Source organism: Schistocerca serialis, chromosome 12, assembly GCF_023864345.2.
Source record: "Schistocerca serialis cubense isolate TAMUIC-IGC-003099 chromosome 12, iqSchSeri2.2, whole genome shotgun sequence".
Classification (NCBI taxonomy): domain Eukaryota; kingdom Metazoa; phylum Arthropoda; class Insecta; order Orthoptera; family Acrididae; genus Schistocerca; species Schistocerca serialis.
In genome coordinates, this window is record NC_064649.1 from 24,100,224 (window position 1) to 24,244,402 (window position 144,179).

The following is a 144,179-nucleotide window of genomic DNA, read 5'->3' on the forward strand; positions in this document are numbered from 1 at the left end:
GTTGCACTTGTGCGTTGTTTCTCATCATAATGCTACCACAGTCTAACTCTAACGTAACAGTCGCGACACTTGGCCTCGATTTTGTTGCCAGCAGCGCCCCAAGAGACCAGTAAGTTAAACTGTGAGTTCGGCGCGATCGTGAAAGCGAATAGTGGTTGTTTATTTTGATTTCTACGATGGTTTTTACAAGCGGGAGCGTTTGTAGCGCAATAAATTGCAGCAACAACAGGAAGAAGACACCACAACTGCCTTTTTTTTAGGTTTCCCAAGGATTCTGAGAGGTATATACCATCATGTTACTAAATTGTATTGTCAGGATTCACTTGCAAACTACGTAGGTATTAATGATTAATGTTTCGTTTTAAGAGCAGAAAATGGCTGGTTAAATAGCAGACGAGAAGACCTTATGAAAAAAGACACAGTTTACGTGAATAATAATATTAGGTTTTGTTCGCTACATTTCGAACAAAAGCAGTTCATGAACGCAGACAATAATAAACTCGTGTGGAATGTAGTACGCACACAGTTTGACATCTCAAATAAGTCACCTCAAGTGATGATGAAGAGGAAATTGCCACAAAGATTCGACAATCCATCTGAAGCTGTAAAACAGTATAGACACAGAAGCAGCCAGTTCAATTCTCCATGTATCAGTGCCAGATTCGTGTGAATCGTCAACACAGACCTGCTTTGACGATGAAGTGGTTACATTAAGTGCAGTTCTTTGTGTCTTACAAAAGTGTGTGAAGTGTAAGAAGTGTAGATCGCTAGACTTCGAGCAAAACTATTACAGGACAAGGAAAGTGCCTACAGACAGTGACAGAAACTGTATCAGAAGGATCAAGTGAACAAGGACAAACGAATGTTGAAGACTGTAGGTATGTACTTTATTAGAATTTGCGCAGCTGAATAAGTATTAAGGAGAAAAAAGGACATTTTACTAATAACTATATTTGCACATTCAAGAACAAAAAAAATTTACAGCGAACACAACAGAATAATTAGCGCACACAAAGAGTGTTAGACAATGCCAAAGAGGTCTATTTTACACAGTGCACTTTGCGCCGTCACACACGAAATATATTGTTCACACAATTCCAACACCCCTCCTTGAACTTAATAGTTTGTGTGTTGCTTCCACAAGATAAACCAAATAGTCCCACAATCTTCTCAAACTTCTCCCTTTCCAAGGGTTTGGTCAGAAGGTCAGCTAACATGTCTTCTGTGCGCAGATAGTCCACGGCAATGTTCTGTCGCTCTATGTGGTCCCAAATGAAATGGTGCCGTATATCAATATGCTTTGTCCTAGCACTAGTAACATCATTTTTAGCTAGGTTTATGCGTCCCTTATTGTCACAGAAGATGGTTGTAGGTTCCTCAATTAAATTGGGTTCTATTTCACTTATTAATGTTCGTAGCCATAATGCTTCCTGTGTGGTGTAAGATAGTGCCATATACTCGGCCTCTACGGTGCTCAATGCAACAGTTTTTTGCTCTTGACAGGACCATGATGTGAGGCCCCCCATTAATTTAAAACAGCAGCCAGTGGTGGAGTATCTGTCTCCCAATTCACTCCCCCAGTCCGCATTGCTATATCCCTCTAGTTTTGCGTTCCATCTCTATGGTATTTTAACTCATAGTTTGAGGTTCCTCTTAGGTATCGGAATTTCCTCTTTATAGCTTTCCAGTGCTTTTCCTTTGGGTCTCTGCAATATCTGCTCACTGCATTGGTGGCAAAAGCAATGTCGGGTCGTGACGTTTGAGACAAGTATAACAGACTCCCTACTGCTTCTAAATAAGGAACATTCTTATCGCATTCCACATCAGTCTCATTTACACTTAACTTCACTCCTACTTCCATTGGAGTACTTATGGGTTTGCAATCACTCATGCCAAATTTCTTTAATATTTTTTTCCGTGTATGATGATTGACTTATGCTCAATTCTTGTTTTTCTTCATCCTTAGTAATCTGTATACCTAAATAACATTTGACTTCTCCCAGATCATGCACCTTAAACTTGGTTTGCAGCTGTTTCTTGAAAATTCTCATTTGGCCTTTCAGTCAGGATAAAGAAATCGTCCACCCATTTCGCCATTATTATTATTTCTTATTTTCTCTCTTTATAGTAAATGCTGGGATCTGCCTTGGATTGCTTCATACTCATATTTATTAGAGTTTCATGTAGACATCGATTCCAGCAACGTCCACTTTTTTTAAGCCCATAAATACTTTTTCCCAAACGCCAAATCTTTTTACTTTCTGATCTGGTTTTTATGGCTTCCCTTGGTGGAATGACATTTAAATATGCCGTTTTAACATCTATATGATGAATTATTAAATTTCGTTTTACTGCCAAGGCTAAAAGATATCTCATTGATGCATACTTGACTACAGGTGAAAAAGTTTCTTCGTAATCTACCCCTTGTTTTTGTGAATATCCTTTTACCACAAGTCTTACTTTGTATTTTGGTGATGAGCTTTCAGGGTTGTTCAAATTGAATACCCATCTTGCCTGCAGTGGTTTCTTATCTCCTGGCATATCTACACATTCAAAGGTTTCGTTCTGATATAAAGATTCTAATTCTCTCTTCATCGCTTCTTTCCATTCTGGAGAGTTTGGGCCACTCATTGCTTCTTCTGCTGTTCTTGGCTCATCATTAAAAGACTGTGCTGTATACATCTCAAAATCCGGATATTCCTTCGGTTTTGGTACACGAGAAGAACGCCTCACATTGTTTTCTTCATTTTTTCATCCTCTAACTCATTGTCATCACAAATTGTATCCATTTGTCCTTGGCTGTCGTCTTCCTCTTCTTCACTTTCTATTTCCTCACACAACGTTTCACCTTCTGAACTAGGTGCAGTTGACTTAGTGGTTTCGCTCTCTTTTGAGTCCTTTCTATTTTCAAAGAATATTAAATCTCTACTTGTGACAATCTTTTTAGTCAATGGATCCATTAATCGGTAGCCCTTTGAATTTTCACTATAGCCTACAAAAATATACTTTTTAGCTTTCGGATCCCATTTTCCTCTTAGCTGTTTTGGAATATGTGCCATTGCATCACACCCAAAAACCCTTATATTGCTTAGATCAGGTTTCTTCCCTATCCATATCTCATAAGGAGTTCTATTCTTTAATGCTTTTGTAGGTGATCTATTGTTCAAATATACAGCTGTTGACACTGCCTCTGCCCAAAAATCTTTGGATAATTCAGCGTCAGTCATCTTGCTCCTTGCTTTCTCAACAATGGTCCTATTAGCCCTCTCAGCAACCCCATTTTGAGATGGGCTGTACCTTATGGTAGTTTGATGCCTGATTCCCTTTTCTGCCAGAAGTTTCTTCAATTTATGGTTAATATATTCTCTCCCGTTATCAGACCTGATGATCTTGATCTTCTTTCCCGTCCACCTTTCAACCATATTGCAATATTCCTCAAAGATATCTCTCACTTGGTCTTTAGAACTAAGAAAATAAACATGAGTATATCGTGAGTAATCATCAATAAACGTAAGAAAATAATTACTCCCACCTATGGATTCACACTCCATCGGGCCACATACATTTGTGTGGATTAACTGTAAGACTTCTGTGGATTTACTCTTACTAGTCTTGAAGGGTAACCTTGCTTGTTTTCCCTTTATACATGTCTCACAAGGATCCTTGGACACACTAAAATTCTGTATTCCCTTTACCATATCCTTTATTATAGACATACTCTTTCTATTTAGATGTCCAAGCCTCCGGTGCCATAAAAAACCTTCTGCTGAATATACTAAATCACTAACATTTTTATGTTTACTGTCAATGGTATCCAACTTAAAAATACCCCTTTCATTACTTGCTGTAGCTATAACTTCACCACTTTCACTGATTACTCTTGCACCCTGCATGTCAAAAGTGACTGTATTTCCTTTCTTGACAATTTCCCCTACAGACAGCAGGTTAGTTGCCACATTTTTCACATAATGAACATTGTGTGCTGTAACCATATCTGATTCACCATTTACACTTACATGTAGATCTAGTTTCCCAGCCAGGTGACACTGGAGCTTGCCATCAACAGTAGATATGAGTCTTATCTTTGATGTCATAAAGAATTGATTTATCTTTAACAATATGCACAGATGCACCTGAGTCTAAAATCCATTCCATATCACGATTACTCATCCCACCAAAAGAATAAAAACATGAGAGTGCCTTACCTTTGTTATTGGTCCTTCTCTCTGGGCTATCAGTAACATACCTCTTTTGCTGAGTGTCTGATCTTGGGCTTACTTTTTCTTTGCACTGAGACGCAATATGTCCCATCTTCTGACATTTATAGCACCTCACCGATTTCTTCTTTTTGTTTTTTGAGTAGAGAGCAGACGCACCTTCCTTCTCCAATGTACAACAGCTTGGAGCACTCTTTACGTCCTGCAGGATTTTCACCTTAACACTGTCGCCTGTGATTGGTATACCCGAGTTTCAAGTCCCATAATCATAGGTGCATACCTTTCGGGCAGTCCTGCCAACAGCAATGTTCCTATCCATTCGTCAGCGATCTCGAATCTGATGTTTCTCAGTCGGTTCGACGTGGTTATTATTTTGTTAACGTATTCGTCTACACTCTTACATTTGTCCAGACGATTGGTAATTAACTCGCGTAATAATCCCACTTTTCTCGTAAGACCACCATCCTCGAATGCACTTCGTAAATTGTCCCAGACTTCTTTCGCTGTAGCAGCTTTTTCAACGTGAACATAATTCACCGAATCAATCAGTAATATCAATTTTCATTTTGCTTTCCTATCCTTATTTGAATAATTCTGATCTGTGGATTTCATTGTCCCATCTACCACGTCCCATAGGTCGTCTAAACGTAAACACGCTTCTACTGCGAACTTCCAGGTTGCATAGTTTTCGCGATTTATAAGTTTTCCAATCTGTGGAATTTCTGCCGCATTCATTCTTAACGGTAACTTGCTTTTTATTGCCGTAAAGAACACCGAAAAATAATGCGGAAAAAATTGCGATCGTCTTGTAAGGGTAACTCGCACTTCACGTAAATTGGAACTTTTCCAGTACTTTCTCCCTACTATTTTATTGATATACTTATTCCAAATGCAGCCTGGGCCCATAACCTATTGGAATTTGCGCAGCAGAATAAGTATTAAGGAGAAAAAAAGGACATTTTACTAATAACTATATTTGCACATTCAAGAACAAAAAAAAAAAAAATTTACAGCGAACACAACAGAATAATTAGCGCACACAAAGAGTGTTAGACAATGCCAAAGAGGTCTATTTTACACAGTGCACTTTGCGCCGTCACACACGAAATATATTGTTCACACAATTCCAACATATTTCATTCACTTCTGTTGTTAGCCACATAATTTCCCTTGCTTCCTTCGTGTGATGATTTTATTTTGTTTGCACCTTGTTCACTGACAGACTGTTTGCAAATTGTTCAGATATTTGGTTTTGCGTGAAATGTAATGGAATCAGCTCATTATAGCGTTTTCAACATATTTATCCCACTATTTGGCAGTTGCTTGTCCCATTTAGAATAATATAAAGATGAAGATCGTACTTGTGGCAACAGGCGACAATGACACACACAGTAGGCCTACAGAACGATAAATGAGCTGTCGATCGCTTTTGCATGTAGAGGTACATGTCTGTGCTTCTTACGTGTGAATTTGTGTGTTTATATTCTTTTGATATCAACGTGGTAAGCTGCAATTCTATCCAACGTCACAAGTGTTTTTCACGAATGTGATGTAGCTTGCCACTCGATTCACGGCTTTTGTCCATGTTTGCGCTCATTTTGGAATCATTTTTAGAAACATATATGCCTTCTGATACTATACAAACCCTTAGAGGCAAGAAAATATCTCAAATATTTTGAAAATTACTTAGGAAATGGATGCAAAACGAACAATATGCTTACGACGCGTCTGACGTTCACCTTACTCGCTGCTTGGAGCGCTAGTGTCGCTCCATCTGTCTAACGGTAACAACTTTACAGAAGTGAGTGTCGCGACTGCTATGTTAGACAGTGATGCTAAATCGTTTATTTCTCCCTGTTACATTTATCAGTGTGTGGTTGGGAGGTATATGTGTTTTGGTATTGAATTCACATCATGGCGATTAAATTCAGCTAATTACTTATTTCACAACATCCTATTGTCAGTGAATAAAGTCTCAAATAACTAATGACTTACCTTAACTCAATTTACACACATATAAATAACAATAGAGTAACTTCTCCTAAAACTAAGTGAACATCTTTCATAATTTATAGTGAAATATTTTCACTATAGTTAAACACAATAACTTCATGAGTTGGCTTAACCACCCATTCAGCGTCAAATTCCTTTAGGTCCTTTTAGGGATAAAGGCCCATGTCCTTTCCACTTGTAGGGTAGGCTAGTCCATATGATTCTGGATGAGGGACATGTGTAATCGCAAATGGGCCAATGTATAAGAGTTGCCATTTGCGGTTAAGTTTTTCATGTTTGGTAGACTTTCTGTGCCTTTGCAGCAATACTTCTTGTTCTATATGGAATTGTGCAGTTTGGTCCTAATCTTTTGTCGTAAGACTTTTTTCTCTGCTCGGCCTTTTCTCCTATATTAATAAAGGCTTGGCTTATTTTTTCTTCTCTTTGGTTCTTCAGGCAGTGGTTGTTCCCATTCATCCATTTCTCGTTTCTTAAACGTTAATCCAGTTCGTGTACAACCTGTCAAAGTATGTGGCAAGTTATTTAAGAGTTGTTGAAATGGCGAGACGAACACGATCCATCTTGTATGTTTCTGTGCTGTGTAGCAGCGTATAAATCTACTAAATTGCTTAAACAGCTTTGCAATGAGGCTTGCTTCGGGGTGGAATAGTGATACCAGTACGTGTTCTATTGTATTTGCGGTCGTGAATCGCTCCCATCTGTTACCTCTGAATTACGATGCGTTATCAGTTAACAGTATCTGCGGCTTCCGTTCTCTCTGGAGATAGTCGTCTGTAATCTAATAATAATGCGAGATCAGTGTGCTGATCACTGCACCACGTCCGTCGGCCATCATACACTGAAGAGCCAAAAAAAAAACTGGTACACCCGCCTAATATCGTGTAGACCCCCCGCGAGTACGCAGAAGTGCCGCGACACGACGTGGCGTGGACTCGACCAATGTCTGAAGTAGTGCTGGAGGGAAATGATACAATGAATGCTGCAGGGTTGCCCATAAATCCGTAAGAGTACGAGGGGGTGGAGATCTCTTCTGAACAGCACGTCACAAGGCAATCCAGATATGCCCAATAATGCTCATAGTTTGGTAGCCAGTGCAGGTGTTTAACCCTTAGTTGGTAACGTGTGAAAAATTGGCGTTTACGGTAACATCCGTCTGGGAGACTAAGATGACGAAATTTTTCAAAGAATTTCCGTTGTAGTAAATATCGAAAATAAGTAACAATTGTCTTTCAATCACATTTTGCAATACAATACGAAAAAAATATAAAATTTAGATCTAGTTTTTACATGAAATAGTTTATAATTCCTTTAGTTTTATTCCTTTAGTTTTATTCCTTTGCAAAATTCACAAAATTTAATGTTACTGTTTCAAATGAAATAGTTTCTAAACCTGACATGCGTTTTCTCAAATATCTTGATATGCATGCAAAAATGGTTCAAATTGCTCTGAGCACTATGGGACTTAACATCTATGGTCATCAGTCCCCTAGAACTAAGAACTACTTAAATCTAACTAACCTAAGGACATCACACACATCCATACCCGAGGCAGGATTGGAACCTGCGACCGTAGCAGTCACGCGGCTCCGGACTGAGCGCCTAGAACCGCTAGACCACCGCGGCCGGCTGATATGCATGCAAAGAAATGGAAAAAAGTATAATCTTTCTACACACATTTTACATCTTTTCATGAAGCACTGAAAGCAATTGGGCTTATCACATTTCACACACTTGTATACCGTCATGCTGTTCAATGTGTAGGGACAAGAATTTCTCTTCTCTAGCTTGTCTCTTCTTTTTCTTTTTGTTGGATTCCTCTCTCATTGCTTTTCACCCAAAATACCTGAAATAATTTTCCTGATGTCATCCGGTAAGTTGGGAATCTGGAGCCTTCTCTGCATATGACGTCTGTTTAAGTTCATTCCTACGCTCTTCATGAACTCAAATCTTGACATCGTACCTTTATGAAGATACATAACATGGGAATTTGCGCAGCTCACAGATACAGTATCAGAAAGTAAAATACTGCCAGTAGCCGTCAAGGTTAACTGAGTAGTTGCTGCACTTCATGTCTAGAGCGTCTATGTCAGATTTTGTGGCATTATAAAAACATAGTTTCCGGTTTGTTGCTACTTTCATCATTATACGCAGTGTGGTGCATTGATAAAAGCGCTAAAACTACCTTAGATTTTTTTGGAACAAAATAGTGTAAGATTTTAGTAGAACCATAAATACTGGAGCCCACTTCTGTCTTTGGGTTGGGAAGAAACCCTTTTTGGTACTTCTCTTTTATTGGATTTTAGAGTTCCAACATATGTCAACCTGTTGTTCAGCAGCTCCTTACACAATTCAATGGAGGAAAACCAGTCGTCTGCTGTGATATTCCTGTTTGTCCCATTTATACTTTTGGAAAGACGAATCACAGACTGTGTTGGCTTTTGGAACTTTTTCTCTTCCTCAGATAGTGATGGAGCAACACTATCTTTTCCCATACAAATGTAAACATTATACAGATATGAAGAATGTGCATTTATGAGGCACATGCCCTAAATGCCATATTTAGCAGGTTTCTTGGGCATAAATATTTTGAATCGGCATCTGCCTCTGAAAGGGATTAGACTATCATCAATACATGCATGAGTCACTGTCGAATATACCTTCTGACAATTAGAAATAAAGATGAGACCTTAACATTTTCCGGCTAATTGAATGTTCAAATAATTTACGGGTTTGCTGCCGTGTGACGCCGTCGACCACCGCCGATATTTCGGCACGAGCACACCCTGTCATTCTCAAGGCACAACTGCAAATGCCACGTAGTCGCTGCTGCAGTATCGTGGGCAACAATAATCACCAGGACTATAGCGTCATGTGTGTCACAGGTTTTTTTCATTAGCATGTTAGCTTACCTTGAAATGCTTCAGAACTTTTTTATCTGACATACCGGTAGTGTACATTATTTGATATTTATGCTCCGTCCTCCATATACAGCCCACCTTTGCTAGCCACAAATTATCTTGTTTCCTTTGTAGAACGTCACGATTCTGCCTCTACTGTTCCCCGATCTGGGTTGAAAAACTTTTCGAACTGAAAATCAGGCTTTCCTTCTCCATTGTCTGAACTTTAGAAAGACGTATCTCTTACTGGCCTAACGACACTATATATAATTCTTTATTTAACAACATTAAAAGTATACAACGCTATCGAGCTTACTAAAATATTTCTCGGGGATATGTTCGTTAGATGTAACAATATCAACACACTCGTTTTCCACAGTTCTGCCGCTCCTAGCGATGCGCAGTAGTTCCTCAAGAAGCGCTTCTCACTTGAAAAGTTTACAATTACAACTGACATTTCCATAGACGACGACGACGACGAAATCAACACACTATCGTAACTCTCGCGCGCAAAAATACTCAGCTATTTGGATTTGCGTTGCCAGCTTAACTGAATCGGAATGCTTTTCAGCCCCTACAGATATTTGGTTTTTACTTCGCAAACTGCTTGTACTGTATAATATGGGGCTGTCTTTGTATTTCTTTGCATACGCTTGTATAGCACGGAAAAGAGGAACGAGCGAAATGAATAATTACTGTACAGCGAGCGTCTACGCTCCCCGATTAGCTAAGATGATGTCATCATTGGTTGAGCACGTGGTTGAGCTAGATGTCATCATTCAGAATCGTTGTATCTGCGGGGTTCAGAAAGTGTTGGGTTACGGTTTGTCACATTCTTGTTCTTCTGTGGTTCGGTTAATCAGGCAACTGAGCAAGTAAAGTGTGGTAGAGACAGAAGACATCAGTGGGAGTGATATGACTCATATTATTATGCGCAAAGTTGTGCAACCGGGAATGGTGGGGACGCGAGAAGAATATAAGAGAGTGTGCCTGTCGGATATGTTGATTCCTGCGACGTGTAGCTGCGGTGAGGTGGGCGCGGCAGGATATAAGGTGAGAATGCCGTAATTGCACAATATTCTCTTTACGCGTGTAACACATTTTCATTCAGCAGTATTGCATATTTCTTTTATTTCTGACGCTGTGTTTTGTGTTGTACGAAACGCAGTTAAGTACTGTACTGGAGCGGGTGCAGTTGTGGAAGCGATAAGGTAGTTCTATGACAAATAATTACCTTCCCTTAGGAAACAGTATTTTTGTTTGAAGTGGAAATGACAATCTGAACGTCACTTTCATTCATGCAGAATGTGGCCGGAAGTGATTTGTTTACGGTTTCGTCCTTGTGTTTTGGATCACACGTACTTTTTTGTAGTGGCAGTAACCTGTGCCGGTATTTCATAACCACCGCTGCCAAAGACTGGCGTTTAGTAACACTGTGGTTCCTGTTACGTTAGAGTCACATATGTGCTTAATAAATAGCTTTTAAAAGGTACATTGAGCATATAATGAGGCCTGTTTGTCAGATCCCAGATAAAGTCCCTGTTTCGAAACGTGTGTCAAAGCTTCACAGTGAAATGCACAATAGATGACCATCCCAACTGCTATGAAAACAATGACTTCATAAACGTTGTATGATAAAGCTCAAATGAAGTTCATATTATTAGACGGTTTTTGAGGAGTGGATTATTGCACAATGGAGTTAGTTAACTATGGTGCAATATATATATACATATATATATAATTTTGGAAAATAATTTGAATCTATAACCTTTTTGGTATAATAAAAAGGCACAAACGATAGTGGTGTAGTGCAAAATAGGTGCTTTTTCATTAAAAACTGTTTTTACGTAAAGGAGTGGGGTTGAGGGGGATAGGAGCTGATTTGATTTGATTTAGTTTATTGAACCAGTTTCATCTACAGCTGCACAGTGTGCAAGAGATATTTAGATTTTTATGTTAAAATATTAACAATTTTACATATAATATACCTTTGTACATAATAACACACATTAATATATCAATTAATGATGAATACTTAAATAAATGTTGTTACCCTATATACAGAGAGATAAAATACAAATGTTCTTCTGAATGAGACTACGTTGGGTTAACAAGAAAAATTTATTATTGTAGGTATTCATTTACTGTGTAAAAGCAGTGATCAACCAAGTACGACTTCAATTTAGATTTGAAGTGACCAATGTTTTGTATGTGTTTAATGGTATCTGGTAAGGCATTGTATAGTTTGATACTAGGATGGATAAGACCATTTTCAAATAACTTCGTGTTGGTGCTTTGAACATGTACATCCAATTTTTGTCTTGTATCATAGCTGTGTATTGTGATTTAGAGTGATCAGTTGTCCTTTTGTATGTAAGTTTTGCTTTAAATACATTATATTTTCAAGTGTATATATATATATATATATATATATATATATATATATATATATATATATATATATATATATATATATATGCAAGGAAGTGGCAGGATCATCCTTTTTTTTTTTTTTTTTTTTTAAACAATGGTCTACGTGATTTGCAATTTTCTACCCCTTCCATTATTATTATTATTTTTTTTTTTTTTTTTTTTTTTTTTTTTTTTTTTTGGCATCTCCAGAATTTCCCCAGAACATAATCCCATACCAGAGGTGAGAGTGTACAACTGCATAATATGCACACTGAAGGGGGTTGCAGCTGGTACAATTTTTTAATGTATGTAACACAAAACAAGAAGTAATTAATTTTTTGTTCATTTGCTCAATATGTGTTTTCCATTTCAAGTTGTGTTGTAGATGAAGTCCAAGAAAGTTGCTACAGGCTGTTTTGGTAATTGTCTGTCCGTATAGCTCTACATTGGGTGACATCAGATTTTTTGTTTGTGCTGTGTGTATATCTAGAGCTACAGTTTTTCCAGTGTTTATTATTAAGTCATTGTCATCAGAGTAACATGTAAGCCTGTCAGTGGCTTCTTTTATATTTTTTACAGGAGTTTCTTCTGAGTTTTCTGTAATTAGAACACTTGTATCATCAGCAAATTGAAATATTTTACTGCTGTCATTGCTTATGTTTAGGTAATTTACATAGAGTAAGAACAGAACAGGACCCATTACTGATCCATGTGACACTCCATATTTAACAAGCAGTAGCTTGGAATTACATTTCCTAATGAAATTGTCCCTTTCTTGATCTATTTCCACATATTGTTCCCTGTTCTTAAGATAAGAGCTGAGCCACTTGTTAGCTATTCCCCTAATGCCAAGATTTTCTAGTTTGTGTAGCAATTTGTCATGATTTATAGTGTCAAATGCCTTTGACAAATCTAAAAATATACCCATGGTAAGTTTTTTGTTGTCTAATTTTGGGTGAATGTGTGTTTATAGTTGTTACACAATTCCATTTGCACTTCCCCCAACCATTTTATTACATTATGTCACCTGGGAATACATTTAACTTGAAAGATACAGTGGGTGACCACAAACATCAGTTTGATGTTACGCACAATGATGACAAAACTGTGTTGTGAAAAATGGTAAACAGACTGAAATGTTTTGTTTGTTTTCTAGGAAATTTTCAGTGGAGTGATAAACATGATGCATAATTTTATCACTGAAGTGCACTCTCGTAATGGATCGTATCAGTGCCTTACGTGTAACATTTTGGGGGTCGACCGAAGTGTCCGATCCCACCCGTTCTCTTTGACCGTGACGTAAGGCTGTTGTGGTGTGTGGCATCATGACGGCGTAGGATTTAGTTTGTGAGAGTGGCGTGTTTGCAGGTGTCGTTTTGATGCGATCGGTGGTGCTCTCTGGTGGTGTTAGGTGATGTTTTTAGTTTAGCTTGCAAGTGTGGCGTCGTGTGTGAATTTTGGTAAATTGCTTTTTTTATGTCTTTGGTAGGTATGGATATGACTGACAGGGTGAACAGTTTTCGGTTGTCGGCTATGATGGGGGACAGTGCGTTGTCTCTAATAAAATTGCTTCAACTATTCGAATTTTTGGATGAAGTCATGAAGTGTTCAGTATGTCGTGCTTACTGAAAGTTCTGGTGTCTGGGACTAGGGGCAGCTGTATGTTGAGATGTCGTAAGGATAACAGGTCAAGGGAAGTGTTCGATCCCAATGTGTGGCTATGAATGTTGGTATTTGTATCGGGAGATGTTTTTGAGCTGTATAGGTCAAGGGAAGTGTTAGGTCCTAATTTATGGGATCGGGAGCTGCTGTTGACCTGTATAGGTCGAGGGAAGTGTTCGATCCCAATCTGTTGGATCGGGAGATGCTGTTGAGCTATATAGGTCAAGGGAAGTGTCGGATTCCAGATGATATTGTGTTTAGTGGTATTTGGGGAGTTTTGTGATGTCGTTTTTTTTCGTTGTTTTGCGTGGTTTTGTATGGGGGTGGGTGTCTACATTTGTTTATATTTATATCTAAAAACAAAGATGATGTAACTTACCAAGCGAAAGCGTTGGCATGTTGATAGACACACAAACACACACAAAATTCAAGCTTTCGCAACAAACGGTTGCTTCATCAGGAAAGAGGGAAGGAGAGGGAAAGACGAAAGGTTGTTAGTTTTAAGGGAGAGGGTAAGGAGTCATTCGAGTCCCGGGCCATACCAATGCTTTCGTTTGGTAAGTTACAGCATGCTTGTTTTTAGGTATAATTTTCCCACGTGGAATGTTTCCCTTTATTATAGTCATATCATTTGTTTATATTTAGTTTGTCCCCACCCAAAAGCCTCCTATTTCCCGCACTTGTTCCATTAGTGTCATTAGGCTTTTTGTGGAAAGTTTGTGTGTTTGTTGTTTTTTTGTCCTCGTAATGTGTACGTAACGACTTCATATGCGCCATATTGGAATCGTGGTTTATGGTTGTTTCCGCCATATTTGTGACGTCAAGGGACAAAGCAGATGGGCGGGATCGGACGCTTCCGTATTTCGCATTTTGGTGGAAGTTCAAGAGAAATATTGATGTATCTTTTTTGTGATAATCATTTCCTCAGGCAGAATATCCAAAACAACCAGCAAAATATTTCTGAAAAACAGTGACATTCAGTAACCTCAACATTTTTCAGAACAGAGTAGTTAAGCTTTAGATGAACGGAAGGCAATAACAGGTGGAAACTGTGAATGCCCAAAATTGCTACAGCTTTTGATTCTTTCAAAGGTATGTAGTTAATGGCACATGTACACTGAGTTTTCACAAACATGCTTTTGATGTTTCTTTGTGCTTGGTCCTCTGCATTGGCAGAGAGAGGGGGGGGGTGGGGATTTTGTGGGGTCTTGGTGTGTTAGTTAAGTGTCTTCATTTTCCCTTTGTTGGAGAATTATTGAGCTCTGAAAGCTGTCAGGAAATTTTAAAGAAGTTCTATTGTCAGCTTGCCTCATGCACAAGGATTTTATGAAGCAAGTTGTAGTACTGGGAAGTCTGGATGTGCTTTTCCCTCCCCTGCTGTACATTGAAGGTGATGGCCTTGACACTGTGAACAAGAAGTAGGCTGACACCTGAAGATGTGGCTTTAACGCCACGAAACCAGTAGTGATAGTAATAAAGGGCCAAAATACAGCTGAAGTGGTTATTATACGCAAGATGTTAAGAATGGATTTAACCTTAGAAATTATGGTGGAATGGAGCTGATCCTAGATGAACATTTGTATTTAACATTTTTCATGCTGTGTGAATATTGTTGTGGAGGCAAGAATTGTAAAACTGTGAGGACTGCTGTGTATGTGTAGAAGTGTATGACAGGCAGCTTTCTCCAGAGTGTGTGTGTGTGTGTGTGTGTGTGTGTGTGTGTGTGTGTGTGTGTGTGTTGCGTGCATCCACATTAATTTTTGTTTCTTTGCATCTTGCAGTGCCTGCAAGTACCTCTGACCGGATTCCATATGACAACTCCTTCCCCAGAACCTTCCAGCTCTGGGAGGTCTGAAGGCGGACGAGACAGTGAAATGGAAATGGCGTCGCATCCAGAGCACTGTGGTGAATGCTGCGTGGTTGGTGAAGACAACGAAGTGTGTCGGAGCAGTGCGGCACCTGAGGTTCCTCCACCCACTGTGACTACTGCTTCACAAAATGACGGTAACACGCATTCTCACTCAGATATGCCTGCCTCGAATTTGGACTCGAAGCAATCGTAAATGGCAGTTTCGGATTTGATCTGATATTTATTTGGTCCTGTCGATTACATGTCGTACAAGTGTGTATTAGTAATAATCGAGAGAAGTAATACACTACTGTGTGACCATTTTATATGTCCCACATATACTAAATTACTTATTCTCAAAGAACAATTGAGTGGTTATTATATTAAAATATGCAGCTTAGTGGCATAAGTATAAGGAGTCGACTGAAGCGTCTGATCCCACCCATCGACTTTGACCCGTCACATAAGGCTGTTGTGGTGTGTGACGTCATGGCGGTGCGGAATTTAGTTTGTCAGAGTGGCGTGTTTGTTGGTGTTTTTTTGATGTGATTGGTGGTTCTCTCTGGTGGTGTGTTTATGGGTAGAGTGTTACGTGAAGTATGGCGTTCATTTGTGTGGTAGCATTGCACGTGTTTGGTGTCGGAAGTGACTGTGCTTTCAGTGGAATATTTTTCAGTGGGTTAATGATTTTGGTTTTGTTATGTCGACGTTATTGTAGTTTTTTTCTGTTCGTTGTGTGTGAATTTTCGTAAATTGCCTTTTTTAAGTCTTTGGGAGGTATGGATATGACTGACAAGGTCAACAGTTTTCGGTTGTCGGCGATGATGGGGCACTGTGCGTTGTCTCTAATAAAATTTCTTTAACCATTTGGATTTTTGGATGAAGTCGTGAATTGTTCAGTGTGTTGTAAAGAAATGAAGCTTACTAAAGTTCTGGTATCTCGGACCAGGGACGGCTATATGTGGAGATGTAAGGATAACAGGTCAAGGGAAGTGTTAGATTCCAATGTGTATCGGGAACCCCCCCCCCCCCCCCCAATCAGTCTACTGACTGGTTTGATGCAGCCCGTCCCGAATTCTTTTCCTGTTCTAACCTCTTGCAACCTACATCCTCAATTATTTGCTTGACGTATTCCAATCTCTGGCTTCCTCTACAGTTTTTGCCCTCTACAGCTCCCTCTAGTACCATGGAAGTCATTCCTTCATGTCTTAGCAGATGTCCTATCATCCTGTCCCTTCTCCTTATCAGTGTTTTCCACATATTCCTTTCCTCTCCGATTCTGCGTAGAACCTCCTCATTCCTTACCTTATCAGTTCACCTAATATTCAACATTCGTCTATAGCACCACATCTCAAATCCTTCGATTCTCTTCTGTTCCGGTTTTCCCACAGTCCATGTTTCACTACCATACAATGCTGTACTCCAGACGTACATCCTCAGAAATTTCTTCCTCAAATTAAGGCCGGTATTTGATATTAGTAGACTTCTCTTGGCCAGAAATATAGTTTCTACATTATTGATTGACTTGCTTATTTGCGTAGCATAATACATTTGTTTGGCCTTCCTGATTGCACTTGTTAGTATTTTACAATATTTCTTGTAATGTAATTTCATTGCTGGGTTTCTATGAGGGTCATTCAATAAGCAATCCAACATCTTTTTTTCTCAGCATATTTCAGTTTAAAAAAAATGTGGAATTTGTTGTCGAACATGGTGGAATATTCCTGATTCAGTGCCTATAGTTTCATGAAGTTCCGATAGGTGGCGGCGCTATATGTAGCCTTCAAAATGGCGACTGTAATAGAGGTGCACCAAGTAGAGTGCTACCACTGAATTACTTTTGGTGGAAAACCAGAGCATCACAGATATTCGTAGGCAATCGTAGAACGTCTGTGGAGACCTGGCAGCGAACAAAAGCACGGTGAGTCATTAGGCGAGGCAGGTCACGCAGACCTATTCGATCTACGATGTGCCGGCCGGCCTCACGCAGATGTGACTACTCGGAACGTGCAGACACTCTCGTTTGAGGTGATTGGCAGATATCAAACAAGCACCTCGCCGCTCGACTGGACATCTCTGTCGGTAGTACTGCACAGTCGTCCACCAGTTGGGGTTCTCAGAGGCGTGTGCACACGGGGTTCTTCACTGTTAAACAGAAGACAATAAAGAGCAACTACAGACCGTCTGTGCGGGGTCGCTCGTGCATTACGAGGCCGATCTCGACAATTTCGTGTCGAACACTGTCACAGGGGATGAAATGTGGATTCCGCATTTTGAACTGGCAACAAAAGGGCACCACCTGTCTTCTGACGGAAAAATTTCAAAGCTGCACCCTCAGGCGGTAAAGTCACGGTGACAGTCTACTGGGACTCGGAAGAGGTTATTGTGTTTAACATCCTCTCTTATAGGGCAACAGTCAACTTTGAAACAATTTGTGCTACCCTCAGGAAATTGAGAAAATGACTTCAGCACGTTCGTCGCCACAAAAATGCAGGCAAACACCTCCTCCTGCGTGACAGTGCACGGCTTCACACGAGGCTGTCCACCCGAGGGGTGCCGACAAAATTTCATCGAACTGTTCTCCTCGTCCACCCCTTCCGACTCTGTTTGGCCCGACGAAGGATCCACTCAGTGGGAAGCAGTATGTGGATGCCGGGGAGGTTATCGATGCATCGAGGCATCGGCTCTGTCGTCGACCGGTAGAGTGGTACCGTGTGGGCGTACAGATGCTACAAGTAAGGTGGTGTAAGGAAGATTATGTAGGAAATGAGGGATTTGTAGGGAACACGGTGGGGAATGGTACGGTATATTGGAGTTCTTAATAAAAGAAACCTTCTTTCGGAAGAAAATTGTTGCATTACTTATCAAATGCTTATTGTTGTGATCCTGTGTTTTGTACACAGATCCCTCTTTTGGACTCGAGATGTACAATACCTGTTGTTAACCAAACTTCTCTTCCGTTACAGATTGGTTTGGTGCCAATTTGTGTTTCTGGGATGAAGATGAATACACGAGGCACGACACGGACTCCTGGCGTGGGAGCATCGACAACTTGTCCGACGGGATTTTGACAGATATCTTCCCGGACATGGCATTCGGTGAGGGGCAACCGGAAATTGCTGACAGCACACTGCACGACACTTACTCCGGGCGTGTGAAAATCGACGACTTGCCCGACGAGGTTTTAATAAAGATCTTCTCGTACGTGTCGTTCAGTGTGCTGGTAGATGTGGTACCGAAAGTGTGCCTGCGTTGGAGAAGGCTGTCACAAGATTTGGAGTTGTGGGCTGACAAGGAATACCAAATCAGGTGAGAGACCTACTGAGGTATAAAATGAGCATTTTGTTGTTCTGCATCAGAGCAATATTGTAGCTCGATTTCTGATACTGAAACATTCGTGTGGGGAAACTTTGGATTTGCTAGTACTGTCAGCTGAACTTGGGTTATTAACAAGTTGTTCGTCCGCACGAATAGTCACCGACAAATGATAACTGTGAAACAGCTGGACCGCCCATTTGTGGAGTGCAGTTCCGAACGTGACATTTTTTCATTTCGGTGTCTGCTCCGCAGCCCGTACCGTCTAGATCCTTCTTACCGACCTGAGCTTTCCTGAACTGTTCAGGTAGAAACTCTCCCTGCAATATAGCATGTATTCTCGAACCCTCCTGGCCTCAAACTTTGTTAATCATTGTCCTTGACTGACCTGTTGCCTTCCCTGTTCCTACTCCAGTCTTCTATTCCACTAGTGCGCGCACACACACACAGTCTTTTTACATTTTTCCGCGTCTGTCCCTCCCTCCCTGCGTCCAGCTGCTACTTGTCTAACTTTCCAATCGTACCTAGCTGCCCTACCTTCTCTCCACCGCTTCCCTGTACGCTTCCACAAGCAGTATGTACTGTCCCACATTCCTACCCCTACCGTGCAGCAGCATCCCCTCCCTGCCCCAGCCTCCTGCTGACCACCACCACCCAACCACCCATCAGGTGTTGTTGCTGGTAATCTGGCCTCGGCAGCTGGAGACAGTAGTTTTTTTTGTGTGTGTGTGTGTGTGTGTGTGTGTGTGTGTGTGTGTGTGTGTGTGTGTGTCTATACAGGCTGAAGCAATGAATGAAAATTTGTACCAAGGCCGGGATTCAAACCAAGCAGGCTGACATGTGATTGGGGACGGAGGTGTCCTGGGGTAGTCTGAGCTGTTGGAGGGGCCTCAGTGGTCGACACATCTGTCCAGTGAGCACGAGACCCGGGTTCGAATCCCCGCCGTGGTACAAATTCTTATTTGTTGTTTCAGCCTGCATATAAAGTGTAATTAAAAAAAAAATTACAAACTGACATTGCACATTGGGCATACAATAAGGATTAGTAGTCGCACAGGAACTGGGGGTCGGAAACACCGCGATAGAGTGCTGCGGTCACGAGCAGGCTTTACATTTAATTGTGCTCTACGTTCTCCTGGACTAACTTGACGGTCGCACGTATCTCGTATTCCTGTGAGAGGTTCAGCCGGACGTGTCGATCGACGTTCCCGTGCCTACTCGTTGCTGCATTAGATTTACATATGACGGAGCTCCAGTGCATTTCGGCAGACGAGTGAGGGCACATTTGCAGGCACCGTTTCCCGGCTGCCAGATTTGTCACCGTGGGCGGTTCGCGTGGCAGACACGATCACCCAGTCTTTCCCCGACTGATCCTTTCCCTGTGGGAGTATCTAAAGGGCCTCGTATGTGAAACACCTGTTACGTCACCAGAGGACCCATTGGCAGGGTTGTTGAGGCGGCAAGGCGTCTTTTAGGTACATCAGTTATCTTTGTGAGGATGTGCCGTTCAATGCAGCGTCAATGTCGGATGTGTCTCGACACGTCCGTACAAAATGTGGAGCATCTGCTGTAGTGGGATCCATTTGTAGCACGTGACGAAATAACTGCGACACTGCTAAGTAGCTCCGGATGGTCTTTGTGAACCTCAGTTCCTATGTGATTTCTGATCTTTGTCATACGCCCATTGTGCTGTGTCAGTTTGTAAAAGTTTTTTTGAGTCACCCCTTATACATCGTAGGTGTCAGAGACTCGGACTCTCGTCTCCGGAGCCTACATGATTCGAGTTCGTATTCCATCTCTAATGACACCTGTGCTGACTAGACTTTAAACTCGATCTTCCTTCCTTTGAGGTTTAATGCAGAAAGAGACAAAGATAATACTCTGCTGTGTTGTCAATTTACACGTATTGAACAGTGTGTTTTTCCTGATCGTTGTTTCGAGATTTCATATAATGTAACTGAAATGGGAAATAAATGTGCCTCTTTTTTTACCAAGTTACACACTCATTTTCCCATAATGGTCTACAGAGCTCCTAAAATCACGGTTCGGCAGTATACGATGTTCCCATCAGAGGTGTAAACCACTTTCCTTGGTACGCAATCTCGAAATTACCTCCTCCCAGGTAAGAGTAGAAGAAGTTGATACTGTACCGGCTCCAGTTCACTCACCTGTAGAGGACTGCTGACAAGGTTCGCAATTACGAGACAACCTGTTATTGAAACTGTAAGTAAAAGCAACGACTGATCAATATCTGCTTTCGTGATAATTGCGTGCTCAGTATTTATCGCTTGCGAGTGATTTTGAAAATTACCAGCTACTGCCCAGTATCATTACCATCTATCTGTTGCACAATCTGAGAACTTATTCTGAGCTCAAACATAATTAGGTATCTCGAATAGAACGACCACTTTCTACATCTGCGTCTACATCTATACTCTGCAAACCACTGTGAAGTGTGTGACAGAGGGTACATGCCATTGTACCAGTTACTCGGGTTTCTTCCTGTTCATTGGTATGGAGGAAGTGAAGAGTAATTGATCAAATGCCTGTGTGTGTATGCTGTAATTATTTGAATTTCATCCTCACACTCCCTACACGAGTAATACTTACGGGGTTGTCGGATATTACTAGAATTATCATTTAAAGCCAGTTCTCGAAACATCGTTAATAGACTTTCCCGGGAAAGTTTGTCCATTTTCGAGAGTCTTCCAGTTCAGTTCCTTCAGTATATCTGTGACACTCCCACACAAATTAGACAAACTTGAGACCATTCGTGCTACCCTTCTCCGTATACCTTCAATATCCCCCGTCAGGCCTACGTGGCACGTGTCCCACGCACTTGAGCAGTATTGTAGAACTGGATGCACAAATGTTCAGTAAACAATCTCCTCTGTAGACTGACTGCACTTCCCCAGTATGCTACCAATAAACCAAATTGTAATCCCTGCTTTACCCATGACTCAGCCTGTGTCATTCTTTCCATTTCGTATCCCTACAAACTGCTATATGCAGGTATTTGTATGAGTTTGTCAGTTCCAACAGTGACTCACTGATATTATAGTCATAGAATACTACATTTTTTTCATTTTATGAACTGCACTGTTTTACATTTCTGAACATTTAAAGCAAGCTATCAAACTTTGCACCTCTTTGAAATGTTATTGAGAAGTGATTTAATATTTATGCAGATTCTTTCGGATAGCACTTCGTCGTAGGTAACTGCGTCGTCTGTAAAAAGTCCGTTGTTAATATTAATATTAATATTGCCTGCAAGGTCATTAATGTACGGCATGAACAGTAAGGATGCCGATGCACTTCCCTGGGGCTCATCTGAAGGTAATTCTGCATCGGATGTGTGTGTTGTTCTTAACACAAGTTAGTTTAACTAGTGTGTAAGTCTAGGGACCGATGATCTCAGCAGTATAGTTCCTTACAAATTCACACACATTTGTACATTTTTGAATTCTCCATCTGACGATGACCCCGAGATAACATACTGCGTCCTGCCTACCAAAAACTACTCAATCCAGTCAAAAATTTTACTCAGTACTCTGTACGGTCGTACTTTTGACAGTAAGCGTAGGGGTGGTACTGAGTGAAGTACGTTACAGAAATTGAGAAATACTGAGTCTACCTGGCTGCCTTCTACTGGGGCCTTCAGTATTTCATGTGAGGAAAGTGCAATTTGTATTTCACACGATCGATGCTTTTGGAATATGTACCGGTTTTCGTCGAGAAGGTGCCCTTCTTGTGGACGGGTGAGACTCGTTCTGGGCTTAGTTTTCTGTTTGAGGAATCTGTAGTGGATTATAGTTAGCCCCTCTTCTAACTTGGCTGCAAATTGAGTATAGAATCAAATGGGGATTCCATTTGGCCCTGGAGCTTTGTTGAGTTTTAACAACTTCAGCTGTTTCTCGACACCACTGGCACAGATACTTACTTCGTTCATATTTTTAGTGGCACGAGGATTAAATTACGGCAGTTGTCTTGGACTTTCGTTTGAAAGTAACATTTAAAAATGGAGTTAAGCAGTTCAGGTTTTGCTTTGATATCCTCGATTTCAGTTCGTCTCTCATTCACTTGTGACTGGGTGCAAACTTTGGTGCCACCACCAGCCTTCACATATGACCAAAATTTCTTCAGGTTCTGTGAAATATCATTTGACAGTATTCTACTACAGTTGTCACTGAAGGCCTCACACATTCTCATCTTCTGTGTATTCCAGAAGGCACGGGTTCTAATATCGTCGGTCGTGTGAAACCTGCCTCAAATGTTTTTCAAGTGATGTCTTGAAACCCAAAGATTTTATTACTGAGAGGAGACAGTGTCTTATCTCAGATATAGAGTCATCAACAGAAGTAGAAGTAACTTCAGTTGTGCCCAAGGAAAGTACATTGGTACCCCTGCTGTTCATGTTGTTATGTTAATCAGTTAGCAGACAAAATTAATAGTAACTTCAGGATTTTCTCAAATGATACGGTTATCTATAGCAAAGTACCGTCTGGAAAAAGATCACAGTATTCAGCCAGAGCTCATTAAGTGCTTTAAATGTACATAATTGTAAAATTACTCATATAACAGGACACACAAATGTGGTATCTTATTAAATTATATTATGTTAGATGAATTGTTTACCCTATAAATCCGTATTGGAGAGGTATTCCTGGATCTAAAACATGTCAGATGTATTTTTGTACATGATGTGATATTAATTTAAAAAAATGCAGTAACAGTAATTAAAGTAGAAACACATACAGTGTAAGACAAAAAAAAGATGCACTGCGGAGGAATTATCCGAATAGAATGTAAATCAGTAGATGTGAAATACGTGTACAAGTAAGCAAATGATTATAAATTCAAAATAATTGAGTGATTTCTTCAAGAGAAAGAGCTTCACAGATTGAGCAAATCAATAACACATTGGTCCACCTTTGGTCCGTACTCTAGCATTTATTCAGCTTGACATCGATTGAGAGTTGCCAGTTGTCTCCCTGAGGGCTATTGTGCTAAATTCTGTGCAAATCCTGAGCTGGTCGAAGGGCCCTGCTCCAAACTTTCTCGGTCGGGAAGACGTATTGCAATCTTGCCGGTCGAGGTAGGGTCGGGCTAGTACGAAGACGAGCAGTATAGAAACTCTCGCCAATTGCGGGTGGTCGTTATCGTGCTGTAATGTAAGGCGAGGGTGGCTTGCCGTGAAGGGCACAAAACGGGGTGTGGAAGATCAGTGACATACCACTGTGCCTGAGGGTGCTGCAGGTGACAACCAAATGGGCGCTGCTACGGAATGAAACGGCACGCCAGACGATCACACCCGGTTGTCGGGCGACAGTCGGGTCAGTATCGCACCACTGTCCGGACATCTCCTGACACGTCTTCGCCGGTCGCAGGCCTCAGTTTGAAATGGGATTCGTACTGGAGACAATTCTACTCCGGTCGATGAGATCCCGGCCCAGATGTGGCCGTCGCCGTTTCGAAAGGGCTTGTCGGTGTACAGAGGTGTGTGGTTGTCGGCACAAGTGGTGCCTCGAGCTCGACCGCCTTTGCGTGAGCCACCTGTTGAGGGTCCTTGTGATCACCGAAGCGTCAGTAGCGCGTCGGATCGACGATAATGGTGAATCTGCGGTTTGAGTGCCTCCCTGACAATTGCTCAGTCCTCGCATTCTGCCGTATCTCTAGATCGACTGCTTCCTTCTCGGCGCTGCGTTCGGCCTCGGTTCACCTATTCCTGCCGACGTCGTCGAATAGTGGCATTGCTCCCGTTCAAATGTCCGGCGATTGGTCGATTGATACGACCGGGTTCTTCGAGCCCGACTACTCGTTCTCTCTCGAGTGCTGACATCTGTGTATACTGCTTTCGTGCTCTTTTCTGTGAGGTGTAGTTACTGTCCGACTGAGTTCACGGAATGAAATTTGCAAAGATTTTATGCCTCAGTATCGACATGTCCCCTGTTTACTATCCCTGCCAGTTGCACAGTGAAATTACGTCGTAGTGTCACACGTACGTCTGTCAGCCGCCAAAGTTTACAGTTTTGTATTTTCCATTGATGCCTGTGTGATTGTGAGCAGTTTGCACGACTCTTCTGTGGTGCACCCACCACACAGGTTTCGCTAATTTACAGTGAGCTCTTGTAATAAAATTTCCAGAGCATGAACAGATGTTTCTGTCAGTGTATCGTTTGATGGTTGCTTTTCCTCTTCAGTTTTGAAAGCTAATATTTTTAAAGTAATTATACCACCTACAGACCCTTGCTTAATTTTGTTATTTCTGTCAGTGGAGCTTCTGCAATTGGATGCCAGTGATACTTTTGAGTATGTGGAACCCTCTTATCCTCTGATTTATATCAGTTCAGCATCTACATCTACATCTTCTCAATTTCTTTCTCTAGTGCTTAATATTCAGACTCCTGCACATTGTCAGTTACCATTCTTCGTATTCGTCCCTCTGCATTTGCAGTGTGTATTTTCCTTAGGCCAGTATTACACTATCAAATTTCTTTGTCAAAGATTTGATCAAATATTCCGTCAAATATATTTGACAAAGATCTTTGACGTAGCGCTACAAGGGGTATTACACTGTCATCAAATTTTTCGTCAAAGTTCAAGATGGCTGACAACAACTTATTAACCGCAGCAGTTGCACGTACCGCAATTGCATTGTGTGCATGTGCGGAAAAGAAGTGGGAGAAAAAAAGGAACCATACATACAAGGTTGTCAGTCTTCAATTCCTGGGATTACAACTTGATAATAAATTCAGTTGGGAGGAGCACACCACAGAACTGCAGAAACGCCTTAACAAATCTGTATTTGCAATTCGAGTGTTAGCAGACATAGGCAACATAAAAATGAAAAAGCTTGCATACTTTGCCTACTTTCATTCCATAATGTCATATGGTATAATATTTTGGGGTAAATCGTAAAGTCAAACAAAAATTTCAGAGTCCAAAAGCGTGTAATATGTATTATTTGTGGAGTAAATTTACGGACGTCTTGCAGAAACCTCTTCAAAGAACTGGGTATACTATCTACTGCCTCTCAGTATATTTACTCCTTAATTAAATTTGTCTTAAATAATATATCTCTTTTTCCAACAAACAACTCAGTTCATACATACAATACCAGGAACAAAAATGATTTGCACAAGGACTTAAAAGCACTTACTTTAGTTCAAAAAGGGGTCAACTACTCGGGAACACTCATCTTCAATAATTTGCCAAAAACATAAAAAATTTAGTTACAAATTAAGATCAGTTTAAAATAAGCCTGAAAGACTTACTAGTGGCCAACTCCTACTTCATTCACGAAATATTTAATAGAAACAAATGATGTATTTATTCATACTGTTAGTGTTGTTATTTCAGCTTAAAAAAAATTGACATGTTCCACATCCATGAGGATCTCCTCAGCACGGATCTATGGAACAAAAACTAATCTAATCTGGGTGAAGCCGTGGGTTTTATGACGACACGATAAAAGCATTCAACAAAACTTGTTACGTGAGCTTACAGTGGAAGACGTCAAGTCGTACATCAGTTACATAAGAATGGATGAGAATACATTTGTGTATGTGCTCAGTGAAGTGTATACTCATATCACAAAGCACAATATTCACTTAAGAACTGCTACATCTTCAGAAGACAGGCTCACTGTAACACTCCGATTCCGTGCTACAGGAGAGGGTTATGTTATGTTAGGTCAGGTCAGGTCAGGTCAGGTCAGGTCTCAAATCTTCTTAATCTATTTTTGTATTCAGGGTGCCTCACGTTGTAAAGCGCCTTATCAGCTCAATACATTTCTATTCATTTTGTAGTTGTCGGCACACACTAGTTGTATTTACCGGCAATGTTTATAAAAACATTACAGACGACAGAACGCTGCAGCGATGCTAGTGCTCCATGTGGTAACATGTCACATTGGAGTGAACAGAAGACAAGCGATTTCTTTGATCAAATCTACAGCGAGGCCCTAGATTTGATCAAATATTGGACGACATTTGACAAAGTCCCTATTACACCATCAAATATATTTGACAAAGATATTGGACAAAGAAATTTGATAGTGTAATACCGGCCTTAGTTCCGGCTAAAATGGCCTGGCTGGTGAGCTGGAGATAAGTACGGTGTAAATAAGTAAAATCACGATAAATGATGTTATACCTCTGACTCGGACTCAACGAATGATGTGGATATTCAAAGTAGCAGCAAAGTGATGAAAAGTAAAAGTGTTGAAACGTGAAAACAATGACATGACGGGGAGGGGGTGTAGACAGGAGGAGGAGATATTTGAAGACAGGACAGGTTAGCATAATTTGAGCTAATTGTTTTGCTCCACACCTGTTTTCTGTGATTCTTGCCTGCCTCCCTCAAGATATCAATTGTTGTCTGTCATGTAAATCAATCCGCTACCATTTCATTTGTTGTTTTAAGTTTGACGAGTCCTGTTACTTCTTTGCTTCTAGTATTGGATGTGTGCCTTATTCATTTCCTAATAGTCCTTCCTTTCTATTGCCACGTGCAGGAACCAGTAATTCTGAAATTTAATGTCTGTGTTGATCCATTTTTGTGCCTATCTTATTGAATAGATATTTATCTGTTTGCTTCTGGCTTGATGCGAGACATATGAGGCTGAGCTGAAGAGTAATGCCCCCGAATTTTTTATTCTGTTCTCAATACCAGTTGAGGTATTACATGTCATACGTATTATTCGGTCGACTTTGCCAGGAACTTTTTCCACTAGAGGTCTCCAGACACTAGCATGTAACGTGGCAGTGTGTGACATAACTATGTCGGTGCCTGAGAAATAGAGCACTGTAATAGTGTTTTCTAACTGTCGACCTGCGGGGCACACTCTCCTTCCTCATGACAATACAACATCACCCAGGAATGCTGCAACAATCTGATGCCTCGTGTTCACTAAAAATCAGTCGTCCTCGGCACAGTCCCCACTTTGCCCCATCCAAATTCTATCTGTTTCGAAAACTTGAAGAAAACCTTCAAGTACTTCACTTTGATAGCGCTGAAGTGGTGCGAGCAGAGGTGAGGAAGTGGCTCTGTCAATGAAGTCAAACGTTCTACAGTAACAGTGTCGGCAAATTTGTCTGTTGTCGGCAAATTTGTCTGTTGTCGGCAAATTTGTCTGTTGTCGGCAAATTTGTCTGTTGTCGGCAAATTTGTCTGTTGTCGGCAAATTTGTCTGTTGTCGGCAAATTTGTCTGTTGTCGGCAAATTTGTCTGTTGTCGGCAAATTTGTCTGTTGTCGGCAAATTTGTCTGTTGTCGGCAAATTTGTCTGTTGTCGGCAAATTTGTCTGTTGTCGGCAAATTTGTCTGTTGTCGGCAAATTTGTCTGTTGTCGGCAAATTTGTCTGTTGTCGGCAAATTTGTCTGTTGTCGGCAAATTTGTCCATTGTGTGCAATGTTAATAAAGCTTTTTGTTTAAAAAGCTTATTTGTGAAAGTCTACTTTCATCACACAACTTTCTTTTTACAAATCAGAATTACCAGTTTCGGCCACTGCCATCTTCAGCTCATAAAATATTCTGTGTAGGTATCGATGTTGAAATCTGTATGTAGATACATAGTAAGCTCCTACTATGTACCTATGTATATAGATTTTGATGTTGAATGCATCAGAATATTTTATGCACTGAAGATGGCACTGGTAACTGTGAATTGTAAAAAAGAAAAGTGAACCTTTACAAATAAAGTGCCATAACATTATCCTGGACTCAGAGACTTCATGCATTCAGTTGATAGATTAATTTAAAAAGCTCTAGGGGTCTTTACATAAAAAATTTGGAGGTGTTACTTTTCAGTATGCCCTCGTAACTTTGATTGTAGACGCTAAAATTGTACTACTGCAGAGTGTTGGCATTGAAAAGAGAAGTTGTCTTTCCCACGTGTCGGTGTTCCTATTCGGGAATAAGCTCTCAGCATACCTCTATGTGACAGGCGATACTGCGGTTACGACACTGACACCTGTAAGGGCGGCAAGACCGACGAAGGGGCGATACAGACTTTCTGCGATGCCCCGAACCTCAGCAAAGTACGCATGTTGCGTCCCGTCAGGTCCCGTGTCTTCCGCGCGCTCTACAGCAGATGCCACAGACTGTCCGAGCTGCACATGGGTACCAAACAGCAGCTCAGCTATTCGGTAAGTGCTACATTCTTCACTTCAGTGTTAAGGCTTAAATATTGGAGGTTATGCTTTTCCTTTTAAATATCTCTAGGTAAGTAAGTGAGGCTAAGAAAATGTGTCCATTACCACCATCCCAGCTTGTACTGGTTTGTGAAATTACATACAATTTTTTGTAGCAGACTTTCATTAGAAGCATACTTTTCTGCCTAAAACTTGGTTGCCCACGGAGTGAGGCTGTGGCAGTACCACATGTCGGTCTCTGCCTGAGATTAGTCGATTTCCCGGGACATGTTTCGTCAGTCAACTGTGCCTGTCGAAGTGGTGGTCCTCCTTGGTAGTAAAGGACGACATTTCTCTGACACTGACATAATTTTAGCTTTGTTTTGAAGTGCAAGTTTGGCATTAGATTGCTTGAGAAATGGCCATAATGCTAGGAAAATGGCAACTGTTTGTAATTTTCATGATAACCCGTCATCGAGTCAACCAAACTTCTAACAATCTGTGTGTTCTTTGGATAGGGTCCGCCTTTAGCAAAACACAATTTTGTTTTTTAACCCAAACATGTTTCACTGCAGTAGCAGCACCTTCATTTTGCTTTTATTTTTCATCTGTTAATGACTGTGTTCTTTGCTGTTTGTATACATGTAGCTGTTAGTTTTTAAATCGTAATTACTGATACTTGAAAAAACCACATAAATTACAAATTCATACCTGTTCACCACATGGTGTGGTTTTTCTGATGTGCTGTGTTTCTACAGTGACCGTTTTCTTGCACAGTTTGTCATCTGCAACCAGTTATACCTTAAAGTAGATAAATTCCACAAACGTCTGATAAACCTTACTGACATACAACTAACCAACCAAGAAATAAATTTTCTAGAAAAAGGCCCAAATACAATGGCAACACACACATCACACAAAAGACAGTGGAGAATCTTATCACAGAAAGTGAGTACATCATAAAACAACAAAAAGAAACAATAGTCCAAACTTCAGTGCAGGTCTGACAAGAGAATTAGTCGCAGAATAAATAAGATGCATTATAAAGGAAAACAAAAACAACATATTGACGGGAACAAAAACTGAAGAAGAAAAAACCTCCAGAAAAATAAAGGACAAACTTAAAAACAATGAGACGCTCATTACGAGATCAGACAAGGGCAGCACCGTGATAATAATAAAACAGAAGGAATACAAAGAAAAAACCTTAAAATTTCTGGAAGACGACAACATAACAAAGCTAACCAGTGACCCAACACAAAGATACCAGAATAACACACTAACACTCGTAAAAAAATATCGCACATATATCTACAAATCAGAAAGCAAAATGGTTGAAACAAAAGAACACCCAAACTGAACAGCCTACTAAAGCTCCACAAGGATGGCATTCCGATACGCCCTGTAGTCAATTTCAGAAGTGCACCCCATACCACGTAGCCAGAGAAATGCACCCATACTTACAGAAACGTTGCAGATACACGAATAACAGAAGCATACACAACACTGAAGAGCTGACACAACAAATCAAAGACATCAACATACCCACAAAAGCCACACTCACATCATTTGACATCACATCCATGTACACCACAGAAACAATCAACATCATCAAACAACAATTAGAACAACGAGCCAAAAGTCCCGAACCCCGCATAAAGGAAGTAGCTAGCATTCTAAAACTAATCACAGAACAAAACTATTTCTCATTTAACAATCAGTTCTACTCACAAGAAGACAGGCTTCCAATCAGTGGACTCCTAGCCAACATTGTTCTTAATCACATTGAAAATAAAATATTCGAAGCAATAGTAAGACCCAAACAGTACTGGATAATATATTGGTACTGTTATGTAGATGACATCATATGCCTTGTAGATGAAACACCAAGTCGCATCCAACAACTCAACAGTGATATAAACAAAGTACACCCAAAAATAAAATTCACCATAAAAACAGAACATGACAAAAGGTTAACCTTCCTTGACCTCACAATATACAGAAACAACAACCAACACCAATTCTCTGTATTCAGGAAAGTGACCACCACCAGCACAGCCATTCACAAAGACTCCAATCATCCGATTACACACAAACTAGCCGGCTTCCAATATATGCTACACAGACTGAACAAAACCCCACTCACTGAAAACAACTACAAGAATGAATTGCAGATAGCAGTAGAGAATGGATATGACATAAACACTATAGATAAACTGAACCACAAAATTAAAAAGGACACCCGACACACAAAAACAAAAGCCTCCTCATCAACTTACAAGCACACAGAACCTACTCATGAGCACACACGAACAGGAAACACTCACAATGACAAGCAGGTAGTTCACTCTCACCTACAACAACAAAGCAGTCCACAGAATAGGCAACATACTCAAAAAAATAAGGGGTAAAAGTAGCCTACAGGACAGACAACTCAAAACAGTCAACTAAGGACAACCAACACAAGCACAGAAACACAACACATCTGGTATTTACCAGCTAACATGTCAGGACTGCAAATCAGTTTATATAGGGCAGACAAGCAGAAACACAGAACAGAGAAGAGCATTAAAAAGTAACCGCTGTCATTCCACATTCGCTAAACACCTCATGGACAAGAAACATAACTCAACAACAAAATTCTCAAATGCAGCAACATTCCCCCCCCCCCCCCCCCCCCAAAGAAAAAAAAAAAAAAAAAAAAAACTGAGAAGGTAAAGAAGTGATACATGAGTAAACAGCTCTCTGCAGTGGCACTCTGTTCTATGCGCTCAAGGAATTATTAGACAAGACGAACCAATAGAGCTTTCACCCACCACTCCCCACCATCCCAGCTAACCCCCCCCCCCCCCCCCTCCCACACACACACACACAAAAGAAAAGAAGAAACAAATGAGACACCTCCCACTTCCGAAAGATTCAGAACAACCGCCAGGAACACCTTCAACTGTTCCACTGTCAGCCATCTTGTTCCACCGCCCTCCATGTTTGTTTTTACAGCTGGTAAAGCAGTGAAACAGTGACAGTGGCAACTCAATAAATAGTGGTTTGACAGTGATAAAGACAGCAAAGAACACACTTTATCTTTAACAGATGAAGATGCTGCAACTACACTGAATCATGTTTGGGTTAAAAAACGAAATTGTTTTGCCAAAGGCAGACCCTTTCCAAAAACATATGTATTGTTAAACCAAACATGGAAAAAAGAGCTTCAACCCCAAGATGATTACTTCTAACAATCACTACTGAGTAACGCAAAAATTTTTATAATGTTCCCTCCTCCCTGTGCACAGATCGACTTTGCACTCACTCAGTAATATTCATTTCAGAGTAAAAGTAGGCTGTAAATTTTTCTTCTCTCGTTATAAAATTGAAAACATATTTCCCAAAACATCCCACCTTCGTCATACAAACAAATCGTAGTATTAGTCTCCAAACATACTCGTGTTTACACTCGGATATTTATTCGTATACAATTAAAAAGGATGCAAACACTCTCACATCTCCACAATATCGGAACAAAATCCATACATTGTAAATACAGAGTGAACCAGAAGTAGCCTGACCCTAAATTCAAAAAATTGAAATCTTTATTACAATATATATAACGTATACATTCACAATATACATTTTTCCGATAATACGAGTGGATGCTGTTAATGTCGTCCACTCGATGCAACACGTGCCTCAACATTTTTCTTCATGTTGCCTGCTACTTTTTGGATGGAGGTGTCACCAATCCCAAAGAAAGCAGGTGTTCACAGATGTGAAAATTACCGAACTATCAGCTTAATCAGTCACAGCTGTAAAATACTAACACGAATTCTTTACAGACAAATGGAAAAACTAGTAGAAGCCGACCTCAGGGAAGATCAGTTTGGATTCCGTAGAAATACTGGAACACGTGAGGCAATACTGACCTTAAGACTTATCTTAGAAGAAAGATTAAGGAAAGGCAAACCTACATTTCTAGCAATTGTAGACTTAGAGAAAGCTTTTGACAATGTTGACTGGAATACTCCTTCAAATTCTGAAGGTGGCAGTGGTAAAATACAGGGAGCGAAAGGCTGTTTACAATTTGTACAGAAACCAGATGGCAGTTATAAGAGTCGAGGGGCATGAAAGGGAAGCAGTGGTTGGGAAAGGAGTGAGACAGGGTTGTAGCCTCTCCCCGATGTTATTCAATCTGTATATTGAGCAAGCAGTAAAGGAAACAAAAGAAAAATTCGGAGTAGGTATTAAAATCCATGGAGAAGAAGTAAAAACGTTGAGGTTCGCCTATGACATTGTAATTCTGTCAGAGACAGCAAAGGACTTGGAAGAGCAGTTGAACGGAATGGACAGTGTCTTGAAAGGATGATATATGATGAACATCAACAAAAGCAAACCGAGGATAATGGAATGTAGTCGAATTAAGTAGGGGGATGCTAAGGGAATTAGATTAGGGAATGAGACACTTAAAGTAGTAAAGGCGTTTTGCTATTTGGGGAGCAAAATAACTGATGATGGTCGAAGTAGAGAGGATATAAAATGTAGACTGGCAATGGCAAGGAAAGTGTTTCTGAAGAAGAGGAATTTGTTAACATTGAGTATTGATTTAAATGTCAGGAAGTCGTTTCTGAAAGTATTTGTATGGAGTGTAGCCATGTATGGAAGTGAAACGTGGATGATAAATAGTTTGGGCGGGACGAGAAGAGAAGCTTTCGAAATGTGGGGCTACAGAAGAATGCTGAAGATTAGATGGGTAGATCACATAACTAATGAGGAGGTATTGAATAGAATAGGGGAGAAGAGGAGTTTGTGGCACAACTTGACTAGAAGAAGGGACCAGTTGGTAGGGCATGTTCTGAGGCATCAAGGGATCATAAATTTAGCATTGGAGGGCAGCGTGGAGGACAAAAATCATAGAGGGAGACCAAGAGGTGAAGCAGATTCAGAAGGATGTAGGTTGCAGTAAGTACTGGGAGATGAAGAAGCTTGCACAGGATAGAGTAGCATGGAGAGCTGCATCAAACCAGTCTCAGGACTGAAGACAACAACAACAACAACAACAACAACAACATATTCCAGACCGTCAACATAACTTCTTCTCTAGCAGGTAGTGGTGGGTCAGTGGCTAAATAAACTGAACACTCTTTGTATTAGCTTGGAATCATATTTTTCTCTTGTGGAGAAACACAAACAAGGGAAACGCCCCGTCGCACCCTCTCTCAGATTTAGTTGTAAGATGGCTCAGTAGATAGCCTGTCAAAAACTGAACACAGATCGAGCATGAAAATAGAAAGAAGGCATACTACACCGTGGGAAAAATCAAAATCGAAACCGTGAACAGTCCAAACTTAACAAGTGCAATGTCGAGCGCAGCTGAACAGATGTGGCATCGCAGCTAAGTGATCACAGTGTCAGAGTGCGTATAGTAAGAATAAGTTACTGTTGCAAGTAAACGAATCATTTCCGTGGGAGTGATCACATTCCTACCATATGACACACGTACTATCATTAATGCTGTGTACGACATACCAGACGTGTTTTCCGGTGGAGGATTTGGTTGACTTGTCATCCACATTTGTGTCTGCTTTTACTACTGTGTTAGCATTCGAGCAATCTTACTGTGACAAAGGAAAAATAAATAACAAAAAAATTTGGATGAAGATGTAAAAAATAAGCTCTAACCCTTTCTTGCTCCCTATTTGTTATATTACACAGTACACTGTGATGCTACTAACCTGTTTTGAGCCTCATCCTCTCAGTAGTGCCTTCAGACTGTCACCTCCACTGTGAAAACCTTTTGAGTAGTGAATAATGTGATAAAGTAATGGATGCAACACAACTGTTTTTCAGTTCCACTCAGTCATACATTTATTAAATTCAAAGAGACCTGTTGGACGGTGACCAGAGTCTTAACTCTGCTGTCTATGCTGTGCAAAAACTGGCCTAGCCCACACATTAAGTAAAATTTCGGCAGCACTTTTTGTGAACTTAATCCTTTCGTAACCCGTGGTTTTTTTTTTTTTAAAAAAAAGCAAAATATGTTGATTACAGCTCATTATTAAAGGTACTATAAGCATTCGCATTCAACATGGCACAGGTCAAAAAACACGTCTGCAGACCACAGTCTTGTAAACACAGTTTATCTCTGCAGCAACCAAAATAGTTCAGCAATATTTCACAGAGACATGTTGTTAACAAAAGAAATGGCCGAAAATGTTAGTTGTTCCAAGTATTACAACAGACAGAATTTGATATCTTTCACTGCATAACTTGATCCAAATGAGCACAAATTTACATCAAAACGTCAACAGATGACTTTTTAAGCGCTGTCTTCACACCATCATTACGGATTCTGGCTCATAGATGTTAGTGTGTAGATTGCAGTCCACTGGCTGAAGATTTTTGGGTGAGGCAGATTATTTAAAAGGCTTGTGTATGAATATTTTATGATCTCTGGAAATAAATTGTTGGTTGTAAAGCTGATAGATGAGGGTCTACTAATTTAGTTGAGCTGTTTGTTCTAACAGTCGCTCAGTTCACATGGTAACAGTTAGTAAAATACAAAAGGTTACAAAAATATTTTGTGTGTCTATACTTGGAATTACCTATATATGAATACTGCTGTCATACCTGAAATTCTTAGTGGCTTAATTGATTAATGATAGTTGTCTTTGGTCCAGCAACATTATAGCAGCAGAAGTATAATGGCAAACTTTGAAATTAAAGAGGTAAAATGGCACAACATGCAAATGTAATAATGGGTGTATCCCAACTTTAATACTAATTGTTTTTTAGTTAACAGTGTAAGGAAAAGATGAATTGCTACTTACTGTTAGTTGCAGAGAGGCACCAAAGAGAGAGAGAGAGAGAGAGAGAGAGAGAGAGAGAGAGTTACACATTTGCTTTTGGCCACAGCCTTTGTCAGAAAATGAAGGAGAAACACACACACCATCAGTCACACAAGCAAAAACACCTCATCTGGCAGCTAATGTGTTAGGGTCTTTTATTTGTGCCTGTCTGCAATGTAATTGGGTCTGTCTTTATGATAAGTAGCAATCAATCTATCTTGTTATATTGTTGATATTCCAACCTGGAGTTTAGATTGTTTTATCTTTGTATGTAGTTCCCCGGATATAAAAACATTAAAACATGGAAAATTATCAACTGGATAATAAATTTGTGTGAATGATGGTCTGAATAACAGTTTGACAGATTTGACCACACACTACACAATGTGTAGATTCAAATGAAAAATGAGGAAAGGAAAAGAAATATATAACTATTATTAGGAGTGCAACAATATTAGGTGAAATAGTTCTACCTCACTTTATTTCAGCATAATCTATTATTTTGACTTGGCTAATAATAGCTGATATGCTGTTCAAGTACCACAAGAGGAGGAGGTACACTTGGGAAAGGCTGGGAGAAATGGTAAGATTTCAACTAGATCATATCATGGTCAGGCAGAGATTCCGAAATCAGATATTGAATTATAAGGTGCACCCAGGAGTAGATATTGATTCGGATCATAACTTAGTAATGAAGAGAAGACTGAAGTTTCAAGAGACTATCCAGGAAGAATCTCTAAGCTGGTCGTACGTCGTGTTCCAAAAATGGACAGCATAGAGAAAGAAGTGATGACACTTTCTGCAGGACCTGACCATCATTTTGCAGGGCAATGCTCAAGCACGCACAGTGCAAGCTGGTACTTATTTGTTTGACTGATGAGGCTGCTAAGTGCTATACCACCTACTGCACTCCCCTGACTTAAGCCCTCGTGAGTTCAACTCGATTTCTAAACTGAAAGAAACAATTCACGGCATTCGCTTCAGAACTGCTACAAATTCGTCGGGCAATAGACTGTACCGCTCGAACTGTCAACACAACTGGCACTGCTAAGAGTGTCCTACGACTTCCACATCGCTAGGAACGGGTTATACACAATGCTGGTGACTACTTTGAAGGTCAGCAGATCTTTGAAATACGTACCTATTTTGTACAAGCTGTAAATAATTAGTTACCACTATTAAAGTTCCAACCCTCGTAGAAAGTGCAGAGAAACTAAGGTGAAATAAATGACTGCATAAAAATGTGAAGAAATTAAAAAATAAATAAATGCACTAGCTCAGCATATAGAAAATTTAAAACAAAGCTTGGCAAAATTAAAAGCAAGGCCCGTAACATTAAGAGTGCAGTGATAATTCCAATGTTAAAAGTAGAGGTGAGAATTTATATGTGGAAAGAGTACATTGAAGGCTTCTGTGAGGGGAAGGTCTTCTGTCGTGACATGATAGAAAAAGGAACAGGAGTTGACAAGGGAGAGATAGGGAATCTGGTATTACGATCTTAAAAGAGCTTTGGATGACTTTAAGATCAAATAAAGCAGAAGGGATGGATAAATTCCATTGGAAATTCTAAAACCATTGGGGAAAATGGCAACAAAATGGTGTGTAGAATGTATGAGACTGCTGATAGGCCATCAGACTTTCTGAAAAGTGTTACCCACACAGTGCTGAAAATCAGCAAAAGCTGAAAAGTATGAGAATTATCACACAATAGCTTAACATCTCGTACAACCATACTACTGGCAAGAATAATGTACAGTAGATGGGAAAAGAAAATTGAGGATCTGTTAGGTGACAGTCAGTTTGGCTTTAGGAAAGGTAAAGGCACCAGAGACACAGTTCTGACTTTGTGGTCGACAATGGAAGAAAGACACATTCATAGGATTTGTCAACCTGGAACAAGTGTTTGACAGCGTAAAATGGTGCAAGGTGTCCAAACCTCTGAGAGAAGTAGGGGTAAGCTACAGTATACAGTATGTACAAGAACAAAAAGGGAAGAATAAGACCGGAAGAGCAAAAAGGAAGTGCTCATATTAAAAAGAGTGTAAAACAGGGATGTTGTATTTCGCCCCTGCTGTTCAAATTACATGTCGGAGAAGCATTGACAGAAATAAAAGGAAGATTCAAGAACGGATTTAAAATTGGAGGTGCAGAGACTTCAATGATAAGGATTGATGGCGACATTGTTATCCTCTGTGGAAGTGAACAAGAATTACAGGATCAGGATGTCAAATCAAACACCTTTCAGCTGTCTGGTTTCCAAACTTATTTTATTTGGCTGCCAGTTTCATCAGTTTACTATGTCAACTGTTTAAAAGATGGCAGATGATGGTTGAATTGATCATTACAGCAAGCATAAATCTATTAATACCAGTGTTGCTGGTCCCTGTTTTGACCAGAACCGAGGTAGAAACTTCCTACACGTTGGTCAGGGGACTGAAGATGGCGTAGTAAATTGCCAAAACTGGTAGCCAAATAAAATAAGTTTGGAAACTAGACGGCTGAAAGGTGTTTGATTTGACATCCTGTATAAAACAGCTGAGTCCCACAACCATCTCTGAAAAGATGGACGTTACAGGATCTGTTGAATGGAATGAATGGTCTAATGAGCACAGGATATGAGTTGAGAATGAATGAGGAAAGAAAAAAGTAATAAGATGTAGAAGAAATGAGAATACCAAGAAACTTAACTAGAGAACTGGAGAACACAAAGTAGACGAATTTAAGGATTTCTACTACCTAGCAGTAAAATAACCCACGATGGACAGATCCAGGTCGTCATAAAAAGCAGAGTAGCACTGGAAGAAAAGGTACTCCTGGCCCAGGGAAGTCTACTAGTATGAAATACAGGGTTTCATTTGTGGAAGAAATTTCCAATTCAGTGTGCATTTGGAGCGCACAGATATGGCAGTATATCGTGGACTGTGGGAAAATGGGAACAGAAGAGAATTGAAGCATTCCTCAATTACAATTTGGCTCATGAAAAAAGGATTTTTATGTCCACAATTTAAGTAAGGCTTTACATTTGTTTTTGTTAGATGTTTTACCTACATTTGACAAAGTAAATATAAATTTGCATTAAAGTGTGTGTTGCATCCATTTACTGCAAGATCGGGTGCTGGACATCACAAAATTTGATGTGTAAAGTTGTACAATCTTCAGTGGTAAAATCCTGTCCACTTTTTGAGGTTGATTATCACAGCATAAGAAACCAGAGGGGTGATAGTGATTTGATCCTTTGTGGTTGTCTCAAGTGTGGTGGTGGTGGTGGTGGTGGTGGTGGTGAGAAATTCTTTTCATCTGTTTGAAAATACTGCACTGCTGCTTGTGAAGTAGTGATGGAAGCTCAAAATTTGGCAGATTACTTCATGTTATGTAAGGTACTTGAACAGTTCCTCACAACAATTCTGCATGTAAGAGGATATTTTGTCAGGTAACTAAAACAAGAACACGGTTTAGATCACCTACTTACTGGTAATGAAAAATTGGAGAGATTGTTGACAGTAAAATCAAGAATGCAGGGTGACTGCTTTTGGCAAACATTTGACAAAGAATTTTTGAGAAAGGCAAAAATCTGGTTCCGGACGTCATTTACAGTGGTCTGACACAGTTGTCACTGAGGCAATACGACATGTGATAGGATACGTGATGGACTCACGATAAGGCGCAGAGGTGTAGAAATAAAGCTGAAGTGACTGAACCATTTGCGTACCAGTCGTTTGCGCCTGCAACCACCATTTTATGTATTTATTTTGAAATGCCAGTGCCTTTTGTGTGAAAACACCAATACTATTGCCAGACAGACACATGTGGTGCTACAATGAGGTACCTATTCAAATGTAGTTCATTGTAACAGTCACTTACAGTGTTCAAAGCAACAATTGGTGCAGCCATTGTGCTACATGATTATAGGAGATTGTGAGATTGTTTCTTTTGTATAGTGATCATATTGATGAGATCGTTGAGAGTGGAAGTAAACATATCCGAAGAAGAAGTGGTGGTGGTGGTGGTGGTGGTGGTGGTTGTTGTTGTTGTTGTTGTTGTTGTTGTTTTCAGTTCAAAGAATGGTTTAATGCAGCTTTCCATGCTACTCAATCCTGTGCATGCCTCTTCATTTCTGAGTAACTCAACCTACATCATTGTGAATCTGCTTACTGTGTTCATTTCTTGGTCTCCCTCACTCCTTCAACAACACCCCCCCCCCCCCTCCAACACACACACACACACACACACAAACACACACACACACACACACACACACTTGCCTCCATAACTAAACTAGTGATCTCTTGATGTCTTAAAAAGTGGCCTATCAAACAATCTCTTCTTTCTGTCAAGTTGTGCCACAAATTTCTTGTCTTCCCAATTTTATTCAGTGCCTTCTCACTAATTATATGATCTACCCATTTAACCTTAATCATTCTCTTGTAGCAGCACATTTCTACTCTCATCTTGTCTAAACTTTTTATATATAGTTCATGTTTCATTTCCATACATGGTTAAACCCCAGACAAATACCTTCAGGCAAGACTTCGTAATACTTAAGTCTATATTCAGTGGTAACATGTTTCTCTTCTTCAGAAATGCTGTGCTTGCCATTATGAGTCGACATTTTCGATCCTCTCTACGTCAACCATCAGAAGTTTTGCTTCCCAAATAGCAAAGCCTGTTGACCACTTTCAGAGTCTCATTTTGTAATCTAATTCTCTCAGCATCATCTGATTTGACTACGTTCCCTTATCCTTGTCTTGCTTTTTTTTTATGTACATCTTATATTCTCATTTCAGAACACTGTCTGTTCCATTCAGTCACTGTCTCTGGTAGAATTACATTATCATCGGCAATCTCAAGGTTTTTATTTCTTCTCCCTGAAGTTTAATTCCTCCTCCAAATTTTTCTTTGGTTTGGTTTACTGCTTGCTCAATGTACAGGTCGAGTAACATCGGGGATAGGCTACAGTCCTGTCCCACTCATTTCTCAACCACTGCTTCCCCTTTATGCCCCTCATCTTTATTACTGCCATCTGGCTTCTGTTCAAGTTGTAAATAGCCTTTTACTCCCTGTATAACCTTCAGAATTTCAAAGAGAGTATTCTAGTCAGTATTGTCAAAAGCTTTTTCTAAGTCTATAAATGCTATAAACATAGGTTTGCCTATGTTGAAGATAAGTTGTAGGGCCAGTATTGCCTCTCGTGTTCCTGCATTTCTCTAAAATCTAAAGTGATCTTCCCAAGGTCGGCTCCTACCAGTTTTTCCATTCTTCTGTAGAGAATTTGTGTTAATATTTCGTAACTGTGATTTATTAAACTGATGGGTCTGTGATTTTCACATCTGTCAGCAACTGCTTCCTTTGGAATTGTAATTATTACATTCTTCTTGAAATCTGATGATATTTTGCCTGTATCATTCATCTTTCATACCAGATGGAAAAGTTTTGTCATGGCTGACTCGCCCAAAGCTGCAAATAGTTCTGGCAGAATGTTGTCTACTCCCTGGGCTTTGTTTCGATTTTCAGTGCTCTGTCAAGTTCTTCTCACGTCGTCATATCGTGGACCTCATCCTCATCTAAATAAATAGTCTTCCATTTCTACGATATTGCCTTCATCTCCCTGGTATAGACCTTCTATATACCCATTTCACCTTTCAGTTTTCCCTTCTTTGCTTAGTACTGATACCCATTATGAACATTGGCAAAATAACCACGTTCTCGTGGGATACACACAGGCTGAAAATTGCATTGCAACATTTTGTAAGTGGAAGTTTCAGGTAAGTTTCTGCCCTTCTTCTGTATTGAACTTTTTCTGAGTGAACATTTTGTTCTGATGTGCATGTTGTTAGTGGGATGGTATGTAATCAGTTCACAAAAAAAGTATTGAGTTTGTTTGTCCCAAAATGTAAGTCATTCAAACAGATCATTTGCTCAGATTCCACAGAGATATCAGCTGTGACATTTACAGTGAGAAAAAGCTCTTTATATGCCGGACGAGACTGAAATGGGTTCAAAGTGTTTCCTGCCTGGTGGCTGTGGGTGATACGGGTGCTTTGCTTGCGTTACTTTTGTGTGCTGGAGTGCGCCACCTGACAAACTGCTGTGCAACTTTGTTGCTCCAAATTGATTCTATGCTTCAGAAAAGACACACAGAATCTGTTTGAGCAACCAGTAGTGGTTCTTACTTTCTCTCGAGCTCTCGCGTTCCTCCGTTCGGAGGCGTCTCTAAAGTGGGGAAACTGTTTTTCGGTTGCAGGTTCTGAAGAACTTGGTCGAGAAGTGCTCCAGGATACACACTCTGACCCTGTCCAATCTAATACTGCAGTCCAAGGAACATTGGGAGGCAGTGTCACGTCTAGAGCACCTCCGCGTACTGGTTCTGAAAGTATACTACGCGGGGAGCACTCCTGTGCTGCGACCTTTGGGCGACGGATGCCCGAGGCTGGCCGAGGTCGACTTCGGATACGCGACTCTCAATACGGATGACCTGAGGCACTTCCTCGATGGCAAGAGGAACACTCTCAAGTCTGTACGGATAAAGTGGACGATGGCTGGAAGAAGGTGAGTGCTGTTAAATCTCATCGTATCACTGTCTAACTTTTAATTGTCACTGTGTGTGGTTGACGAGAGTGCTTTACGTGCATTCGGTATCTTCACACTACATAATATATCCTGTGAGTTTCTTTTGCAGTAATTCAACATACAGCATATTCCTTCATCATTTATGTGTAGGTAATCGTTAAATACTAAATGTAAAGGAGACTTCAGTTTACTGCTATCGCACCTTTAACCCTTATATGCTTAGTCAGGTCAGAAAGATGCGAGACTTTTTTTCTTTTGCTGTTCTTTGTCATTGTGAGTAACATAGGGAGCCAGTTCCACTGTTACTGTCTCTTATGCCCTACTGAAAACTGTTGTCATCCTCATTGTTTCCTCGTACTGTGTGTTTCGACTTGTGACTGCCTGTGACAAACTATTCTTCAGTATGTAATCACCTACACTGAGGTGACAAGAGGCACGGAATAGCGGTACGCACATAAACAGATGACAGTAGTATCACATACACAGGGTATAAAAGGATGGAGCTGTAGTTTGTTCTCAGGCGATTCGTGTAAAATGGTTTCCGGCACGATTATGGCCACAGTCGGGAATTAATACTTTGAATGTGGAACTTGTAGATGGTGCAAAACACATTGCTGTGTTACATGCTGTTCAGGCAAACGACATTTCATACCCTTCGTTTAGTACAAGGAAAGATGATCGTGACAGAATAATATTAAGTAGTGAGTAAGTCGCGGAACGTATACTGTGCACTGGTGTTTGTTTTCGTATGTACAGACATTAAATGGGAGGTATGGAATACGAGAAAATGACCAGGTGTAACGAGAAACTGCATCACCTGTTACGTGTTACAACGGGTGGGGGGATCCTTTCATGTTTTGGCATCACAGTTTGGCGGCAGCTTGACTGTCAGGGAGCAACCACTCTCCAAGAATGAAAACGAGACAAGAGGGTTTTGTGACAAAAGAAATATGTTGTAATCTTGATTGTAATGTTAAGCCTTTGTGGTGTATTTCATATGTACAGGTGTGTTCTACTCAAATTCATGAGTCACTCTAATGATTTGTACATGTATTCTATCAGCTCGGAGACTGTGGCTGCGGTTACCCTTGACACTGCATCACAGACCAGAGCGCCTGTGATGGTGTACTCGATGGCGAACCTGGGTGCACAAATGGCAAAACGTCATTTTTTTCGGATGAGTCCAGGTTCTGTTTACAGCATCATGATGGTCGCATCCATGTTTGGCTACATCGCGGTGAATGCACATTGTAATCGTGTATTCGTCATCGCCATACTGGCGTATCACCTGGCGTGATGGTATGGGGTGCCATTGGTTACACGTCTCGGTCACCTCTTGTTCACATTGGCGGCACTTTGAACAGTGGACGTTCCATTTCAGAAGTTACGACCCGTGGCTCTACCCTTGATTCGATCCCTGCGAAACCCTACATTTCAGCAGGATAATGCACGACCGCATGTTGCAGGTCCTGTACAGGCCTTTCTGGATACAGAAAATGTACGACAGCCGGCACATTCTCCAGATCTCTCACCAATTGAAAACGTCTGGTCATTGGTGTCCAAGCAACTGGCTCGTCACAATACGCCGGTCACTACTCTTGATGAACTGTGGCATCGCGTTGAAGCTGCATGGGCAGCTGTACCTGTACACGCCAACCAAGCTCTGTTCAACTCAATGCCCAGGCGTGTCAAGGCTGTTATTACGGCCAGAGGTGGTTGTCCTGGGTACTGATTTGTCAGGATCTATGCACCCAAATTGCGTGAAAATGTAATCACATGTCAGTTCTAGTATAGTATATTTGTCCAATGAATACCCGTTTATCACCTGCATTTCTTCTTGGTGTAGTAAATTTAATGACCAGTAGTGTAGATTTGGCACAGTTTTGCTATAAACAGAATAAAATTTCACTGTCTCAAATGCAAGTTTGTATTGATAAGTAAGGAAAAAAATGTTTGTTTCGTTAATAACTTGCCTTACTCCTCGACATAACCTCTTTTGAGGGTTGTACACTTTGTCCAGCTATCCCCCAGCTTTTTCCTTCCGTCAGTAAAGCAGGTCCTGTCAGACTCCGCAAAATACTCTTTGACTGCAACAATCACTTCCTCATTTGCTGGAAATTTTCTTCCTAGAAAACGGAAGTTACAACTTAGGGAACAGGAGGAAGCCACGAGGGGCTACATCTGGTGCATAGGGTGGATGAAGAACCAGTTGAAAGCCCAATTTGTGCAGATTCGCCATTGTTATCACTTTTGTGTGCGATGGTGCATTCTTCTAGTGAAGGACCACTTATTTACGTCAGTCTCTCTCCTTTTTTTTCCAGCTTACGCAAGTTTGACGATCTGACAATGAAGTGTAATAGGGTAACGTTGTGTTTCTGCCTTCTCCCACTGACGAAATGGTCTATCCCTTCTTCAGTGCACTTTCACAAGCCTTCATCCATTGTTTTGTCTTTCTCACTTGGTTGTGTAATGGTGGTTCCAGGTTTCGTCACGGATTGACACAAAAAGTGTTGCAGATTGCAATTAAACGTCACCTGACACCGTGTTGAAGTATTTTGCCAGATTTGCTTTTTGTAGACTGTGAGCAGTCACAGCACCCACCTCGCACATGCCCTCTTATTAACCAATTCTCCGTGCCTAGAGTCTTGGCAACCTTGTGCATTTTTTACTCGGTAGTCTTGCATTATATTGTGGATTTTGTCAATGGTTTCCTTGGCAGTGACATCAATTGGGCGAATGGAGTTGACATACTTACCAATTCACATGGCTGTCAACCGTCAACTGTATGCTTTGCATTGTTGAAATTGTGCCTGCAATCCTCGGAATACTCGCGTTTACCTACCGTGAAGGCTCAACAAAAATGTTCCGTTCTTTCGTGCAAATTTACCAGGCTTATCAAACCATCCTTGTTTGTTCATTTGAATTACTCAGACTGTGTTTGCATTGTATCTGAAACTTCAGTATGAAGGAGTTAATTATGTGGTGTTGCATATGGGATTTTTCTTAATGTAAAGTGTAGGTTGAATCAACTGTTGAAGGGGGAACAATTCCAGTGATCTATATAAATAAAAATGTAAATGTTCATTTTTTCATAATAGTGTATCTTTGAAAATTGTATATGTAAAACTTTTTGAGATTTGTTGTAACAACATTTCGCTATTGTTAAGTTTACAGAAAGTTATATATTACATATACTAAAAGAATTAAGCATATAAAAACATATGTCTATTCCAGTGCAACATTGTGTGAAAATTTTAAAGCATTCGGTCAAAAACTTTCAGCAATTTGCAATTAGGAACATCTGCATTTTCTGTATAAGTGCAAACGTAGATGTTCATTTCTTAAAAGACTCAAGTGTTCTTATATACCTACTGGAATGACATCTGGTATATATGTAATGTATTAGCACTAAAAGGGGAAATGTTATGAAAAGTAAATGTTGGTTTGTTCAGAATTGTTAAGTAACAAAAGTTCTTCATTAATTGCTTTGTAACTTTTGATATATACGATGAAACGATTTTAGCTAACAGGAAAGTTATTTTTATGTCTTATTGGTTTAGGATTAGTATACTATTACAGAATCAGAATTTGCAATAGGAAGCAGCAAGGCTTGAGGTCAGTGAGTGAGATAGATAGATAGAGAGAGAGAGAGAGAGAGAGAGAGAGAGAGAGAGAGAGAGAGATGGGATGGGTGGGGGGGGGGGGACACAGAAAATGGGGAGGACGAGATGGACTGAGAAGGAGAGAAGGGAGTTATGGATAGAGAGGGGGAAAAAAAGAGGATGAGATGGACAAAGAAAGGGGGAGGGAAGGATGGACAGATGCAGGGTAGAGACGATTAGGATGTACATAAAGTTTCTGTACATATTAGAAACATGCTTTTTTTTTAAGTAGACTGAGCAACAGCTAATGAGCAGGTACAGCTAGTTCAGTAATACATTTTGTGATCCGTGATTGTTATCTATTAAATACTTTACAGTTAATTTAATAATGTGCTGATGGAGGTATATGTAAGAATGGCAGTCAGAGTAACGGATGTGAAGTTCTGTCAATAATATCTTTGTAGTAGTGTCACCACTTGCACCAGGCAGATACCGTGAATAATAATGTAATAAAATTGTTCTGGACAGGTGTACTTCTGACAAGAGTTAATAAATTTTAATAATTACGATCCCATATTTCGGTAGCAAATGACACTGTAGTCACATTTGAAATGGTAATGTTACAGTAATTACAAGATAATTATTCTTAATTTATTGTTACAATAATAGGTACATTTTTGAGTTCTAGACTGTGGCAGGAGGGAAATATTTTCATAAGACCCATTCCTGTTGTTACCCAGATATGTCCTGCCACTGCTGACAGTCTGCGCCAACTGCTTGGAACGGCTCCAACTTTACGCGTTTGACACAGTCCGCGACGAGGCGAGCGAGGCATTTACTGCACTGGGAAGCCTGAAGAACTTGCGGGAACTCGAGATGCAGATCAGTGAGCCTCTACCACCTGGCGTAGGTCATCTGGCATTTGAGTAAGTTACATGTAGAATGCACACTATTTTACGTGAATATATAGTCTACTGAGAACGGAAAATTTCTGGAGCTTCCAGCTAATTAAAGTGGTCGAAATGCCGCGCTGTGGCAAGTAGTAGCTGTCACCTCCTACAGCATCATTAATACACACTGAGGTGACGAAAGTCGTGGGATACCTCTTGATTTTTTGCCTGACCTACTTTTGCCTGTCTCAGTACGGGAACTCGACGTGGCACGGACTCGACGTGTTGTCGGAAGCCCCCTGCAGAAATACTGAGCCTTGCTGCCTCTACAGCCGTTAACAATTGCGAGAGTGTTGTCGATGCAGGGCTATGTGCACGAACTGACCTCTCGATTACATCCCATTAAATTTCAATGGAATTCGTGTCTTACAATGTGGCTGACCACACCATTTGCTCAAACTGTTCAAAGTGTTCTTTAGACCGATTGCGAACAGTCGTGGCCCGTTGACATGAAATCATTATTTTGGAACACAAAGTCCACGAATGGCTGCAAATGGTCTCAAAGTAGCTGAAAATAATCATTTCCAATCGACGATCGGTTCCTTTGGCACGGATGACCCAGACAGCTAACGCCATTATGGAGCCACTATCAGATTGCACTCGGATCTGTGGCTCCGTGGGGTCTACCGTCAGCTCCCACAACTGAAATCAGAACTCACCTAACTGGGCCACGGTGTCCTAATCGTCTAGGTCCCAGACCCGTACGGTCACGAGCCCAGAGATACGCTGCAGGCTGTGTCATTCTGTTAGTGAAGGTACTCGCGTCGGTCATCTACTGCTGTAGTCTATTAACGTAAAAAACTTCACCGCACTGACTCGACGGATATGTTCGTCGTATGTCTCGTGTCAATTTCTACAGTTATTTGACGTGTTCTTGCTTGTGTGTGAGGACTAACAATTCTACACAAATGCCACTTCTTGGTCAGCCACAGCATTGTCCGTGGTGTGAAGCAATGTCTGCAACTTGGTATTTCGGCATTCTCGACACTGTGGATCTCAAAATACTGAATTCCCTAACAATTTCTGAAATTGAATATCCCCTACATCTGTCTCCAACTACCTTTCCACATTCAAAGTCCGTTAACACTCATCTCTCATCGTGCGGCCATAATCACCTTGGAAACTTCTTCACATAAATCATGTGAACACAAATGCACTGCCCTTTTATACATTGAGTGTGCAGTACTACCAATACCTGTATATGTGCATATCACTATGCCATTACCTTCATCGCCTCAGCGTGTAGTCTATTGAGAATGAAATGAATTAAAATTTTTGGGGTGTCCAGCTACATAATTATAGTGACTTGAATATCATGTACCTTCAGCTGATTATTTTCCAGCTGTTGGCAAGCAGTAGCTACTGCCTCCTGCAACATATTAGCTGTAATCGAGAACTAAATGGCCAGCGACTTTCGAGACCGAGTAAGAAAACCCAGGCATCCATCCAGTACTTCGATAGTTTTCGTTCTGGAGTAACATATCAGTACAAGTACAGTCAAACGTGGTGTAATTTGTTGTTAAATCAGCCATATATTGCTTTTATTACTGCAGGGGCAGTTTCTGTACATGGGCTACCACCTGTATTTAACACACTTACAGCACGGATGATTTGAAAATGGATACATTTATCTAAAACCAGTCACCATCAAGGAATAAAAAAAAGATACTTCTCAACTTATGACAAAGCTACAACCATGTATTTCAATTATAAGTCAAGTTGCAGACCTATTCTTCACCTGCAGCATGTTGCAAGTTCATAAGTGCATTTTGACCTGCAACTGTCTGGAAAATTTTGCTTGATTAAATATTACCTACCCTGCTCTGACCTTATCATCAGGCTGCTTTTCTTTCCACACAGTATAACTATCATATCAACATCTTTAGTGCCCAGAATTTGTGATCGGTCAAGTGTATTCAAAACCGGTCAAAATTAAATCTTACATTCGGATAGTGCATCATGCTCTGTGACCTAGATACAGTATTTCCAAAACAAAACAAAAAAAAAAAAAAAAAAAAAAAATGTGGTATTGTGACCTAATTCGTTTCGCAAGAATTACTTCCGGAAGGCACCCACTTAGAATGCCAAAGTCATGAAAATTGTTGGGTAGGATATGGCATGAGATTGTTAGCAGATTGTATCATATTGCTGTCTCTAATTTTTCCTGTTATGAAGATAAATAATTATCCACAGCATAAACTATGTAATTGATTGTGTTTTGCAGGACTGGTCTACCAAAATTGAGGCTGCTGAATCTAGAATTTTCATACGGCTTGGACGACGACACAGTAATTGCCATCAGCCGTGGGTGCCCTGTTTTAAGGGAACTCAATCTCAGAGGAGCTGATAAACTGTCTGATGCAGCCTTCTCTCAGGTCTACCGCCTTAAACATCTTGAAATGTAAGTAGTGTTGTTGACTTCACAATGTAGTGCAGACTGAGTAACTGACGAGAGACATTCCAAGGGTTGGGATCGATTTTTTGAAACTGAGATGTAGGTAGGGTGCCAGATATCACATTCTGCAGAATTCCCCCTGACGCATCCTCATTTGTGTGTAATAGACAAAAATCAAACAATGGAAAATCCGGGATGGAACATAACAACATTAGGAAAAGGAAAGTTGCTACTCACCATATGGCGGAGATGTGGAGTCACAGATAGGCACAACAAAAAATACCATCACAAATAAAGCTTTCGGCCAGTAAGGCCTTCATCAAAAAAACACACGCGCGCGCACACACACACACACACACACACACGACCGCCTGCGCACGCATGCTTACAGTATCAACATTTGCGTGCGTGTGTGTCATCTGTTTTTGATGAAGGCCTTACTGGCCGAAAGCTTTATTTGTGACCTTTTTTTTTTTGTTGTTGTTGTGCCTATCTGCAACTCCGCATTTCCGCTGTATGGCGAGTGGCAACTTTTCTTATCATAATATTGTAACAGACAAAAGAAAATTGTAATTTTGTGTGATGCTCTAGACTCTACAGCCTTAAATATAGCAATACTATACAGGCTAGTGGAATAGTGTAATGGTTAAACTACACTCCTCATGTGCAGAAGTTTGTAGGTTCAAATCTTGTCAAGTACTATAATTTTCTTATTATTTTTAAATTTGTATCAAAATTATTTTTATTATGGTTTTATTCAGTTAACTAGTTTAAATGTAATTTTTATTTCTAATAATTTGTCATGTCATTTTAACCATTCTTTTAACTATTTCATTTTCTTTCATTTTTTCGTTGTTTCGTTCTTTTTCCATTTGGAATGAATGTGCATGTAAATTTAATTATTTTTATTTATTATTTGAAAATGGCAATCTATTAGTAAAAACCAAGAGACGTTGTTGTTGTTGTTGTTGTTGTTGTTGTTGTGTTGTGGTCTTCAGTCCTGAGACTGGTTTGATGCAGCTCTCGATGCTACTCTATCCTGTGCAAGCTTCTTCATCTCCCAGTACCTTCTGCAACCTACATCCTTCTGAATCTGCTTGGTGTATTCATCTCTTGGTCTTCCTCTACAATTTTTACCCTCCACGCTGCCCTCCAATACTAAATTAGTGATCCCTTGATGCCTCAGAACATGTCCTACCAACCGATCCCTTCTTCTAGTCAAGTTGTGCCACAAACTTCTCTTCTCCCCAATCCTATTCAACACCTCCTAATTAGTTATGTGATCTACCCATCTAATCTTCAGTATTCTTCTATAGCACCACATTTCGAAAGCTTCTATTCTCTTCTTGTCTGAACTATTTATCGTACACGTTTCTCTTCCATACATGGCCACACTCCATACAAATACTTTCAGAAACGACTTCCTGATACTTAAATCTATACTCGATGTTAACAAATTTCTCTTCTTCAGAAACGCTTTCCTTGCCATTGCCAGTCTACATTTTATATCCTCTGTACTTCTACCATCATCAGTTATTTTGCTCCCCAAATAGCAAAACTCCTTTACTACTTCAAGTGTCTCATTTCTTAATCTAATACCCTCAACATCACCCGACTTAATTCGACTACATTCCATTATCCTCGTTTTGCTTTTGTTGATGTTCATCTTATACCCTCCCTTCAAGACACTATCTGTTCCATTCGACTGCTCTTCCAAGTCCTTTGCTGTCTCTGACGGAATTACAATGTCATCGGCGAACCTCAAAATTTTTATTTCTTCTCAATGGATTTTAATACCTACGCCGAATTTTTCTTTTGTTTCCTTCACTGCTTGCTCAATATACAGATTGAATAACATCGGGGAGAGGCTACAACCCTGTCTCACTCCCTTCCCAACCACTGCTTCCCTTTCATGCCCCTCAACTCTTTGCCATTTGGTTTCTATACAAATTGTAAATAGCCTATATTTTACCCCTGCCACCTTCAGAATTTGAAAGAGAGTATTCCAGTCAACATTGTCAAAAGCTTTCTCTAAGTCTAGAAATGCTAGAAACGTAGGTTTGCCTTTACTTAATCTAGCTTCTATGATAAGCCATAGGGTCAGTATTGCCTCACGTGTTCCAGTATTTCTACGGAATCCAAACTGATCTTCTCCAAGGTCGGCGTCTACTAGTTTTTCCACTCATCTGTAAAGAATTCGCGTTAGTATTTTGCAGCTGTGGCTTATTAAACTGATTGTTCGGTTAATTAATTTATTTATATTGATGTGCAATGGTGTCAGAAGTATATTTTTCGTTACAAGACGTGTATTTTTTTGGATGGTAATCATAATACAAATATATAAAACACAAATTCTTGTTGCGCTGTGGACTAAATGCACATAAAAGAAAGGACTGAAAGGAAAACCAAGTTCAAGCAAAACGAGAAATAGAAATAATGAATGGAATAATATGGACAAAAATGTAGGAAGATAGGACAGAAGAAATTATATCAAAGGTAATACATAATTATATTAAAATGACATGGGCAAAGATTCCAAATGAAAGAAGGATGAAAGGAAGAAAAAATTAGAGCAAATCAAAAGTTAATATAGTAATAAAAATGTTATGACAAAGGATTAGAAGTAAAAAGAAAACTTTTAAAACAATTAATTTTAATAAACAAATGAGCAAAACATTTCAATAAAAAGTAAAAAATAAGAAGTATCAAAGCACATGATGAGATTTGGATCCACAGGCTTGTGTGAGTGTGGAAAGTACTTCAGGCATCACACTGTGCCATCAGTCTGTGTACTAGCACTATTTTTAAGGCTGTAGATCATCATGTGAAGCTCAGATTTTAATTTTTTTTTCTTTTTTTCCACTCGTCACTTACAAATGAGGGTCCCCCAGGGTGAATAGCTGCAGGATGTGATACCTGGAACGCTAACTTACACAGACATATAAGAGGTTTCAGAAAGTCAGTCCCACCCTTGGGGACCTCTCCTTGTGAGTAATGAAACTATAACTTGTGAGGCAGTTGACAATTATTTGAGTCACTCGTACTCACTTCGTCAGAAAAGTTCGAGGAAAGATTTTTAAAAAAATAGAAAATTCCACTTACCAAGTAGTGATCTTAGCTCCTATCAAAGTAGTCCTCTTGGCTGTCTATACACAGTTGCCAACATTTCTGGAGAGGTCTTGGAAGGAAACAAGGAAATTTCTAACTACAAAGCTAGTAACCTCATTTATCACCGCTTGTCGGATATCTGCGAAATCTCGATACCGCTTTCCTTTCGGTCGCCTTTTCACTTACAGAAACGAGAGAAAATCGCAAGGCGTGAGGTCGGCCAAATATGGCAGATGTGGGATGCAGTGACGGAATGTCTGGCCAGATACTAATTAACAGTTGAAGCAGTACGGTGTCTGCTTTGTCGTGCAGTAAGAAGAACCGGTCCAGAGAACGCCACAAATCGGGGCGGCGACGTGGAATTGCTCGTCGCAACATTTCGAGACTTCGATGTAAGGAAATTTGCTTCACCGTTTGCTCCGGAGGTTCGTACTAATGGTGAACTGACCATTTACTATCAAAGAATGCGATCGACGCACCTCTGTCCTCGACGGTCGTCATTTGGGGCCGGTGATCCGGGACTCCACCGTTCGACGCTTTGCCATTTCGTTTGAGGGCCGTACTGGTAGCACAGACTTTTGTTCCCAACAATAATCTCTGACAGAAATCTAGGATCACGTCTGGCTCTGTCCAGTAGTTTAGCAGAAATTCTTCGCCTTTCCTCTTTCCGATCGTCTGTCTGTACGTGAGGGACGAGTTTTGCATCGAGTTTCCGCTTCCCTAAATCTTCGTCTAAAATCTCGTGACACACATCACGATTCAAATTAAGTTCTTCTTACGTTGCACACACAGTTACGTGACAGTCTTCCCGCAATAACTGCCTTACACACTCCGCATTTGCATCGGTCTGTGCTGTAGATGGACGACCAGCTCTGAGGTCGTCTCGTAGTGAGAGCAGAGGCCCTCGCAGAACCTTTAGTGCCACTCGAAAACGTGACTTCTCAAAAGTGCCACTCCTGCATGTGCTCACTTAATCACTGTGCGAGTTTCAGTAAGAGTTTTCCTGAGCTTAATACAGAACTTTGTGTTCATTCTTTGCTCACAATTGGCATTTGCGTGCGTTGCGTCATTGAAACAAATGCACCGACAATCCGAACAGTGCGTTGCTAAGCGCGGCTTTGCCCACTTATCAGTTTCCGCAGAAACACGGCCGAGGTCATTACAAAGACACACACATACCAGGTAAAAAGGAAAAAAAGAGGAAAATTTGTTCCTTTTGAGTATTGCAAACTCAGAAATAACAAATCCTCTCATGGAACTTTCTTACAAAGGGAGTGTATGTGGTGGACTGAAGCCATATTGAGAAGTGGTAAGTCGTGACATTAATTGGAAATATACTGGTGGCCATTAAAAGCGTAACACTGTGAAGGCGGCATGCGACAAACTTCAGATTCCACGAAGTGTCCTACGAGGGTTCTCTGATGAGTAATGTGTCTGAATTTTTTATTCCGTTCTGAATATCGATTGAGGTATTATATGTTACGCATGTTACTCGATGACAGATTTTCATTTGTGACTACAGTACGAATATATACATCGTAGATGCTCAAAACTTGAAAATGTCTGTGGAACCGTAGACTTTCGTTTGATTAAAGAACCTATGCCTGTGTTTGAGGCAGGATCCCCCGTTTCATTCGATGGGAGGGCCTCTGCAATGCTGTTGGAGTTTAGGGGGAATACAAAGTGGGCTGACACTTGAGTAGGAATTTGGCCTGGGTAGGTTGCGGGGGGGGGGGGGGGGGGCAGTGCTATGGATGACCGTGCACTCGTGTAAAGCCACTGGACCGTGGCATACATGTTAGATACTTAAAAAGATCGCTGGAACTGTATAGTTTAGTTTGTTTACTTTTTACCAGCAATTAACAGTTACAAGGCGCAATTACATGACAGTAGCTCAAATTTCAGTTATGATTTAATGCATTGGCCAATATTTATTCTCAAAACTGTTCCTCATTGAAAGATGATACAAATCTTAAGGAAGCCACAACATCCCACCAAACTCATTTTTAGGGGAAAAAATAAATTTAAAAACAAAAAATTGTAGCCATACTGCTATCGCTAATTGATCTCGCAGCATCCCTCGACTCGGCACAAAATGGCAGCACTGGACACGGGAGTGGCTCGTGCTCATCTCTTCAGATGAGTCCCACTTCTGCCTGCAGCACACGACAGATGTGAGGGGATGAACTGGGCATCTGCCATTCTCCATTGAGCGATAATTGAGAACTCGGTACGTTACCGAATTATACCTTTGCCGTTCACAAATTAAGTACAAACAAATCATCATTAAATTCTCAATTGTAACAGATAGAGAGCAGTATGTCATCCTGTATGGGGTGACTACAACTGAAACAAGCGTAACTTCAGGTGTGCCCCAGTGCAGCATAATAGGTCCGCTGCTTTTTACGATTTACGTAAACGATCTGGTTGACGGTACTGACAGTGGCATTAGACTGTTCGCCGATGATGCTGTAGTCTACAGGAAAGTAGTACCACACAAAAGTTGTGAATGAATCAATGAGGATTTGCAGAAAATAAATGTGTGGTGTAATGACTGGCAGTTATCTCTCAATATTAGTAAGTGTAACCTACTGCATATAACAAGACAAAAATCCCCATTAATGTAAGAGTACAAAAACCAATCTTCACCGAGGATGTAGACCGTATATTATTACCACCAACTTTCAAATCGCTTAATGATCACCGTTCAAAGATAAGGGAAATTGGAGCTTGAACTGAGGCGTTTGGACATTCATTTTTACCTCGTGCGATGCCCGAGTGGAACAGAGGGGCGGAAATACGACTTTGGCGCGAATTGTGCCCTCCGCCACACACCGCTTGGTGGCTAGCAGAGTATATATATGTAGATATGTAAATGTAGAATTGTTTACACAAAAAGATCTGAAATGTCTGACAGGTTTCGAAAAGAGAGTGAAACAGTCATTTGTCCCAGTGTCCCGGGTGCTTTACGTCGGCCTCTACAGCTTCAATGACGTGTATGCCTTCTCTGCCCGACACCTATGCGACGTTCTTCTTATAAGTCTACAGAAGTGACCCTGTGGTATCCGTTCCCATTCTTCAGTGAGAGCCCACGAGAGTTCGTGGGAATTCTGTGGAAGGACAAGACAATCGCAAACACGTCTGTCGAGCCTGTCCCACATACGCACTGTGGGATTTAAGTGTGGACTCGACGCTGGCCAGTCTGTTACTTCAGTGTCCGGGCTTCCCAAAACATTCCTGCTGACATTCACCACGTGAGCCCTGGCATTAGAAGAAATTCAGGGTCACCGTGGTGTGCAGCAGCCGTCACACGGTCTGACAGGACGTGTTCGACATACTGTCTGGCTGTAAGGTGACCCTCGAGGACGACGAGATCTGTACGGCTGTCGACGCTGGAGTCTCCCTGTGACATTACAGAACAATGGAAATCACTCGGTATCCTGGGCAACATTTGGCGGGTACCGCTCACCACGCATCTCCGCACACAGATGCGGCCGTCACCTCGGGTCAGACGGTATACGGATTTGTCTGCGAATAACACAGTTTGCCAGTGGATGTGGGAATGGCACAACTGAAGGCCAGCTGTGATATTTTGTGTCAGTTGGGATACTCGAACAGGAACTCTAGATCGTACGGCACTTTCTCGTAACTTTTTCGTTACTGTCTGATCGGGCACAGTGGCTCCAATGTCCTTTCTGAGATCATCGTACAGTACTGTATGACAGGAGAATGCAGAGGTGACCAGATATCAGTCTTTATGTGGGCTGTAATGTGTCGGCAACCTTCTCCACTCACCTTTCTACTGACCTGACTCCCTGGAGTAGGTCTACAACCTGTGGATGACACATGGAGAGGCATTGGCATCTACAGTAATACAACCGAAAATCAATCCTTTCCGCATCTAAGAGACCACTCTTACAACTCGCTCTGCTTTAAGATATTTTACTGCATGTTCTCGATTGAATAAGGCATCAAAAACTGACAACTACCGTGCATGTATCTCACTAGGAAACTCTGGGACAGCGGCACTCGCTTCCTTTTGAGGTGCCACCTGACACTGTAATGTGTAACATGCCTTATGTGGGGTAAACAGCTCAAATCGTCAGCTACATTGAAAGCAAAGATCTCGAGCCGTGCAATAAGACCACAAGTGCCACCTGTAACAAAATGGATTTAACATACCGGACATTGAGACGTGTTCCCCTAATTCTTTTGAACAGTTTGTAAACTGGAATTATTTTTTATTATCTTATTTAGGCTACAGTAAAATTCCTACACGTGAACTTACTTTTTCCGTATAGTCTCCTGAATAGAAAACACACTTTTCCCAGTAGATAGGCAGTTTCTCTATCCTTTTTCGTAAACCGAACGTGGCTGTGACAGCAGCCACGTGCGCACAAACAGTTCGACAGCCCCATCGTCGTATGATCTGTGTTCTCCGACCGAACAAATGAAAATGGTAGGGCAATTAGTCCAGACTTTAGGGAGGATGTTCTAGTGAGATCCACAATAATTCCTGAATTTTTTGTCGACTGGGCAAATGTGTCGAGCTGAGTTTTGCCACAAAGCACGGGAAAGGCAAATCTTTCCTGACATTTTTGTTCGCTCCAAAAGTTGGCAATGGTATGCACTGTTCACAGTATAATATTTTTGGAGAAAATCAGTGAGAACTCCTTTAAAATTAAAAAAAGACTATTGTGAGAATCTTATATATATTTTTTTTTTTTTTTTGCTATTGTGTGTGGGTGTTTTTTTTTTTTTTTTTACAATTTCAGGGTGCAACGGTGCACCCATGATTCATCACAGGTCACAATCTGTTGCAAAAAATGTTCCCCTTTGGTTTCACAGCATGTCCGTAGCCATTTGCATACTTCGAGATGATGATTATGCTCTGCGATGAAGAGACGAGGCACCCGTCTTGCGGACACTTTGTCAGTAATGATCGTAGCTTACGCCAACTTAAGTAGCAATTTTAGTGTCTGTTATTTGGTGACTGTCTTCAGTAAGCTAACTAAGGATGTGAATATTCTCCTCACTTATGCTGGTCCCCAGTTGGTCTCAGTGAGCTGCAATCTTGACTGTGTGTTGTCCTCGTAAAGGCTGTTTGTGCCATGCGTACACTTGAGTCTTTCTCAGAGTGTTGTCCCTGAACCGTGCCGCAAGCTGTTCCAAAATTTCATGAAATGTATTCGCAGTTGTATGGACAAGCGTCAGTTGTACAGTCGATTGACGATAATGAAAATTCCTGCCGGACCGGGACACGAACCCCGATTTCCCGCTTATCGCAAGCGGTTGCCTAATCTTTAGGCTGCACGAGCACACTCTGTGGCCGGCCCAAAACTTCCATAAGTTGTCAACCGTATGTTGACTATCTGTACTTGTATATTCATTACGTGTATTCCCAAAGAGTGGAGACATTTTAATTGAAAGTCACTTATCTGGTTTTGGTGAATTAACACAGTATTGCAGTGCCTGTGTTGTTCAGAAGTGTGATGCAATGTTCCCTCGAACGTGCGCCCACGTCAGAAGAAACAGGTACGCTGGTGACTACAGATGTTATGAAATACACGAAATGTACTCTCAGTTTGGAATATGGGAAACAGTCTGCTGCATAGTGGCATGACGATAGTAAAAATTTGCGCCAGACTGGGACTCAAACCAATGTTCCCCTGTACAGGAATATACCGTATTTACTCGAATCTAAGCCGCACTTTTTTTCCGGTTTTCGTAATCCAAAAAACCGCCTGCGGCTTAGAATAGAGTGCAAAGTAAGCGGAAGTTCTTAAAAATGTTGGTAGGTGCCGCCACAACTAACTTCTGCCGTCGAATATATGTAGCGCTACACAGGCATGCTTTGCAGGCACAAAGATAAATACTGGCACCAAAACCTCTGCATCAGTAAATAACTTTAAAAAAAAGGTGGACGACGAGCTCGTTTCTCCGCCCCGAGTTTCGACCACTGCATTTTCAAACATTATCCAACGAAGTAAATACAAATTCCGTATTGTTCATCTTCGAATGTAGCAGCATTTCAATTTACTACGAAAATCCGAGTGGCAAGACTTTGGGGTGTTTGGCAATATGGCCAACTCTACGTTCTGAATTTTTTCCTACCTGTGCGAAGAGATGGTTGCTGATAGGAACTTTTATGAATTGTGAATCACATGCAGTATTCTCTTCACCATAAGAATAATACGAATATAATTATTTTGCCATGTATCCTTTCGTGTTTGCTGCTATCTCATTTGAATCCTGCCTGGCTTATAAACTACGAAACTAGAGTGAGACAATAGCAAACGCGGAATAATATACATATCATCTCATGTTTATATTCGTATTATTCTTATGCCTGTTAGTGATACGGTCAGAAATTAAGCACGGCTATTGACTAGATTTTTAAATCTAAGATGACTAATTACTGTGCAGAATGTAATGTAATGTACTAAAGCGGCGTCTGCAAAGATTTTCAAATGGGGAAAAATTTTCGCTAAACTCTCGTTCAGAACATCTTCTATCATACGCCGTCTATTATTTGGTTCTTGTTGATCATTATCAAAGAAAGCAGCAATGTAAGCAAGAACAAACAGCAGTCTCTTGCCATTATGTCGCTTATGAGACAATTCCTATCTTTTTTTAACAGTAAGCGGCGGTAGCGCGCACAAAAGCAAGCCATGCCCCGAGCGGCGAAAGGCCGTTAACACTCATTATCAGAATGCGACAAACAGTGCATGACACAGTACAGTAATGCATTTTCAGCTTAGAGTGACGTAAACACCTATAACAAAGAGAACGGCACTTATCAGATCAAAGAAAAATGAGCAATCAATTCGAACCAGACGAAGCACGTGAAAAAAGGAAGGGTACCTGTATAAATAACGGACGGAGCGCCTGACGCATAGCAATGGCTACCTGGTAAACTGCCAAGCTTACGACTGGAATCAAACTACTGTAGCTGTACCGTCATTCATTTGATCTAAATTGTGTCTCCTATTACAATGGACCAACTTTGTTTCAATTTGGAGGTGGCGGCCTAAAACTTTTCTCTCCCCTTGAATTTAGAGTCTCAAATTTCAGGTGCGGCTTAGATTCGGGAAAATTATTTTTCCTTGATTTCGAGTCTCATTTTTCAGGTGCGGCTTAGATTCGAATGCGGCTTAGATTCAAGTAAATACGGTACGTAATGAATATAAGAGTGGAGGTCATAGACACACGGTTGACGACATACAAAAGTTTGGGTCTGACAGTGGAGTGTGCTCGGATAGCCTAACGGTAAGGCGACAGCTCGCGATAAGTGGGATATTCGGGTTCGAGTCCCAGTCGAGCACAAATTTTCATTTCTGTCATACCATTTCTACAGGTGACAGTTGCCCCTATCTGCACTGCAAATACATTTCACATATTTCATAATGGCTGTAGTAACCGCAGTGCCTGTTCCTTCGGAGGAGCGTGCTCGTACGAAGGAACATAGCACAGGACTTCTGAACAACAGAGACACTGAAATACCTCATTTCAAAATTTCGGACTGTTTTACACCCCATGTTGTGAGAAACTCAATTATAAGGCTTCACGTAACAGATAACTTACCTCTTGCTCTGTCATCGTGATTTTGACTAAAGAAATGTTCTAGCAGTGGACAACAATCACTGAAAATGAAAGCAACAATGTGCAGAGATAGTGCCGCAACGTTTTTGCGAAAAGATGTGTAAAACAAATTCTGCTTCGTATTTGATTCACCCTCGTACCTGCTCTGACACGCGGAGCAGAATGAACGTTGTCGGGTTGTGACTATCGTTGACATATGGATTCGGCTCCCAGTGTGATGCTATGAGTTTCACTGCCTACACAACAGGATCAAGTTTGCATAGAAAAACGTATAATTCAGACAGCAGGTGTTACATTTCTGACGTGTTAAGGCCGGTGGCTGTCACGTATCCGTTGAAGTCTCCTTGGCAATATCTCTGAGCAAAACGGTGCAAAATCTGAATTCTCTAGATTTGCCACCCGAAACATCTGGTAACGGACTGCTGAGACGGTTGCACTCCGCTACAACAGTTGATACTCTGGGATAGAGTTTTAGCTGGAGTGATGCAGCCACAGATACTAGAACACACAGTAGGGATCACGAGCTGTACGTGCAGTAGCAAGCTGTGTTGCTGACGTCAGAGTGAACCCGACCGGGAGCGTGCAATTGCCATAACGTATTTTGTTGTAATTGCAGTTGCGAATGAAACTGAGGTTATTTACGGATGTGTGATTTTTTTATTAGTGACTACTGATTGGGCTCAGTTATGCTGTAATTATCAGTGTATTGAGTGATTTTTACAATGAGTTTTCAAGTGAAAACTAATGATTTGCCATGTGATCGCCAGTTGTACTAGCCGTAGCACACAAGTTAGTTAGGATTGAAGTTCATATATTTCCTAAAAATGATAAGATGAAATGAAAATGGGTAAATGCTTGTAAATGTGCAGATTCGTTTTCAGTTGAAAAGTGAACTGTTGAAAATCGCTTCAGAACACAAGATGAAGACTGATGCTATTCCTACTCTAAATTTACCATCCTCCATTATGATTTAGGGAGTAATAATGAGCCTAACAATGTGGGAAATAGTCAGGTACAAAACAAAGTTACCGTGAAGAAGTAAATGATATTTTAGAGGAAAATATACTACCATGTAATGAAGAAATTACTACTAGACAAAACGTTAATTGTGAAAACGAAAACTGCTGTAAATGCAACAGTGCAAATTTATGCCAACAATTAGAAATTACAGAATCAGAAAGAAAAGATCTTCGGCAAAACAATGCAGATTTAGAGGTTCTTTTCTCTTTATGTGGGGCTTGAGTTATGTGAAATTAAAACATATTCAAAAAGTGATTCAAGGCTTTTTTTTCTGACTCTCAACAAGAAGTGTTTATGAAAGGACAGCATCTATTTGGTCATCTGAAGATATTGCAAAAGACTGTGACTTTACACTGTCAGTCTTACAAAGTGTTATCTTTTGTCTGGGACGTACAGAAATATCCTGTTTCTATTAAAGTAACTATTAAAAAGAAGACTCGGGCAATTTAATGTGTCACAGGTTTTATTGATTTAAACCTTGGTGTTTTGAAAACTCAAAAGTTATTAAAACAATTTGAAAAAGACAAAGTTCGGAGGATTTATGCTAACATTTCATCGACTATAGAGAAAAAAATAGTCTAACTAATATAAAACTTGATGATGATGATGATGATGATGATAACTAACTACAACAACAACAACAACGTACACTAAAACCTGGAAAATGTTGACTACATTTGTACTTGTGTATGAGTTATACCTGTGTGTGCTGTCTGCGTATGTGCTTCAGTGCAGTGTGATGTGGCAGGAGGGTTCTCGGTGATTTCGAACAGTAGAGACTATCTGGTCCTACATTTGTAACCCCGCTGTCGTGTTTTGCTCGTGCCAGTTTGTGCTAAATGTCGTCCTTGGATACGCGACAGCAAAATGTGCTGGCAGCCTCTCTCCTCTAGGCAGTGCTTTCGAAAAAGGATGGCTATCGCGATCCTGAATTGACATTGAATTTAGCATCTCCAAAAGTTAAGAACAAGAAGTAGTTCATTAGAGGCTGAAAATGATGACAGTTCGTAAGTCGAGTGACAAGTGCTTACCAGTGCCCAGAGAGAAATACATTTGCTGTGCTCCAGCCAGCTCCTCCGAGATTTTTGTTCACAGGAAACAGTTGAGAAATATGTGGTTAGACTTCATAGATGAACAAAAAATAAAAAATGACTTATAGTTTCAGACGTGTTAGGTGAAGTTAAGTGCACGAGTATTGTCAGGATTTTATTATTAATGATTTTCAAAATTTTGTAACTCATTATTTTGAGCTTTAAAAGCTGTCTTATGTGTCTATATGTAATGTCATTCATTGCAGGATGGTTTTTGTTAATTAAAAAAAAATTTTTTTGGAATATAATTTGGAAAAAAAGATCACAAAGTTAGGGGGTTAAAAAAGGCCTCGAAGGGTTGATGATTTCTGTCAGATGAGGGTGTGCAGAGGCAGTTGCAGATGTCTTCGAGAAGCGGAACACAGTGTTTTATCAAACGGGTTTCTTCAACCTAGTGCTTTTGTGGTATTATTGCATCAGCGCTCAAGGCAATTTTGCCCAATTGTCATACCAATTCTGGACAGTACAGCTTCGTATAATTTCCCAGGAAAGTGAAAATACAGAGGAAGAAACTTGTCTTATTTTCAGGTTTCTTCTGATAATGGAGCTCCTACAACAAATCAGATCTCTCTGCATCTCCATCTCTGCATCTGAATCGCTACTTCACAGGCCACCTTGGTGTGTGGTGGAGCATATGTCTGGTACAACTATCATTTAGTTAGTATTTGTCAGAATGTCTATAAACAAATAGTTCCCAGAATTACATTTCATTCAGAGTATTTCTCATACATAAAAGAAAAGTAAATACAGAGGGCAGTTTTTATGTTGTGGACATATTAACTCAATAAACCCTTATTCATAATGATTACTGTTACACCCCCTCCCTCTCTCCCCCCTCCCTCTCTCCCCCCTCCCTCTCTCCCCCCTCTCCCTCTCCCCCCTCCCCCTCTCCCCCCTCCCCCTCTCCCCCTCTCCCCCCTCCCCCTCTCCCCCTCCCCCTCTCCCCCCTCCCCCTCTCCCCCTCCCTCTCTCCCCCCTCCCTCTCTCCCCCCTCCCTCTCTCCCCCCTCCCCCCGCCCCTCCCCCCGCCCCTCCCCCCGCCCCTCCCCCTCTCTCCCCCTCCCCTCCCCCCTCTCCGTCTCCCCTCCCCCTCTCTCCCCCTCCCCTCCCCCTCTCTCCCCCGCTGCTCCCCCACCCCTCCCCTCCTCTCTCTCTCTCCCCCCCCCCAAAAATTTCTGTACCTTTCCCCCATAATTGTGCTATAACTATCTTGACACTAAAGCAATTAAAAATTTATCCTTGTACACCTTTACCAACAGGTCATAAGTTAATGCCTTTAAATCTCTCAAGACAAAAAACTACCAGTTTGAGATAAGACCTCTAGGACAATGAAATTTCACATACATATTGCATAAGAGTTTTGTATGTACTCGAGTACAGATTGGTGTAAAAATACTGTGAACTTCTGGAATTTCTCTAGTAGTGTGTGTATATTGGAGTGGGGGGGGGGGGGGGGGCATGTGAAGTGCAAGTATACATTTTTAATTCGGTGCTGCCAATATGAGAATTAATTTAAATTGTGTTCTGCACTTGGTACCTAGCTCCTAACTACTTAAAACTGGCGGGAAACTTCCTGGCAAAGGAAAACTGTGCACTGGACCGGGACTCGAACCGGGTACCTTTGGCTTTTGAGACGAGTGCTGTACCGACTGAGCTCTCCGAGCCCAGCACGTGACCCTGCTTCAGAGCTTTACGGCCACAATTACCTTTCTCCTACTTTCCAGTTTTCACATTTTCAGCCTGCCAGAAAGTTTCTACTTGGTGCACACTCCACTGCAGAGTGATAATTCTTTCTGGAAGTAATTCCCCAGGCTGTGGCTAAGCCATTACTCCACAATTTCCCCCACCCCCCCACCCCCACCCCCACCCCTCAAGATGCAAGGCGAGTTAGAAAAGTAAGTGTTCCGTGACTATAACAGGCTGTGATTTTTTATTTCTTGTGGGTTGACAACACTTGAATGGCAGAGGCGGATCCCCTGATCAGAGCGGGGATTGCAGGAACACAAAACTATGTAAACTCGTGTTGTTGTGTCCAGTTGTGTAAAAGATGTTTGTGAGAAATCCTGCCAGATGTGAGCCACATGCCATGATCCGCTTCGTAGTCACAAAAGGAATAATGGCGACTGAAATTTTTTTGATAATAAAAGCAGTTTACAGCAAAGGTGTACAGAACAAAGAGTCCAAGAATCGCTGTTTCGAGTGATGAGTTGGTCCAAAAATTATGGAAACTGTACATAAAGATTACCAGTTCACACCTGATGAAATTTCTGCAATGTTTCTACAACTCCCCAGAACTCTCTTATACGAAACAATCACAGAGGTGCTGGGATACCAGAAACTGTGTGCAAGATGGGTCCCAAAACAGCTGACAGAGCAGCACTAGATAAGTCGGGTCAGTAGCGACCGCGAATTTCTCGAGCGACTCGCATCGGAAGGTGAGGATTTTCTGAGATCTGTTGTGACTGGAGATGAAATTTGGGTGGCTCATTACTCACCTGAGATAAAAAGACAGTCATCACAGTGGCATCACACCAATGCCCCATCTGCCAAAAAATTCAAAACCACACTTTTGGGCAAAAGAATCGAGGCCCCAGTGTTTTGGGAGTGGGAGGGCATTATTTTGGTCAAACATCCGCCTCAGAGTGAGACCGTCAGTGCACAAAGATATTGTGAGACCATGTTGTTGTTGTTGTTGTTGTTGTTGTGGTCTTCAGTCCTGAGACTGGTTTGATGCAGCTCTCCATGCTACTCTATCCTGTGCAAGCTTCTTCATCTCCCAGTACCTACTGCAGCCTACATCCTTCTGAATCTGCTTAGTGTATTCGTCTCTTGGTCTCCCTCTACGATTTTTACCCTCCATACTGCCCTCCAGTACTAAATTGGTGATCCCTCGATGCCTCAGAACATGTCCTACCAACTGATCCCTTCTTCTAGTCAAGTTGTACCACAAACTTCTCTTCTCCCCAATTCTATTCAGTACCTCCTCATTAGTTATGTGATCTACCCATCTAATCTTCAGCATTCTTCTCTAGCACCACATTTTGAAAACTTCTATTCTCTTCTTGTCTAAACCATTTATCGTATACGTTTATCTTCCATACATGGCTACACTCCATACAAATACTTTCAGAAACGCCTTCCTGACACTTAAATCTGTACTCTGTTAACAAATTCCTTTTCTTCAGAAACACTTTCCTTGCCATTGCCAGTCTACATTTTATATCCTCTCTACTTCGACCATCATCAGTTATTTTGCTCCCCAAATAGCAAAAATCCTTTACAACTTTAAATGTCTCATTTCTTAATCTAATTCCCTAAGCATCACCCGACTTAATTTGACTACATTCCATTATCCTCATTTTGCTTTTGTTGATGTTCATCTTATATCCTCCTTTCAAGACACTGTCCATTCCATTCAACTGCTTTTTCAAGTCCTTTGCTGTCTCTGATGGAATTACAATGTCTTCGGCGAACCTCAAAGTTTTTATTTCTTCTCCGTGGATTTTAATACCTACTCCAAACTTTTCTTTTCTTTCCTTTACTGCTTGCTCAATATACAGATTGAATAACATAGGGGAGAGGCTACAACCCTGTCTCACTCCCTTCCCAACCACTGCTTCCCTTTCACGTCCCTCGACTCTTATAACTGCCATCTGGTTTTAGTACAAATTGTAAATAGCCTTTCGCTCCCTGTATTTTACCCCTGCCACCTTTAGAATTTGAAAGAGAGTATTCCAGTCAACATTGTCAAAAGCTTTCTCTAAGTCTACAAATGCTAGAAACGTCGCAAAACAAGAAGAGGGGAATGCTGAGGAGAGGAGTGTGCTCATTGCACGACAACACCCACCTTCGCGCAGCCTTAGCCACCGAGGCTGTCTTGGACTTATTTGAGTGAGATGTTTCGAACCACCCCCATATTCCCCTGACTTGGCACTTTCAGATTATCACCTTTTCACCTCTGTGGAAGCACGCGAGTGGAACTAAATTTTGAACCGACCAGCAGCAGGTGCAGAAAGATGCTCTGAAGTAGGGTAAGGAGGTAGCAGGAGAGTTCTTCGAGGAGTGTGTAAAGAAGCTTGTGCCGTGGCTCACCACGTTCATTGAACAGGATGACGATTATGTAGAAAAATAGTCAACAGATGTATTGACAATATTCCGTAATTTTTTTCAAATACACTATTTATTAAAAAAAAAAACCTTAGTATATTTAAATGTGCCTCGTATGTGAGAGAACTTCTGTAAGGTTCGGAAGTCAGGAGAATCTGTAGTGGCAGAAGTAAAGCTGTGAGGTCGAGTCACAAGTCGTACTCGGGTAGCTCAATCGGTAGCTGCAGAAGGCAATGTTCACAGGTTCGTGGCCCTGTCCCGGCACAAAGTTTTAATCTGCCAGGAAGTTTCAGGTGTTTAAATGTTTGATTTAGTCATAGCTGCATCATTTTCATTGCGGAATAGGGGGCAGTGATATGCGATACAACTCAGGTACTGTTTCATTGACTTTTACATTTACTTATTTATTTTTAATGTTGTATTGAGTACAGCTTTAACTTTTCTTACAGTAAGAGAGTGGTTTACTTACAGTATTCATTCTTTCCCACTGTGCTATCGAGGACTTGCAAATTGAGAATTATATCCAGATATTTAGGCTGTTTATATGTATAGTATAACTTTAATGCTTCAAATTGAGACACAGTTGTTTTCCTTGCTTCAGAGCCTTCCCTTTTGTGTAAGGTATTGTTATTGTGAGTCCCGTACCATCTGTTGTGACACTTATTAAGTATGAGCATATGTGTCATTTTCTCCCATCTGTGTTACGAGGACCATTTCAAAAGTTGTGCGCACTATGCACTCACGACCGTTAGAGTGGCATAATAGAGTTGGAAATTTGTGTCAGTTGGGAACGAGACTTCACACCTGAAGGTCATACGTGTGAGTAATTCCGTTTAATGGAAGTTGAGACAGGGTCAGGTTAAATTACATCTACATCTACATCTCCATTTATACTCCACAAGCCACCCAACGGTGTGTGGCAGAGGGCACTTTACATGCCACTGTAATTGCCTCCCTTTCTGTTCCAGTCGCGTATGATTCGCGGGAAGAACGACTGCCGGAAAGCCGCTGTGCGCGCTCGACTCTCTCTAATTTTACATTCGTGATCTCCTCAGGAGGTATAAGTAGCGGGAAGCAATATATTCGATACCTCATCCAGAAACGCACCCTCTCGAAACCTGGACAGCAAGCTACACCGCGATGCAGAGCGCCTCTCTTGCAGAGTCTGCCACTTGAGTTTGCTGAACATCTACGTAACACTATCACGCTTACCAAACAACCCTATGACGAAACACGCCGCTCTTCTTTGGATCTTCTCTATATCCCCTGTCAGCCCGACCTGGTACGGATCGCACACTGATGAGCAATACTCAAGTATAGGTCGAAGCCACCTCCTTTGTTGATGGACTACATTTTCTAAGGACTCTCCCAATGAATCTCAGCCTGGTATCCGCCTTACCAACAATTAATTTTATATGATCATTCCACTTCAAATCGTTCCGTACGCATACTCCCAGATATTTTACAGAAGTAACTGCTACCAGTGTTTGTTCCGCTATCATATAATCATACAATAAAGGATCCTTCTTTCTATGTATTCGCAATACATTACATCTGTCTATGTTAAGGGTCAGTTGCCACTCCCTGCACCAAGTGCCTATCCGCTGCAGATCTTCCTGCATTTCGCTACAATTTTCTAATGCTGCAACTTCTCTGTATACTACAGCATCATCCGCAAAAAGCCGCATGGAACTTCCGACACTATCTACTAGGTCATTTATATATATTGTGAAAAGCAATGGTCCCATAACACTCCCCTGTGGCACGCCAGATGTTACTTTAACGTCTGTAGAGGTCTCTCCATTGAGAACAACATGCTGTGTTCTGTTTGCTTAAAACTCTTCAATCCAGCCACACAGCTGGTCTGATATTCCGTAGGCTCTTACTTTGTTTATCAGGCGACAGTGCGGGCATCTACCTGGGAGCCTGTATCTAATATTTTCTGGGTCTCATGAACAAATAAAGAGAGTTGGGTCTCTCACAATCTTCCAGAATCCATGTTGATTCCTACAGAGTAGATTCTGAGTTTCCAGAAATGACATGATACGCGAGCAAAAAACATGTTCTAAAATTCTACAACAGATCGACGTCAGAGATACAGGTCTATAGTTTTGCGCATCTGCTCGATGACCCTTCTTGAAGACTGGGACTACCTGTGCTCTTTTCCAATCATTTGGAACCTTCCGTTCCTCTAGAGACTTGCGGTATGCGGCTGTTAAAAGGGGGGCAAGTTCTTTCGCATACTCTGTGTAGAATCGAATTGGAATCCCATCAGGTCCAGTGGACTTTCCTCTGTTGAATGATTTCAATTGCTTTTCTATTCCTTGGACACTTATTTCAATGTCAGTCATTTTTTGGTTTGTGTGAGGATTTAGAGAAGGAACTGCAGTGCAGTCTTCCTCTGTGAAACAGCTTTGGAAAAAGGTGTTTAGTATTTCAGCTTTACGCGTGTCATCCTCTGTTTCAATGCCATCATCATCCCGGAGTGTCTGGATATGCTGTTTCAAGCCACTTACTGATTTAACGTAAGACCAGAACTTCCTAGGATTTTCTGTCAAGTCGGTACATTGAATTTTACTTTCGAATTCACTGAACGCTTCATGCATAGCCTTCCTTACGCTTACTTTGACATCGTTTAGATTCTGTTTGTCTGAGAGGTTTTGGCTGCATTTAAACTTGCAGTGAAGCTCTCTTTGCTTTCACAGTAGTTTCCTAACTTTGTTGTTGAACCACGGTGGGTTTTTCCCGTCCCTCACAGTTTTACTCGGCACGTACCTGTCTAAATCGCATTTTACGATTGCCTTGAACTTTTTCCATAAACACTCAACATTGTAAGTGTCTGAACAGAAATTTTCGTTTTGATCTGTTAGGTAGTCTGAAATCTGCCTTTCATTACTCTTGCTAAACAGATAAACCTTCCTCCCTTTTTTTTATATTCCTATTTACTTCCATATTCAGGGATGCTGCAATGGCCTTATGATCACTGATTCCCTGTTATGCGTACACACACTCGAAAAGTTCGGGTCTGTTTGTTATCAGTCGGTCCAAAATGTTATCTCCACGAGTCGGTTCTCTGTTTAATTGCTCGAGGTAATTTTCGGTTAGTGCACTCAGTATAACGTCACTCGATGCTCTGTCCCTACCACCCGTCCTAAACATCTGAGTGTCCCAGCCTATATCTGGTAAATTGAAATCTCCACCTAAGACTATAACATGCTGAGAAAATTTATGTGAAATGTATTCCAGATTTTCTCTCAGTTGTTCTGCCACTATTACTGCTGAGTTGGGAGGTCGGTAAAAGGAGCCAATTATTAACCTAGCTCGGTTGTTGAGTGTAACCTCTCCTTTCTAAACACCGTCTGTGCCTTTATAAAAATTCTGGCAGAATTTATCTCTGGCTTCAGCCAGCTTTCCGTACCTACAATGATTTCAGCTTCGGTGCTTTCTATCAGCGCTTGAAGTTCCGGTACTTTACCAATGCAGCTTCGACAGTTTACAATTACAATTCAGATTGCTGCTTGGTCCCCGCATGTCCTGACTTTGCCCCACACCGTTTGAGGCTGTTGCCCTTTCTGTACTTGGCCGAGGCCATCTAACCTAAAAAACCGCCCAGTCTACGCCACACAACCCCTGCTACCCGTGTAGCCGCCTGCTGTGTGTAGTGGACTCCTGACCTATCCAGCGGAACCCGAAACCCCACCACCCTATGGCGCAAGTCTAGGAATCTGTAGCCCATACGGTCGCAGAGCCGTCTCAGCCTCTGATTCAGACCCTCCACTCGGCTCTGTACCAAAGGTCCTGTAACACCTCCGATTTATATCTTTAACCGACCTGATCTGATCGAATAGCAGCCCAACAATTATTAATTAATGTGACCATGTACCTAATGGGGCTGGCAATCGGAATTGACTCCTACGGAGTTGTTACTTTCCAGTTTCTTTCTCAAATGCTGTAATAATGAAATGTCTGGTAACAAGAAGAACACCAACACAGCTTTACTAATCAAGAACCTATATTCGTCTCAAAAACACAAAAAGAAGGAGACAGCCACTGCCTTCGTCATACATATTTAATTACGGCTAATCTCAGCACAGGCTTCTTCCTTATCCATTATCGTCGCACGCTAATACAATCACTGCAATCCAAAATGATGCCGGTGCGGTAGACGCGAAACCAAAATATTGGTACAGAAATATCACTGATCACTGTCGTAATTATACTTCTTCACGTTCCCAGTATTCTCTAACACAAAGGGGTTAAACCGCGGCGATGGCCACTCCCTTTGTCGGTAAAGCCTTGCATTATAACAACAGGCCTCCACACAGCTCGGCCCGCAACATGGGACTGACTCTCAACTCTACACTCGCTCTCGCAACACGACACTATCGATTGCTTGCCCTATCGACCTGTGCCGAGTGCAAACTTATAGTAAGGGCTTACGGACCCCTTACAGTCCGCAGTCAGTCCTGTCGACGATGCTGCAGATGGTGAGCTCTGCTTTCGTCTCGCTAGCGAGACTGACGGTCTTCACCAAATCAGATAACCGCTGGAAGCCAGAGAGGATTTCCTCCGATCCATAGCGACACACATCATTGGTGCCGACATGAGCGACTGCCTGCAGATGGGTGCACCCTGTACCCTTCATGGCATCCGGAAGGACCCTTTCCACATCTGGAATGACTCCCCCCGGTATGCACACGGAGTGCACATTGGTTTTCTTCCCCTCTCTCGCTGCCATAACCCCAAGGGACCCCATTACGCGCCTGACGTTGGAGCTCCCGACTACTGGTAAGCCCACCCTCTGCGACCACCTGGATTTTGCAGACTGAGGGGCAACCTCTGGAACAGGACAAGCAGCCACGTCCGGCTGAAGATCAGTATCAGCCAGAGACAGAGCCTGAAACTGGTTCGTCATACAAACTGGAGAGGACTTCGGTTCAGCCCTCTGGAATGTCTTTCGCCCCCTGCCACACCTCGAGACGACCTCCCACTCTACCACGGGTGAGGGGTCAGCCTCACCATATCCCAGGCAGCCACAGCCGTAATCCGATCGGGGGATGCGTGGGACGAGCTGGCCATCCCCGACAAACCCCCATCCGGACCCCCACAGTGATGCCCATTGGCAACAGCCTCAAGCTGTGTGACCGAAGCCAACACTGCCTGAAGCTGGGAGCGAAGGGATGCCAACTCGGCCCGCATCCGAACACAGCAGTTGCAGTCCCTATCCGTGCTAAAAACTGTTGTGCAAAGAACGTCTGAACTAATCTACAGAGAGCACAAACAATTCGACAGAAAATTTAAACATTTATTAAAATACAAGATTGCGTAGTAAATGCAGTAATGCTGCTACTTGTGCACTGCTGACACACTGCTCGGCGGCGGAAGGAGACTACGCGATTTTACACTATTCAGGTACTAAAACACGATGCTCAACTCTCAAATACTATAATATGCCCGAAATTTATGAATTAAACAATTCAAGTACCCAAAAACACACAAAGAAATTAAGAATTAAACTATGTAAGAAATAAGTCAGCTAAGAGTATACGACTTGCTGCTGGCAGCTGCTTATCTAACGGCGGCAAGGAGTAGTGACCAGCATTGCTACGTCAAAATCAAATTTGTGTGTGGAAAGAACCCAGTGGGAATTTACAAGACTTTGAAAGGGGGGTGTGGGAACAGTGTAGTGGATCGTAACACAGGCTCATTGTTCTCTGCTTTTTACTGTGAAGGTCAGGTAAGCACCAAAAACAACCCAAGAAGTGGAAGGCTGTCAGCTGCAACAGACTACATCTCTCAGGTTATTACTAATGATGTTTTGAGAGAGGAGTGATGAAAAACGTGAGGAAATTGCATATGAGGCCAAAATAGCTATCAATTTAGCATACAGAAATCAAAATTTGAAAATTAAAAGGTGAGAGAAGTTGCGGCCAAATGGGTTCCGCATGACCTGAGTGAAGGGCAGGAAGCCGGCCACAAAAGGATAGCAGAAGAATTGATTCAGTGGTGTCAAACAGAACAGCAGTTTCTGGAAAGGGTAGTTGCACCTGATGAAATGTGGATATGAGATTTTGAGCTGGAACTGGCATTTCAATCGTCACAATGTAAAAGTTTTAAGTTTCAGTACCTGAAAAAATTCTGCCGCCAACACTGAAAGGTGAATGGATGACGATCTTTGTGTATGACACGGACAGAGTCATAGCTACAAATAGTGCTCCAGAGGATGTCTGTAACTGGCACATACTACAAACTGTTTCTGTAAAATGTTTTGCGCCCGAGAATTCGTCAGAGAAGACCTGACGTGCTTGGAGCTGATTTCCTCATTTAGCACACTAATGCAACACTACATATTACCATACCAGCGTGAGAAACATTTTACAAATATGGACGGGTCTACTTCCTCAGCTTCCTTTAGACTTTGGCTTGTTTCCCAAACTGAAGGAACAATTCTGTTGAAAACATTTTGATACATTGAAGAAGCTTCCAGTGAGGTGACCCAAGCGATCAGACAGCCCGACAATGGAGATGCCCTATCTGGAATAAAGAAGTTGCCAAAATGTTGGGAAGCTGCCATAAGCAGGAACAGAGAGTATATTGAAGGCCTGTGACGGTATTTTGTAAAGTAAATTATTTTCTTTAGTTCTATGTTACAGTGTACAGAACTTTCGAAATGCCCCTCTTGGATTGGAGTTGAGCTGTGTAGGTCATTCTCTTGTAGTTGGTGATAAATTTTTTATTTTCATCAAAGATGCTCTGTTTCACAGATGACAATTGGCATTAACATTTTCCTCTGTTTATTCCAGACTGAATGTGTCAGCTTGCAAAGGTCTGGGCGGAGCCCTGATCCCCTGCCTCGCCAGGCTACCACGACTTCACACGTTGATCATGGAAGAATTTGAGTTTCCAGAGCTGCAGCCAGGTCTGGACAGTATCCTCGAACTATCCGGTGTGCGCAGCCTGACACTCGACAGTTCCCTTATTACTGGAGTGCCATTTGATAGGTTTCCGGGAAAGCTTGTCAGCCTCAGGTAAGGAAAGATCTGCACTTAGGTAACAACTCAGCAGTTCACATTTAGCACTTACAAAATTTCTTGCTCACTCGGCAAACTTGAATTATTTGAAGCAGAATTACAGCAAACTGCAAAATCTAACGAGCTGAAGTACAAAATTATGACAGAGCAATCGTATTGGCTCAATCATTTGTGAAGCAGCTTGCTATGCTTGCTAGTGTTGTGTCCACAGGATGCCTCTTTCCTTTTGAGCAGTCACAGATGCGTAGGAGTAAAAGGGCATCCACTAAATTTGTGTGAAGAGTACGTGTACACGTGGGTGTTATCATTTCCACACAACACCCTACTGTATGAGCCTTCTGCTAATGCTCGCCTTCTTTGCTGAGGAGCTTGCACTGCATTGATTGTGATGAAAAGGCAACAATAAAAAATGTAAAAGTGACAGTATATAACGAAGTATCTAAATAACAGGTGTGAGAAATACAAAGTGATGACAATGTTTTGTTTGCAAATTCAGGAGGCGGCCTCAGCGAGATTTTAGATATTCTGCACGGGAACGTGCAGTGATAAGGCTTGCGATAACATTTTGTTAGCTACTAACCTGCGACTTAATACCAGTTTGAACCATTTATTTCACACTTCAAAATAAAACATGTCAGCGATTACTCCTGAAACTGTGAAATACTTTAGGGTGGTTCATAGTTGTTATGTGAAGATCAGTTAACTTCCAGTGCGTCATCTGTACTTTATTTTATAAAAAATTATTTTTACACAACTTTAATCGTGAAACATTATATTTAATGTAGGTAAGTATTACTAGGACTTGACAAATTTGGGAATCTCATGACTAAAGTCCACCAGAACATAAGTTATGTTTTCCAATTTTGTATTTTTTGTGTCATTAGTGCTTACACTGCTGGCCACCGTAAATGCAACACCCTGAAGGAAGCATCCGAATCAAGTGAAATTTGCACCATGGGTTTGCAGCGATGAGATATGCAACTGATTAGAATTTCAGCGCAGACGCACATCACGCGCGCCTGTGGCGCCACCTCATAGCGCCATTTAACGCTTGGCGATTTCGACGAGTGTACGTTCGGCACGTGTCTTTACGTTGTGGTTGTTTCACAAGACGATCAGTTATGCCTCGTAGACAACAGCGAACATCGTTTGATCAAGTATCCGAGTTCGACAGAGGAAGGATAGTGGCTTACCGAGATTGTGGATTATCATACAGAGAAATCGCTAGTCGTGTTGGACGAAACCAAACACCTATAATGCGGGTATGTGACCGTTGGATGCAAGAGGGTACAACGGACCGACGTGGTCGATCGCATTCACCTCGGTGCACCACTGCACGTGCTGATAGGCAAATTGTGCGCATGGCAGTGACGGATCGTTCAGTGACATCCCGAACCATAGCACAGCACATTGCGTCTGTAACGCATCATCCAGTGTCCGCGTGTACCATTCGACGCCGTTTACAGCAGAGTGGTCTGTCCGCAAGACGTCCATTGCTTCGTCTACCACTGACGCAGAACCACAGACGTCTCCGTCGCCAATGGTGTGATGACAGACGGATGTGGACAGCAGAATGGAATGAAGTTGTCTTTACTGACGAGGCACGCTTCTGTCTGCAGCACCACGATGGTCGGATTCCAGTGTGGAGACACCGTGGAGAGAGGATGCTGGACAGCTGCATTATGCACCGTCACACTGGTCTTGCACCGGGTATTATGGTATGGGGCGGTATTGGATATTACTCTCGCACGCCTCTAGTACGCATTGCCGGTACTTTAAATAGCCGGCGCTACATATCCGAGGTGCTGGAGCCAGTTGTCCTTCCTTACCTTCGGGGCTCGGCCGCAGCCATATTTCAACAGGATAATGCGCGACCACACGTCTCACGCATTGTCCAAAGGTTCTTCGTCAATAACCAGATTGAATTGCTTCCCTGGCCGGCTCGCTCTCCGGATCTTTCGCCGATACAAAACATGTGGTCCATGGTTGCTCAACGAGTGACCCAGATTACATCCCCAGCTGCCACACCAGATGATCTTTGGCAACGTGTGAAAGCTGCTTGGGCTGCTGTACCCCAGGAACACATCCAACGTCTCTTTGACTCAATGCCAAGACGTGTGGCAGCGGTGATCTCCAACAATGGCAGCTACTCTGGCTACTGATTCTGGCAGGAACCACATGTCACAGACGTCTGTAAACGTAATCATTTGATACTTGGTCAACATGTTATCTACAAAATAAATTTTGTTGTGCTACTTCTTGTCTTTCTTGGTGTTGCATTTACGGTGGCCAGCAGTGTATTTGTGTTTTTAGTAGTTTGTTGGGGAGCAACACGTGCCCCATCTCTCCTTTCAGATGTGCTAATAAGTCACCATAGCGGTAACATTTGTCCACAGTTTCCACATATACTGTTCATAAATTTTGATTTATTTATCTGTTTTCCTACTTCATAACTTGCAGTGCTATATGTTATTCTTTACAGTAATATGAAGGAGACTTTTTATCTAATACTTGATGCTCAAGGCAACACATCTCAACTTTTTATTCAGATAATCTTTAGAAGCGGCATTTCACACGACTTTCCTGTGTCTGTAATTGTCTATAAAGTTATGTGTAGTGTCACCGTATCTCGCCACACTCCACGGCTTTGGATTCGGGAGCATTTTGCTGATCACAGCTCCCTGTTTTGTGTTACACTTTTCCCTACAGCTATCAATGTACTTACGGAATGTATGGGTCTGGTGGCTACCCCCACTCCCTACGGTGACAAGTTTGGCATTGGCCAAGACTCTTGTCTATAGCTTCTGTTGTGTTGGCAAAAGAACCAACATCGTGTTACTAGAGGAGGCCGAAATGCACGCGTTTTAGCTCACGCAGGCTGGCGTGAGGAGGGAAAGACTATACTGACGTGAGGTCTGGAACATGACAAGGAATTAGAATTCAGAAAGCGGACGTAATTAGTTTGATACTTAACTTTAATCCATTAATGATGAACGTCGCTCTTGACGGTACATGATTCACAATATTGTCTGTTCAAAATTCATTCTAATTACTGAATATGGCGCCTTGCTAGGTCGTAGCAAATGACGTAGCTGAAGGCTATGCTAAACTGTCGTCTCTGCAAATGAGAACGTATGTAGTCAGTGAACCATTGCTAGCAAAGTCGGCTGTACAACTGGGGCGAGTGCTAGGAAGTCTCTCTAGACTAGACCTGCCGTGTGACGGCACTCGGTCTGCAATCACTGATAGTGGCGACACACAGGTCCGACGTATACTAACGGACCGCGGCCGATTTAAAGGCTACCACCTAGCAAGTGTGGTGTCTGGCAGTGACACCACAGCTTCAGCTGAGCATCAACTGCAAGGAGCCATGGAGAGCTCCTCTTCTTGGGTCCTGTATTGTTGCTAAGAGCCACTGAAACACAGAACTTTCGCACCATCTCTCCTCTGGTCTTCGGAGATGTGTTTATCCGTGTGATGCGTATTTCGTGGCCAGGAGTGGTAATCACTGCTCTGAAAATCTTTCCTCATAGTCCTTGCATTTAACTCTATATTCATCTATTACTTCTACTGATCTGACGGAATTACATATTCCTGGAGACATAGTGAGTCTCAACTTTATCTTTGATCGGAACAGAAGCTGAAGTAACGAATTAAAATTTGTGCCAAAGCTGGGACTTGGAACGCAGGTCTCCTGCTAGTAAGCGTATTAAGGCAGATATGCTGCCCACTACATCACCTCGGCACCGTGGCTAAAGTTAAGGTAATCTGTACAGCTGTGTTAGCCACAATGCAAGGGGGGTGATGTAGATAGCACATCTGCCTAGTAAGCAGGAGACCTGGGTTCAGGTCCCGGCCTTCGCACTAATTTTAATTCATTACTTCAGCTTCTACCTTTATTGAATCTGTTACACCCTTCAAACATTTAACTTCTAGCTCTTTTCGTAATTTGTGCATTTTTATTTTGTCTAAGTTTTGTTTTTCTGTGTGTTTAGATCTCACAGCTGTAAAGATGTACAAGAACTGCCACAGTTTTATCAAATTTAAATTTTGTTTCATTCCTTACCTAATTTTTTTGAAGTTCTGTTTATAGTGCCAGTAAGATATTAAAATTTTGCAAGATTTTTAATTACATCTCGATGGTTTAGATAGCTTGTTTGATTTCCAGGATGACTGCAACATTTTACTTGTTTTACTATCTTTAATGTTAGACTCCTCTTAATATCCTTACTTCCGTTTGATCGGTAGAGGTCTTCGTATTATATTCTTGGCACAGTGGTCTCAGCATATGGACAGCAATTTGCAATTCATCTACATTACATATAAATCAGTGAATAAACAGTTGTTCACATTTTTTATATTTTTAAACTAGGGTGAACTAAAATTTTCCTCTTTCTCAAGAGTTCATTTATGTATGCATTAATTGTGGATGGTAGACTACACCCTTTCCTGACCCCCTGATGTAAATGGATTTTATCAGATGTTTCTGAACCAGTTTTGATTGTGATTATTGTATTTGCATGTCTTTCAATACAAGAATGATATGTCTGCGGCATCCTCATTCTTCCAGGGAAGTTTCTTTTTGACCAGATGTCTTCATATAGCCTGTAAACGCTATGTGGTTTTTGTTACTATACTCCTATTCTTTCTATTTGGTCATTTTACGAGTACAGTGAACGTGTTGTTGGTGTTAGGTCAGCCCTTTGTGAACCATTGTGTTCCTATGAAGGAAATGCTTTGAAACTTCCTGGCAGATTAAAACTGTGTGCCCAACCGAGACTCGAACTCGGGACCTTTGCCTTTCGCGGGCAAGTGCTCTACCATCTGAGCTGTGAGACCGGGCGCGAGTCGTGCTTTGGTAGCTCAGATGGTAGAGCACTTGCCCGTGAAAGGCAAAGGTCCCGAGTTCGAGTCTCGGTCGGGCACACAGTTTCAATCTGCCAGGAAGTTTCATATCAGCGCACACTCCGCTGCAGAGTGAAATTCTCATTCTGGAAGGAAATGCTTTGTTTATTGTGCTCTTTGTACAGATCATTTTGACCTTTATCTTATATGCCATTTATACCAGACTTACACATTTCACATAGCATTATCAGTACAGAACGTCCATTATTCTAAACATGTTTGCAACTTCTGCATCTGTTATGAATAAAATAAAATTATATGGGACAGTAGTTCTGGAATGTATTTGCCCATTTGTCCTCATTATTATGTCTGTTATGCTGTTTACTTTTTTAAGTCTGTGAGCACCTTTAATAGTTGCTATATGCAAAGTGTGAAATGAAATGTGCGGGTTATACAGCAGTTCATTCTTATTAGGTCTTCAGCTACATAACTGAAATATTCATTGAAACCATGTAGTATTTTCTCAGGATCTGTGACACCTCATCATTTTAATTTTTGTGTTTTAGTACACTACTCTTTGCATCATTTTTACAATATTCCAGCTGCCTTTTGTTGTGTTGTTAAATTTTCAATTAACTTCAAACTATATAATTTCTTAGCTTCTTGCATTACGTTTGTCGATTGTACAATAAGATTTACAGTACCTTCTAAAGCTATCTGATTGTGGTGTTTTATGTATTGTAGTGCTTAAGGTAGCACTGTGTCCGACTAGAGACTTACACTCTAAGAAAAAAGAAAAAGACGGCATACCATGAAGGAATTGTTTGAATGGGACAGAAATCAGTACATGTGATGTACATGTACAGACAAACAAATGATTACTGATTCATAAAAACTGGGTGAGTTATTCAAGACACAGAGCTTCGTAAATTGAGCAAGTCAATAACTCATTGGTCCACCTCTGGCCCTTATGCAAGCAGTTACTCAGCTCATCATTATGTGATAGTTGTCAAATGTCCTCCTGAGAGATACTGTGCCAAATTCTGTCCATTTGGCACGTTGGATCGTCAAACTCCTGAGCTGGTTCGAGGGCCCAGCCTGTAATCCTCCAAAGATTCTCAGTTGGAGAGAGATCCAGCAACCTTGCTGGCCGATGTAGGGTTTGCCACGCATGAAGACGAGCAGTAGAAACCCTCGCCGTGTGCAGGCAGGCATTATTTTCCTTAAGTGTAATCTTGGGACGCCGTATCGTCAAGGGCTACAAAATAGGGCACAGAATATCGTCGACATACTGCTGTTTTGTAAGGACGCTGTGGATGAGAGCCGAGGAGTTCCGGTAGATAAAGAATTTGCACTCCAGACCATCCGTCCCAGTTGTCATATCGTGTGGCAGACAACTGTCACATCGGTATCCCTCTGCTGTTCGCAGTGTCACCAAAAAGTCTTCGCCGGTCGTCGGAGTTCAGTTCGAAGCAGGTCTCGTCACTCGAGGCAGTTCTACTCCAGTCAGTGAGATTCCAGGCCGAAGATGTGTCTGGAGATGTGCCACACAGCGGTAGAATGCCGTGCGGACCACTGCCCGCTACATTACTTCACAACTAGGAGTGACGGTCTGGGTGAAATTCTTTTCATAGCAGGACCCGTCCGGTTTACATCTGTGGCACCCTTACAGCGCAGCAGGACGTCGGTGATATTCTACACCCAGTTTTGTTGCCCTCCACGACAAGCCGTCCTGGGCTTACACTTAAGAAAATAATGCCCGTCCGCACACGGCGAGAGTTTCCACTGCTCGTCTTCGTGAACGCTACACCCTACATCGGCCGACGAGTTTGCTGGATCTCTCTCCGACTGAGAACGTTTGGAGCATTATGGGCTGGGCCCTCCCACTAGCTCAGGTGTCTGATGACTTAACGTGCCAATTGGACCGAATTCCTCAGGAGGGCATCAGACAACTCTGTCAATCAGTGCCGAGGCAAAGGCTAGAGATGGGCCGATGCAGTATTGACTTGCTCAATTTGTGAATCCCTTTCTCTTGAATGAATCGTCCAATTTTTCTGAAATTGTGATCATTTTGTTTGCCTGTATGTGGTGCATAATTTTGTTGTCTTAGTGTAAATATCTTTAATTATCCAATAATTTGTTTGTTTGTCTCCAGTTTCTAATGAACAGGTAATACTGAAGCAGGGTTTTATGAAAGGAAACAGACATTTCACAATACAGCGTGGTTTCATTATTAAATAATTTTTTTGTAAGATATTGCTGTTAGCAAATTTTTTCAGATTTCATGTCACTGAAACCATAGTTACTGATTTTGATTGAATGTTATTGATTTTCTGTATGTATAAAAATGTAATAGAGATATGATTTAACTTAGCATTGTCAAATATCCTAATTGGAGCCTTGCCCATGTTTGCCATATGTTAATAAAGGTAGCATTATAATCTCTACATCAGAGAGAGAGAGAGAGAGAGAGGGGGGAGGGGGGGGGGGGAGCTGAAAATTAAAAATAGATTTCCACATAGCAACTCTGCCCAAAGACCCTCTGATTACTTTTCTGTACTCCTCCACTGCCTGGAAACGACAGTAATATAAATGTGGCTCATACCTTCCTCAACCTGTACCAAAAATGCTGCCACCTGCACCCCCCCCCCCCCCCCCCCCGCCCCCCTCGCACTCCAAATTTTTGACCATCTGGCACTCCTGCGTCTACCACTCATTTCTGGTTAAGCCCTGCATATACCATAAATTTGGCCGAAATCAATGATGACACGAAGGCACAATTCTCTTGTCAGTTGGTAAATAATTTGCCCACAAATGGCAAAGGTTTGAAGTCTTGACCTGGCACATTTTTTTAATCTGCCAAGTATTTTCATATCAGTTCACAGTTCAGAATGAAAACTCAATCTAGTTCATTGATGTATGTCATCTAATGCTTTCTGGTGAGTCTCCTTTGAATGAAGCTTCTGGATTTCTTTTCCTGTATTCTGCACGCGCGCGCGCACACTCTCTCTCTCTCTCTCTCTCTCTCTCTCTCTCTCTCTCTCTCTCTCTCTCTCTCTCTCTCTCTCTCTCCCCCTCCCCCCCCCCCCCCTTCCCCCCAAATCTAGTCCACAGGCAGATCTCCCAGGCCATATCCACATGTCTTTGTCTCCAGCCAACCCACTAACCACTCCGAACTAGAAAAACTTAACTCCGTCATCTGCCAGATCTTAAACAGCCTTTTTTTGTGCTGTGAAGTGAAAACTTCCTTCCCTGAATTCTCTTCACTATCCTGATCTTGCATTCTGCCACACACTCAAACCACAAAGTCTGCGTTTGTACCACACCTATTTCCAACTCCTTGTCACAGGGATTGTATTGCTGTGAATGACCCAAAAATGTGAGACGTAAGATTATCAGCCCAACTGAAAGAGTGTGTTATAAGTCGTCTTCTTTCATTGTCCGATTAATGATTGATTGATTGATTGATTGATTGATTGATTGCTGTGAGTAAATTTCAGATAATTTTTCATAACATAAAGTATATTTTCAAGACTTTAGCATTGTGTGCAGCTTTTATTTTCAAAATGAAACCATTCAAAGTTATTACATTTCCAGTAATAAATAAATAAATACAGGAAAACCAGAGAATACATACATGAATTGGACAAGTATGTTACTTTGTTTAATTGTGTACTGATTAGTTTTCCACTAGCCTAAATGATGGATTCTTTTTCATATAGTGCAGATTTGGATGTGCAATTTTATCCCTGGGGTGCAGCCAGGAATTTTCTAGAGACTTAATTGTTTTAATTGAAATACTTCTTTACTTAAGATGTTATTTTAGCAAAATAGAAAAATTGGGGCTACAGTAGTATGACATCAGATTTATGAAAGGATGACATTTGTGGGAGGATCATACGCTGGAATGCAGAAGACGATAATTATTTTGAATAAGGGTAACTTTTGAAATACGTATATTTCAGAAGAGATAAGATGTTCATTAGAAAGAAGGGAGTAAGGACTTTCAGATAGGCAGGTAATCATAAAACATTATTATTATAGTGTTACCGGAATGAAAAATGCACCCATCATAGCACAAGGAAACGTGAATACCGTATTTACTCGAATCTAAGCCGCACTTTTTTTCCAAAAAACCGCCTGCGGCTTAGAATAGAGTGCAAAGTAAGCGGAAGTTCTGAAAAATGTTGGTAGGTGCCGCCACAACTAACTTCTGCCGTCGAATATATGTAGCGCTACACAGGCATGCTTTGCAGGCACAAAGATAAATACTGGCGCCAAAACCTCTGCGTCAGTAAATAAATTTAAAAAAAGGTGGAAGACTAGCTTTTTTCTCCGCCCCGAGTTTCGGCCACTGCATTTTAATACATTATCCAATGAAGTAAATACAAATTCCGTATTGTTCATCTTCGAATGTAGCAACATTTCAATGTACTACGAAATTCCGACTGGCAAGACTGGGATGTTTGTCAATATGGCCAACTCTACGTTACGAATTTTTTCCTATCTGTGAGAAGAGATGGTTGCTGATAGGAACTTTTATAAATTGTGGATCACATGCAGTATTCTCTTCACCATAAGAATAATACGAATATAAACATTTTGCCATGTATTCTTTCATGTTTGTTGCTATCTCATTTAAATTCTGTCTGCTTAATAACCTACGAAAGTAACGTGAGATAACACCAAATGCGGAAGAATATATATATCATGTGTCGTCATGTTTATATTCGTATTATTCTTATGCCTAATAGTGATACGATCAGAAATGAAGCACGGCAATTGACTAGATTTTTAAATCTAAGATGACTCTAATTTCTGTGCAGAATGTTATGTACAAAAGAGGCATCTGCAAAGACTTTCAAACGGAGAAAAATTTTCGCTAAACTCTCATTCAGAACATCTTCTCTCATACGCAGTCTATTATTTGGTTCTTGTTGATCATTATCAAAGAAAGCAGCAGTGTAAGTAACAACAAATAGCAGTCTCTTGCCATTGTTTCGCCAATGAGACAATTCCTCTCTTTTTTTTTTTTATTGTAAGCGGCGGTACAAAAGCAAGCCATGCCGCGAGTAGTAAACACTCATTATCAGAATGCGACAAACAATGCATGACACAGTACAATAATGCATATTCAGCTTAGAGTGACGTAAACACCTATAACAAAGAGAACGGCACTTACCCAATCAAAGCAAAATAAGCAACTGATTCAAACCAGACGACGCACATGAAAAAGGAAGGGTATCCGTATAAATACGGACGGAGCGCCTGACGCATAGCAATGGCTACCTGGTAAAGCTTAACTGCTAAGCTAATGATTCGAACTAAACTACTGTAGCTGTATCATCATTCATTCGACCTTAATTGTGTCTCATATTACAATAGACCAACTTTGTTTCGATTTGGAGGTGCGGCTTAAAACTTTTCTCCCCCCTTGAATTTCAGGTGCGGCTTAGATTCAAGTGCAGCTTAGATTTGAGTAAATATGGTATGTTCAGGACAGAGTTACAGATGTAAAAGAAGGGAAATAGCTATTTGACTTAGCTAGCAACTTAAAGATATTTAAATTGAAACATCTTGACATATTCATGCTTTTTTACGTGTTGGTATTAGTACCCATGTCATGTAATGTAACACATTTTGTCAAGTAAAGTAACACAATACATGTCACTTTGTATGACATGACATATGTCATCATCTTATCTAACGTGGCATTCGTCATGTTGTGCAGTATGACACAATGTGTTGCTAAAGTTTAGGATGCATGCACGTCCCCCTCCGGGATACTTCCTGTTATAAATGTACCTCCACTGTCAGATCCTTCCTGCTGTGGTGCATCCCACTCTAGACTCACATAAATTTGTGTGTATTTGTTCTTACTCCCCTTACTGTACAGGGGGCGGGTTCGGGGGCATATGGTTCCCTTGGGGGAAAAAATCAACACCTCCACCCATCCAGAAGTCAAAAAATCATTTTAGTATTCTCCCCAGAAGCAAATCAAACCCCAGAAAAATGTTTTTAACTATTATGTGTAAGCTCTTCAGCCATACCATATTATATATTGTTTACTATGGCTGGCGAATCTTAAGGTTTTGGGCTGGCGAATCTTAAGGTTTTGGACACAGAATGAGGGACTTTAGCCTATAAATTGCAAGATGCGGATGTGCCAACACCTTGCAGGTGAGAGAGCTCACTGCACTGGGGAAATTGGGTTAATTCATAAAAAAGTATGAATATGTAAACAGTATTTGGGGGAGAAAAGGAAACTCCACATTGGAATATCAACAATATAAGGAAAAGGATAGACTGGTATTCACAGGTAAAAATGACACCTTGAGTTGCAAACACACAACAAAAAGACTGTTACGCATTTTAGATTTGATCCAGGGCATTTTTCAGAAAAGAGAATGCGTGCGCACACGGGCAAGCACACCTCTCGTGCACATGACTGCCATCTGTACCAGCTCGGACCAGAATGCTAGAAGTGGCAGTCGTGTGCTTGAGGCATGCTTGCCTGTGTGGGTGAGTGTATGTGCATTCTTTTTTCTAAAGAAGGTTCTGGCCAAAACCTAAATGTGTAACAGTAATTGTGTTGTGTCTGTTTGCAACTCAGTGTGTCATCTTTATGGTGAGTAGCAACGTATCCTTTCCCTTATGTTGTTATTTCGATTTAAATGTCTTCCGAGCTGCCAGGTACGTCAAGAAGCTAGTTCCCTTTTTTTACGTCCCTAACTCTGTCCAGTACATACTCACCTTTTTTTGTGCTAAGATAGCATTTTTCATTCTCGTTCCCAACTTTTACTGTACCAGAATTTTGACATCAAACTGCCACAGCTGGGCAACAGCTATAGATTTTTGTTGACTCGGTGACAACTAATCAGGAATAGGTTTATTTATTGTCTTCAGAACCACGGGTTGCTCGAATTGGGGATCGTAAGTCTGGCTCCCCTACACTTACCTGCCTGGTATGGATGAACACGTCTAGTATAGTCTACTGTGTCCTCAGAGCACACTAGCCTCACTACGAGAAGGTCACATGCTTGCGAGAGGTTTTTTGTTTTATATTTTAATTTTTTCATATTTTTTATCTTTTATTATTTTTGTTATATATTTTAATTTTCTCATATTTTTTATCTTTTATTATTTTTGTTATATATTTTTTAATTCTTTAAATTTTGTTTAATTTTTTATTTTATTTATTCATAGACACATGAAGCTGTGTGCTCAAAAACATATTAAAATAACCATAAATATGATATCAAATTAAATATTAAATACTGTGTCAAATTTACAATAATAATGTATGTAAGTATTTTATATGAATATAATAGAGGGAACCATTCCACGTGGAAAAAATATATCTAAAAACAAAGATGTGACTTACCAAACGAAAGCGCTGGCAGGTCGATAGACACACAAACAAACACAAACATACACACAAAATTCTAGCTTTCGCAACCAACGGTTGCTTCTTCAGGAAAGAGGGAAGGAGAGGGAAAGACGAAAGGGTGTGGGTTTTAAGGGAGAGGGTAAGGAGTCATTCCAATCCCGGGAGCGGAAAGACTTACCTTAGGGGGAAAAAAGGACGGGTACACACACACACACACACACACACACACACACACACACACTTATATAGACAGAAGCAGACATATTCAAAGGCAAAGAGTTTGGGCAGAGATGTCAGTCGAGGCGGAAGTGCAGAGGCAAAGAGGTTGTTGAATGACAGGTGAGGTATGAGTGGCGGCAACTTGAAATTAGCGGAGATTGAGGCCTGGTGGATAACGGGAAGAGAGGATATATTGAAGGGCAAGTTCTCATCTCTGGAGTTCGGATAGGTTGGTGTTAGTGGGAAGTATCCAGATAACCCGGATGGTGTAACACTGTGCCAAGATGTGCTGGCCGTGCACCAAGGCATGTTTAGCCACAGGGTGATCCTCATTACCAACAAACACTGTCTGCCTGTGTCCATTCATGCAAATGGACAGTTTGTCGCTGGTCATTCCGACATAGAATGCATCACAGTGTAGGCAGGTCAGTTGGTAAATCACGTGGGTGCTTTCACACGTGGCTCTGCCTTTGATCGTGTACACCTTCCTGGTTACAGGACTGGAGTAGGTGGTGTTGGGTGGGTGCATGGGACAGGTTTTACACCGGGGGTTGGTTACAAGGGTAGGAGCCAGAGGGTAGGGAAGGTGGTTTTGGGATTTCATAGGGATGAACTAAGAGGTTACGAAGGTTAGGTGGACGGCGGAAAGACACGCTTGATGGAGTGGGGAGGATTTCATGAAGGATGGATCTCATTTCAAGGCAGGATGTGAGGAAGTCTTATCCCTGCTGGAGAGCCACATTCAGAGTCTGATCCAGTCCCGGAAAGTATCCTGTCACAAGTGGGGCACTTTTGTGGTTCTTCTGTGGGAGGTTCTGGGTTTGAGGGATGTAGAAGTGGCTATGGTTATTTGCTTCTGTACCAGGTCGGGAGGGTAGTTGCGGGATGCGAAAGCTGTTTTCAGGTTGTTGGTGTAATGGTTCAAGGATTCCGGACTGGAGCAGATTCGTTTTCCACGAAGACCTAGGCTGTAGGGAAGGGACCGTTGGATGTGGAATGGGTGGCAGCTGTCATAATGGAGGTACTGTTGCATGTTGGTGGGTTTGATGTGGACGGACGTGTGAAGCTGGCCATGTGACAGATGGAGGTCAACGTCAAGGAAAGTGGCATGGGATTTGGAGTAGGCTATCCATGATCTGAAGGCTGACCGATCCATCGTCATTCTTCTGGCGGACAAGGGTTCCACGACCATGGTACTTGATCGTCGGGAGTATGTGGCTGAGGGACTGCGTCAGCTTTCAGACAACACCACATACAAATTTTGCCAAGGTAATCCCATTCCTGATGTCCAGGCGGAGCTTCAAGGAATCCTCAGAACCTTAGGCCCCCTACAAAACCTTTCACCTGACTACATCAACCTCCTGGAGCACTTCCTTTCACGCTGATCACCTGCTACCCTACCTAAAACCTCTTTCCTCATTACCTTAGCCAGCTTCATCCTAACTCACAACTTCTACACTTTCGAAGGTCAGACATACCAACAATTAAAGGGAACAGCCATGGATACCAGGATGGCCCCCTCGTATGCCAAACTATTTATGGGTCGCTTAGAGGAAGCCTTCTTGGTTACCCAGGCCTGCCAACCCAAAGTTTGGTACAGATTTATTGATGACATCTTCATGATCTGGACTCACAGTGAAGAAGAACCCCAGAATTTCATCTCCAACCTCAACTCCTTTGGTTCCATCAGATTCACCTGGTCCTACTCCAAATCCCATGCCACTTTCCTTGACGTTGACCTCCATCTGTCCAATGGCCAGCTTCACACGTCCGTCCACATCAAACCCACCAACAAGCAACAGTACCTCCATTATGACAGCTGCCACCCATTCCACATCAAACGGTCCCTTCCCTACAGCCTAGGTCTTCGTGGAAAACGAATCTGCTCCAGTCCGGAATCCCTGAACCATTACACCAACAACCTGACAACAGCTTTCGCATCCCGCAACTACCCTCCCGACCTGGTACAGAAGCAAATAACCAGAGCCACTTCCGCATCCCCTCAAACCCAGAACCTCCCACAGAAGAAACACAAAAGTGCCCCACTTGTGACAGGATACTTTCCGGGACTGGATCAGACTCTGAATGTGGCTCTCCAGCAGGGATACGACTTCCTCAAATCCTGCCCTGAAATGAGATCCATCCTTCATGAAATCCTCCCCACTCCACCAAGAGTGTCTTTCTGCCGTCCACCTAACCTTCGTAACCTCTTAGTTCATCCCTATGAAATCCCAAAACCACCTTCCTTACCCTCTGGCTCCTACCCTTGTAACCGACCCCCCGGTGTAAAACCTGTCCCATGCACCCTCCCACCACCACTTACTCCAGTCCTGTAACCCGGAAGGTGTACACGATCAAAGGCAGAGCCACGTGTGAAAGCACCCACGTGATTTACGAACTGACCTGCCTACAATGTGAAGCTTTCTATGTGGGAATGACCAGCAACAAACTGTCCATTCGCATGAATGGACACAGACAGACATTGTTTGTTGGTAATGAGGATCACCCTGTGGCTAAACATGCCTTGGTGCACAGCCAGCACATCTTGGCACAGTGTTACACCATCCGGGCTATCTGGATACTTCCCACTAACACCAACCTATCCGAACTCCGGAGATGAGAACTTGCCCTTCAATATATCCTCTCTTCCCGTTATCCACCAGGCCTCAACCTCCGCTAATTTCAAGTTGCCGCCACTCATACCTCACCTGTCATTCAACAACCTCTTTGCCTCTACACTTCCGCCTCAACTGACATCTCTGCCCAAACTCTTTGCCTTTGAATATGTCTGCTTCTGTCTATATAAGTGTGTGTGTGTGTGTGTGTGTGTGTGTGTGTGTGTGTGTGTGTGTGTGTGTGTGTACCCGCCCTTTTTTCCCCCTGAGGTAAGTCTTTCCGCTCCCGGGATTGGAATGACTCCTTACCCTCTCTCTTAAAACCCACATCCTTTCGTCTTTCCCTCTCCTTCCCTCTTTCCAGACGAAGCAACCGTTTGTTGCGAAAGCTTGAATTTTGTGTGTATGTTTGTGTTTGTTTGTGTGTCTATCGACCTGCCAGCGCTTTCGTTTGATAAGTCACATCATCTTTGTTTTAAGTATTTTATATTACGTAAATAAACTTACCAGCAATCCTTCTGACCTCAGTCTCTGCTATGAGTAACAAAACACTATGCTCCATTGCACAGATCTCTGCCAATTCTCGAAACTGGTATTTCACTTACGGTTCCATATTTTGCAACCTTTAATGGTCATTCCCTATTTACCCTATTTCTCTATTGTTTGTTACCTTCTTTCTGATTGTTTTCTAATCTTTTTTTGTATGTAAATATGAGCCTGCATGTACACAGTTGAAATATCTCAGCAGTACCGCCATAAACTTCTCTGTACAGATCCCGTATTTAATTGAATCTAAGCCGCACTTTGTTCTGGTTTTTTGTGATGCAAAACACCGCCTGTGGCTTAGAATCGAGTGCAAAGTAAGGGGAAGTTCTTAAAAATGTTGGTAGGTGTCGCCACAACTAACTTCTGCCGTCGAATATATGTAGGGCTACACAGGCATGCTTTGCAGGCACAAAGATAAATACTGGCGCCAAAACCTCTGCGTCAGTAAATAACTTTAAAAAAAAAAGGTGGAAGACGAGCTTTTTTTCTCCACCCCGAGTTTCGATCACTGCATTTTCATACAGTATCCAACGAAGTAAATACAAATTCCGTATTGTTCATCTTCGAATGTAGCACCATTTCAATGTACTTCGAAAATCCGACTGGCAAGACTGTTAGGGATGTTTGGCAATATGGCCAACTCTATGTTCTGAATTTTTTCAGACCTGAGAGAAGAGATGGTTGTTAATAGGAACTTTTATGAATTGTAAATCACATGCAGTATTCTCTTCACCATAAGAATAATACGAATATAATCATTTTGCCATGTATTCTTTCGTGTTTGCTGCTATCTCATTTAAATCCTGTCTGCCTAATAAACTACGAAACTAGAGGAGACAACAGCAAAGTCGGAAGAATATATATATCATGTGTCGTCATGTTTATATTTGTATTATTCTTATGCCTAATAGTGATACGATCAGAAATGAAGCACTGCAATTGACTAGATTTTTAAATCTAAGATGACTCTAATTTCTGTGCAGAATGTTATGTACTAAAGAGGCGTCTGCAAAGATTTTCAAACGGAGAAAAATTTTCGCTAACTCTCGTTCACAACTTCTATCATACGCATTATATTATTTGGTTCTTGTTGATCATTATCAAAGAAAGCAGCAGTGTAAGTAACAACAAATAACAGTCTCTTGCCATTGTTTCGCTAATGAGACTTTTTTTTTTTTATTTAACCGGTGGTAACGTGGACAAAGGCAAGCCATGCCGCGAGTGGCGACAGGCCGTAAACACTCATTATCAGAATGCGACAAACAGTGCAAGACACAGTACAAAATGCTTTTTCAGCTTATAGTGACGTAAACACCTATAACAGAGAGAACGGCACTTATCAGATCAAAGAAAAATAATCAATTCAAACCAGACGAAGCACGTGAAAAAGGAAGGGTACCCGTATAAATATGGACGGAGCACCTGGCGCATAGCAGTGGCTACATGGTAAAGCTTAACTGCTAAGCTTACGACTCGAAGCAAACTACTGTAGCTGTATCATCATTCATTCGACCTAAATTGTCTCTCATATTACAATGGGCCAACTTTGTTTCGATTTGGAGGTGTGGCCTAAAACTTTTCTCTCCCCTTGAATTTTGAGCCTCAAATTTCAGGAGTGGCTTAGATTCGGGAAATTTTTTTTTTTTTTTCCTTGATTTCAAGACTCATTTTTTAGGTGCGGCCTAGATTTGTGTGCAGCTTAGATTCGAGTAAATACGGTACCTCGTTGTGACTGTCCAGTAACAGCTGTGTTTCCATCCTCACCACAGGTTGTTGAGTGTCAAGCATTGCAGAGGCGACCCTACAGCCACAGACGGGCTGGTCGAGCAGATGCCCGAACTCGAACTCCGCGGCTTCATCGAAGTGGAGGAACCGGCTGCAGACGACGAGGATCACGAGAGTGATGCGGAAGGTGCGGAGTAAGAAAATGGAGAGAATGCGGAGCTTGACGATGCGGACTGAAGTGTGGGATGACAGTTCGGGGAGTGGTGAGGAGTGATGGTGGCAGAAACAGTGATACTGAGAGATAATATTTTTCGAAGTGATAGCAGTATAGCTATTACATTCCTAGGGGACGTATGAAAGTGACGTGTCCACCTCTGTAGCAGAGTGGTCGGCGTCACCTAATGCTGTGCTAGGGGTCCAGTTGTGATTCCCGGTTGCTTTGGAAATTTTCTACACTCGGGGACTGGGCGTCGTGCCACCTTCACCGTCGTCAACACGTGAGTTACCAAAGTGGTGTAAAATAAAAAGATCTGCACACGGCAGACGAAATCGATGAAAGGGCACACACTGCCAAAATATTCTGTACGCACAATTCATTTCGTAAAAGTGATTTGATGTTTATAGGGAATAATGATTGACAATATTGGTTGCATCTAAGCTGTAACTGTGTAACTGGGCCAATATTTCATACTTCACAGAAGTAGTTATTGGCCCTTGCTTTAGGGAGGTCTACCAAATACTGTCTAATGCTGTGAAACCAAAGATAGTTATTTATTTTTGTAACATTGTTTATTTGTTGGATTTTCTGTAATACCGTGTTAACAGGGGCAGAAAGTATTTTGAAGTAAGGTAATTGCAGATCATTTTGAATATGTGTTGGTGGAACCAAACCATGTATAATAATATTATTTGAATTCTTGTTGTGAAGGCAATGGATCTGCAATGCCCATTTGTAAATTCTGATGAGCTAGCAATTCTTCACCCTTTTGCTGCTGTGGGTGTGTATAAAAGTCATACTGTGCTGTTCCTGAGGTGTTGTGGACGTGCATGCGTGCACCACTAGTATTTTTTCTACAGTGCTACAGACATCTGAATGTGTCTTGAGCCACTGACCTCTCACTGCTGCAGACAAGTTATAAAATAGTTTCGAGTATTTATCATACAACATAACATATGTGCCTTATTGTGTGCTATCGTGTGCAAAATCTTGAATCATTTATGAGATATGATGATTCATATGACCACATGATATGGAACAACATGAGTGAGTACATTGTGCATGACCGTCCTCTAGATATAACTCGAGAATCCAAGGAGAGTCTTCTGTTGTCAATTTTAAATACATTTCACTCAGTGTAATGTATGTCGTAAAATCACACACACTATGTTTATGCAATGCATTTCTAGCTGTGCAAAATCTTTAAAATTTTGCTCAATGTTTTACTTAAAAGCCTGCAAGTCCCCACAGATGGAACTGGGTGCATTGTGCTGGACTCTCCATCAGATATAAAACCCAATAACTTGTGGATGAAATGAGATATCTTTCTGCTCTCAAATTTCAATATCTTATGCACATTTTGTGTGCTGCATACAGTTTATTTTAACTCGTATATCACAAACTTTGCATTTTTACTTCTGCAAACTCTTTAAAAAATTTTGTGCAGTGTTTTACTTAATTAGATGCAGTGCAGTAAGTATGATGGATAATAAAAATAAATTCAGCTGTTTTTTGAGTGAAGGTATCAGACTGTACGATATACAAAAATCAAAAGTTTTCACCTAATAGTTTTCAAAACATTGCACAGTAAGTATTTTAATGTTGCCCCCTTAGCACAGGCACAAGTATTTGGCGAGCAGTACAGTTGTAACAAAAGCTGCCTCAGCAGGGAATGCAGAGAGTACGACTGTAGCAACAAAAGGGTTAAGTAGCTGTGGCTGAATTAGTGTGTATGTACAGTGGGGAGCAACTGTCAATACTTTGTGTTGTTTGCTGTCAAGAAATACTGCCTCACTACAGGCTTTCATTGTCACCATCGTGTTTTGTTGTATGCTTTTTATGGTCTCCCAGTTTCTTTTATTTTATATGTAGTGCACCAGTGCTAAACAAGAAAATTCTAGTGAAACGTGGATGCAGATGTCACACCACTGTTGTACACATGAAATGGATGAGAAAAGTCTGCCATTGGTGGTGCTCTAACTGAATGGAATATGTATTGGTAAGGAAAAACGCATCTGAGTAGTTGCAGATGCATTATTAGTATTAACCCTTAACCCATGAGCTGGATGCTTTCAGAGCACCTGAAAATTTTTGAACGAGCCCTCGGAGGTTATTTCTGGTGGACTGTGTCTGCAGGGTGTTCTGATGAGTCGCTCCCTATTTTTAAACATTTAATATTTCTTTATTTATGAACCAATTTTCTTATAACTACTTTTCTTAGAAGCATCACTCCTTGAGGTTGTGTTTAACATCATTTTGAACCTCCACATAAGCTCCAGCATTCTACACACATTTTTTAAAATAAACTGGTACAACGAGATACTGCTGCCTGCAACACGTTAGGTGCAACGTTCGCTAACTTGTCAGATATTATTACTTCCATTTCTTCCGAGATCTGTGGTTTTCTCTTGTAAACCTCCTCCTTAGCACACGAGATCCTTGACCCAGTGATTTCTTAGGGGCTGTCGTGATCATTTCCTGAACTCTGTCAGTATTCTGTGTCCTTAAAGTTGACGATCTTCTTTATCTTCTCAGATTGGTGATACTCCCTGTTAGTAATTTGGAGTGCTAATTTTGAACTATTTCTGCATTTAGTGTTGCACAGATCCCTCGTTCAGCCCTCCACAACCTTTGTACTTGCACCACGGATCACCTGGCGCGTTCTTCCACAGTTGACACAAGCAGCATTTTAACTGAAACAAAAATGAATGCTAAACACGACCTCGAGCAATGCTGTTGCTAACAAAAGTAGTTATAAGAAAATTGGTTATAAATAAATAAATTATGATTGTTTAAAAATAGGGAGTGACTTGTCAGACACCTGGCATATCCTCTGACCCTCCTTAAATTGCCGACCCTACAATGTTTTACTTTCGGTTGTATTATTGCTTTCTTTGTTTGTTTGTTGTGGACACGTGTCCAGGTCTCGTAGATTGCACCTCATAATCTACGTCCTTGCTCTCTTCAGTGCAGTACAGAATGTGTTCACAGGAACTCGTCAATCTTGACGATTCTAAGTTTAATGGAATGGTTGGTTAGAGGAAGAGGACAGTGACGTAGATCGAGATGCAGCCGAAAAAGATGATGATTTTACAATAGCCAGTGATCACTATTCTGCTAGCAGACAAAAGGATCAGGTGGAGGAAAGTCATCAGGACAGTGGAGAAACAGAAATGTCCCCATCATCAAAGTGTCAGAGTGGTGGTAAAGAAAAATGTACATTACAGTACTGAATGTCAATTTTGCAGACGTTCATTTATACCTATGGAGTGAAATTTTCTGGGAAGATTTAAAATGTGAAATTTACTTTCATGTGAAAATGTACTCGACAGAGAGATAATGTAATTTTTCGAGACATCAAATTCAGTGCTCTAACAGTTTGTGTACAGTTTCAAAAAATGCACAAAGGTATGTGATTTTGTATGATAAAAAGTAAAATACTGTAGGCATTCTTTAGCGCAATGCAATCAACAAGGAGTATTTGAACAACACTCAAATAATTGTAAAACGAATTGTTATATGACTTAAATTTAAATTTTCAAATGATTTGCGCCTTAAATCGTAGGTTAAACTATGGCGTCCCAGAGAAACCCGCCTTGTAGTATACATTACGAAAAAGTCGCCTCGTGAGTTAGGGGTTAATTAACAATCACTGTAGCAGCTGCTGACAAACACAAATTGAAAATTTGATTTTTTTCTGGACATATTAGCACACTGAAGAGCTTACATGATTAATACCTTTGACATTGACCTCTTCAGTTCAATCAGAGTTCTAATGTTTCAGTAATTGTATTTGGAAAATGCTTTTTAGAAGTGTGTGTACTATTCTGCTGTAGAACACATCACAATGCATGCCTGACTTGTGCACTCTCTTCTCAGTTGTGGTCAGTACTTCATAATTTGATGTGTTCAGTTATGAGTAAATCACATAAAGAGTGTAAACTGAACCTGGTGCTAGACATCACAATGAATTTTCCTGGATATCCAAACTCTTAAAGTGGTTGCTTGTAACTTTTGTGTATTTTGCTCAATGAACATGTAATTATTACCTTTCTGATAGTATGGCACCATCTTTATTGTCACAGTTCTGTCAGTTTAAAAGAAAAAGAAAACAGTAACCACAGTAGTGAGTGCAATGTATTTTGTATCCTCTGCTTAGTTTTTCTAGAATTGAGGTTATTTGTATTCAGTTAGCTGGTGTTGCCCTAGCATTCACTGTCACGCCAAAATACTGTCGGTCTAGCAAAAGATAAAGTTGTCATTAAAAAACAAAATTTAGTCATTAGCTGTAAAATGTCTTACTTTCTTGACAGTAATACGTGATTATCGAGAACAAGACAGTAAAAATACTTTTTTAAAAACCACTTAGTCTATATACAACCTGGTGACAGTACATGCAGTGTGTACTGATGTTTGTACATTTTATTTAGTTACTTATTTATAGCAGATTACTTGTTATGTATTGTCTGCTGCACAAGTCTTAAACTGTTTATGACAGTTATGCAGGTTCCTGTTACTTCTCTCTGTTGATTGTAACTTGTGATGTTCACCTCAGTGTTATAACTGAAGCTTTATATTGGCTGTGATTGTTGTAATATTAATGTGTTTAGCCTTTTTTCCGTAAATGTTGCTCATCAGGTAGCCTGATTTTATTGGATCCTTAAGTGGAATGATATTGAAAAGCCTGTCCAAATCCAAGCCAGAAGGTTGCAAATCTCCCCTCAGTTAATGCTCCAGTCTAGTCCACAAACTAACCTCTGGTGCAGCGTCCTCTTCCCTCTCCTATCAGCACAGCACCAAAAAACGAAAAAATCAGAAATAGCACTTGTTACATTTTTGTCAGTCCCAACAGAAGTCCTGTTGTCTCAATATAATGATTTCCCACCATTAACAATTCTGCGTTACAATGTTTCCTGGATTTTAAGTTTTATTTGATGTTATTGTGACCTTTAACATAGATTTCTGAAGAAAAAAAAAGGCATTTTATTCCTGTTCAATGTCAGCCTTGGAACGAAGAAGAAAAAACAGAGTATATGCAGAGTTACTGATGTAATTTAGTGTCAGTGTGATGAGAGATTTTCTCTGTAGGAGTGTTTGGTCGTATGATAGGTTTGCAGTGTTTGGGAGGGTGGGAAAGTGTGCCGAGTCACTGTCTTGATGATGATCACTGACTCTAGTAGCGAGCTTCCTTCTGCTCATTGTGTTGTATTACAGCAACTTTAATTTAATGTCACAATCATCAATACAAATAAATGCCACTTTTGAAGACGTATCTCTCTATAACGGGCTTCCGTGAATCGTGGTTACTTCTGGGCGGTATACACTAATCCGTACTAGGCATGCAGTTTTAGGATGGTACGAACAGATGTCAGACGTAAAATTCCTCCGCAAGATGCTTCGTAACACAATGAAAATTTCCAGCCTATTTCTCACCCGACATATCCCTGAACCGAGTGATCTTGTCGGCAAGAAGCTATAGATTTCATGCCTGTTGTTCTGTTTATGAAGATTGCCAGCAATAGTGTTTTAACCAACATTGTGTTTCAATTTTTATTTACAGTAATTTTATAACAATTACCAGTAAAAAGGCTCACATTAGAACACAGATATCTTTGTAATGTGGTTTCATGAAAGACTTCTGCTTCTGGGTTTTACTTACACCATTGGGCATGTTTGAAACAAAGGAGGAGATGTGTTTGTGTGTGTGTGTGAGCACTCAGCCACTGCATTTATGATAATCACAAAGACAGTGGCAGAGTGCAGACACACAGAAATGCATATGCGCGGGTTTCCCTCTTCATTCTGATCGTGTCCGGTGGCGTAAATAAAAGATGGAACTAGAATTATTTCGTGAATCTGCATTAAAAAGATAAGTGTTCTATTGTGAGACTTTTTATTGGTAGTAATTATAAAATTACAGTAAATAAAAATTGTAACTCAGTATTGGTTAAAACACTAAAGTTGGCATTATCCATAAACCGAGAACAATAGGCACGAAATCTACAGCTTTTTGTGTTTCCTATGCTTTCCTGTACTTTAACACTTCGCTAAATTTTACATGGTTTTGAGTCAGTCCTCTGAAAAGTGCAAAAACAAGACTGTACTGTATATACAAATGTTACTCTGTCACGGTTGCATTTTGAAGTTGGGCCCAAAAATGTAATAATCTCTTCCCATTACCTAGCCCACAAAAAACACACAAACACACACCAGCATGATAAAGACAGAGCAACGTCCAAAGTTACCAGCTAACCTTTTTGCCGCACTGCTTTCTATATAGATATGGCCACCACCAACGTGGCCATATGCTCGAACGGTCAAGAATAACTGTGCTTTGGGGGTCATCTCTACCCAATTGCTGAAATAAAATTATGGTAACAGTAATAAATTAAATAATTCATTCATAGTATACAATAAGAATAGAAAGTAGCTGCCCGGTCTTCGTAATATGCCTTCATCTGCTTGTAACCCTTGGAAAGGAAGAAACTAACACGAAGAACAAAGTTCTTGAACCTCAGTTTTCATCCATTAGAACACCCACTATTTTTGATGCCCAAATAGTAGTATGAGCCCAACTGCAACATGATTTTGGAACAGAGTTTAAAAAAATTAAAATCAATAGGAGAATAGCGTGATTTCTTAGAGTTCGACAGCTTATCACGTTTTGAGAAAATCAGTGAACAGTGAATGGACTGTTTTCTTTTATATGCAAACTTAATTTAATATTTTGCTTCTGCGTATCTTGAAACAGTGTGTCAGAACTTTATTCATTCTTTGTTCAAGATTTACATATATTATATGGAGTAATAGGAATAAAAAACTGAAAATCTGTTCTTTCAGAAACTGATTATTTTGAGCAGTTTTAGCAGTCGGGTCAGACTGGCATGGAAAACAAATCGATGTTACCAAAAACTGGTTATTTCAGAACTGCCATCCCTACTGAATTGCCATTAACCTAACATCTATACCTTATTTTCTGCATTGTGTATACTATAAATTTTATTTTATTTTTATATTCATTAATACCTAAATGCGTCCAGCATCCTGATTTAGGTTTTCCGTGATTTCCCTAAATCGCTCCAGGCAAATGCCAGGATAGTTCATTTGAATGGGCACGGCAGACTTCCTTCCCTAATCCGATGAGACCGATGACCTCGCTGTCTGATCTCCTCCCACAAACAACCCAACTCAATACCTAAACGCTTCTCCCAGGGGCAACTGCATCCCCCCCCCCCCCCCCAGTTTTGTTTTCTGTATAAATGGATTATTCCTTCCAGTTTCAAGTTTCTTATCCTTCTTTATTTCCTTAATCCTCAACATGGCTCTTTTATCGCTGCTTTAATTTAATCTGACTCAGTGCTGGCATATTATCTTTGAACTCCTACTCCTAATATCTTCATCCCACCTCATCCTTTCCTCATAACAAGGAGGGTCCCCTTTAGCCTGCTGTCTGGATGATCTGCCACACTTTCCTCTCAGCCCCCACTAACTGCTCATTCCTTCCACAAGGTACCTATACTGCAACCCCCCCCCCCCCCCCCCCTGCCCTCCTCCCCCCAGTACTCGGAATTCTGCACCCTGAATGCAAGTACTGCTAAGTTGATTTCTCTCTCTCATTTTTATTTTTACAAATTTGTAGTGACATTAATCTGCATCTCTTTATAATATGCTATTCTGTATGCAGTAGAAAGGCCCACATGAGGCAAGGTCATGTTACAGCAATGAATTGGTTAAGGCAGACTATGTAGTGACTGAAATTGCTATACCTTCATTGCAGGTTGTTTACCGTTGTTAAAATTTAAATTGTGATTTACCTGTTGGTTAATTCAGTATACAATATTATATTGTTATTGAAGTTTATTAAAATATATATTTTATTTATGGAAGAATATTTTAATATTTTTGAATTTTATTGTTATTGTTTTGCACACTATTTATAATACATATTTTCTTAAAAAGATGAGTTTATCTGTTCTTTTTTGTCGTCCTATTACAACCCATTTTGATCCCTGTTATTCCTCGCTGTGCTGAGATATACTTTCACTATCTAGCAGAAACTGATAGTTACCTTATGCATTAGTAACATAAGTCCTATTTAAGTTGAGATAAGCCACGATCTCTAACTGCAGACAATCTCCCCCTCCCTGCCCTCAGAAGGTTTTGAGAAGAGCTCAATTATTAGGAGTACCAAATCACGATTTTGATAACCTTTCAACCCTCAATTCTCATGCAGATAACACTCGTCATCCACAGGATTTCTGCCCCCTAATTTGTCTGACTGGTCTGGCTGAGTTCGCCACATTGAGTACCTTTCTATTAACTATCCATTTGTTAGCTTTGCCATCTTTGGCTTTCATTTACACAGGGTTGCATTGTTAATAAAACATTATTTTAGTTTGGAGGACACAGGTAATCAGCATGAGCACTGCTGCTACAATCTGAAACACAGTAAATGTATGTTACTTTAATGTTTTCCTATATTCAGTCCAACTTTCATGTGCATAATTTTAGGTATATAGGAACTAATTACAGTTAATTCGTTTTTTACCTAGGACACTTACCTATGAAAGGTAAATATTCTCAATACTTCTAGTTTGTGGAATAAATGTCAAGGTAAAAAAAAAAAAAGGCCTACAGGAAGAGTTTAGCAGAGATCCTGATGTATGGCTGGAATGAAGATCCTGACATGAAAGTGATCACGGTTTAGGGCCAGAGCAAGAAGTGTCGGAAAATGGTGACTGTGAATTGCAGAAACAGGTACTTCAAGAAGATGCATTTCTTTTAGGAAAAGATGGAATGGCTAAGTGGAGGCAAAGTAAATATCTTTCTAATGTTAGAACAAGATCTTGTACCATTATTAAGCATTTATCAGGACCCAGAAATGAAGCCCATGTCACAAAGACAGAAATAAATATTACAAAGTTATTTTTGGATGAAAATATAATGCCCATCATTGCAACATACACTTTTCTAGGAAAGGAATACTAAAAAAGTATGTTACAGAGATCGGAGTTTTCATTGCTTTGTTATATCTGTGAGGATTTCTGAGACATTTTATAGAAAGACATCAAATGTATTCACAGTTGCGAATATGGACAACTGTCATCTGTCTAATGGAATGATGACAATGAAAATTTTTTCCAGACTGGGACTTGAATTCGGATTTCCCACTGATCGTAAGCAGTTGCCTTACCATTTGGCTACACGAACACGACTCACGGCAAGACCCAACTTCGATATTTCGTCAGTCGTGTGTCTATATCCTGTACCTGTACATTCAGTACGTACATTCCCTTACAGGGGAGACATTTTACTTGAAAGTTGCTTTGCCCAGTGTTGGTGAATAAATAAGATTATTCAGAAATACAATGCAAAGTACCTTCGGAGACATGTATATGCGTGCCCGAAGGAATTTTGCATCAAATTTCTGAATAACAAAGGCACTACAATATCATATCCTAGAAAGATTTTGTCAGAGTTGTGGGATAGCTCATACCTTACTGTATTTGGTTATTATTTGTACTATATTTAGGCTTAAGTGAAACACTGTTCAAAGTGTACAAATACATTGTTTATGTTGTGGATGACACCTGTCATCTGCACAAGTGACAGTGTCGGGAATTATTGTGTGAGTAATGGAGGGTTACCAGCGCCTAATTTATCTTCTGTAATGGGTTCTCTACAAAGACAGCAATATTTGATCTCAACTCTGGTTGAGCTAGGCAAGAAAAATTATTCTTTTGGTATTTTTCTGTCATATCTTCCATTTTGAAGACCAGGAGAACGTTGTTGTTGTGCTCTTCAGTCCAGAGACTGGTTTGATGCAGCTCTCCGTGCTACTCTATCCTGTGCAAGCTTCTTCATCTTCCAGTACATACTGCAACCCCCATCCTTCTGAATCTACTTGTGTATTCATTTCTTGGTCTCCCTCTAAGATTTTTACCCTCCATACTGCCCTCCAGTACTAAATTGGTGATCCGTTGATACCTCACAACATGTCCTACCAACTGATCCCTTCTTCTAGTCAAGTTGTGCAACAAATTTCTCTTCTCCAATATTCTATTCAGTACCTCCTTATTAGTTATGTGTCTAATCTTCAGCATTCTTCTGTAGCACCACATTTCGAAAGCTTCTATTCTCTTCTTGTCTAAACTAGTTATCATCCATGTTTCACTTCCACACATGGCTACGCTCCATACTATACTCGATATTAACGAATTTCTCTTCTTCAGAAACGCTTTCCTTGCCATTGCCAGTCTACATTTTATTACCTTTCTACTTCTACCATCATCAGTTATTTTGCTCCCCAAATAGCAAAACTCCTTTACTACTTTAAGTGTCTCATTTCCTAATCTAATTCCCTCAGCATCACCTGATTTCATTCGACTATATTCCATTATCCTCATTTTGCTTTTGTTGTTTATCTTATACCCTCCTTTTAAACACTGTCCATTCCGTTCAGCTTCTCTTCCAGGTCCATTGCTGTCTCTGACAGAATTACACTGTCATCGGCGAACCTCAAAGTTGTTATTTCTTCTCCATGGATTTTAATACCTACTCCAAATTTTTCTTCTGTTTCCTTCACTGCTTGCTCAATATACAGATTGAATAACATCGGGGAGATGCTACAACCCTGTCTCACTTCCTTCCCAACCACTGCTTTCCTTTCATGTCCCTCGACTCATAACTGCCATCTGATTTCTATAAAAGTTGTAAATAGCCTTTTGCTCCCTGTATTTGACCCTTGACACCTTCAGAATTTGAAAGAGTGTATTCCAGTCAACATTGTCGAAAGCTTTCTCTAAGTCTACAAATGCTAGAAATGTAGGTTTGCCTTTCCTTAATCTATTTTCTAAGATAAGTCGTAGGGTCAGTATTGCCTCACGTGTTAAAACATTTCTATGGAATCCAAACTGATTTCCCTGAGGTTCGTCTGTGTTTGTGTTAGTATTATGCAGCTGTGACTTATTAAACTGATGGTTTGGTAATTTTCACACCTGTCAACACGTTTTCTTTGGGATTGGAATTATTATATTCTTCTGAGGGTATTTCGCCTGTCTCATACATCTTGCTCAGCGGACGGTAGAGTTTTGTCAGGGCTGGCTCTCCCAAGGCTATCAGTAGTTCTAATGGAATGTTGTCTGCTCCCGAGGCCTTGTTTCAACTTAGGTGTTTCAGTGCTCTGTCAAACTCTTCACACAGTATCATAGCTCCAATTTCATCTTCATATACGTCCTCTTCCACTTCCATTATATTGTCCTGTTATTATTGGTAAAGAAACTGTTATCTTATGGAAACTAAAACTCTGATGTTCCTGTGCTGCATGACAAATGATGCAACAAGAGTAAAATTAAATGTAGAGTCCAGAAAGGTTTAATCATTAGTCTACTCCTCTGCACACAGTGATTCGAGTATTTCATCATGAAGGAGAGCCTTCAGATATGTGCAACGAATCCAGGTATACTTTAACATGCAGAAACGCGTGCACATCCACACCCACACCCGCCAGTACATGAAAAGACGAAACAAAGAATCATTCTACAATCTACATTGAGGTGACAAAAGTCAACGGATAGCCATGTGCACACACACATATGGCAGTAGTGTCATGTACTGTGGGTATAAAGGGGTACTAGGTTGGTGGAGGTGTCATTTGCACTCGAGTGATTCGTGTGGAATGGTTTCTGATGTTATTATGGGCACACAACAAGAACTAACAACTATGAACGCGGAATGGTAGGTGGAGCTAGACATATCTGATACAGTATTTCAGAAATTGTTGGGTAATTCAATATTCTGAGATCCACAGTGTCAAGAGTATGCCAAGAATACCAGATATCAGGCATTATCTTTCACAACATACAACAACAATATTGGTTGGATCCTAGACAACTTGAAAAACCATGGCCAGGTCAGAATGGGTCCTGGTTTCAGTTGGTAAGAGCTAATGGTAGGGTTAAAGTGTGGCACAGACTCCACAAAGCCGTGGACCCAAGTTATCAGGGTAATGAAAAAGCACAATGGTGTGGGCCATGTCAACACGGGGTTGGCTGGGTATTGTGGTCCAACGGAACTCATCATTCACTGGAAATTATTATGTTCAGCTACTTGTATCCCTTCACGTACTTAATGTTGCCTAACAACAGTGGAATTTTCGTGGATGACAGTGCGCCACGTCATCAAGGCGCAATTGTTTCCTATCGGTTTGAAGAGCATTCTGGACAATTCGAGTAAAGGAATCGATCATTCAGAAGGCTCTATACGGATTCCGTCGAACATTTATGGGACGTAATCGAGACATCAGTTCGTGGTCAAAACCCTGCACTGACAACACTTTTGCAATTATGGACATCTATAAAGCGTGGCTCAATATTTCTGCAGTGGCTTTGAATGACTTGTGGAGTCCATGCCATGATAGGTAAAAGGTCTGACATGATATTAGGAGGTATCCCACGACTTTTCTCACCGCAGTACATAAAATCTGCCAATTAACTTTCTCCTTAATGTAGCTGAAAGCTGGCTAAAGCCGAGAATAGTTCAGACAAAGTTACTATCAAGGATATGATGGTGTGCAGAACAGATAGATTAAATTCAGTTGGAGGTAGTGTGGTTATTGCTGTTAAAAGTAGATTATCTTTTTATAAAATTGAAGTAAGTAGTTACACTTGAATTGAATACTGAAATGAATTAACATGTGACTCCATTTACCCCGGTCTCCTCGCCTCTTTACTACGGAATGTAATGATACAGTTCTTGAAAGGTTCAAGAAAAATTTCAATAGTGATCTAACTCGTACAATAAATTATAGTTGGTGGTCAAATCAGTTTGCACTTGAGGAAAATTTGTTTCATTTTCAATAGGGATCTAACTTGCAGAATAAATTATAGTTGGGGGTGAAATCAGTTTGCACTCGATATTTTGGCAACAATATATTTTTAGAGTTGGTAGGAAGTGTAAAACGTGGTCCAAAATCATACTAACAAGGGAACCTCCCCATCGCACCCCCCCTCAGATTTAGTTATAAGTTGGCACAGGGATAGGCCTTGAAAACCTGAACACAGATCAATCGAGAAAACAGGAAGAAGTTGTGTGGAACTATGAAAAAAATAAGCAAAATATACAAACTGAGTAGTCCACGCGCAAGGTAGGCAACAACAAGGAGTGTGTTAGCTTACAAGTGCCATGGTCCCGTGGTTAGCGTGAGCAGCTGTGAAACGACAGGTCCTTGGTTCAAATCTTCTCTCAGATGAAAATTTTAATTTTTTATTTTCAGATAATTATCAAAGTTCAGGCACTCACACATAATCAACTTCGCTTTCCGAAATTCCAGGACATGTTCAGATTTGCTTGGACATATACAGAATTTGACGGTCTACGCACGGAAACATTTGAAAACGTAAAAAACGTATGTTTTGACAGAGCACAGGGAAAACTGTGCGACTCTCAAACTGTTGCATTCATTTGATGCAGTTTGTGTGACACTTGTGACCGCAGCGCCATCTGTTGTTGAAAATTGTAACTACTGTAATTTCGAAAGTTTGTCCGCCTGAAAATGTACTGTTGTCCCAAGCATATTGCAACAAACGGTGTATTTCTATCGCTGCTCGTTTAGTTCTTATTGCCGTTTCAAATATACCGGTCATTTTTGAAACACCCTGTAAGAACCTGACAGTTGTTCAGGGAGGTGTCAAATGATCAGGAACAAAAATTTTTAACCATCTCCCTGACCAGATAAAATATTTAAGAGGAAATGAATCTCTTTTTAAAACAAAACTAAAGGCATATTTGACATCTTGGGTTGTCGGTTGTTCTGCCGGATATCAGCGTCGTACTTGCACGATATTTCGGTCACGTAGCTCGTAACCTTCATCAGGTGCGAGCGCTTCCTCTGTGGTCTGCGCCCATTCCCTGCGACCGCGCGGACCGCAGCTGGGGCATACTGCGCGCGAGTGCAAGAACGCCGTCGCGTGCTTGAAGTGCGCGGCGGCTCGCGACACCCGCAGCTGCACGAAGCCTCGTGGGGTGGCCTGCAGCTGCGCGAACTGCGGCGGGCCACACGCCGCCAACTCGCGCAGCTGCGGCTACCTCCGCGAGTCACGCCGGCTGCCCGCCGCAGCACGCCCTGCGGCGGCGTCAAGCGCCACGACGGCCGCCCCGCCTTGAAGCCGCCACCGACCATGCTATGGCCGGCTTCCAAGCCGCCTTTGCGGCCGAAAGGGCCGTACTGAAGGAGGAGCTCGCAGCTGTGCATCGCCAGCTCCAGCAGCTGCGCGATGAGCTGCGAGCTATCAAGATGAAGCCGCCGGTTCCCCCCCCCCCCCGTGAGTCGACCGGTGGTGGTAGATGCGGCCACGCAGACAACCGCCGCTCCGCCCCCTGGAGCAATGCAGGACGTGGCCCCTATGGAAACCGACGATGTGACGCCACAGTCGTCACACTCCGCCAAGGCAGCTGCAAGCAAGGGTGCTGTGGCAGCGACCGACTCCTCCCATGTCGAGAAGTCTATCGCAAAGAAGTCGCAGCAACTGAAAATACCGGATGCGCACGAGTTGCAGCCGTTCCTTAAGAACATTGCGGCGTCGCTACAGGACGGGTCCTACCCATTCTCTGAACAACCGTACCCCCCTCTCAGTACCACGTGCTAGGCCTCCTCCCCTCCCCCATCGCCCCCACCGCTTTAGCCAGTCTCAGCTCAAGTGGCTAAATTTCATGACAAAGGAGGAGTTAACCCTAATTGACAAATATCCCATCTTTACGCCAGACGACTGGCGCTTATTGGCAGGACTAGCAAAACTACACGTGAAGGGCCAAATACCTACCTACATGTATAATTACCGAACCGCGGTAGCAAAGCAGTGAGAGCATCCTCATAAGTCGGCGTGAGTCATTCTAAACCTACTGGCCAGCCATTTAGGCCGTTCGTTTTCAGCGTCTGTTACTGACCCTCTGACTGTCCTTTCATCTTTCTTTTATTAAATAATAAAAAAAAACAGCACAAAGTCAAGTAATCATTCACCCGCCATGACATCCCACACCAATCTTCATGTAAGAAGGAGAAGCGCCTAGTTGCGCTAGAACTTCGCCAACTGCAGAGGTACAACCCTCTTGTCTAGTGCGTCTGCCTCTGCGGACCACAGAGGAAGCGCCTGCAGCCGCTGGTGGAGGGGGAAGGCCATAGGCATAAATACTGGACCAGGTCCACTCGAGGAGCAGTGTCAGGTCGCACCTGACGAAGGTCTCGAGCTACGTGACCGAAATATCGTGCAAGTACGACGCTGATATCCGGCAGAACACCCGACATCCCAAGATGTCATTAGATCGCCGGGAAAGCCTGAAGAGTTACATTAAAGGCATATTTGTTAAATATGTCTGTTTATACATTAGAGGAGTTTTATGATGCGAAAAGGGAAATAGCATTTAGATAGAATTATCCATCTTGTTAACAAAGAAATATTCTTGCAATTTTTCTCCAAATTAAAACATGAAATTTAATATTAACACTCAAAGAAATCTGCTGTTATATGTACAATATCTGTTTTTCCTCTAAACCTTGTATTAACTATATGCAGTTATGTAGGACATTTCTTATATATTTAATGAAGACTGTTTTGTATCTTTTTGTATGTTTGTTGTTTTGTATGTTTGACTCGTTCCACATCTCATGTGACGTGTTCACAATACGAGATCTACGGAACATGAAATAAATATATCTAGCGGGCCAGCCATAGCGCCATGTGATTTCCCCCTTCAAGCTAGACGAGTTTCGTTCTTTGTAGTTTTTTCGTTTGATGCTTATTTCGTGAGATATTTTGTCCGGTCGCTATCAATGGACCACCCCTGTATAAAAACAGTCCGAGTGGCAAGTCTAATTTTCACTTCGCACCCAGTGACTGTACGATGCGCGTCAGTCAAACGCCGCAGTGCGCGCTGCCTCGGATGACGTCACAGACAGGCTGTTGCTGAACGTATGTTTTCAGTAATAGTGGAAAGTGAACTCTTGAGGACCGTACACCGTCCTGGATCGCTTAGATTTCGCAGAAGTAACTGTTAATGTGCCGCCCATAAGGTTGCTTTTGTGGCGAGCAATTATTTTGATTAGCAAATGTCGGGGCGAAAGACAGTTTCATAGTAACTTACAGTGCAGAGCTCGCCTCTGAACTGCTCATAGTGCTGTTTAGGACAGAGAAATTTACAGTCAGTATGAACATCAATATTACAATGTTGTGGTGGTGGTGGTTAGTGGTGTTTAACGTCCCGTCGACAACGAGGTCATTAGAGACGGAGCGCAAGCTCGGGTTAGGGAAGGATGGGGAAGGAAATCGGCCGTGCCCTTTGAAAGGAACCATCCCGGCATTTGCCTGAAACGATTTAGGGAAATCACGGAAAACCTAAATCAGGATGGCCGGAGACGGGATTGAACCGTCGTCCTCCCGAATGCGAGTCCAGTGTGCTAACCACTGCGCCACCTCGCTCGGTACAATGTTGTATGTGTGGAACTTTACCAAATATGTGTATCAATTAGAACTCAAAATCTTCATTAATAATCCTAGTCCTGACCCCGCTGAGCAAACAGAGAATAGGAACACTTCTTTCAGTGGGCTGGACAAGAACGTGGACTTGCAGACTGGCAACTATGGTCGGTATGTTCTTTCTGGCTGACTACAGAAATAGTTTCCAGGCTCTCGTAAAAGACGGCGAACAATATTTACAGAAATTCAACAATATTCTAATATTTCAAATATTTCCTCCCATGGCTGAATGCAATTATTACTATTAACTAGCCGCCCCACACCTTGTACAGACCCTCTACGTACTCTATCGACCTTCCACATTTCCCTTTTTTGCTGAAGACTGGTTCTCCATCTGAGCTCCTTATATTCGTACAGCTGCTTTTCCCCGAAGACCTCTTTAATTTTCCTGTAGCCATTAGGTCGAGTGGTAAAAAGTGAAACAAATGCCTGAAATGACATCGGCTTTCATTGAAACGGAAAACGACAGTAAAACTGGACAACAGACTGCACTGCACCGCGGGGTGCTGCGTTTCAAACTGTCAGCGTGACGGCTGCGAGGTAGACCGATGTTACAAAGTCGCATCCTCCCAAGTCTGTCTGATGAAAACTCGCCGTAAGGTACGACTTTTATGCGGGATGGCGCTCTACCTCACACTGCTACACGTGTGGAAGATCTCTGGCGCACATTGTTTAGTGAGGATCGCGTGCTGAGCAGCCACTCCCGGGTCCCCAGACCTCAGAACGTGTGATTATTGGTTGTGGGCTTACCCGAAGTCTCAAGTCTACCGCGATCGTCCGACCACATTGGCGATGCTGAAAGACAACACTCGACGGCAGTTTCTCACCTTGCCTACTGGTATGTTGTACAGTGCTTTTCACAACACTGTCGTCTGACTACAGCCACTGTTGATGAATGACGGCCGACATACTGAGCATTTGTTATAAGGAACATCGCCTTCGCTAAAAATCAATTGCTATGCTAAATATTGCTTCTGTATCATATAAAGAGCCATCTGTTGGTCTACATCTACATCGATACTCTGCAAATTACATTTAAGTGCCTGGCAGAGGGTTCATCGAACCACCTTCACAATTCTCTATTATTCCAGTCTCGTATGGCGCGCGAAAAGAACGAACACCTATATATTTCCGTACGAGCTCTGATTTCCGCTATTTTATCGTGTTGATCGTTCCTCCCTATGTTGGTCGGTGTCAACAAGATATTTTCGCATTCGGAGGAGAAAGTTGGTGATTGGAGTTACGTGAGAAGATTCCGTCGGAACGAAAAACGCCTTTCTTTTAACGATTTCCAGCCCAAATCCTGCATCGTTTCTGTGACACTCTGTCCCATATTTCGCGATAATAGAAAACGTACTGCCCTTCTTTGAACTTTGTCGATGTACTCCGTTAATCATATCTGGTAAGGATCCCACACCGCGCAGCAGTATTCTAGAAGAGGACGGACAAGCGTAGTGTAGGCAGTCTCCTTAGTAGGTCTGTTACATTTTCTAAGTGTCCTGCCAATAAAACGCAGCCTTTGGTTAGCCTACCCCACAACATTTTCTATGTGTTCTTTCCAATTTAACTTGTTCATAATTGTAATACCTACGTATTTAGTTGAATTTACGGCTTTTGGATTAGACTGATTTATCGTGTAACCGAAGTTTAACGGATTCCTTTTAGCACTCATGTGGATGACCTCACACCTTTCGTTATTTAGGGTCAACTGCCACTTTTCGCACCATTCAGATATTTTTTTCTAAATCGTTTTGCAGTTTGTTTTAATCTTATGATTTTATTAGTCGATAAACGACAGCGTCATCTGCAAACAACCGAAGACGGCTGCTCAAATTGTCTCCCAAATCGTTTATATAGATAAGGAACAGAAAAGGGCCTTTAACACAACTTTGCGGAACTCCAGAAATCACTTCTGTTATACACAATGACTTTCCGTCGGTTACTACGAACTGTGACCTCTCTGACAGGAAATCACAAATCCAGTCACATAACTGAGACGATATTCCATAAGCACGCAATTTCGCTACGGGCCGCTTGTGTGGTACAGTGTCAAAAGCCTTCCGGAAATCCAGGAATACGGAATAGATCTGAGATCCCTTGTCAGTAGCACTCAGGACTTCATGTGAATAAAGAGCTAGTTGTGTTTCACAGGAACTATGTTTTCTAAACCCATGTTGACTGTGTGTCAATAGACCGTATCCTTCGAGGTAATTCATTATGTTCGAACACAAAATATGTTCTAAAATTCTGCTGCATATCAACGTTAATGATATGGGCCTGTAATTTAGTGGATTACTCCTACTACCTTTCTTGAATATTGGTGTGACCTATGCAGCAACTGAGAGATTTATACCAAATAAACTAACAAACGACGGAGCTGATCCTCCTTGGTACACAAAACGGGTTAGAACACTGTTGAAGAAACAACGAAACAAACATTCCAAATTTAAACAGACGCAAAATCCCCAAGATTGGTGATCTTTTACAGAAGCGCGAAATTTAGCGCGGACTTCAATGCGAGATGCCTATAACAGTTCCCAAAACGAAACTTTGTCTCGAAACCTGGCAGATAATCCAAAGAGGTTCTGGTCGTATGTGAAGTACGTTAACGGCAAGAAACAATCAATGCCTTCTCTGCACGGTAGCAATGTAGATACTATCGAAGACAGTGCTGCCAAAGCAGAGTTACTAAACACAGCCTTCCGAAATGCCTTCACAAAAGAAGACGAAGTAAATATTCTAGAATTCGAATCGAGAACACACGCCAACATGAGTAACGTAGAAGTAAATATCCTCGGAGTAGTGAAGCAACTCAAATCAGTTAATAAAAGCAAGTCTTCTGGTCCAGGCTGTATACTAATTAGATTCCTTTTGGAGTATGCTGATGCATTAGCTCCATACTTGACAATCATATACAACCGTTCGCTCGACGTAAGATCCGTACCCAAAGACTGGAAAGTTGCACAGGTCACACCAATATTCAAGAAAGGTAGTAGGAGTAATCCACTAAATTACAGGCCCATATCGTTATCGTCCATATGCAGCAGGATTTTGGAACGTATATTGTGTTCAAACACTATCAATTACCTCGAAGGAAACGGTCTATTGACAAACAGTCAACATGGGTTTAGAAAACATCGTTCTTATGAAACACAACTAGCTCTTTATTCACATGATGTGTTGACTGCTATTGACAAGGGATATCAGATCAATTCCGTATTTCTGGATTTCCAGAAGGCTTTTGACACTGTACCACTTGAGCGGTTTATAGTGAAATTGCGTGCATTGGAATATCGTCTCAGTTGTGTGACTGGATTTGCGATTTCCTGTCAGAGAGGTCACAGTCCGTAGCAATCGACGGAAAGTGATGGAGTAAAACAGAAGTGACTTCTGGCGTTCCCAAGGTAGTGTTATAGGCCCTTTTCTGTTCCTTATATTTATAAGCGACTTGGAAGACAATCTGAGTAGCCGTCTTACATTGTTTGCAGATCCAATTGTTGTTTAACGACTAGTAGAGTTGATAGAAGAGCAAAACAAATTGCAAAACGATTTAGAAAATATATCTGTATGGTGCGAAAATTGGCAATCGACACTAAATAACGAAAAGCGTGAGGTCATCCACATGAGTGCTAAAAGGAATCCGTTAAACTTCGGTTACACGATAAATCAGTCATATCTAAAGGCCATAAATTCAACTAAATACCTAGGAATTACAATTATGAACAACTTAAATTGGAAGGAAAACATAGAAAACGCTGCGTGGAAGACTAACCAAAGACTGCGTTTTATTGGCAGGTTGCTTAGAAAATGTAACAGATCTACTAAGAAGACTGCCTACACTACGTTTGTCCGTCCTCTTTCAGAATACTGCTGCGCGGTCTGGGATCCTTACCAGATAGGACTGACGGAGTACATTGAAAAAGTTCAAAGGGCAGCACGTATTCTATTATCGCGAAATATGGGAGAGAGTGTGAGAGAAATGATACAGGATTTGGGCTGGACATAATTAAAAGAAAGGCGTTTTTCGTTCCGATGGAATCTTGTCACGAAATTACAATCACCAACTTTCTCCTCCAAATGCGAAAACATTTTGTTGACACCGACCTACATAGGGAGGAACGATCACCAAGATAACATAAGGGAAACCAGAGCTCGTACGGAAAGATACAGGTGTTCATTCTTTCCGCGTGCTATACGAGATTGGAATAATAGAAAATTGTGAAGGTGGTTCGATGAACACTCTTCCAGGCCGGCCGGTGCGACCGAGCGGTTCTAGGCGCTTGAGTCTGGAACCGCGCAGCTGCTACGGTCGCAGGTTCGAATCCCGCGTCCGCCACTCGTGGTCTCGCGGTAGCGTTCTCGCTTCCCGAGCGCGGGGTCCCGGGTTCGATTCCCGGCGGGGTCAGGGATTTTCACCTGCCTCGAGATGACTGGGTGTTTGTGTTGTCTTCATCATTTCATCATCATCCAGGAAAGTGGCGACATTGGACTGAGCAAAGATTGGGTAATTGTACGGGCGCTGATAACCACGCAGTTGAGCGCCCTACAAACCAATCATCATCATCATCATCATCGAATCCCGCCTCGGGCATGGATGTGTGTGATGTCCTTAGGTTAGTTAGGTTTAGGTAGTTCTAAGTTCTAGGGGACTGATGACCTCAGATGTTAAGTCCCATAGCGCTCAGAGCCATTTAAACTCTCTGCCAGGCACTTAAATGTGATTTGTAGAATATCCATGTAGATGTAGATGAAGCCTGAACTTGACCGCCATCGTTCGTGACTCCAGCTATTGTTCCGAATAACCGGCATTTTTCGATATTTGTTGGATCTCCGTTATAACAGCTTTTTTTAAATTTCTTACATCTAGCAGACAAAAATTAAAATATCAATCAGCCATAGCAGCAGTGCTAACATTTTTGGATCTCGTGGATCTCAATTCTTACTCGTAAAATTTCCATTTGTTTAATATATTGCGTTATTGTATAAAATGGGAAAACCGATCAGTGTTATTTTAACAACAATGACGACAGCAACAAGCAATAATCACGTGGCAAAAGAATTGCTACAACATTTCTGAGACAATAGCGTCCTTGTTGCCGTGTCTCCTGCCTTACGGTACGCGAGTACGTGCAGTGTCGAAGAGTTGCCCCAGCTCATCTGTACGCTAGTTCCTCGCTTTCGTCGCCAGACACCCACAAAAAACTGATAAATTAATTTATTCGTGTGTCTTCATAATATCCCATTGTTTGCTTGTAGCCCTTGAAGACGTTCAAATTAACACAAAAATAGGGTTCTTGAACCTCACTTTTCACCCTTTAGCACTGACATTTCTAATGTCCAAATAGTGGTATGACCCTTGATTACAACATGATTTTTGAGTAGAGTTTCAAATAATTAGAATCAGTAGGAGTACACTCTTTTTTTATTCAACCACTTACCAATTTTCGTGAAAAGCAGCGAACGGTGGATAGACAGTTTTCTTTTATTTGGTTATTTGGTTGGTTGGTTGGTTGGTGTTGGGGAAGGAGACCAGACAGCGTGGTCATCGGTGTCATCGGATTAGGGAAGGATGGGGAAGGAAGTCGGCCGTGCCCTTTCAGAGGAACCATCCCGGCATTTGCCTGAAGTGATTTAGGGAAATCACGGAAAACCTAAATCAGGATGGCCGGACGCGGGATTGAACCGTCGTCCTCCCGAATGCGAGTCCAGTGTCTAACCACTGCGCCACCCCGCTCGGTTTGGTTATTCCATGTTGATTCTATGTATCTTGAAACTGAGTCAAGATTTTTTCTATATTACTCCGGTTTCTACGATTACTACAGGAGATAACAGGAACAGAAACGGAAACTCGCTAATTTCAGAAACTGGTTATTTTGAGCCTTTTTAACTCTCAAGTTTAACTGGCACTGGAAAAAAAGAAAAACTACACTCCTGGAAATTGAAATAAGAACACCGTAAATTCATTGTCCCAGGAAGGGGAAACTTTATTGACACATTCCTGGGGTCAGATACATCACATGATCACACTGACAGAACCACAGACACATAGACACAGGCAACAGAGCATGCACAATGTCGGCACTAGTACAGTGTATATCCACCTTTCGCAGCAATGCAGGCTGCTATTCTCCCATGGAGACGATCGTAGAGATGCTGGATGTAGTCCTGTGGAACGGCTTGCCATGCCATTTCCACCTGGCGCCTCAGTTGGACCAGCGTTCGTGCTGGACGTGCAGACCGCGTGAGACGACGCTTCATCCAGTCCCAAACATGCTCAATGGGGGACAGATCCGGAGATCTTGCTGGCCAGGGTAGTTGACTTACACCTTCTAGAGCACGTTGGGTGGCACGGGATACATGTGGACGTGCATTGTCCTGTTGGAACAGCAAGTTCCCTTGCAGGTCTAGGAATGGTAGAACGATGGGTTCGATGACGGTTTGGATGTACCGTGCACTATTCAGTGTCCCCTCGACGATCACCAGTGGTGTACGGCCAGTGTAGGAGATCGCTCCCCACACCATGATGCCGGGTGTTGGCCCTGTGTGCCTCGGTCGTATGCAGTCCTGATTGTGGCGCTCACCTGCACGGCGCCAAACACGCATACGACCATCATTGGCACCAAGGCAGAAGCGACTCTCATCGCTGAAGACGACACGTCTCCATTCGTCCCTCCATTCACGCCTGTCGAGACACCACTGGAGGCGGGCTGCACGATGTTGGGGCGTGAGCGGAAGACGGCCTAACGGTGTGCGGGACCGTAGCCCAGCTTCATGGAGACGGTTGCGAATGGTCCTCGCCGATACCCCAGGAGCAACAGTGTCCCTAATTTGCTGGGAAGTGGCGGTGCGGTTCCCTACGGCACTGCGTAGGATCCTACGGTCTTGGCGTGCATCCGTGCGTCGCTGCGGTCCGGTCCCAGGTCGACGGGCACGTGCACCTTCCGCCGACCACTGGCGACAACATCGACGTACTGTGGAGACCTCACGCCCCACATGTTGAGCAATTCGGCGGTACGTCCACCCGGCCTCCCGCATGCCCACTATACGCCCTCGCTCAAAGTCCGTCAACTGCACATACGGTTCACGTCCACGCTGTCGCGGCATGCTACCAGTGTTAAAGACTGCGATGGAGCTCCGTATGCCACGGCAAACTGGCTGACACCGACGGCGGCGGTGCACAAATGCTCCAAGTGGTAACACGTCACATTGCAGAGAACAGAACACAAGCGACTTCTTTGATCAAACCTACAGCGAGGCCCTAGATTTGATCAAGTATTAGACGACATTTGACAAAGACCCCTATTACACCATCAAATATCTGTGACAAAGATATTTGACAAAGAAATTTGATAGTGTAATACCGGCCTTAGCGAAGGTACGTCTGGAGACAACCTGGAAAGCAGTTGGATACCAACTTGACTGTTCCAAATTGGACTGTAGAGTGTAACATGGTTAGCGGTTTCAATGTCTGGTTAGAATCGACGTTTAACGTGATCCAGGAACGAGATCTTTGATGTAATAGTATTTTGTTCTCATGGGGATGCTTACTATCGGTGAGCACCCGTGCCGCTCACCATTGGAATGCTCGAATCGTTGAGTATCCGTGGCAGGTGAGCCTGTCATTACCACCTCATGGGCATTTTAACTTATTACACTGGTTGTGGTTTGTATTCCGCGTAGTGGCCAGCGTGAGATTTACAGCGGGTAGGCGGAAACGCACATCTAAATCAGTCACCCTGTTGGCGGGGTTCGAGGGAGGCGACCGAAGTGACGCATTCAGCTTCAAATAGCTCTGAGCACTATGGGACTTAACATCTGAGGTCATCCATCAGTCCCCTAGAACTCCTTAAACCTAACCATCCTAAGGACATCACACACATCCATGCCCGAGGCAGGATTCGAACCTGTGACCGTGGCGGTCGCGCAGTTCCAGACTGAAGCGCCTAGAACCGCTCGGTCGTAGCGGCCGGCGAAGCATTCACGTCGTTTGGGCACTTATCACAGTCAACCCCGCAGGAAACAGAAAAGTACGTTACCATAAAAGTAGCTTATTTGCCAGAAATGTCTTTTATTTGCACCATACACATTTACAACACACTCAAGTAACGTCTGAAGATCAATATGTACCTTTTGAATACAAAGGTTTACATTTACATCGTAAATGAAATGTAGAATCAAATGGTTTGTGTCTGAAATGCAAAAACAGGCACACTAGATATTTGTCGATTACAGCGCCATCTACCACGAATGGGAAACAATGGTTTGGGTAGGTCATATATATATATATATATATATATATTTCTTTACTGACAGACTTTCCTGCGTGACCGACTGCCACCCACTCGTTGTTGTGTTCGTAGATGTCGCTTGGTCTCACGCTGTAAGTAAAGAACTTCTGTCTTGGTGCGTGACAGCGGATAAGTATGGCGAACGTAAGTTCGCGAAATACGGAGCAACCAACACTATTAGGAAAAGCTACACACACTGTGATTTACGAACTTTACCGTACATGTGAAAATGCGTTTATTGTTTCATTCGTCCGATGCTTGCGCAGTTCCGTCATTCAAACTTTACTAAATATATCAGTTTTTAATGTCCCAGTGCGTTTTCGTTAGTTACACTTTGCCGAAAATCAATAGAGACACAAAGAAAAAAAAAATTCAGATAGGCTACAAGGTAAAACCTCTCTTATCTAAGAAATGAGTAACCGAAAGGTTCTCTACAGTGATGTCGCATAAACATTTCGCTTATTCTTCGTATGTATAATCCTTTTCACGATAAGCGCGTTTTCGTTAGTAACTGCAAATATAGTCTGTATGCAGGTATTGTGAAAACAATATATTACGTATATGCAGTGAAAAGTACACACCTAATGAAATAAAGCAACTTCCGCGCATTTCGAGCATTATTTTAAGAGAGTATTACTGCGGTTTAATATGTCGCGAAACGCAACGTTAATGCCAGTATGGATGGAACAGGGTGAGAATTGTATGAGCGAGTATATTAAGTAATACGGTGAAGTTCAAAGGCCATAGAGGATAGAGCCTTTTCTGAGAGAACTAAGTGTTCTACATCCCGCAGTACACTGAGGTATCTGCCAACTACAATCATTCACATCGATCCACCACAGTACGGATGAAACGCGATGAAGACTCTATCACCACTAAATTTCATCATAAGTGATACAATCAAAAGATTTTTTCATGTATGCTAATGTTCGTAAGTCATATACACTAAAGAGGCAAGGAAACTGGCACACCTCCCTAACATCGTGTAAAGCCCACGGGAGTACGCGGAAGTACCGCAACTCGACGTGCCATGGACTCGAATAATATATATAATGTATTTTAATACACTACTGGCCATTAAAATTGCTACACCACGTAGATGACGTGTTACAGACGCGAAATTTAACCGTCAGGAAGAAGATGCTGTGATACGCAAATTATTAGCTTTTCAGAGCATTCACACAAGGTTGGCGCTGGGGGCGACACCTACAACGCGCTGACGGGAGGAAAGTTTCCAACCGATTTCTTACACACATACAGCAGTTGACCGGCGTTGCCTGGTGAAACGTTATTGTGATTCCTCGAGTAAGGAGGAGAAATGCGTACCATCACGTTTCCGACTTTGATAAAGGTCGGATTGCAGCGTATCGCGAATGCGGTTGCGGTTTATCGTATCGCGACATTGCTGCTCGCGTTAGTCAGGATCCAATGACTGTTACCAGAATATGGAATCGGTGGGTTCAGGAGGGTAATACGGAACGCCGTGCTGGATCCCAACGGCCTCGTATCACTAGCAGCCGAGATGACAGGCATCTTATCCGCATGGCTGTAACGGATCGTGCAGCCACGTCTCGATCCCTGAGTCAACAGATGGGGACGTTTGCAAGACAACAACCATCCGCACGAACAGTTCGACGACGTTTGCAGCAGCACGGACTATTAGCTCGGAGACCGTGGCTGCGGTTACCCTTGACGCTGCATCACAGACAGTAGCACCTGCGATGGTGTACTCAACGACGAACCTGGGTGCACGAATGGCAAAACGTCATTTTTTCGGATGAATCCAGGTTCTGTTTACAGCATCATGATGGTCGCATCCGCGTTTGGCGACAACGCGGTGAACGCACATTTGAAGCGTGTATTCCTCATCGCCATATTGGCGTATCACCCGGCGTGATGGTATGGGGTGACATTGGTTAAACGTCTCGGTCACCTCTTGTTCGCACTGACCGTACTTTGAACAGTGGACGTTACATTTCAGATGTGTTACGACCCGTGGCTCTACCCTTCATTCGATCCCTGCGAAATCCTACATTTCAGCAGGATACTGGCCTTTCTCGATACAGAAAATGTTCGACTGCTGCCCTGGCCAGCACATTCTCCAGATCTCTCACCAATTGAAAACGTCTGGTTCGTCACAATACGCCAGTCACTACTCTTGATGAACTGTGGTATCGTGTTGAAACCTCATGGGCAGCTGTACCTGTACACGCCGTCCAAGCTCTGTTTGACTCAATGCCCAGGTGTATCAAGGCCGTTATTACGGCCAGAGGTGGTTGTTCTGGGTACTGATTTCTCAGGATCTATGCACCCAAATTGCGTGAAAATGTAATCACATGTCAGTTCTAGTATAAAATATTTGTCCAATGAATACCCGTTTATCATCTGCATTTGTTCTTGGTGTAGCAATTTTAATGGCCAGTAGTGTACATTCAACTGCTGACGGGCGTTGATGTTGTACGAAAGAACAGACACCATTGATGATGTGCAGTCGTCTAGAACGAAATTAGAGTTATATTAATACCTTCAGCTGCTGATGGTCTTTGATATATATTAATAGGGACAGGTGAAAATGTGTGCCCCGACCGGGACTCGAACCTGAGATCTCCTGCTTACATGGAGGACGCTCTATCCCGGTCGGGGCACACATTTTCACCAGTCCCCGTTGCTACATATCAACGCCCGTCTGCAGCTCAAGGTATTAATACAATTCTAATTTCATTCTAGACGTCTGCAGGTCATCAATGGTGTCTGTTCTTCCGGACATGTCCATATAAGTATACAGTTCCATGTATTCATGAGGTTGTCTCCATATCTGTACACGTCCACCCGCTCAATACAATTTGAAACGAGACTCGTCCGACCAGGCAACATCTTTCCAGTCACCAACAGTCCAATGTCGGCGTTGACGGGCACAGGCGAGGTGTAAATCTTTGTATCGTTCAGTCATAAAGGATACACGAGTGGGCTTTCAGCTCCGAAAGCCCATATCGATGATGTTTCGTTACATGATCGGAAGCAGCGATGTCGGATTCCTGATATTCACGGTACACTCGTGAAATGGTCGTACAGGAACATCCTCACTTCGTCGTTAGTTCGGAGATGCTGTGTCCCACAGCTCGTGCGCCGACTGTAACACCACGTTCAAACTCACTTAAATCTTGATAACCTGTCATTGTAGCAGCAGTAACCGATCTAACAACTGAGCGTTGTATAGGCGTTGCCGCCCGCAGCGCCGTATTCAACCTGTATTTGAATACCAGTCTCTTTGGCGCTTCGGTGCATATTATTTAGTATTACCTAAGAGTACTTATTGCTCCATATTTCGCGGATTTTGCCTACCTCACTCAGCCACTACCACGTTCTGCGACCAAACTAACATGATAACTGCACTCATAATATCCTTAATGAGATATACGTCTGTGTGCATCTCATACCTAGAACGCTACACATGGCTGGTCCCATGCCATACAAAAATTTGCGATACCTGCAAGAGAATGACCCAGGTTTCGAGCCAGAAGCACAATCCCACAATGAGGCAGCTTTCATGAGATAATTAGCAATCGAATAAGCGGTGTTTATTTCTTCGAATAGGCCATTACTATGGAGTAACACTTGTACGCAGCAACAATCTGATGTAATGAAAGTTTACTTTATTACTGACACTTCTTGGCAGATTAAAACTGTGTGCCGGACCGAGACTCGAACTCGGGATCTTTGCCTCACGGCGTGCTCTACCATATGAGCTACCCAAGCACGACTCACGACCCGTCCTCACAGCTTTAATTCCGCCTCGTCTCGTACCTTTCAAACTTCACAGACGCTCATTTGCGAGCCTTGCAGAACTGGCACTCCTGGAAGAAAGGATATTGCAGCCACATGGCTTAGCCACAGCCTGGGGAATATTTCCAGAATGATACTGGGTACGGATGTTTATTTTTTCGTTGTTTGATGAAACTAAGATTAAACTGCGATTTTGCCCATACATGGTTGGCTTACTAACATAAAACAGCTGTTCTTTACATCCGTACAAAGCACGTCGCGCGCCCGCTTGCGTAATAACAGCAGCGCAGTTCTTCACTAATAAACACGAAAATATCAGTTCTGCAGAACCATCTAAAGATTCTTACGAAAATTCCAGTCTAGTTGCAGTTTCTCAAGATAAGCCCGCTACACTGGCCGTACTAGTGTAAAAGTTGATTCCTTATTGCCCTCGCAAGGTGCAAAACATCCCCACCACGCCCGAGGTTTTGTGGACCTCCTACCCCGCCGTACGTCAGCGCCGGCACGGAGACCTCTCTCTGAACTAACAGAGCGCTCCATTAATTCGGGCTGAAACACGTCTCCTCTCTCTAGGACGGGTTCAGGACCCACCCGGGGCAGGCGATGAGTCGTACGGAGGCGGGGTGTGGATGTTTTACCAAATAGGCGCGCCTCCACTGACGGAACAGTTTCTGTCAACCTGCAGACTACGGGGCCCCTCATCATGCAAGATACTTCCAGTCAGCGTTTGGTATTAGGAAGACTTCCAAATCTCGTATATATACTCCACATTCGACGTTCAAAATTATGTTTGAGAACATTTTTCATATTATCCCCACTCTTTGTAATTAAACAAAGAAAATGTTTACAGTGCTTCAAAAAGTAATATTCGCAGTAAACAAAAAAAGTATTGATTTAATTTTACATATTTTAAAAGAAGAAATGTTGAGTTTGCTCGCAGAGAGGATGAGAGACGGGCGCTGCTATATGCGCGCTGCTTTGACAGACAGGTGGCGCTGAGGTAGATATGAGCTGGCGTGTGTAGCTGGCTGCCTAACTAGCAGGCGATAACCCTGCTACTGGCGGAATGCGAGCGCCACGAAGTAAGCGTGTGTCGTAAAGACAGCAAGTCTAGTCTACAGGCACGATAATGCGAGTGCTTTTTCGAAGGGAGGGTGGTCCTCCCTGGCCCTAGTGTCGTCTGACGGTGCCTCAGGCCGCAAATTCAGAGATCGCAAAGTATTAGGATGGTGCATAAGATCGCTGCGTTTTTCTTCGGTATATTAATATTGCTACAGGTTTTGGATTTTACAAAGAGTGTTCTACGTCATTAGCCCCTTACCTGCATTTGTCGTAAATCCCTCGCCCAACGCAAAGTTCCAGGCGACTGGAAAAAAGCGTAGATGATTCCAGTACATAGAAAGGTAAAGAAACGGATCCACAAAATTACAGACCAATATCCCAAACTTCTGTTTGCTGCAGGCTCCCTGAACACATTCTCAATTCGATTATAATAGACTTACTTGAGGCTGAGCAGCTAACGTCGACGAATCAACATGGTTTTAGGAAGCATCATTAGTGCGAAACTCAGCTTGCCCTTTCCTCATGTGACATACTGAGGAATATGTATGAGGGGCAACAGGCAGATTCCATATTTCTAGAAAGCATTTGACAATGTAGACTGTTAACGAAACTACGAGCATATCGAATAATTTCACAGATATGTGAATGGCTCGAAAACTTCTTAAGTAATAGAACCCAGTATGTTGTCCTCGACGGTGAGTGTTCATCAGACACCACGAAGTGTGATAGGACGGGTGTTGTTCTTTATACGGGGTGAGGCCATCTGAATATTCTATGCATTAACTCTAAGGAACAAATGGCAGATATTTTACCAAAAGCAGCCAGGAGTGCACATTTCAATATACTGTGTCAAATGCTGGGGATTTTACGGGTAGGTATGGAAATTATTAAATTGATGGGGGTTTTGAAGGAATGACAATTTAATAATATACTTTGCTAACTTCCAGCATTCTGGAAGGCTTTGTAGTGCCTCGAGAATTTCGGGGTAAATTCTAGAGACCCTCGTATTTCCTCCGTCTTGAACACGCGTTATTTTAGAGATGAGTGTGGTGAAGCAGAACTGTGTCTACTGCACGACAATTTTGTGTGTGTGTGTGTGTGTGTGTGTGTGTGTGTGTGTGTGTGTGCGCGCGCGCGCGCGCAGGACGGATGATCGGCGCGGCCAGGTAGTCGCCGAGCCCGCCTGAGTTACGCGTCCACCTCAAGGAATAAACGCGCCGTACTCCGTGCGACGTCAAACATTATGTGTGAACATTTCAATGTTGTTGAAAGAAGAGAAGGGACGATTACTTATTCATTCTTTCTCTTACGTTTGTAAGGTCCGGACTGTTGTCTTATTAAACTCTGAGAGATTTGTAGACTGTATTTATGGAAAAAATGAATGTGGTAGTTTCTGACGGACCGGAAGGTTCCGAGCTTACGAAAAATGTTTTAGTTGTATGAAAATTGTCGTGTGTGATGAAAATACAATGAGATTGAGTTCAAAATATTCTCGAGTGTACGGAGTTATTTTAAAAGTATAAAAAATTTCCTCCAAAGTAGCATCTTGTCTTCGAAGAAGGACATCACAGCCGGCTATCCTGAAAAGAAGATCGGCGGAGCAGCTCCAATAGCCAAGAGGGATTGTGAGTCTTGCACACCAGTACCACACTGACACCCTTAATCACCGGAAACCGCCGGAGCATGGCATAACCAGTTGCCTCACCATCATTTCCCAAACCCCTCAACATGCATCCTAATCTTACATCTGCAGAAAGAGCTGCAGTCCACAACCTAAAAACTGATCCTGACCTTATAATCCTACCTGTCGACAAAGGCTCCACCACTGCTGTTTTTAACCGCAAGGATAACCTGGCAGTAGGACTCTGCCAGCTGTTAGATACTTCTACCTACAAACCTTGCCACAGTGACCCCATTCCAGTAATCCAGCAGTATCTCCAGTCACTACTCAAATCCTTAGGCCCACCTCAGAACCCCTCCCTGGAGTCTAACCCTCTGCTCACCTCTCCCACTCCACTAACTCCTACCTTCTACGTGATTCCTAAAGTCCATAAACCAAATCACCCAAGACGCCCCATTGTGGCGGGTTACTGAGAGAATTGCTGCTCTCATAGACCAACATCTTCAATCTATTACCGCTAACCTACCTTCCTATATAAAAGATACCAACCATTTCCTCCACCGACTCTCCACAGTTCCTGACCCTTTACCACAAAGTGCCCTACTCGTCATTATTGATGCCACCTCCCTGTACACTAACGTTCCTAATGCCCATGGCCTCACTGCTATTGAACACTACCTTTCCCAAAGATTGACAGATTCCAAACCAACAACCTCCTTCCTAGTTGCCGTGACCAACTATACCCTCACCCACTACTACTTCTCCTTTGAAGGCATTACCTACAAACAAATCTGGGGTCGGCTATGGGCACCCTCATTGCACTGTCTAATGCCAAACTATTCATGGGCCATATAAAGGAACCGTTCCTAAAAATGGAGAATCCTAAATCCCTCGCCTGGTTCAGATTCATTGATGACATCTTTGCTATCTGGATCAAAGATGAGGACACCCTATCCACATTCCTCCAGAACCTCAACTACTTCTCCCCCATTTGCTTCACCTGGTCCTTCCCAACCGAACAAGCCACCTTCCTAGATGTTGCCCTCCACCTCAAAGATGGTTATACCAGTACCTGTGTCCATATCAAAACTGCTAACCACCAGCAATACCTCCGACAGCTGCCACCCATTCCATACCAACAAGTCCCTTCCGTACAGCCTAGCCCCACGTGGTCGTCTCATCTGCAGTTACGAGCAGTCCCCCTCGAAACATCTCACTGAAGGCTTCACTGACCGTAATTATCCTCCCAAACTTGTACAAAAACAAATCTCCCGTGCCTTATCTTTCAGTCTCCCACCACCTGCCAAAGTCCCGCTGTTTGGCCACAGAGGACTGCGCCCCTCACAACTCAGTACCACCCAGGACTGGAGAAACTGAATTACATTCTCTGCCAGGGTTTTGATTACCTCTTGTCACGGCCTGAAATGAGAAATATCCTGCCCACTATCCTTCCCACCCCTCCCACAGTGGTATTCCACCATCCACCATCCACCGAACCTACACAATGTACTCATCCTTATACAACCCCTCCTCCCAGTCCCTTACCTCATGGCTCATACCTCTGTAATACACCTACATGTCCCATACATTCTCCTGTCACCACCTACTCCAGTTCAGTCACCATCGCCATCTATCTCATCAAAGGCAGGGCTACCTGTGAAAGCAGTCATGTGATTTACAAGCTAAACTGCAACCACTGTGCTGCATTCTATATAGGCATGAGAAGCAACAAGCTGTCTGTCCACACGAATGGCCCCCGACAAACTGTGACCAAGCAACAAGTGGACCCCTCTGTTACTGAACACACTCCCAAATATGATATTCCTCATTTCAATGACTGCTTCGCAGCCTGTGCCACATAGATCCTTCCTACCAACACCAGCTTTTCAGAATTGCGCAGGTGGGAACTTTCCCCGCAATACATCCTACACTCCCATAACCCTCCTGGCCTCGACCTTCATTAGTCACTGTCCTCACCCATCCTGCCCCTTCCTTGCTCCCGTTCTAGCACTACACAGCTGTTATTCCACCTACACACCCAAACATTTTATTTCTCTCCATTTCTGATACTTCTCCCCCCTCCCCACCTCCCTCCCCCCTCCCCAACCTCCCTCCCTGCCCCAGTATCCTCCATACCCCCAACCAATTGCCACTCCCATCATGCACTGGTGCTGCTGCTTGCAGTGTGGTTTCTGCAGATGATGAAGAAATTGATGAAATGTATGACGAGATAAAAGAAATTATTCAGGTAGTGAAGGGAGACGAAAATTTAATAGTCATGGGTGACTGGAATTCGTCAGTAGGAAAAGGGAGAGAAGGAAACATAGTAGGTGAATATGGATTGGGGGGAAGAAATGAAAGAGGAAGCCGCCTTGTAGAATTTTGCACAGAGCATAACTTAATCATAGCTAACACTTGGTTCAAGAATCATAAAAGAAGGTTGTATACCTGGAACAACCCTGGAGATACTAAAAGGTATCAGATAGATTATATAGTGGTAAGACAGAGATTTAGGAACCAGGTTTTAAATTGTAAGACTTTTCCAGGGGCGGATGTGGATTCTGACCACAATCTATTGGTTATGAACTGCAGATTGAAACTGCAAAAAGGTGGGAATTTAAGGAGATGGGACCTGGATAAACTGAAAGAACCAGAGGTTGTACAGAGTTTCAGGGAGAGCATAAGGGAACAATTGACAGGAATGGGGGAAGGAAATACAGTAGAAGAAGAATGGGTAGCTCTGAGGGATGAAGTAGTGAAGGCAGCAGAGGATCAAATAGGTAAAAAGACGAGGGCTAATAGAAATCCTTGAGTAACAGAAGAAATATTGAATTTAATTGATGAAAGGAGAAAATACAAAAATGCAGTAAATGAAGCAGGCAAAAAGGAATACAAACGTCTCAAAAATGAGATCGACAGGAAGTGCAAAATGGCTAAGCAGGGATGGCTAGAGGACAAATGTAAGGATGTAGATGCTTGTCTCACTAGGGGTAAGATAGATACTGCCTACAGGAAAATTAAAGAGACCTTTGGAGAGAAGAGAACCACTTGTATGAATATCAAGAGCTCAGATGGCAACCCAGTTCTAAGCAAAGAAGGGAAGGCAGAAAGGTGGAAGGAGTATATAGAGGGTTTATACAAGGGCGATGTACTTGAGGACAATATTATGGAAATGGAAGAGGATGTAGATGAAGATGAAATGGGAGATAAGATACTGCGTGAAGAGTTTGACAGAGCACTGAAAGACCTGAGTCAAAACAAGGCCCCGGGAGTAGACAACATTCCATTAGAACTACTGATGGCCTTGGGAGAGCCAGTCATGACAAAACTCTACCATCTGCTGAGCAAGATGTATGAGACAGGCGAAATACCCACAGACTTCAAGAAGAATATAATAATTCCAATCCCAAAAAAAGCAGGTGTTGACAGATGTGAGAATTACCGAACTATCAGTTTAATAAGCCACAGCTGCAAAATACTAACACGAATTCTTTACAGACGAATGGAAAAACTAGTAGAAGCCGACCTCGGGGAAGATCAGTTTGGATTCCGTAGAAATACTGGAACACGTGAGGCAATACTGACTTTACGACTTATCTTAGAAGAAAGATTAAGGAAAGGCAAATCTACGTTTCTAGCATTTGTAGACGCAGAGAAAGCTTTTGACAACGTTAACTGGAATACTCTCTTTCAAACTCTGAAGGTGGCAGGGGTAAAATACAAGGAGCGAAAGGCTATTTACAATTTGTACAGAAACCAGATGGCAGTTAATAAGAGTCGAGGGGCATGAAAGGGAAGCAGTGGTTGGGAAAGTAGTGAGACAGGGTTGTAGCCTCTCCCTGATGTTATTCAATCTGTATATTGAGCAAGCAGTAAAGGAAACAAAAGAAAAATTCGGAGTAAGTATTAAAATTCTTGGAGAAGAAGTAAAAACTTTGAGGTTCGCCGATGACATTGTAATTCTGTCAGACAGCAAAGGACTTGGAAGAGCAGTTGAACGGAATGGACAGTGTCTTGAAAGGAGGATATAAGATGAACATCAACAAAAGCAAAACGAGGATAATGGAATGTAGTCATATTAAATCGGGTGATGCTGAGGGGATTAGAATAGGAAATGAGACACTTAAAGTAGTAAAGGAGTTTTGCTATTTAGGGAGTAAAATAACTGATGATGGTCGAAGTAGAGAGGATATAAAATGTAGACTGGCAATGGCAAGGAAAGCGTTTCTGAAGAAGAGAAATTTGTTAACATCGAGTATAGATTTAAGTGTCAGGAAGTCGTTTCTGAAAGTATTTGTATGGAGTGTAGCCATGTATGGAAGTGAAACATGGACGATAAATAGTTTGGACAAGAAGAGAATAGAAGCTTTCGAAATGTGGTGCTACAGAAGAATGCTGAAGATAAGGTGGGTAGATCACATAACTAATGAGGAGGTATCGAATAGGATTGGGGAGAAGAGAAGTTTGTGGCACAGCTTGTCTAGAAGAAGGGATCGGTTGGTAGGACATGTTTTGAGGCATCAAGGGATCACAAATTTAGCATTGGAGGGCAGCGTGGAGGGTAAAAATCGTAGAGGGAGACCAACAGATGAATACACTAAGCAGATTCAGAAGGATGTAGGTTGTAGTAGGTACTGGGAGATGAAGGATCTTGCACAGGATAGAGTAGCATGGAGAGCTGCATCAAACCAGTCTCAGTACTGAAGATCACAACAACAACAGATGAGCATATAAAATGAAGGGCCAAAATGAAGTCCCTTGACCTCTTTGAAAACAAAAAAAGCATATATTATTCAAAAAAATTAATGTAGAATGCCCAAGTACAAGTCGGCCCTAATATAAGGAAAACTATACTTTTATTTGAATACTCCTGACAAAGATTCTGATCTGACTATTGTTGTAAGCATACCTGTATTTATTCCATCTATGCTTCGATCAAATGGTTAATTTGCCATACTTGTGTGGGAAGTGTAAATATTCCATTGTACAATTTCCCTGTATAAAACTGATATGCTTAATACTATGTGGTAAATGATTCAAAGTCAGTGTCCAAAAATTAAATAAATAAAAAAGTCCATTTGCAGTGGATATGTACAAATTGAGAAAACTCATTTTTCTCTTAGGAAAGGCACAAAGACAAGTTTTATGAAATTACACAAGTTTTTTTCTACTCAAGTTGATAAGATACACTAATTACATACGTTTTTTCATCATAATGGTGCCGTAGGCGTTGGAGATATTGTATACTTTGAGAAGCTACTCAACTATTTTCCATTTTTAGATCACCTACAATACTCAATACTTGTAAAACCCTAAAAAACATTAACAATACCCTCTAACACAACCGAAGACCAGAAAGAGAGTGTCAACTGTTTCAGAATCTAAACGAAATGGAGAGAATAGAATCCTATTATTTGTCAACTCTCTGGAACCCCCGCTGGCAAGCAGTTATTTCCTTAGCAGTACGAAAATATTTTGTCCACTCCAGCAACTATTCTCTCTGGAAATACCACCAGGTTACCTCTAGTGGTAGCCTGTTAACTGTCAGAGAACGAGAACTGTGAGAGAATAACGATAACGGCTAGAGAAAAATAACAACCTCCGACAGTTATTTCCATAGTCGCTCCAATTCCTTATGGTAACTATTTGTACTACCAAACTAATGACTCAAGGGAACTCTAGTACATGTGAAATACCTTTAAGGTTGCTTCTATCAGCAACCACTCTGACATTAACTTTATTTAATTTTTGTGCTGAAAGTAGTGAGTGTGCACACAGTAATACATAGGTGTATCACCAGATGGTGCATAGTCTCAGTTAATTCCAGATGACCTATCCCTCTCCATAATAGCCAGATCTCAGATTAGTTGGCGTGAAAGCATAGCATAATCTTCTGTAAACAGGTGGCACGAAACACTGTTATTTAAGTAACTGCTAGTATCAGATGAGCAGTTATCACAGAAACTGTTACTTCTCAATAACCAGTTATTTCTATCAGTTACGTTTTTTTTTTTTTTTTTTTTTTTTTTGCCACCTCTAATGTAGACCATGACCTAAAATTCATTTCTTTACAGCCTTTTATATATATCAAGCTAGATGACAAACAATGTCATATAGTTATTAGCCACATCAAGTGAAAAATTCCCTCTCGGTAATACCGCTACATTTCATAACAGTAGCAAGACGGGGATTCCATAATCTAAACGACAGCAAATGTCCAGGGTTGTTAAAATGACTATTTTGGGAGGCCCCAGATTGTATAATCTGAGTTGACAAGTAACCTAAATCATAGCTGAAGGAGTCCAAAAAGAGTGTTACTATACATTACAAACATGGACAAAGACAACAATATGGAGACAGCTGCAGATCGTAGAAAAGTCTCATTCACATTGATTATTAATTTTATAAAAATCATTCATGAACCTGCAGCTGGTTTGATATTTCATTGTACACATATGGGCCAAAAATTCACACAGCCCAAAAACAGTGATCAGTTAAAGATTTCAGATTTCTAAAATCAAGGCTATGTTTTTTATTTGTGGTGGCAGGCTGTTCTGTAGTCGAATATCTTGGTTGAATGGTGCCATTTTTTATTGCTTGGACATGGAGTTTCCTATCTAATACCATAATAGGACATCCAAGTGTGTTGAAAGCATGAGAATGTAAAAATAATGCTCTGAGTTATTTTCTCTTTGTTTTTTTGTGAATTTTTTCCTGTGTTTCTTCACTCTGACTGTATTTTGTCTTCATTGTTGTCCTTTGTGTGTAATAGTAAATTGTGTGAAGTAATAAGTTGATATTACTTATCCTAAATAACTGGTAATTTCTTAACAAATGGTTATGGGCCCAGGTGCCAGGTGTACAACAAATAAAGGTGGGAAAAAACTAATCCAGAACCTAATTTAGAGTCACAGCTCAAGAGGAGAAGAAATACAAGATACTGTTGTTTAATGGGAAGAACTTTATCAACTGAAAACTTAGGACTGAAACACTTCTAAGTGAGCTGGAAGAGAGTTTTGTGGGAAAGTCATACATGGACATGGCCGACACAGCTGTGTAGTGTGCACAGAAGAAAACTCTTCTGGGAGAACTTAGCAAAACCGATAAGAAGTGTAAGTCACAAGTAGTCCAAAGGATTTCACAAAGTTGCTTGGAGTACACCAACGATAGGGAATTCATCAATTCAAACCTTTGCGCCAAAAGGTATGGCTTTTATTAAGAAATACCTTAAAAGTTTAATGAGTTTTTGAAGTTTCATAAGTTAATGGATCATCTGAAGGATTGTATGATAATATTGGAGAAACTGATATAGTATGCGGTTTCTGACTAACAATTTCACCAGAATCCGAAGTAGTTCAAGTGAACAATTGAAACTGAATTTTTTAAGGGTAGATTACTAGACAAAGAAGCAAAACTTCATATTCTAAAGGTAACAACGGGACGGTAAATGAATTGCCATCATCAACAGTATCTGACAGCAAGGTAACAGGAAGTGTTCAGAAACGACCAAGTCTCAAGGTATGTATGATGCAGCCAAAGCTTTGTCTAGAAGCTCTTTTGGGTTATTTAACAGGAAGAAACAAAGAAAGTTTGATTGCTGGTGACTTTAATATAGATTTTTCTAATGCAATCTTCCAGTAAACATTTACTGCAGTTAGTAATGTTATCTTTCAGTCTAACTCACACTGCAAACTTCCCAACTAGGATCACTAAATCCTCAAGGACAGCCATTGATAACATTTTTATAGACAAATCAAAGGAACAAAATCATATAATAAAACCTGTAATAAATGGACTATCCGATCATGACATGCAGCTCCTTGTTTTAGATGTAAATTCTAAGCAGATTATCAAGACTGCTAAATCTGAGTACAGGAGAATAGTCAATCAACCAAAAATTGAGTGTTTTAGAAAACTGCTGAAAGATATGAACTGGAAAGATGTTTATAGTGCTCATGACATGAATGAAAAATATAACACATTCATGAACAATGTCAGTACCATGTTTGAAAACTGTTTTCCTCTAAAAGTTACTGAAATTAAACAGAAGTCTATAATAAAACCATGGATTACACAAGGAATAAAGATTTCCTGTAAGATGAAAAGGAAAATGTATTTGTCAACCAAGAATAGCTCCAATGCTGATGATTTAGCTAAATACAAGGAATACTGCAAAATATTTAAAAAAGTAATTCAGACATCTAAACAAATGAACTATGAGAAGAAGATAGCAAAGTCAGGGAACAAAATAAAAACAATATGGGATATAGTGAAAGAGGAGACTGGTAGAACCAGAAAGGACCAAATAGCACTAAGGGTAGATGACACATTAGTAACCGATGGGCATAGTGTGACAAATCTATTTAACAAGTACATTATATCCGTTACTGATAGAATGGAATTGTCAGGATCAGTAAATAATGTCCTTGAATATCTGAAACTAGTCTTTACAAATAGCTTCAGGTACATGAATATGTCACTCAATTCACCAAAAGAAATAACTTCCATAATACAATCTTTAAAAACAAAGCATTCTAGTGGTTAAGATGAAATATCAACAAAGTTAATTAAGGCATGTTCCTGTGAGTTCAGTACAATTCTAAGTTACTTGTGGAACCATTCAATTATGACTGGGACATTTCCGGATTGGCTAAAATATGCACATGTTCAGCCTCTATTCAAGAAAAGGTATAAAGAGATACCATCAAACTACAGGCCGATTTCAGTTTTGCCAGCATTCTCAAAAATTTTAGAAAAGGTAATGTACAGGCAGCTTCTCAACCATCTGACCACAAATAACATATTATTAAGAACACAGTTTGGATTTCTGAAGGGTTCTGATATCGAGAAGGCTACTTACACCTACAGTGAAAATGTACTTAACTCATTAAATAACAAGTTACAAGCAGCAGGTATTTTCTGTGATTTGTCAAAGGCATTCGATTGTGTGAACCACAACATCCTTTTAAATAAATTAGAATTCTATGGTGTCACGGGCAGTGCTGCAAAATAGTTCAAGTCATACCTCGCTAACAGGAAACAAAGGGTGTCAGTGCAAGGGGCTAGTGAATTAAGTCATCAGTCATAGTCAAAATGGGAAGAAATTACATGTGGTGTCCCACAAGGATCCATCTTAGGGCCATTGCTTTTTCTTGTGTACATTAATGATTTCTCACCAGTTACACTGCCAGAAGCAGAGTTCGTTTTGTTTGCAGATGACACAAGTATTGCAATAAATAGTATGTCGAGTGTAGTTCTAGAAAGATCTACTAATGATATTTTCATGGATATTAATAAATGGTTTAAAGCCAACTCACTGACATTAAACTTCGAAAAGACTCACTATATCCAATTCAGAACATGTAAGAGGTTCCCACCCAGCATATGCATAAAGTATGAATCACAACTTGATAAAAAATTCAGTTAGGAGGAGCACACCACAGAACTTCAGAAACGCCTTAACAAATCTGTATTTGCAATTCGAGTGTTAGCAGACATAGGTGACATAAAAATGAAAAAGCTTGCATACTTTCATTCCATAATGTCATATGGTGTAATATTTTGGGGTAACTCTTCAACTCAAACAAAAGTTTTCAGAGTCCAAAAGCGTCTAATACGTATTATTTGTGGAGTAAATTCATGGACATCCTGTAGAAACCTCTTCAAAGAACTAGGTATACTAACTACTGCCCCTCAGTATATTTACTCCTTAATGAAATTTGTCCTAAATAATATATCTCTTTTTCCAACAAACAGCTCAGTTCATACATACAATACCAGGAACAAAAATGATATGCACAAGGACTTCCACTTACTTTGGTTCAAAAAGGGGTCCACTACTCGGGTACACTCATCTTCAATAATTTGTCAGCAAACATAAAAAATTTAGTTACAAATAAAGATCAGTTTAAAAGGAGCCTGAAAGACTTACTAGTGGCCCACTCCTTCTACTCCATTGACGAATTTTTTAATAGAAACAAATGATGTATTGATACTATTAGTATTGTTATTTCAGCTTTTAAAAAAAATTGACATGTTCCACATCCACGAGGATCTCCTCAGCACGGATCTGTGGAACGAAAAACTAATCTAATCTAATCTAAACATAATGCTTCTGTTTTGCGTGTTGATATTGCGTATGCTAGGAGTTGTCATTTTTTACTTTGTAGTTCACTGTTGCTATATGAGTTCATGTATTGTCATTTTGTTATATAGAGATAATGAGTGGAGGTGTGGACACTAGAAAATGGAGTGCCTAGTGGTGAAATCTAAACATTTCTGAAGTATTCTTCTATTAGAGTTCAAGAGGAATGACAGCTGCGGAGGCATTTGCGGGATAATGCCATCAGACAGATCACGGCAAGAATATGGTTTTCTCGTTTTAAGAAGGATCATTTTGACATTAGTGATTCAGCACATTCAGGAAGACAGTCGAGATTCGATAAAGATTGTTTAAACACATTAATCCACAATAATCGACGTCAGCATACTCGAGAACTGGCAAATGTTATTAACTGTGATCATTCTACCATCGTGCGACATTTGAATGCAATGGGGAAGGTTCAAAACCACATGCTCGAAGCCAAAAACGCAATAATCAGCTGGTGAATATATGTGCTGTTCTGGTTGCTCGTGATCAATTTGCTCGTAAGCAACGTTGACCATTCCTAACTTGTATCGTTATAAGTGACGAGAAATGGTGTCTTTATGCTAACATCATAAGGAAAGGAAAGAATGGTTGCCCCCAAAACAAAGCAGCAACTGCCCATATAAAAGCTTGCACGCATCCATAATATTATGCATCTAGTTGAACAGCGATGGTGTGGTGTACTACAAATTGCTTCCCCGAGATGTAACCATCACTGCTGATATTTATTGTCAATAACTGAGACATCTTGTGGACGCAATTCGAGAACAACGACCAGGAAGACTGCGTAAATTGATGTTACTCCACGATAACGCCCGCGCACATTCTGCTAGACTGTCCAAAAACTCTATACTAATGTTCGGTTGGGAGGTCGTCCTGCACTCACCTTATTCAACTGATCTTGCACCCTCAGTTTTCACCTTTCCTGCTCCCTATCGAACAAACTTCAAGCAAATCCTTCCTGGATGCAAAAGTTGCTCCTAACATTGCTCGACGAGTTCTTCGCCTCAAAAAACCACTCGATTTCTACAGTCATGGAATCGAAAAGTTATATCAGCATTTACAGACTGTTGTAAATAGTGAAGGAGAATATATTATGGATCAGTAGGGTGTGTATGTGCACCTGTTGCGTTTATTAAACATACAGAAAAACGCAACAAACTTAAGTACCAACCCAATATATGTGTGTTACAGATGTGGGAAACAATGGCATGATTAGGGCAAAATACGAAGTTAGACTGTCACAAAAGCGTGAAGTACAGTTCTGTAGATTTAGCTAAATCTCTCCAAAAAAATAAAGAGAAACGAAAACAATTTTTCTTTCTCAGTTATTGGAAGTTTTCCAGGTGGCAAAGTGGAATGGTTTCTAGATTTGAGGGTGACATGATATTTAGTTAATTGATCTGTTCTTTCATGTATGTGAACGAACTGGAGAATCAAATAAGAATAAAGGTTGGAGAAATTTATGTTGAAAGCATAGTTTGTGGACTGGAATTTCAAATTAAAAATAAAAGGTGCTCTTCTAGTGTCAGGTTTACTAAATAATCAGTGTGTAAACTATAAATGGCTGGATGCTGCATGTTTTTAAAAATTCAGCGGGTTCAATTCGAGAGGGTGATAGCTATAGCTGCAGCTCACAGAACAGATTCAATCGTGTGTACACACACTAAGATGTACAGTGATGTAGACTTCTGACAAACACATAGCACTTCTGAACCCAGAATATAAATAAACTTCATTATCTAACAGATGGACTGGGCAAAGTAAAGTTTTAGGGAACTGCAAATGAATGTCAGATCTGCATAACGGGTGAACAAACACGATTACCACATATTCAGTCTTCAAGACAGAGGACAACTTTAACTGATACAGTGATGTGCTTGGCCCTGTAAAACCTGTTTCTTTTGATGGAAAAACTAGTTACCTTCACTGATGATTATACCCATTCATTCATTCATTGAACATCCATTTTATCATATACAATGATATAGGAGTTGTCATGTTACATTATGTGAGTTTGTAATTATACAGTAAATTAATAACATAGGCCTACGGTGGTAAAACATATATAAATATACAGGGTATCCACTGATCGTGACCGGGCCAAATATCTCACGAAATAAGCTTCAAACGAAAAAACTACAAAGAACGAAGCTTGTCTAGCTTGAAGGAGAAAACCAGATGGCGCTATGGTTGACCCGGTAGATGGCGCTGCCATAGGTCAAACGGATATCAACTGCGTTTTTTAAATAGGAACCCCCATTGTTCATTACATGTCCGTGTAGTACGTATTGAAATATGCATGTTTTAGTTGGACCACTTTTTTTGCTTTGTGATAGGAGACGCTGTAATAGTCGCAAACGTATAAATACGTGGTATCACGTAACATTCCGCCAGTGTGGACGGTATTTGCTTCGTGATACATTACCCGTGTTAAATTGGACCGTTTACCAATTGCGGAAAAGGTCGATATCGTGTTGATGTATGGCTATTGTGATCAAAACGCCCAACGGGCGTGTGCTATGTATGCTGCTCGGTATTCTGGACGACACCATCCAAGTGTCCGGGCCGTTCGCCGGATAGTTACGTTATTTAAGGAAACAGGAAGTGTTCAGCCACATGTGAAACGTCAACCACGACCTGCATCAAATAATGATGCCCAAGTAGGTGTTTTAGCTGCTGTCGCGGCTAAACCGCACATCAGTAGCAGACAAATTGTGCGAGAATCGGAAATCTCAAAAATGTCGTTGTTGAGAATGCTGCATCAACATCGATTGCACCCGTACCATATTTCTCTGCACCAGGAATTACATGGCAACGACTTTGAACGTCGTGTACAGTTCTGCCATTGAACACAAGAGAAATTACGGGACGATGACAGATTCTTCGCACGCGTTCTATTTAGCGACGAAGCGTCATTCAACAACAGCGGTAACGTAAACCGGCATAATATGCACTATTGGGCAACGGAAAATCCACGATGGCTGCGGTAAGTGCAACATCAGCGACCTTACCGGGTTAATGTATGGTGCAGCATTATGTGACGAAGGATAATTGGCCCCCATTTTATCGATGGCAATCTAAATGGTGCAGCATATGCTGATTTCCTACGTAATGTTCTACCGATGTTGCTACAAGATGTTTCACTGTATCATAGAATGGTAATGTACTTCCAACATGATGGATGTCCGGCACATAGCTCGCGTGCATTTGAAGCAGTATCGAATAGCATATTTTATGACAGGTGGATTGGTCGTCGAAGCACCATACCATGGCCTGCACGTTTACCGGATCTGACGTCCCTGGATTTCTTTCGGTGGGGAAATTTGAAGGATATTTGCTATCATGATCCACCGACAACGCCTGACAACGTGCGTCAGTGCACTGTCAGTGCATGTGCGAACATTACAGAAGGCGAACTACTCGCTGTTGAGAGGCTTGTCATTACATGTATTGCCAAATGCATTGAGGTTGATGGACATCATTTTGAACATTTATTGCATTAATGTGGTATTTACAGGAAATCACGCTGTAACAGCATGCATTCTCAGAAACGATAAGTTCACAAAGGTACATGTATCACATTGGAACAACCGAAATAAAATGTTCAAACGTACCTACGTTCTGTATTTTAATTTAAAAAACCTACCTGTTACCATATATTTGTGACTCTTACAGCGCCATCTATCACAAAGCGAAAAAAGTGGTCCAGCTAAAACATTCATATTTCTTTACGTACTACACGAATATGTAATAAAAAAATGGGGGTTCCTATTTAAAAAACGCAGTTGATATCCGTTTGACCTACGGCAGCGCCATCTAGCGGGTGAGCCATAGCGCCATCTGGTTTCCCCCTTCAAGCTAGACAAGTTTCGTTCTTTGTAGATTTTTCGTTTGATGCTTATTTCGTGAGATATTTGGCCCGGTCACGATCAATGGACCACCCTGTATATCTCATGCAGCGTATAGTAGATAATAATAAAACAAACATTAATTAGTTATTTATAGTGCATACTATTTCATACATTTGTTTTTCAGATATGACTTATCATTATCATTGACCACTCTAGTAGAGAATAACAGGACAAATAATAATTAATTAATTAATTATAGTGTGTACAGGCAGACTATTTTCATACATTTGTGCAAATATGAATTATCATTATCATTGACCACTATATCACTATGTTTTGAAAATCCATGTACTCTGTTTTTAGTGTAACATTTTTAAGTTCATTTTCAAAAATGTAAAACTTTTCTTTTTGATGCTTAAGGGAAGAGCACTAAAAAGGATTTTGGGGTGATATATTGCACTTTTGTGATATTGGGCTGTTTTGTGTTTCTCTGTGGAAATTATTCCTGTGTCTTGTTGGGTAGTCATGGCACTCACTATTTATAGAAGAAAATTGGGGGTGAGATTTGAAAAAGCAGATACTTTCGTAGATATATAAAGATGGAAGCGGCATTATTTGAAATTCTTTGAAATTATCCCTGCAGGGCTCTCTTGATGCAGCCCCTTTCATTATTCTTAATGCTCGTTTTTGAATAACGTATGACTGGTTTGCCAGACTTGAATTACCCCAAAATTAGACATCATACGTCAATAGACTATACATAAGAGCATAAGCACATATTACTGTTTTTTCACTGCAGCAGTTTTCCATCATTCTGAGTATATAGCAGCATTTACTTAGCTTTTTATTGAGCATTTCAATATGTTTATCCCACTTTAGATGTTCGTCTAACCAGATACCTAACAATGTTGTGTTTGAAGTTTGTAGAATCTTCTGTTCACCAAGTTTCAAAACTATATTGGGCTTTACTTTATTCGATACATGGCTGAAATTCATCCATACTGTTTTTTTCTCAGTTACAAATAAACAGTTATCTCTAAACCATTTTCCTGCTTCTCCTTTTGTTATTTCTACTTTGTGTTGGAAGTCAGTCTCATTTTGAGCTTTAATAAAAAGACTTGTATCGTCTGCATACAATACAGCATTAGCTAGTGTTAAACATTTTGGTAGATCATTTACGAAAATCAAGAACAAGAGGGGTCCCAGCACAGAACCTTGTGGCACTCCATTACTAACTTTCTTATATTCAGAAAAGTAAGAGGTTCCTTCGTGAACTATTTCTACTTTCCGGTATCTGTCTGACAGGTATGATTTAAACCAACTGTGAACAGTATCACGCACACCATAGCAATATAGTTTCTCAAGCAATAATCCATGATCAATAACATCAAATGCCTTTCATAAATCTAAAAACACCCCACCGTTCACGTCGTTATGATCTATAGAGATCAGTAGAAGTTTCAGAGTTTCAGGAAATTATATACAGCTGTTTCATTTGACCTATTTTTTCTGAAGCCATTTTGCTCACTGACTAATATTCTACTTGTGTTCAGGAAAGCGGAGAGTCTTTCATGCATTACTCTTTCAATAACTATTGAGAAGCGGGATATCAAGGGTATGGGTCTGGAGTTTTTTTACATCATGACAATCACCATTTTTATATAATGGTTTTATTATTGACAGCTTTAGTACTTTAGGGAAAGTGCCAGTGCTGAAAAAGGCATTAATTATGTCTACAAGGGGACGAGCAATATTTATACTGTGTTTAAGTACTTTATCTGGAATGCCATCAGTGCCACAAGACAATTTATTTTTTAGTTTGTTGATTGCATTCTGTACTTCTTGTACACTTACAGGGTATAAGAACATAGTTTTAGAATTTCTGGAGATATGTTTAATCTTTGTTTGACTTTTTATGAGGCTTTGTACAATATTTGTCTAATGAAGGTTGACTATATTGGCAATACACGAAGGATCACTTATAGTTTTGCCTTCACTTTTAATAACAAAGCTGCTGTCTCTTACTTTACTTCTACCTACAGTTGTATTTATCACATTCCAAAATGATTTCATTTTGTTACCCTTGCTTCTACTGATGTAGGAGTCATTATGTAACTTTTTTGCTGCATTAATGGCTTTCCCGTACAATTTTCTGTAACAGGTGACATTCTGTTTCAGAGCTGGATTTAGCCTGGCTGATTTACTTAGCTTTCTAAGTCGCTGCTCTCCAGATTTCCGTATCCCGTGTTACCCAAGTACTAGGCTTGCTTTTTATTTTAGTTTTCTTAAGAGGGAATGCAATTTCATAGTTATGTTTCTAACAAGGTAAAGAGACTAATTTCATATCCACAGTGTTGAGTTTGCCTAAACCCCAGTGAGTTTTTTAATAAATTATTAAAAACCCTGACATTGTCCTCACTGATACATCTTCTGTTGATATATTTCTCACGTATTCTAGAATTTGTGCCCAGTACGCTATTTATATAGAGTTTTATTGCTTTGTGGTCCGAGAACCCAGTGTCAGCTACTTTGACAACATGATCTAGCTTTTGCAAGTCAGAAAATATTTGATCTGTTATCGCTTCAGAGTATTTTCCTTATCTAGTGCATTCATGGACAGATGGTGCTAAATTTTGTGAGTATAACGAATTGTTTAGTTTTGATACTTTTGGACAGTTCATTTTGAAGTTGACATTGAAATCACCAAGTACAATAATGCTCTCTATAAAATGTCTTAATTAACTAAAAAGTCTTTCAACACTATCAAAAAAACGTCATAAAGTTCCCTGATGGGGAGCGATTTATGCACACAATTATTTTGGGTTCTATAAGTTTGCACATACTGTATTCAAACTCTCTTTCAATGTGTTTTATCTTACTGAGTTTAATTTCTTTACATTCAATTCCTCGCTTCACATATATACATGTTCCTCCCCCTTTAAAATTCTCTCTACATTACTGGTCATTTCAAATCCCGTTATTCTGGTTGTACAAGTTTGGTTTTCTTCTCGCCAGTGCTCACTTATACATAAAACTGAAATATCCTTTAACTGATCCATCAAAAGCACATCTAGTTCAGCTATCTTACTAATTAGACCCTGGACATTTTGATATAATATAGTTAATGATATGTTGTCTTTCGAATCCCTCACACTGCTCACATTGTTTGGTTGCTGCCTGTCTTGAATAAAAAATCCTTCAGATGGCCAGTTGGAGACACTCTTCTTTTACTCAAGGGGCAGGTGGTTTCTAAAGCTTCTGGAGGTGTAGTAGATACTGTTGTTGCTGATACTGCTGGTATAGCCTGTTCCGTTTCTGATGACAATTTTTGTGTTGCAGAAGATACTGTGGACTGGTTTATCAGAGGCAGAACAGCAAAAGGTTCACTGTTCATGCATCTGTTTAATGAGTGAAGTAAGTTTTAAATTTTTCGTCCTAGTAGTGTTTTTCCCTTGCTGTTAAGATGGAGACCATGCTGTGTGAAATGTTCTCACTCCAGGGAATCTATAGACAGGAAATGTGAATTCTGGAATGCTTTGCAGATCTTCCCAAACTGCCGATTGGCCGTAGTGATCTCTTTATTCACGATAGAAGCGTTCATAAGGTCGTGCCTATGTGGTATTCCAACAAAAACAATTGCTGTTCTTCTTCTTGCAGTGCTCAAAGTTTTTTTCAAATTTTTAGTAGCTTTGGATAACTCGTTCATGAACACATCATTAGCGCCCCAAATTATGACTGCGTATTGACTCTAACTGGAGAATTTTTCAATCATTTATGTTCCGTGTGATTTCCGCCATGGGTGCCCTCGGTTTTACAACGGAGGAACCGTTTACACAATAATCATCGAGTAAGATTTCAGCAAGGCCACGTCCATGGCTTTTAGAGTGTGTAGTCACATTATAACTGAAAGCTTGCGAAGTTATTTGAACCTGTTTATGTACACAGTTCACAGTACCTTTAGGTGTTATTGTCTTCACATTCTGCGTACTTAACATTGCGGTCACATGTTTGTACTGCTTTCAGTATATGTTTCAGCTCTTCCGTGCACTTATTTATTTCACGTGCACCGAAATGACTGTTTACTACTGTATGGAACGTGTTTTCACACACGGTTTACGATGCATAACATAGTCACAGTAGTTGCTGTCTCTTTACAGTAGCTTATACTCTTCATTCAAAGTCTGAAGTGTTTAAAATAATAACAGTACACTAACATGGAAAGGCTACTGCTGATTCCAACACGAAAATCAGGAGATTTAAAAGTGACAACGGTCATGAGTATATTTGCAAATTCTATTACAAAATGGAATGGCAGAGCGATTAAATTATACTGTCATTGAAAAGGCTCATTGTACGATTCTTGGACACAAACTGTGAAAGCAATTTGAGTCAGAAGTTACTGGCAGATGCTATTGTCATAAAGTGTAGCTATACTTCAGTTTTAGATGCACAAATTCTAGCAATGCTATAGGATGGAAGAAAGCCAAATTTGAACAAACATGACTTTGGGTGTGTTGCATACTGACACATTCCAAAGAAAGTATTGAAAAGGAACTAGGCCATTAAAATGAACTGTCCAAGCAGCTACAGAATATGGTGCCCCAAAAGACACGAAGTTGTATTTGTGAGAGATGTAATTTTTGCAAAAGATAAATTTCTATTTGAAGGTGAAAGTAGTGATGACTGGATCTTTAAGACCACTCAATTGAACAACGTAATGCAGAACATCGCAGAAAATCAAGGACTTCAAAACAGAACTAACTTTGAGGAACCTGAACGAACTGTTGAAGGTAACTCAAGGCCCACGATGTCAAAAGAAGTGGAAGCGAGCAGAAACTCTGCAGAAAAGCAACAGAATATCAAGAAAACTTGGGAATTTCAAGGATTATGCAGTGTTTGCCTTGAATACAGTAGCATTTGTGGGAAAACTTACCTCAGAAGTCTGAAGACATGCAGGGTTGGCATGAAGATGAAGAAGAATGGAAAAAAACAATACAGGTAAACGAAAAATTGGGCTCTCTGTCATTTAATGGAACTTTGACTTATGCACCACTTAAAGCAAATAAATGTGTCCATGACAGTAAGAGGATGTTCACAGTAAAAATAGACATGTCTGGAAATATTGAAAGAGATATGACTATGAGGAGACATGCTCCACTTGCTCAATTCACAACACTAGGAACGTTCCTTAGTGTGGTGAATGAACATATTTCATTTATTGAACAAACAGATGTACAAAACGCATTCCTGCATTGAGATCTGGTGTAAAGGATAAGAAAAGTCTTGTATGCAAACTAAAAAAAAAAAAAACCTTAACGTAGACTGAAGAAGGCACCAAGAACTTGACAGTTTTACGAAGGAAATCATGTTTCGACAACCCAAAATTGACATGTCTATGCTGAAAGCACTGATGGTCATAATACTTATTCTGCTTCCATACATAGATGATATTCCAACTGGCAGTAATCCTAAAAAAACTCATCCATATTAAGAAGTAGTTAAAATGTCGAATATGAGAACTTGGTTTCTTTGTCTATATGTTTATCTTGAAAACTTATTGAAAAGATTCAACATGAAAGACTGGAAACACCGTAAAACACCGATGGAAGTCAAATCCAGTGGTGATGCTTTTGGTGAAACGGATGAAAAACTCTTTGGACAATTAATGTGTTCTTCAACGTATGTAATTACAGCTACAACACCAGACGAAGAGCATCACTTAACTATTTTAGAAGACCGCAAAATCAACCAACAGAATTCTAATAGAAAGGTCTGAAATGAATTTTTCGGTATATTAAAGGAACACTTGATGTTGCCCTGTGATACAAAAGGGGAATTTTAAATGTTCTTCGGTGCTATGTTGATTCTGACTGGGAAAGTGAAGAAGACAGAAGATCTACAACATAATACATAGTTTTTTTTTGTTTGGAAATGTTTCTGGCGACAAGAAGATGTGTTTCACTATCTTCAACACAAGCAGCATATCCAGCTTCGGCGACAGCTATGACAGACACCCTGTGGTTTAAGCATCTTCTTGAAGAATAATATTTTCACTCTGCAGCGAAGTGTGCGCTCATATGAAACTTCCTGGCAGATTAAACTGTGTGCCAGACAGACTCAAACTCGGGCTTCATGAAGAATTTGTCAATTACGGAAGTGGGAACATAGATGACTTGAAGCATCTGGATGGAAAATAAAGTTCCACACAACAGCTATACAACAAAGGCCATCTCAATGTTCAATACATTATCTCCGAGGAACAAATGGCAGATATTTTACCAGAAGCAGCTATGAGTGCAAATTTCAGTAGACTGTGTCAAAAGCTGGGGATAGTGAAATTATAGGTACTTAAGGAAGTTATTAAATTGATGGGGGTGTTGAAGTAATGACCATTTAATAATTATACTTTACTTTGCTAACTTCCAGCATTCTGGAAGGCTTTGTAGTGCCTCGTGAACTTCGGGGTAAATTCTAGAGACCCTCGTATTTCCACCGTCTCGAACACGCGTTATTTTAGAGCTGAGTGTGGTGAAGCAGAACTGTGTCTACTGCACCACAATTATGTGCGTACAGGACGGATGATCATCGCAGGCAGGTAGTCGCCGAGCCCGCCTGAGTTACACGTCCAGCTCAAGGAATAAACGCGCCGTTCTCCGTGCGACATCAAACTTTCCTAAGGTCCGGACGATTGTCTTATTAAACTTTGAGAGATTTGTTGACTGTATTTATTGAAAAAATGAATGTGATAGTTTCTGACGGACCGGAAGGTTCCGAGCTTACGAGAAATGTTAGGTGTGTGATAACTAATGAAAATACAGTGAGACTGAGTTCGAAGTATTCTCGAGTGTACGGATTTTAAAAGTATAAAAAAATTTCCTCCAAAGTAGCATCTTATCTTCGGAGAAGTTGTGCAGGGCATCACAGCCGGCTATTCCGGAAAGATCGGCGAAGCAACTCCAAGTAAGTTCGATAGCCAACAGTGAGTTTGTGTCTTGCACACCACTGACAACCTTAATCACCGGAAATCGCCAGAGCATGGCATAATCACCGGAAACCGCCAGAGCATGGCATAAACAACAGTATGGTTTACCAAATTATGCAATATATTGCAGAGAACTGTTAAAGTTCCAATTTTTTTTTTTTTTTTTTTTTACTTGATGACAATGGACCAACTAAATTACCCGTTATTTGACATCTTTTACTTACAACAACAACATTACCACATCGGCTACCGTGTGCTTACAGGTGACATAAGCACAGCAGGTCACTTCACAAATGCTGTTAATGTGTAACGCAGTTTAATGTTGGAGGCAGCCAATGCCAAGTACGCTGGAAATGCGAGATGCTCTATGGACAGCCGAGTCTATGTGACCAATGACAACAACGGCAGACAAAGTGTTTTGTAACCCTGAATTCAAACTTGTGTCCTAAGCTAACCACAACCTCATGATGTGTAATCATCAGAGAAAACTGCAAGCAACAATCTGCGGCACATCTAAAAATCTGCAATCGCTTTGTTTATGGTGATTAAAGCTAACCTCTACGAAGCAACTAGCGAGAGAGAGAGAGAGAGAGAGAGAGAGAGAGAGAGAGGAAAAAAAGTTTTAGCACTGAAGCAAACTAATCTGTCGCTATTTGTTACCTGAAATGATCGTTACACTGGCTACATGAGCAGTCCTCATTAGCAATTGGTTGCAGGCTGTAGGTGACACAGGAAGATTCCAGGCGAGAAAGGAATGACAGGAAGAAAAAAGGGCAAATAAAACAGTCAACAACATCAAAAATTACATTTGAATCAATTAATTAAATAAAAATACATTCTTTTGATTAGATTTAGAAATTGAAAAAGTTTCATTTGACATGTTTTGATCCTACAACCTTCTACATCATGTTTATACGATAACCACTGTTGTTGTTGTGGTCTTCATTCCTGAGACTGGTTTGATGCAGCTCTCCATGCTACTCTATCCTGTGCAAGATTCTTCATCTCCCAGTACCTACTGCAACCTACATCCTTCTGAATCTGCTTAGTGTATTCATCTCTTGGTCTCCCTCTACGATTTTTACCCTCCACGCTGCCATCCAATGCTAAACTTGAGATCCCTTGATGCCTCAAAACATGTCCTACCAACCGAGCCCTTCTACTAGTCAAGCTGTGCCACAAACTTCTCTTCTCCCCAATCCTATTCGATACCTCCTCATTAGTTATGTGATCTGCCCACCTTATCTTCAGCATTCTTCTGTAGCACCACATTTCAAAAGCTTCTATTCTCTTCTTGTCCAAACTGGTTGTCGTCCATGTTTCACTTCCATACATGGCTACACTCCATACAAATACTTTCAGAAACGACTTCCTGACACTTAAATCTATACTCGATGTTAACAAATTTCTCTTCTTCAGAAACGATTTCCTTGCCATTGCCAGTCTACATTTTATATCCTCTCTACTTCGACCATCATCAGTTATTTTACTCCCTAAATAGCAAAACTCCTTTACTACTTTAAGTGTCTCATTTCCTATTCTAATCC

At 41.2% G+C, this 144,179-nt stretch overlaps 1 protein-coding gene across 2 annotated transcripts; it reads left to right on the forward strand.

Annotated features, from left to right (window-relative positions):
• The first annotated feature begins 10,004 nt into the window (after positions 1-10,004).
• Positions 10,005-92,742, forward strand: LOC126428040 (uncharacterized). Of its 2 annotated transcripts, none has more exons than XM_050089919.1 (9): positions 10,005-10,180; positions 14,983-15,205; positions 18,017-18,359; positions 28,312-28,513; positions 41,579-41,883; positions 46,247-46,432; positions 48,681-48,857; positions 72,582-72,806; positions 90,194-92,742. In XM_050089919.1, the coding sequence occupies exons 1-9, from the start codon at positions 10,043-10,045 to the stop codon at positions 90,345-90,347; spliced, it is 1,953 nt and encodes a 650-aa protein (XP_049945876.1). In that variant the 5' UTR covers positions 10,005-10,042; the 3' UTR covers positions 90,348-92,742. The 2 variants fall into 2 exon arrangements, with proteins under 2 accessions (XP_049945876.1, XP_049945877.1); XM_050089920.1 differs by lacking the exon at positions 10,005-10,180 and adding an exon at positions 10,401-10,825.
• The last annotated feature ends 51,437 nt before the right edge of the window (positions 92,743-144,179 follow it).

Excerpts from the sequence above, each read along its gene's own strand:
- LOC126428040 (XM_050089919.1), top strand. The coding sequence starts at position 10,043 with ATGACTCATATTATTATGCGCAAAGTTGTGCAACCGGGAATGGTGGGG. Across the intron at positions 41,884-46,246 it reads TGGACGATGGCTGGAAGAAG|ATATGTCCTGCCACTGCTGA; the intron begins GTGAGTGCTGTT and ends GTTGTTACCCAG. Across the intron at positions 48,858-72,581 it reads CGCCTTAAACATCTTGAAAT|ACTGAATGTGTCAGCTTGCA; the intron begins GTAAGTAGTGTT and ends TGTTTATTCCAG.